The following is a 117,361-nucleotide window of genomic DNA, read 5'->3' on the forward strand; positions in this document are numbered from 1 at the left end:
CGATAGCAGGTGGTAGACGATGTCGGTTAACTATAAGTCCACGAGGTTTGCTGTTACCTGTTTCTCACGCTTTAATTCACTTGAATAGTGACACGCTTTAGAAAAAACAAAATTATCTTATATAAGAAAACTACGGAATGTATCTAATTATGGAGCTGCTGCAGCTCCCTGTCTTGATTTTGACTTTCTTTTGATTTTTTGGATTTGTCTTAGTCGCTACCTAGGCTTAAAAATTTTAGCATCACTGACTAGGCAAAGATAGACGAAATATATGTATGATTCAGTTTAATTCCTTGTTTGGCTCTACTGTATTATGAAAAGATGCAATTCACTTGTACGTCTCTTGTACAATTTTATATCAGCAAACGGGAACATAAAACATGCCCAAATATTGTAAATAAGCCCCCGTTTAGGATTTGTGGGGGTATAAATTACCCTAAATTGCTCGACAGTGCCGCTCTATAGACTGCAATGAAAATTACTGTAAAGTTTTTAAGCAATTTTTTACTTGAATCCATCGAAATTTGATGCAATCCCTATTTTTTTCGTTCATCGTGTGCGCGGTTCAGAGTATACGCAGGTCTTTTTTGTCTTTTAAATCATCAAAAAATGAGGAAAAGAACTTGGTTTACAGAATAATTCAGCATAGAAAATAATGGAATAACGGGGTTGTTGGATCTTTCCATGAATGTCTAAAAATTGTTTCTTTCAGTTTAAAAAAAAAAAAAAAATCTTGTTCTAGTTTTCACTACTTTAGGCTCCTACTATCACTGACGAGCCTAAGAGAGATGAATCAATTTCATAAACTCCATAATTCAGTTAAATTAATTAAGAAGTATATACTAAATTTGTATTGAAGATGCTATCATCCACTCGTGTAGGTCTTTGTTTTTTTTGTTGTTTTTTGTTTGTTTTTGTTTTGTCATTTTATTATTGCAATCCTTAAATCGAGATGTAATCTTTATATGGCAGTGACATGAGCAGGACATTAATTTAATCATATAATTACTTAGTTATAATCTATGGTAGGTTCGTATGATTTCCACAAATGTCATTGCAATACAGTTCAACGCTTAAATGTTTTTTTTTTTCTCCATATAAACCACATTATTGCAAAGATAACGATAAGGGAACTTTAGGAGCAAATTTAAAACAGCACCACATCGATATTGTTCTTGTTTCGAATTAAACCATAAAAAACAATTTTGAAGAAACTGTGTTCATGTACCGAAGAAGTTAGCCTGTAAGTCTCTCTGTAACCGACAATCGATCAAGAATTATCATATGTCATATTATGTACGAACTGTGATTTTATATATCTAAGCTCGCATTAATCCAAAATTAGCGCATCTGACATTTTTCTTTACTCGGTAGATCCCCACTATACTCGGATAGGAAACGATCCCGTCATCTGACGCCTTGATTCGCCTACAAGAAACTTCATCGGTCATGTCTATACCAATTAATCACGTAGCCATAATTCGAGATGGATTCTCCTGATTTTATGCCCGGAAGTGTATTCTGAGTGGTTTTGTGACATTCATATCAGTAACTGTTATCCCCAAGTGTCGTATAATATGACAATAATCACTCGCCATCACTATATCATTGGATATACAATTTATCAAATGTGTTTTCTCTGTTTATATCTTCCAGAATCATCATGTAAATTAACTGAATGGACGACGACTGTTGCCTAGTGGGAAGATATAACTTTGCTTAGACGGCGCAGTAGACTACAGCGCCTGTACAATAATCCACTAAGAGGCCAAGTAAGCATGGTGCAGCTGTTTTATTATGAGACTCGAGGCAAATGTTGCCGCAAGGTATTTAATTATGAGGGTTATCCCACCAAGGTCATGTTGTTTCCGTACGAGGGTTGGGCTCAACCAGCCCTCGTGTCTTACTGGCTTCTCAAAACCTATTGGTGGAGTAGAACGCGCTGCAAGATTGTTGAAGTCTCAGGAGTTAAAAAACGCACTACCAAGGGCAAAATGGCAGACAAAGGTAGCGGTGCCATGACAATTACGGGAAAATTCAAAGACACTGTATGTCCTGATTTTAGGATGACGTTGACGACGAATATAAGCAACGCCGACTTCCAGCTCGGGTACTGCGTCACTGGAACGCTTGAAAGAGGGGACAAGAAAAGGGCAGATCTTCAACTTACACATTTTGCTATGGTAAAGAGGAAAGGTTACTGAAATTATCTCTGTGCGTTTCCATCTTGCGAAAAATCTAACAAAGTTATTTTTCCATTCTCTTCCAAACTGGGCGCAGCATGAAAATGATATACAACTTGTCCCCTAATGAAGATGGACGCCCATTCTCTTGTTCCATTCCAGCGCAATAGCTATACGTCGTCATTCCGTGTTGTGCCAATGCAGTGTGTCCGCGAGCCATAAGTAGTAAATTAACACTTTCTGCATTGCCGGAAGAGTACTTGCAAGTACTTTCCGGAATTAAAAAAAACTCCTCCCGGGGGAGCGTTTTCTGTAGATTATTATGTTTATCTCTTTGTATTTTTAAGTTGTGAGTAATAGCACAACGAAACGATTTTAAATGTTACGTTATTTAGAAAAATATTCGTTAAATTAGAAGCCTTTTAAAGTATATTCTTTTTGTTGTTACGTCGTTGTGCCAAGTAGTGAATTTGTTTTTAATGTTTTATATATATAAATAGATATATATATATTGTTAGAAAAAACGCTTGATCATATTTATCAAAGGAAAATACAACAACTTTAACATATCTTCACATTATTGAAAGACGTCCAACTCATCACTTTTGTCATAATAAATACTGACATGTCGATCGTTAACCGTGTTTATATAAAATAAATTCATGAGAGAGAAACCGTTTATTTTGTCATGTGCTTAAAATGAACTGCATTTAATGTTCATATTTACCAAATTGTTAGGACATCTCCTGCAATAAAATTGTCGTTTACAGCGCGAAACACCGTTCGATGTTGTGATAGACGATATTAATTGCGTCATATGGAACCTGATGGTCATATGGACAATGTAACATCGCGCCTTGTTCAGCGATGGATCGAAGTTTGCATCAACCGCCAACGTGGGCATATATGTGTATGAGGAATGCGTCTCATCCGACATTATAGCTTCTCCAAAGCCTGTCTCTCCTGAGGCTTGTTGAGATAAAGTATGGACTTCTTACGTTCATACACCAAAACATGCCAACCACTGCAGTGACATGAAAGTACAGAAAAAACATTATGGATTAGAAAACGGATATTGAGAAGAATTCCAGCCGTTTATAATGACAGTGATATGTGAGATTTAGTGCGTTAAATGTATTTGCATGTATATTGACGAAAGCCAGGTAACCCCCCTTAGGTATTCCAATATCATGAAGTTAAAGCACCTACGGCTCGATTATGTAATAATGTCAGATTTACTAAATTGCCTGTTAGTACCTTGACCCGCTGTTACCACACTGGATCCCGATTTCTTAAAAAAATCCCGCATATTTGTGTCTTTATGGTAAAATAAAACTCCTTTAGAATTGAAAAAAAATCAATGCATGATTTCCTTGATTTTAGCAGTGCTATGAACATAATTGTTTTATCGACTACAACACAAGCTTTTATATGGAGGCACTGTAACATCATAAATACAGTAACTACGAATTTTGGTGTTTTGAGTGTGAGCATTTGTGTTTCTCTTTTAGGAACTTGATGTACGATGTTAAATTACAACACTCTTGCTCGTGTAAGTGTTTAAAGCTAAATGCATGTACTTTCTCAAGATGGAAGCCAACCTTGATAGTTCAAATATATTTGGCTATACCTGAAGACCCGTATCAGTTTCCCTGCAACCTACACTCATTTATTTAGCCTAACCATCATTCATGCAGTTTTCCCATTATCTATACAACACTTCCCAAATGATATCACATCCTATCAATCAGCAACCATGTTGCCTCGCAAATTAAAACCACGAATGTTGTTGTCCTACATTCAATACAGCACTATCGCGGGTATCCCATATCCAATTAACCACAAACTACGTTGTCCCGCAACCCATACACCACCAACTCAGTTGTCCTAACCCATAACCACTTTCATTTTTCCCAATAGCAAGCCAATAACTTAGATGTTATAACATTTTCTGTCATATTCGGTTTCAGTCACTGCCTTAGAACACGGTAGGATAAGTGAGACTCCTGTGTGCATTATTAATGGATATGTTTCCGTTTATATCGCTTACCAAATAAGGATACTGGCAGATAAGTATGGTAAGACTAAAGTTTTAGAGTGATCAAAGTAAAAGATATTGCATGTTATTATATGAATGAGGATTGTGATTTGTAAAGGACGAAATAGATGCGAAATGAAGGAATCGTAAATGAAATGTCATATTGAGAGAGATATATACATGTATATGTAAATTGTACACATAGAAAATTAAATGGCAGATATGTAATCAACTGTTTGTGCTATTCTGTATGTGTATCTGTATGTATGTAGTACATGTGCTTTCAAATTTAAGTACTGAAAAAAATTCGTGGTAAGAGATTAAAGATAAAGTTACAAATTTCAACCTGATTATTCTTTTTCCTGTTGTAACCTTTTTTCTCATACCTATCACCTTAATTACTATTCATATCAAGTCACCGGCCGACCCTTTGGTTCTTTCTGTGTTCTCGTACAATATAAGAAGTGTAAACTTGTTTCGCACTTGTAAAAAAATAAAACAACTCGCTGATTGCTATTCATATTTAATTATAATGAAAATGCTATCATGAAAGTATCTCTACAATAGTATTAGTTTTAAGCAAATACCATCGAAAACACATTCAAAGAGTGAATACCGCACCAGAGCTATAGCTAGGGAGTGCAATGATACACAAATGAAACTTGTTGAAAATTAAATGTGGATATGTCATTCGTATCCGAGCTTTTGTTGATGCAATCTCGATGTCAACCGCCCAAGCAGTTTAATTTACATTTAAATAGACTTCATTAACCTATAAATTCCTAGTGTGCCTGTAGTTACATTACCATGTCACATTTACATAAATAGTATTTCAATTCCTTTCTTAATGTGCAAACATATGAAAATGAAACATATGTTTATAACATGTATGCAAAATGCAGAAATCCGTTTGACATTCTAATCTTGATACACGTGAATCAATGCCCTTTTTAATTGCTATAATAACAAAGCATGCAAGTATTTCTCATACAAATTATAATAGTATTCATTAGTTTCTTTAAGCATACATTGAACTTTATTGACAAAGTTAAGATAAACAATATACATTGTTTCTTATAATTTTTTTGTTGAAGAACCCGTGAACTCATAAATCATTCGCAGGTGTCAAATGCACTCGACACGGCTCATACCGGAACGGTTAACAGTAAGTGACGTTCCGAAATGATATGCATATTAATTAAAGAGCTAACATGGATATGTAGAACATTTCAACGTCTACATTTGAACCGAGCATATGAAACATGTTCCAGTAAAATGTTTAAGTAGATAATAAGTTTTCACATTTTAATGTTTAGATGCCACCATACACTTGAAAATGCTTAAAGTCAAGTTAATATTGATTTTGGGACACTTGATGATTTAAGAATGTATTGCAGAAATGTGATAATTGCATCGGGGAAGGACTGTTTATTAATGTACATAAAAGACATGTTGTGGCACTGAATAACGATATCTTGTATAACAATACAAAGGTTATTCTGACTTCGAGTAAATTTCTTTTAGAATGATATCATTGTTTTCTTTAAGTTGATTTTTCGTCGATAGACAGTATATCTTTATTTTCCTTGGCGCAAACACAAATTAGAACACGTCTCAAAAACGGTAATCAGGTCAACAACAACCTTAACAGAAAATGTGAAATTCATTCTGTGTTGTGGTATTTTTCATGTCTTGTAATCTCTGTGAAAATGGCAGCGCTGAGCAATTTGCAAAAACAAATCTTGTGGCGACACTTTGCTATAGGATAACAGGAAATAATTCATTTATATCTCTTTTCGTTTCTGTCGGTTAATATATCTAAAGACAGTGATTCTCTTTGTGAATAATCATGAGTTCTGAGATAGCTCCTGGTATTGCCATTATGTAAATGAAATGACCGTACTAGCCGATAACTCGGCCGCAGGAGGCTATATCTAAAACCTAGAGACTGTAAAGCGCTTGAGTGCTGAACGAAGAGTAGGAAGTTCACTTAAAACCAATATGAACGAATACTTTATCTTTAACACAGCGAACATATTGCTTCGAAAGTAATAAATGCCTACTTCGAAGCACTGGATGTAGCAGGCTTTTGACGCAAAGCAGTAAAAGCTGTGTACAATTTCGAAAGATAATTGAGTCTCGGTATATCCTAAGAAACAATATAAAAGAAATATAAACGAGACTCGTATACAATTACCGAAGTTCTGAAATAGACAGCCGAAACAATAGTAACCTTTATTATTGTATATGATAGAACCATTTACCTTAAACAACATATGTATTTGCTGTAAAGAAATAAATGCCCGCTTTGGAAACAAATTGTGCCAAACAGCCGTTAATCTTAATTCCTGTATATGAATGTGAAATCAATAAGAGAAACGCGGCATGGGGAATTATTTCTAGATTATATTTAAGACCTAATAGTTATCAGTTATTAGAACCCCATCCCCAGTTATTTGTTATCTTAAAAGATATTTTGAATGAAACGTTACCATTATCATTTATTTATTAAGATGTTAAGATATCAAAACCTACCTTAATATGTACAGAACACGTCAATTATTATAACAAAACTAAGAGCATTTAAGTTCTGATGGAGGCGAAGCTAAGTGCTTTTGAAATGCAAAAATGTGTCACAAGCCATTCAGCCATGGCATTCGTCACGATGTCTTATCACCATAAAATTATAAATCCCGAGACATCATAACGTGTAATTGATTGCGAAAATTTCTTTGTCTCTGCTAGAGATTTCACAATATTAGTACATTAATCGTCCTTCTAGAAAGTCCTACTGCTGAGAACTCGTTCTGGACTAGTGAAGAAAGTAGTATCATCGGTCATCTTCAGATGATGAAAACTTGATCAAAATTAACTTGTTGTTTCATTTACTTTCGAATTTTATGTGAAAAAAACATCAGTTATTCACACCTTGATATAATCAACAGAAAAATGCTATTTCTTTCATAATGACATATGTATAAAGCTTGCCTCATATAAATGGTCACTTTCCTAGCCTTTCACGTCGTTAACAAAGTTTAAAGCACTTCTCCACAATCTTAAATAGAAAGGTTGGTTTTCTTTAAATTCAGTTTAAGTTCTCTTCGATTAACTGGGTTTTCTTCAGTGGGAGATGTTACTATTTTAAGATAAAGAGTATTCGTTTGCAAAATCTTGAATATCAAGTTATGTGTTCGTACTAATGAAAATCGATCCCTAGGAGTAATCTCTAGCCTCACTGAGACAAAACACTTCCGTTAGATAGGAGAACAAAGATAATACATTTCCGGAATTGCCAATGTCTATGGATACTAGCTTTCGGACTGATAATACGAGCACATAAATATGTCAATGGATGAATTTGAATATTTGTGAACCTGATGGTGCCATTCAATAAAGCCTCTTTACTAGAATTTTAATGTCACCATACATCTTTTGTGTTTCCTGTCGAAATTACAAGTTCCTGTTTTCCCTTAATGGAATACAGTCCAAATTGTCTTCGTGCACATGCAGGAAATTGTTCATCATTCAACATATGAATAAAATAATGGTTACTATTTGTATCATTTTAGAACTGTCATTGACTAAAGCAACGTAGATAATTCGTATGTCTACGAATACGATAATTTCCTGGCGTATTTAGGAACGACGGATTTGTCAAAATAATAAGTTTGACATGACAAAATGCTGCTAGTACAACGTAAATGTAAACATTTATAATTCTTGTAAAAAAACCGACAGTAAATCAGTATTGTGCAGTCATGGGTGATACATAGGGTGATTATACTTACATTAAGACTTTCTTTAAATCTTATGTTTAAATTCTCTTCTTTTCCTGTGATGGTATTTGTGTATAGAAGTGCATTGCAACACCATCGATATTAAAATATATATCTAAATACATAACAACCATTTGTGCCATAATGAATGGGAAATCTAAAGGTAAATATATGATTTAATCATTAGAGACTTTTAAGTTTCCTTTACATCACTAAATAACCTAGATTCTCTGTAATTCCATGTAACATTGAATCTGAAAAAGAAAAACAGGTTGATATAGAACTGCAAAAAGTGTGCATATACTATCTGGTTTCAATCTCAAAGATGAAGTGTGTATAAGTTCACTACTCCTTCAACAAGTCCAAATTGTAACGGGGTCCGTAACATATGTCACCCAAACACCTATATAGTTGTAGTTTTTGTGCATAGTGTTACATTAAGATTTGACGTTATGTGACAAAGAACGCACAATATATGCATTTCACCACATTAGTCGGCTGCCATTTTGTTCAATAAGAAACTGACGTCATCGTAAAGTTAAACCAACTGGTGCTCCACTCAACGATCAGTTTGTTTCATTCATAAAATTGACTCCATCATTGGGTTCCTTATGCAAGACAATACATTTACACTAATTTTCTTGCAAAATCAGACGTCTAAATAATTCTTGACCGACATTGGGCCACATGTGGCGGCCATCTGGACCAATCAGAAATCGGTTTACCAATTTTATTCTGGTGTCAAATTGCATCCAAATAACATTTTTGACGAAAATCATTAACCAATAAGATTTTAAGAAATGGTGGCCATTAAGTTTTATGCGGAGGTTCTATGCAGAGGGTAACGGAGGGGGAATTAGGATCTGTCTTTCAATACTACTCTTTCAAAGAATTATTGAGGAACTGATTTCTAAAATTGATATTTTTAGGAAGTTGTGTATTGAATATAAACATTTTGTTATCTTCAAGGTTGAACAGATATCATCATAACAAGCTACATAATGTTCATGAAACGCATTCTTACTACACATGGTTTAATTCCTGTATTGAATATGTCAGCTTCATCTCGAAGAAACCGACTTTTTACGGTCTTTTATTGATTTATGGTTCAGTGTTGGTGTCATTTTTGTTATTTTGATCACCAATGGCATACCGCTAGTATACCGATGGTACAATTGTAATGCCGTTAATATATCTGATTTATAAAACTGCCATCAATGTCACATAAGTAATGTCACATGTACGTAGAATATGACACTACGTCCCACTAACCTAGATTTTCCTGATCCGCCACTATGTGAAATACTCGTTTTGGGAAAGTCCCTCGGCTACTAAAACCCTGGTTTTATTCAATGGTATGGTAATACTTTAAGTAACATACAGGACTTACTAATGCATTTCTTTCCTTATATTGATCTGCTTTATGTTTGAAGTCGACAATCTATTCCCACATATGGCATTACTAAAAAAAACCGGATCTGCATGAACAGAAAACTAGTGAGATTTGTGATACAATACCATCGATACCACACAACAGATATCATGAATGGACTAAAGCTTTGATTGATCTCTTAGAACCTCTGTTTTATGGGATATAATCACTTCATTTATTGCCATGCGACCGAATCTGGTTATATGATCTTTCTGTTATGTCACCGTCATTTCAAAAATCGTCTCTAGGGATGTTCACTGGCTGTGAACGACTGATTCGCTTAACTTGACTCTTCTACAACATATCCGGTTGAAAAGAAACACAGTTGTCTTTCTGTATTATTGATAGTTTTCACATTATTGTTTATTTCAACATATTCACATTAAAATGAATATTCAGACAATTAAGAAAGGAAGTAAATGAGGGGATTCAGTGAATGAAAGAAGTATCCATCCTTAATGCAATGTTGGTATTAACAATGATACCTCCAGTCTTCCAATAGGCCCAGTTCCGTAACGCTTTCCGTGGTGTCATTGTAGAGTAACATAATATCTGACTTACTTGATGTCAAAACCGCAATAGGAAGATAACTTGATACCACTGCTACTTGTCAAAGCAAATTACAGCACACGTCCTTACTTCCCTTCTAGGATATAGTAATCATGGAGGACGCACATTTGCTTCAACAGACAAGTGAGTAATGAAAAGTGTGAAGAATTGATAGAAAATTAGCAAACGATGCTCTTGTAAGTGTTGCATCAAAAAGGATATAAAGTTTTGGAGTCGTAACGTATTGCTATGACCTTCAAATAAACATATGAATGTGATAATCGCCACTTAATTCGTGTTTTTTTTTAGATTGAATCAAACGCAAACGGATGCTCTTGCGTGTAAATTATGATGGAATGGAAGGAATTAGGTTTGAAATATTCAATAAAGATTAATGAGGTATCGCACAGGATTCAAATACCCTCGCCCCTCAAATTTGTATGGCAACCTTCACCTCTTGTAAGTTTTCGCATTTGTACTTATGCAGTGCAAATGTAGTTTCCGGTTACTTTTTATTAAATGCTGCATAAATGGTAGTGTGGTCTGTATATTACTGGAAGTTGGTGGCCAATTTGATAATGTGAAAGTCTTTGGTGTGAAAATGGTCTAATGAATTACCAAAATGATGGGTAGGTGACGATGACTTGATATGCTGCTGGTAAGTGTTTGTTATGGATGACAATAAATTTGTTGTTTCATCAATATCACAACTGACGTCTCCCATTACGATAATGGGACCGGGAGGCAAGCAATGCAACTGATTTTTAAATTTTGACTAGAACTTTGTGAACGGTAACATTCAGATTTTAGCATGTTTCTATTCATAAGAAAGTGGATCTAGTTTTTTATAATCATCGAAGTTCAAAACTTGAACTCGTTATATCGGACTTTAACAGCAATGCACAAAGTTGGGAGTCAAACTGGTATAAGAAGTGATGTTTGAGAATATGAGTGTAGAGTTTCGTACCAAGCACTTTAGAAAAGCAGCATGAAGAGCGGTGATATAAACTGTTTTATTGATTTCTTTTTATAGCTACAGCAACCTAGTTATTGACTGCACAAGGTCAGAAGTTGGACTCGTACACGAAGTGATGTTTGTGACCATGTGTGTAAACCTTTGTACCAGTCAATTTAGAAATACAACCTGCTGAACGGTGAAGTAAAAAATTTCTCTTGATTTCTGTTGTCAATTCATTCAACTGATCACCAAAGTCCCGCAACAAAAAAGAAAACACAGTACATGTATGTTCAGTTCGAGACATTGTCATACTTTGTACTGCTACCGTTAATCTGTGTCGGTAGAGTGTGACCATATTGCAAACAAAGATTTAAAGGGAAAAGAGACGAAGTTCGAAGTGGACAGTCACAGCTAAAGCTTCCCTCATCTCAGAATAATGGATAGATTTTAACGTCCCATCAACAGCTATGGTCATTTAATTCTACAAAAACTGATTAATATGATCATTACCCTAGTATCTTGATAACTGTCCATAAACAACATTATTCAATTTGGTAAATCATATATTACTATACTTCAAATTCATGACGTATTGTATGTTATGTCCAGATATTACCACTCTTTATTCCATTCTCACATCTCGCTCAACAAACACAAGTAAGAAAAAACCATAGTTGTAAAATCGAACATAAATTTTGATATAAAACAGTTGCCCAAGAGATTTCATTTTAGTGCAGTGTTGTGCTCATATTATGAACACTTCAGTAAAATCGTTCAGGCATTTTTTCGATAAAATTCTTATTCTATGAAAACACATTGAATCAATGGGATTTTTATATCTGGACATGTGACAATAACCATGTCTAGTTTTATTCCATTATCAGTTAAAATAAGTGTACGGCAGACGATACGAGATTCTATCTCGATAAAAACCTGTAGAACACTCTGGGATAACACTCGACATGAGATAGGTGGCTATCCAGCCAGACATTGTGCCGCACTTACTGTCTAAAGGGCATAATGATATCTTAACAACCGAATTCAGACTATGATATAATGTAAAAGCCTTTTCATGAATACATCGAGCTGCATCTGACTTTTTATTTTATTTTTTTTCCTTTTCTTTTTACCCTTCAATAAATGCTACCTTTTTTACTGTTTCACCTGGGTTACATCAAATTATTAATTATTACACACTAATAAAGTAACTAACTCTGCTAGCGGAAAAAAGAAAGGCAAATTCGGTTTTTGTTATACATGAGGTCGAAATTGAATTAAATTTGACAATGAGCTTCATCCGGGCACTGTGAAAATGCTCTTCGTTTACAATTCAGCCGACCGTGACCCCGCTTGACGCTGTATGCTTTCAGCAGATTTTTCAAGAAAGCGTGGATCCGGGGTACTCCTGTATCATATGTGTTGTTAATCATTACCAATCAAACATAGGAACTGAACAGATCGGTTACATAACATTTCTTTTCCAAGTGATTCTAGAGCGAAATACCGCGATTGTGTGAAATCGATAGGGGTAGGGCAATTGCTCTGATATTGCAGGGGCATTCGCAAAGTCATGTAACAAAGCAATATGGTGTATATGAGACAACAATATCTCGTTTAGTTGGGCGTCCCAGAGCCACATGGAGATTGGATGACTGCCCCAGGAGCGTTCGCCCGCACGTTACGTCTCCTGAACTTCAGTAACCAATTTCAGACGACGACAGAGACGGCACACCAAGTTGTCGGCACTCATGGTCAGCCAGTGTGCCCAAGAACGGTAAGGAATCGGTTGCGTGAGTTTCATTTAAGGTCATGGCGTCCCTATGTTGGTCCGCCACTTACGCGGAGGCGACGCTAACGTCAAATACAGTGGTTGCTTGCATATGCACATAATCGCTTTGTTCACTGACGAGTCTCGCTTCACGTTGTACAGATCAGATAGACGACAACATGTCTATCGACGTTTTGGTGACGTCGCAGTTCTTGATTGGCCACTATTCAGTCCAGATTTGTCCCCAATCGAGTATTTGTGGAACGAGCTGGACAAGAGGGTTAGGGAGCGCGTCAACATCCTATATAACGTCGCTCAACTTACGTAGGCCCATATTCAGGACTGGAATAATATCCTTCAAAGGACAGTAAACAACTTGATGGGATCAATGTTAAGTAAGAGCGACTGAAGCCAGGGATGGGCACACTGGATCAGAAAACGGCGTAGGTTACCCTTGTTTTAACACTTTTCACGTCTGTGATAGGACAACGAAAATCATAAAAATGTATCCAGTAATGACGAAGTAATAGAGAAACCCAAAACAATGAACTTATCATCAAGGAATCATGTGAAATATTAACTATCGAAAATCAACTTTCCCACACCATTACATATACATAAATACTTGCGAAAACAGTAACGAGGCATGACTTTTCGTAAAACGGAAAGTGGAAACATTACCATAAATCAGATTATAATATTGTATATATGACTTAAGTTCACATTTCTATCTTTTCCAAGGTCATACAAATGACAGATAATGTACACGTTACATCAACTCTCTCACTTAACATCATACCATTCACCATTCCCTACATATTTGCCCCATCTTCTTAGAATTAAAGCCATTGTTGACAGGCTTATATAAGCACAACACTATACTACTGCACACTGAAATTATTCTACAGGAAAATCTCCGGTAGTTCCAAGATACTATCACAAACCTCACATAGATATTATTGATTCCAAGAACCAGTTTGACAGCATCAACTTCAATGCAAATTGCCAGCGTATTTCGAATTCTTATGAACACCTTTGATGCGGTTGAAATTAAAAAGTCACTTCCCTGAATTGTTTCCTGCTGCAATTACTCAGAGCGGGGATCCTCTTCCCTAGTTACATAAAGTCGTTCGAGTGACAAGTTACATTAAGTCGCGATTTAACGAAGCTCATTTCAAAGAAAATGCTTAAACTCTGAATAAAGCGAAGCATACATAGATAACGTGAAATGTACCTGCAGTCCTATTGCATGACTGTAAAAGGGAAATTAGATATAGAATCTGATCTTTTCTTTCTTCTTAACTCTGCTCACTTTGAGTCACGCGAGGAAGGTTTTGGATTCTGTCACCTAACTGAGACATATCACAATCTAGGTAGTTACTACTTTATGCTTAACGTTTAGCACTGACTGGTTCAACTGTTGTCAGTACTATGTGACCAGGTTTGTTGCCTGTGTGCACTCACCTCGCATACACTGGGACACCGTCCTTGGTTGACACTGGCTGTTGGACTTTAAGCGATCTATGTCTAGGCCTGTCATATTTCGGGCTTATTCACAAGTATTTCTTAATTTTTGATATTCACATGTGTAACACTTACCGATTTAGCTTTTTCATCGTCGAATCATACACAATGTGCAATCTTACAAGTAGAGGCCTACAACTGTATACATATATAACACGCCTTCACACGAAAGTAGTGTGTAATAAAAATTAATTACATTGCTATATTTTTATAAAGCTTGTCTTTGATTTCTGTACAACTAAAGAAGGACAAAGTCAATAATCGCCGTAAAGTCTCTGAAGTTTCAAATTTAATAGAGAACCTTTGCCTTTACTTCATTATTTAATCTGGCGTATTCATGGGTTTTAACGCCAAAGTCATTGATTAATCGGCCCTGTTTTACAGTGATAATACCCCGTATACTGCTAACCTAACTAGGTCAGTACATAAAGTCAGCAAATTATGGTGTGGTGTACTTCGATATGTTTCTTACTATAACGTTTCTAAAATACATTTATATGTATACATGGTGTGTACATATGTATGTACTTGTATCTGTACATGTATGTTGATGTGTATTTGTTAAAATATGTAATGTTTGTGTGTGTGAGGGAGTGTGTGTGTGTGTGTGTGTGTGTGTGTGTGTGTGTGTGTGTGTGTGTGTGTGTGTGTGTGTGTGTGTGTGTGTGTGTGTGTGTGAGGGTGTGTGTGAGGGTGTGTGTGTGTGTGTGTGTGTTAATGTCGTTATCTGATAACAAAAGAAAGAAAAAATAACTTTAAGTACATGTTCTAATTTCGTAAAGTAAATGTATTAAGTGAATAAGTAAATAAATTGAAGGAAATTGGTACACATATCTCAGGAAAGTGTTAGGACATTTAATAGCTGGTAAAGAACTATTAGAAGCAAAAGATATGAGGATGATATTGTGTGTTTGAGTACACTACATGCACGTCATTGAATCTACAAGCTCTCAAACAGAAACACTTTGAAACAATTATTGGGTTTTCGTGTTAGTCCTCCGTCACCAATTTGAGAGAGTTTATTCGATAACGCACACAAATTATAGGGGTGCGTTCGATGGGACAACCACGCTTTGTCGTCTGACAAATTATCTTAAGTTTGCCAACGGTTTATTTGTGAGAATAGTATAAACACACTAACGGCTGATTCACTATTGACGTAAATGTGTGTCCTTAAGGAAACACTTTCAGTAAATCGCTTATATGTTTCCCGAAACACCGCTTTATTGGGGCTTTGTAATGAGACAAAGCTTGTTCGGTTAAGCACTGGCTAGAATTTGGATCAATGCATTCTCTTCTATCTTTTTCTAGTTACCTAATTCATAGCTAAAGTCATACATTCTTTCTATAAATCTTCGAGCATAGCTTGATTATATTTCTAAATTTTAATTACAAGACAAAAAATTAATGAAATGACAAACCTGTTCTGAAATGCTGTTCTGTAAACAGATTAGAAGGCATCACCATCAGATAACAACATTAGATTTAAAATCCTTAAAATTATCCAACCCTGCTAATCAAATCCAGAATTAAATTCCTGGTCATTGATTAAATGCCCAAACTACTAAAACGAATATTGTTACAAATTGAGACGAACAAAATGATTCGAAGATTTTTCTTTTTGCTAAATAAAAACAACAACAAAATACTAAGATGTCAACATAATCATAATCCAAACCTATGTTCAATAAAACTAGGGCAAAATATTAACAAATGAAGAATTTTAAAATAAAGTCCTGAAAAAGGAGGATAAGACAATGTGTTTCGGAAGAGTAAGCGTTTTCTACTTCAATAAAAATGTAAATTAAGTGAGTGATGTCACGTTCCCAAATGAGATCAAGAGACATAACAACGGAACCAAAGGCAAATTAATGAGCATCAAACACATTCAGCTTCATACGTAATACGTAATAGAATACTTTAGTACAACTAAGCACCTCTACTTTTCCAAAACTTCAGGAAATTACTTTAATGACAACACAAAATGATCCCTGCAAGTCGTAGATTTTGTGACTGAGTCATTTTATGTTTATTTTATAGTCAAATCATACTACAACGTCACAACCTGGAAAGGATAACAGACACCTTTACCGGACGCACAATACATTGTACAATATATATCCCTGCTGGTTATTGTTTAACGAAACGGTTCTGTACACAAAAACTAGTCGATATGTTGTCTCAGTTAACACTTCATCCGGAATAATTAAATAATTGTGATATGATCATTGTTAAAAGAATAAGGAATCATACAAAGAAGCAGCACAGAAGATGAAATGTATTGTGTCTCTAAATTTTCATCTTTTACACCTGGATATCGATCTAAAGCGACTGATGGACATCTTACTGTATTTGTTTAGGCTAGTATTAGTTGGTTATAATATATATGTTTAGTTGAAATTGAAGTCAGACAAGAATTTTCTTTAATATGATGACAATTAATGTACATCGGATCCATTTTAAAACGATTGTTAACACGTTCTCAGACGTTTGTTTCATGCAAGCACAAATTGACGTTCATGTCTAACATTGTCTGTATTTTCGACTTTCATATTTTGTCTTTTAATGTTTACCTTGATGGCTTGTCTTCAGTCTCACATTTGGCGTATCTCGCCTCTGTTATCATACACGAGGATTATGAGTGTAGTCTTCAGCCCGGAGTCTGTTACTTTCTTTTCAGCGTGTCTGTAGTCTTAGTTTTGGCGTATGTAGCTTTTGTTATATGTAGAACGTGTCTGTAGTCTTAACCCAGAGTATCTGTAACCATTATCTAACTGTAGTCCATTACTTTAGAACTAATTATGTAGTCCACCTCCTGAACGTCAGTAGTTCGTCAGAGTTGCTAAAGTCATATCTGCACCTCCCCATCTTGCAATGGTCATTGATTTTTATTTTGATTTTTCTCAATCGCCTCTATGCTGTCTACAATTTAGAACTTATCTTTATTTACAGGCCGTACAAGGACAATACAGCTGTATGTTGCTGTATAATAAATTGGCTATGCTATATATTACTTGTCAAAATTGTAAACGTGTCTGACTTGAAGCGTTCGCGTTTGGAAGCATTCGACATTGCTGACTATTTTATCTCAGCTCTAACAGATACTTTTCATAAACGGTACATGGAATCTATGTAAAATATCCGTTCCGAGGTCTCTGATGCTGGCAGTACCGGACACCTCAAGCTTCAGCCTGAAACAAACATTTTCGATTGAGAACGTCAATAAACAAGTAGCGTTATGGAGTATTGACTATTTGAAAGCTGAATAAAAAAGACAACTGCAATAATAGTCATTTGAATATGAGGGATAGTTCTGTCGCAGGTAGGATAGAAAACTTTTAATGGTGTGTTGTCAATGCAAGGCGGACGAAAACTACCTCAGAGATGTTAGTCTACTATTGTCCTTCTATTGGTTAAGGAGTTAGCATGTACTTTTTATCAGGAAGATAGTCAAAAATCAAACCATAGCTGACTATTACGTATCAAAATGAATACGTGAACATATTTGAAAAGTTTTTGCATTTATGTAGTATGTAAACGTATCGAATTGAACAACTGACTGATGGCAAATTGTGTAGACCATTTCGAAAAACTCAGGGTTCTATCATTGAATGTTCGTTTTATGCCTGATCACGATGTTTTGTGATACAAAATCAAATGCTGGTAGAGCGTTGATTGGAGCACGTGACTTGTGTAGGTAATTACAAATCAATTTGTCCACTTCCGGTCGATTGTGATTCAGTGGATACATCGACAAAAACATGTCTGTCAGCTTTTTTATCTGTATATAATCTTAGCCCTCAGTGTTTAAGGTCGCCTTCTTTTACTACCAATCAATGAGCTTCCTCTCATTTTAGGGTCCGGTAATCTCGTTATCAGACACGAGATTTTAGGAATGAACAGGACATAAATTGGCTTCAATGTCGTAAAATCCGTCATCATCTTTATCTACAAAATGTTCCGATTCGTCAAGTCCATAAACTCATTTGTGATAGATTGTATCGGTAAGTATTGATTTTCTTTCGTCTCAGCGCATGTGTTTGATTTCAAATTTAGCAACAAACATTAACTGACCAATCCATGCGAGAAATACTAAACGGATCTCATTACCAGATATATTACAGCATCTCTTACAGTTTTTTTAACATTAATGGCGAAGTAACTAGTGTTTTAACCAGTCTGTAAGTCAAATCGGCTCACAAAAGCACCCTCGATAAGACTACATGATGTAATTACTGAACACATGATTCTTTTCAAATAAGATACGCATACTTTTGACTCTGAGCCCCGTTTTTCGTAAACATTTAATAACGTAAGAGCCCCCTGTTCTGGAAACAGTTACTAATAATCGAGTCATCGCAGAAACATAACGTATTTTTGTAACACGATATGTTGTTAGAGCTGTCGCACGTTAGGATTATAATTTCAGAAGAGAGTATTAAAATAAACTGCATTATATCACGCAGAATAGCCGAAACAAAACAGAATGTCTGGCCGGGTTCATAGGCATTCCAGAATACCCCCAGGACGTTCTTCAGTGGATTGTTTGACTTGTTCTGTTTATTTCACGCTACTGGTTAGGAGGCATGGCGGCAAATTAGAATTTCATTTCGGAATTGGGAAACAAATTGAATTAAGGAGACTGCTTGAAAATCGACAAGTTTGTCATAGTAACGCAAATGACAGACATCACTTCTGAACGGTAATGGGACGGTGATGGTAGGGCTTCATTTCCATTTTCCATCACACGTTGGTAATTCACATGCTGAGGCAACAATGGGTAGGTGGTTGTCGTTAAAACACAGGAAAAAACGTTGACGCATTAAAATTTACGTTATGCTTTCAGCAATATATTTTGATTAACGAGTTGGGAAGACCTCCCGCGGTTAATAATTCATGGTAATTTCTCAGGAACAAATTATGACTAATTTAGGTTGTTGACGGATTTTCCCTATTGACCATTGAGATGTTTATCTGTGTAAGCTAAAATTAACAGTGGACGACGTAGGCTTCGTAGAAACATACATTTGGATAATAAGCACAATTAATTATTTAAATATGAAAATAATTAGAACAGGGAAATTGTTTTCAACACTAGGAATATTCTGTCCGAAGGGACACAAAATCTAATAGAGCAAATCCATCATACGTTTACTACTGCTTCATATTTGCTACATGTTTCTACTTAGATTATTACATTTCTTGTGAATTTTCACATTTCATATTTATTTAACACAATATAACGGGAACAGATATAAGTATATATTAGAGATGTCCGTAACTATGGTTAATAGAAGCCACAATACAGATCGCCTAGCGAAATCCTCTAAAGCTCGATCAGTTGAGCGTAAATGAAGTAAGCCAGAGGTCATTGGTTCGATCCCTCGCAGAGACACGATGAAATACGATGAAAGTTCCTAGTCTCTATTCTAATTACAAATTTCTACTGAAAGCTATTTTACGTGTATCTCTTGTTCAATGTTAGAAATGACATGTACTTTCAGTCTGTGATATTTCCATATTTTTATACTTTTGTACTTTATGTGATTTCCTTACATTCATGCAAACAAGTTTATAATGTGTTGTATAACCTGTACCAAGGCAAGCAAACCGTTACTTGGTATACTCTTAATTACCACAAGCTCATCATCGTGTAGTTACCCGACAATTCCGACGTTATGTGTTAATCATACCTGGCTATCTGTTGCCATTGTTATCCTATACTACCAGTAAGTGTATTTATTGCATTGTATAAATCAAGCAGTCTGATTTACGTCACCGGGAAGAAATATACATATTAAGGATCGTTTGTGATGTAGTGTACCTACCTTTGGTATAATCGTGGTTTAAACTGCATACGTCAGTAAGGACTAACACAAATCTACCACATTCGTGTGTCTATCATATCTCTGTTGAAGAATATATCGATCAGAAAGTAACCATTTTGTTTCGTCGCGAAGAAAATTGTGAAGATCAACGAAAATGAATTTGAAAGTCTTCTCTACTGAAGCAAAAGATGACAGAGTGAACCAGAACTGTTGACAAAGACACTTTGTAGGCATCCCTTAGAAAATGACAAAGAACGCTGAGATTAAACTGGTATTCTATATGGAAACATTTCTCAAGTGGCTGTTTAGCGATTAATCTCTTTTACTGGCAAGTGTTTTCAGCTACTGGTCCTGAATATCACTGAACTATTGGCCCAAGAACGTGATTACTGCGTTCTTAACCTTATCACGAGGGTATCAATTATTAAAGAAAAAGAGTCCATAGACATTTTGTAGAATTATATTGCCACGTATACACAATGTACTCATTCTATAAAAACTGGTTGAATTAAACATCTTTATATGCCTAACTTTCAGTACCGAGGGAATGAAAATGAGCTATTTATGTCTGTTTAGCTTACCTGAGAAAATGCGGTTACAAAGAAACTTATTTTTGCGACCCTCGATTTTATGGAAAAGCACTTAAAAGCTTGCAAAAATCCCAGAGTGGTCAGGGCGTCAATCATCGTTTGATCTTTATTTGTTCTTTAAATGCTGTATTTGTTAGGTGTATATGTTTTATAACCTTTATCGTTTGTTTGATGTCGTTTGGTTTTTGATCTTTCTGTGTTAATAGGTAATTAAAAATGTTTCCCTCTTCTCCTCTCTCGTTGCTTTTGGTTCAAATGAAGTTTGAAAACAGCGATAATTATTTTGAACTATCAAATCCAAGATCATCGCCTGTCATGCGTACAAGTTCTTACAATCGGCCCAAAAAACCTAAAGGTCACAAACAAGAAGAAAAGGGAATCTAGGTATGAAATTTGAGAAAGATCCATCCTGTTAAAGAAATAACAATTTCACATTTTTATTCTGAGAATCCTAGAATGTCGCATGCCATCTATTTCGCTCTTTTGATCAGTCACAAATTCGAAAGAGCACAACTAGAGAACCAAGGGAAACATATAAAATATAGAAGATCAATTAAGTACCCCAGAAGAAATACCAAAAACAAACTTTCATTTTTAAAATCCAATTTAACTGCCTGTCCAGTATTATTGTTTTTCTAATCGGTCCCAGAGTCAAAAGGGCATAAACTTACGATAATGAGAAATCCTCATTTGAAATTCAGAAACTTCAATTAATACCGATAAAAATTTCTATTGTCCAAATTCAAGATGACTTCCTGTCGGCCAATTTACCTATTTGATGGTCCTAAAATCAAAATGGACATAACTAGAGACCAATGGATTTGAACAGGCGACCATCCGATGTGGGTGTAGGCAAGGTAATACTGATGGAACTTTTTTGTAACAATTGTGATAGAACTGTGTCCTGCGCTTGCTCCTTACTTTCCATCCATTTTAAAATGACACACTACAGAATCTTCAAACATTGCAAAAGTTTGAATGTAGTGTATATTTTAGAATTATCACACTGAGTTATGTATGAATAGATATTCATTTGCATCGTGCGTCGTGCAAAATCATCACTTTTATCATTTTGTTTTCAATTCATTGGGTTCGTGGTATACACTCATAAAGAAAGATGTCACTCAAATGCCAGTCAATGAAAATTTAACAAATTAAACTTTTCATCCTTTTCTTCTGTCTGGTTTTCCACATGTTTCAAACTATTCAAAAGAACAATATGTTTCAGATGTATATGATTGAGATGTCATTCCCGGGGATGTTAATGTATGGGAAAGAATTCGATGGAAGCAAAAATAAAGAAACTTTTTTTAGCAAAATTATTCCAAAATCGATACCATACAATGAAAACTTCGGTAGAATACTCGGAGAGATTAAAATTTCCAATCTGTGGTTTACATTAAAAAAGCCGAGTTATCATCAATTCATCAGTCTCTATTTTCCCAATGTCTTTAAAGATTCGCTACAATTCCCGGAGCACAAGACTTCCATTTCTTTATAAGCCAGATCGGTTGCCATCTAAACGAGTGACAAATTGGTCCATGTTATCTCTTGTGCTAATACGGCGGCTGTACAACATACAATCTGACACGACTTGTTGCTGGAAGCTAAACAAGAAAATGAACGGAGTCACGTCCTGCAATGTGTTTCTGTCACGTCTCTACAATAGTGGTGCTACTCTTGAATTGCTTTTCGATTTTTAAAAGAAATGCTAAAGTTTGTTTTGTGTCCTACATCGAATGTGTATACAATTCTTAATCTAGGTCTAGTTTTCCAATCATGACTGCATGGCGCCTCACAGCTTAGATTTAGAAAAGAAATGTAGATCAAGAAAGCTGACAGCGAGCCATCAAGACTTGTGGTGACATTTGGTATCAACGTTCTTTTTATCTAGATCTCTAAGCCAGTATATTAATGTTTGAAGGTACCTGACGTAAATTGTAGATTTTCAATTATAAAATAGTAGCCATGGTGGCGCCTCTTTATCAATGTAATGTCAAAACTGTATATAAAATATTCACATTATAACAATATAAATCCACATGGCTATCCCAGTAAGGCCTAGATTTTGGAAGTCTTCGAGTAACTTGACATTTATTTCATCCAGGGACTGTATTACTAACTTTAGAATTGTACATTTCACGTGAAAGAGGTTGAATTTTCTATCTAAAAGCAGTAAGCCAAAGACCAGGCTGCCGTCGCGCGGAAGTACGTAACTTACCTTGGTAAAGAATCGAACCAAGAGATTTATTCGTTTTAAGATTGTAAAAAAAATAAGCAAATGAACGAATATCACCTTTAAATACACATATAGAATTAATTTCATTATACAAATGTTTCGACCTTCTAGGTTTTTTTTATTTTGAAACCTCGGAGGCGACGGTAACAAACCAACTTTTTATTCGATTAGAATAATTTTAAAAGTTAGTAAGTAAGTTAGTTTCTTTGAAAATATTAAAGGGAATAAGAGGCTTTCTGTGGAGAACTCTGATTCGTTTAAATGACACACCGATAAAAAGTATTTTAACCAGAAATAAATCCTGTCTATCAGTCTTTTACAACAAGGATTTGTTATGGCTTACCAGGCTTGAACAGACATGACCCTGAGACAGACAAGCCATTTTCCGTTTTGATGATTCCAAGGTCGTGTGTCGTCTGCTGATTCAGCTCTAAGTGAACTGACACAAAAGACTGGAGGGTTATGTTGTCAGAATTATGTTTTCGTTGGTTTTGTGTCTTTGAAAATGTAGAAATTGTCCGGTAAACAGTTATGAGTATGTTACACAAAATGGCGCTTATTATCATTGTCATGAAGTACTGTAAATAACTTATATTTTGTGTGCTTTATTTCCGTGATTATACGCGAGAAGAGTAAGTCTCGCATTCAAAACCTCGCGATATTTTGTACAAAAATAACTCTGGATGACATCCATGTGAATTTGGTTGAAGAGTCCAAGTCATTATACCTCAGCATCCGCGAATTCAATGTCATTTCTAGGTTTCTAGATCTAGTTCGCAAAATCATGTGTTCGCGAAAATGTGTGACGAGGTAAATTCGCGACATTTAAATGATTTGCATTAAAATATTTTCAATATATAAATCAACATTGAAAAAATGAAATACTGCTGAGGCTATTATCAATCACTTTCTATCCTGTTCGATTTTGTAAGGCATCAAAATTCTTCACAGTATGGTCATAACGGAAGGGTCTCAGCGATCAACTCGTAATGCGAAGGTTGTCTCAAGTGTTGAATTTGCAATTAATGTGTTAATTTATGTGTAGTGTTATCGATTTTAAATTTTCTTTTTCGTGTTTAATTCACAAGTTTAACTTATCAAGAAAATTGTATTGCTCCAAAAATACACCAGCAAGCAGTAAGATTTTTGTGGTTTCGAAATGACAGCAACTAGCAAATAAAAGTCGATAATTAACACCGACGAGGAAATCGTCTCATTTCGATTTCGCAAAAAGGGTTGTGTTATTGTCAAGGTTATATAATGGCGGTACTGATTTAGCTAATGCACTTCTATATTGGGCGAAACAATTGGAGAATAGAAAGGCAAATGAAGATCACTTTCTGTAATGTAACACTGATCGTTATACACTAACTGTAGGTTTACCTGCTTCGTTATGAGCAAACCGTGATTAATCTTGACTTCCAGTATGACGCAGTTTTCGCCAAATCAGTCCGACTTGGTTTTATGTTGCTTGTAGTCCTATCAACGGTTTCGTTCCTTTCAAGACGGCTCCGTATGTATTCAATGTGATTACTTTTTATAATACGTAAGGCGTAAGTTTGTAGGAAACGAATATGACTGTGTAGGACTCGTTGCCACACATTCAACTTTCATGACATTTTCATGTGATCGCCATTAAGCCTAGTCGTCCAGTTTTCCTATGATTTTGGCTGTGATGATGTCAGAAACATAACATATGATCTTTTGAGCTGACAATTACTACTCGCATGCATAATGATAATGAAGGTAATTCGAATCATTTTCCTAATGAATTGTTTTCTAATTAATTTATCTACTTTGTAAGTACATAGCATAGTTAATAAATTTGTTGATTAGAATACAGTATCCTAACAACGCAACTGGTTGGGATTTTTTTCGAAATTTGACGTACTCGCAACACCTTAAATCATACATTGCATAAAGGCGCCACCTTTGCATTACTTTGATACGGTAACATGACACCTAACTCGGTTGTCTCTTTATTGGCGAATTATTTAATTTCGTTTGCTTAGAGTTCTGATATCCTCGCAACAGTGGTATACTTTAGAAATAATATTTCCATACTAACACTGGCAAGTTTACATTGTCATCAAACTAAAAAAAATATAGCAGGACTGCCCACCCAGTAACATTATGCTGACAACAGGGTGATCAGGCCATGTACATGTAATTTAATGCTGAACGACAAGTAGGGGTCTGAAGGTATCTATTTTATAGCTTAACGGCAAATTAAGAGCGACAAGTACATGTTATATATCCCCGTGTATGGAAAAATTATATCCCTTTGGCTTGCGCAGGAGAAAGGTAAGGAATATCCCTGCTGTATCTCACTGTACGTCGTAACAGGTCCATAACCGTGAGTCATCCCTTGCGACTCGGGATTTTTCTCCTTTTTTCACCTACCAAGAAGACATTTAAGAAACATAAATGTGTCTTCCTATCGTAACGCATGAATTAGTGGTCGTTTTGTTTCTTTCCCGTCTGCTCTTTCTTTATATGCTTTTGAAGCTCTTATACGATCTCAGCAATAGCGGGTTGCATCCATGCAAATAAATGTCGTATATGGAACTTATTGGGAACTTGAAACTTTCAATAAATGATTTTTAGTAAATAAATCAACAACTTTTACTTTCTTAGAGACTTTGCTTGTAGTTTTCCGTATGCTTCCGTTTTTACTGCCTTACATCAACCAAAGCTATAACTCGTTTTCACTTGTTTCCCGGTGAGTGACACCAAAGGTAGAATCCAGTCTTTAAATACATCAGCTAGGTTTTGGTCTCTTTTTTCCACAATGTATTTTTTGTGAAGTTACAAAGGCCCTCCAGACAGGGAAATGTATCATAGTTACCGGGAAAGTTAACTCTAAGAACACTGACGCTTTATTGTGAGTACAACATAAAAATCTCGTAAGTACCATCTGTCTGCATAAAAACTACACTTAGCTAGAAATGCAGGCATCCATTATGGATTTCCACTGTAACGTTTTCGTAAGTAAGTTTTCCGTGCACTATTAGATTTACACAAGTACATTGAATCAGGGTCAAAAGTCCCACTGACCTAGGAAAAAGTGCACGCAACACCTGACTATGTAGGATGTTGGTGTTCATTATATAACTATGGGCAACAAATCTAATTAATCAAATCCTAAGCCTCCGTCACGTCTACTTCCGAATATATTCATTATTCCGAACTATAACCAAAACACCGCGATCTTGATCTCTGTCTGATCTGATCAGTTCCAATCCTTTTCATTGATAAACCGGAAATGACTAAATTTGAAATTTTATTATGCGATTTTAACGAAATGGCCGTCGTATCGATTATATGTCAGAATAGATTTCCCAAGGCACTGCTGTCACCAATGGTGGTCGTGACACGCTCAGACGAGGGTTTCGAGAGATTTTGTTGCTTTGCATGAGCTTTGGCATAAAAAGTCCAATTATTTTGATTAATTGTTTTTTTTTTTAGATTCAGACCTTCACCGTTACGCTGTTATTGTTCACCAGTGGGAATGATAAATCCTATATGTACGTCAGAGTACGTCCTTGAATGGCAGACCAAACACCAGACGTATAGTTTATGTTGCAACATAGGAGCAACGAAGGGTCAGCAAATAAAAGACGAGGGGTTTGAATACGTAGACAAAGGGTTAAAGATTCTGTTGGTAGAGAACACATAATGCAATGGAATAGAGAATAAATAAAATGAATATTTGACTCAATGAGCTAATACTAGGTAAAATACATTTATATACGACTTATTATTTCCCTCTCAACAAGTGCTTAAGAGTTACCATTAGTAGCAACTGATTTTGTTCCAATATAATCAAATACATATAGTATTGCACGCACGTATATTCACCAATACAACGAGACGTGACCACGCAACCCTGATAGACAATTTCTGACGAAGACACAAAGCATGGTTTCTTGCTAGTTCATTAAATTACATTTTTATTCAATGATAGAAGCAACAATAGCATTCGCCATCAATCCCGACACCGCACAGCATGCTGGGAGAGGCCGCTTCCGGTACTGTCATTCCCTTGTCATTGCTACAATGGCGCGCCTCTGAGAGTTCAACAGTGTCACGTTCCCGACGGCTAACTTGTGTGCATGTAAACGGAATAGCTTGTATGTATAGTAGTATGACATCGAGTGTATATATCCTTATTAGCTTAATTAAATTTATGTCTAAAAATCTTTTCTTTGTTTTACCAGTTGCTGATATTGACAATGAGATTATCATTAGTTGCTTTTAAATCCAGGTTCCCTTGAGAATGTTTATTCGTGATATTACTTTATAAACAGAATAAAAGAATCATATTTTAATGTGTTGTAGAAGGGGCGCAAAATAATGGCATCTTTCCAAAATAATTCAAAATTACATGTAGTATAGCAAAGTAATGACTTAACTGTATCATATAGCTGTGAAGCACGAAGATATATTCCAACGTCCATTCCCATCGGAACACATTAATTGAGACACCAGGAAATATATAACAAGAGTATCGAAGGGTGGAATAAGTAACTCCTATTCTATGCTAAATATACAGTCATGACTTGTTAAATCCAAAATGACAAACTTGAAGCCGAATTGCTATAAATCGCTCACCTATTCTACAGTTTAAACAGAAGACTTTGCCGCCGGTTCATATCGTGAATTTCTGACGCTTAAACATGTTACTATACCAATAGAATGACCCAAGACCCATTACCTGCTAAAAGACAGATTTAAAACACAATTTATCACTGAAAGAAAAAATGGCAGCCTTCATCCAACTGTATTATAGAATCAATATCATTACATTGGGCCTTCTGGTTACTGAGAAGCCGTTTGAAAACACATTTGTCCTCTGCGATCTTGAAATTAAGTCAAAGTAATTGATTTGAACAAACATTGAAGTTGTTAACCCCTGCTTTTAGAAGCAAAAATATCAGCACTCTGTGTAATTTGGTTACTGAGAAGTCATTTGAGGATTTTAAAATGTTCGACCCCTGTAACCTTGACAGAGGTCCAAGCCATTTAATTTGACAACTGGGTAGCCCTTTATTATTGCATGTTACAAAACCAAGACAATGCCAATATTTTAACGGAATTGTAAACCAAACTCATATTCAATGAAACAGGACTAAAATATGAACTAAACAAAGATGCCAAGAAGGTTCCTGAAAAAAGTAAAAGGTCAAAAAGGTGAAACAGACAATGTGTTACGGAAGAGTAAGCGTCTTCTGGTTCTTCAACAACACCTGCCATGTACATCTTGCCCAATCCAAGTTAGTTATGTCATGCGCTCAAATGAGAATACGGTATACAACAACAGAACGAACAGACAAACTAACGAGCATCGAATACATACAGCTTCATATCGCACAGAGAAATAGAATATGAGATAAGTCTTACGACCGTAAAACTTCTCCATAATTTTCATCAATCTGCATCTCTCAAAACCCAGTGTTTCGATTTTGTCAGTTAACAACATTATTTTCAACGGAATCCATCAGTAATTTGTAATCCACACTCCGAAATTCCAAAATTCAAAAGTTCTCTTAGGCTTAACATTAAGGATAATGCTCAAATCTCCGGTTACTATGTGCCCATTTCGACCATAGTTATCAGTTAAGGTTAGATCAAGCTGACGGAGGGATTGTTCTTATGTCATCTACATTCACTTGCTACAGAGCAAGTTTCAGTAGACTGAAATTGGGAAAAGATCATTTGTTTTTATAAACTTCTACCCTACCATCCAATCACGCTACATGGTTATTATCAGCAAACTTGGTCTTTTAGTAATTGAGAGTACCTCTCTGACTTTGAAAGTGTGTCAAGATCATTCATTTAAATAACCATGGTAGCCATAACCCAAGCACGGTATATGCCCTCTGAACCCATTCGAAAATTAAAACAAATAACATATTTGACGCCAGTGATCTTAAAAGTTGATCAATGTCATCATTTTAAACAAATTTGAGAGTCCTTAATCCCAGCGAGCCACATGCCAATTATTTACATCCTGTGGCTTTTGGTTATTGATAAGGTGTAACCTTGAAGGTGACTCAATGTTATTTATTTCAACAAAGTAAGTAGCCCTTCATCCCAGTATGTGGCAGAATGTCAGTAACCTGGTCTATACGATAATGAGAAATGCGTACGAACGGATAATGTCATTGCATAATACATCACACAACACATTTTCAAATAAAGTAAACAACCTCATTCGTGAATTTGAAAGCCTCATGAATGTCTCCTATTGATTATTCCCAACGTATATTTGACACTTACGTATACATCTAATCAGCGTTGGCAATATTCGCTTCGTGTTCTTGGGACATGGTTCGATTCATTTTATGTCATTGCCACATATGATTCGTGTTTCAATGGAATGTAAAACAAGCGGTATACACATCACACAGAAAGCAACAGCTAAGGTCAAGTTAAGACGATGTCCACTTATGATAAGCAATTCCTGGACGATTCTAAATTTTCTCTAGAATAGTTTCAGCTTTTATCTTTACAGTTTTTACTTATGAGCGTTAAGATCCTTTTGAGCACTTGCCACCAACACACATTCATATCATAAAGGTACATGTAATCCACAAAAATCTCCAATTACACCAGAAAGCGTATTAGAAACAGAATATTGCTATCTTTCAATTGGTATTTACATTTTTAAAGGTGAAATTGTTACTAGTATTTTTTTTTTTTTTTTTTTTTGAAAATGTCACTTTCTAATTGTTGATATTGCATGTAGTTGTATTGTTAATACAATTCTGTAACTGCTACATTTACTGTTCGAATCACCATAACTTCCCGTTACCATGTTCTTTTGCGTACAGTAGTTTGACTAATTAACAAAGATCGTGACGTTTTATTGCTCCTAATTCGCTCGCCGCCATTGTCTATGCCCTAAATTAACTACATTATCTGCGGTAACTTGTAAGATGTTTTCACTCCAAAACGTGCTTCCATTATGTAACGTCGTGCATCAAGTTGGAGCGAAGTCTTTTGTGTTTGGTTGAAGTCCTATGATCATTTAAATGCAGCCTCCCCGTGTATCCGAAAATTGTACACAAGTGACACAAGTTATAAAATACAAATCTATATAAGATATAATAGAGCCAAACAAAAAAAAAACAAGTGTTGAGTGCACATGTTCGTGTACGCCGTCTTGTGACGTCTTGCAGAACTGAATGTAAAGTGCTGCCGCACATAAGTTTACAGGCGAAATATTCGTTACAATACCACAAAGCTGATCGTTAAGCAATGAGCAGTAATTACCATTTCAATGGATTAGAGTATGCCCTGGCCACAAACGGCAGAACTCAAAGTCTTTCTCACGTGTGAGAACTGCAATCTAAGGTCAAAATGTGAGGCAGTATAAAGAAGATGTGTGGGAAAAAAATTCAGAAAAAAAGAGAAAAGATTGGTTCCCAAATTTAGTCGACTCTTACAGAATTAGTCAGCATATATAAATGTTACATATATGATTAAAAAAGCACATTTCAGATATTCATCAGGGGTGTCACCTGGCTGCATTTTTTTATTATCTCTCTCTTGACGTTGATTTCCATTTAGCCATGCCCTTTTTGTAGGGAGTAATACTTTACTAAACTTTTTAAAATTTATTTTCAATTATCTCCATTGATTAATTTTATTCGAGTTATGTTGTATGAACAGGGTCATTTAATGACTACTTTTCGGTGTATGCTAGTGAGTGCTTTTCTAGTGTGTGTTATTTGGAAGCTGCGATATAATCGTGTTAGTCCCATTGCGATAGTGCGGATTTGAAACTATACTATCCGTAGAAGGACACTTCATCCGGTCGTAAACAGTTCATTACAATACTACAATCCTAAGTGTTATGCAGGAAGTAGTAACTACCATATTTAGAAAAGCGAGAAAACATTACAGATGGAAATGATCCGCCAATCGGTTATTTTTAAGCTCGATATACAATCGGTGGGAAAATTGGGGAATGGAGTATAGGGGTTCGTGTCATACTCTTGTCAAATTATCAATGTCAGATTTTCTTTTTAATATTTCAGGTTCGTTGATATATTCATATTTGGGTACATTTGAAGTGTGTCGTCGCTATATCAGACGAAAGCACAAGCCCAATTAAATAATACAGTCAAGTTAATTAGAATGTTTAAGCACTTTTGAACAAAGTAATCTCACTACTGGATAACTTCAGTACATAATCACGGTTGTGTGAAACTGGGTTAGAATTCAAACCTCGTCGAAGGATAAATCTCATCACCATATCTAAGGCTGGTTAGATTCTGTCGTGCCACCTAAATGTGAAAAACAGTTGAACACAAGATGGTCAGACCAGAAAGTTAGCACAAGGCTGATGTCAAAATTAGTGATCATATAAAAAGATCAAGCTCTCCAATTATTTTAAGAATTATGGTATCATCACTGAAGAATCGCCTCTTCATAGCAAAGCAGAAAGTGAAAACAGTTCCTATACCATCAATGATGTCCCAGACTTTTTCAGTCTTTCCCAAAGGGAATAGAGTTTCAAGTATATATAGTCATAAGCATGCCGAAATTTTAATTGCCTTCATAACCACTTAAAATATAGGTGCCTGGATGTTAAATTTCAATGGGGATATAAACTTTACACTATTAATTAAAGTTAGGTTTCCAAATGTGTCGAGATGTTCACGTTTAAGTCGAATTAGAACCATGCGCTTCATTCCTCTGCCATGAAATTGATTTTTTCAAATACATCCAGCGGTGTCATGACATTCAAATTCCATTGTCGGCGGATTAAGTCCTTGCATAAGCTCACGACCAACAGTAAGGCAACGGACTATTGATAGGAGAACTCTGCTCTTTCTTGACAGTTTTATACGTTTAGTCCACCTTCAAATCCATTACAAATCGCGGTATTTGCATTTTCAAATGAATGTATTGAGTATCATAGAGCAATCATTTCTACATGTTTAGCGGGTTCTTTTGTGCATAACTACACGACTTTACTTAATAAAAGACTGCGCATGCAGTGAATACTGGATTTCATATTTTCGATATGTTTTCATTCATTTTCTTTTATGGCAATTTAAATCACCTGAACGAAAAGGAGAAAGGGGGGGGGGCTTCTTGTTTTTACTTCTGTTCTTATTATCTTCTCTCCTTTTGGCTGCCAACGGTGTCCGACACTTTCCTCGAGAACGATGTTTGTTGCAGAATGACATTTGTTCTACTTGTTGGAAATGAATGAAACTTGGTTGAAAGCGTCTGTATATGACATTCCATCACTTCAACAAAACATTTGGTCTTCTGAAAAAAGATTGATAAAACTTTAGAAATTTTTTGTTCAATTTTCGATTTTTTGGGGTTTTATAAGTGTTACCTGAGGAACACAATGATTGAACCCGTCTTCTCATTTAACGAAAGAAGTCGACGAAAACCTTCTGATTGGTCGAGGTCGACGGAAACCTTCTGATTGGTCGAGGTCGACGGAAACCTTCTGACTGGTCAAGGTCGACGGAAACCATCTGATTGGTCGAGGTCGACGGAAACCTTCTGATTGGTCGAGGTCGACGGAAATCTTCTAATTGGTCGAGGTCGACGGAAACCTTCTGATTGGTCGAGGTCGACGGAAACCTTCTGATTGGTCGAGGTCGACGGAAACCTTCTGATTGGTCGAGGTCGACGGAAACTTTCTGATTGGTCGAGGTCGACGGAAACCTTCTGATTGGTCGAAGTCGACGGGAACCTTCTGATTGGTCGAGGTCGACGGAAACCTTCTGATTGGTCGAGGTCGACGGAAACCTTCTGACTGGTCGTCGAAATTGAGATTTATTGGGGTTGTATGACATGATAAACAATGACGACGTCTGTTTCTAAATTAGGCATAATGGCTGCACAAGAGAGGCGACTAATGTAGAGAAAGAGGGTTCGTCGATTTAACATATTATTGCTCTTTTGCTATTGCTCGGATCTCTCACTTGTGGGGTTGCTAGGTAACTATAAGCCAAATCATGACGCAAAGTGTAACTACTACCATCTATTGTTGTTAAAAATCACTAGGCAACTATTTTAAAATACCGTGTAGGAGCGAAACTACTCTACAGTTAGGGAAAAAGAAAGGCTACCTACTGCCTCCATGGCATGGTGGTAAGAGGCGACTTAACTTTGGATCATCGTATTTGTTCTCTCTAACGATATATACCTCCCCTGTTGTCTCTATTGAGGCTGACTTCATTTTCACAACGGTTTCAAGAATCTCCGCCGGAGTGTGGAATCTATTTGTTCCTTAACTGGACATGTCAGTTTTCAAAATGTTTGTGTTGTGGTTCATCTACAAATGGGATGCAGGCGAATGGTTTTCTACTTTTGATATCAGTTTATAATTCGATACGGCACACCAAAAACTGTATTTCATAGACACCTGTAACAGTAAGGTGGCACTATAAAAGTGTCAGTTCCATGGAAACCGTCTTCATTGATTGTTCCGAGTAACAACGTAATCATATCTTCGTACAATGGTTGATGCAAATACGATTTTTTAAGCCCTACATGCACATAATGGTGGCAACAGGTAACTAGACTGTTACTAGGATGGTACCATATGTTAATATGGAATATAGGAAAGCCCGCAAGTGGCATTATCTAAGGTCAGCTTGTAAGGAAAAGAAAACGCTGCAAATTGTCATAATGTTTATTTCTTGTATAATCGAAAACATTTTGCTAACAACCATTTTTTGTTATTTTGCTATGATGTTTTTCATGATGTTACTAACACTCTACCCGACAAGAACTTTTAATACTCAGTTTTATCAACCATAATGAATTTAATCGGAATTTTAATCAGAGTTCTTCAAATTTGTTTACCCAATAATATACCAAAATTATTCCATGACTGAGATATTATGCTTACTGTGTCGATTATCTGCCAAAGACATTATATTTTAAGTATTCCTGATGTACAGAAACTGCCTTGTCGGTAGAGAGTAAGAATTTTACCTGCTTCAAATTACGTGATAGTAGGAGGCAATTAATCTGTATGCTTTCGTTTCTAAAGATCTTCCTTTTTAATGTCTCCCTTAACACAGTCTCACTTTGTTTTACATTCAACTGGGATCTGTCCCCTAACCGAGACCTATCAGTCCTTAAGACTGGAAAGGTAGTTACTAATTTCTACTTAATATTCAGCGTTCTGGTATCGTAAAGACTGGTTGTCAGTAAAATGTGATCGAGCGGGATATCCCCTTGAGGTCGTCGGCAAAAAAATTCAGTGAGGTAGCACTATAAAGTCGGCTACATTTTCGCAATGTCAGAATGCTTACACGAATATATCGAAACATCCTAAAACAAACGGTTGCAGCACATGCACTCAACACTCACATACATTGGAACGTTGTCCTTAAAAGACCATGGCGGTTGCTAGGCCGTTAAGCAATATAAACTGAATATTTAATTCATCATGTCTTGCTGTGACTGGTACATGTGATTGTTCTCTAACGTTGATCGATAAGAGATAAAACGTATTGAGGATTGGTGATTATATTTCTAATGGAGGGCCATATCTATCATGTTTTAAAAAGATTTTCCGAGTTAAGGTAGACAACACCATGTGACAGTGCTATAAAGACTTTGGTGACGAAAGTAATTGGTTTTACTTAAATTTGATCCCATAATTAAGAATAGTGACATGTCATACTTTTTTTTTGTTTTTGTTTTGTTGGTTTTTTGTTGTTGTTTTGTTTTGGGTTTTTTTCCCTATTTTTTTTTAATTATTTTGTTTGTTCTTCTTTGCCGTTGCTAATGATGTCGTATGTCCCAGTATGTAAGGTGTACAATATCATTTTTGTGTCAAAATCATTGCCTTTGTTTTTCCAATTTGTTATTCAAGAATATACCGACGATTAAACAATAAATTTTGCTATTCAAAACATGTCTTAGATTACAATTATTTTCGGATATGGGTTACATGTGATGTCTCTTACAACATTAATGTAGGTTCCTTTAGGTAGTCTGTCTATATCATATTATACAGTTGAGTGGGTTAAAGCAACATCCGATCGATCGTACACGAGGGAGATCGAATAGGAGATTTTATGTTCTGCCCAGACGTCTCTGCCTCCGTTTCGAGTTTCATTTATAGCCTTTTAACAACTTCAGCTCTCAATGAGTTAATTAAAAGACATCGTGTAATTCGAGCTTATTACGATATCATTAAGGATAGTGCTTTTAATTAATTACTACAGACCCATTAATTAAAAAAAATTCTAAACTTTAATTAAAAAATATTAGCAATTCGATCATCAACATGATGAGTGGCAATTCTGTGTTATCTTGTTATAGCCTGGAAGAAGTTATACGGATACAGCTTTATCATTAGAACGTAAGAAATGCCAGATTTGGTTGTTCGTGCCAGTACATTTTCTCAACTATGCTAGAAACGATAATTTCTAATGTAAAATCGCCTCATAGGTTTCAACGGTTTAGGCACTAGAAACCCTATAATCCTTTGCGATTTCTCGTAGTATTCACTGCTGGTAGACTTCAGTCCTCGAACTTTGTCCTGAAACATCATTTAAATAAAGGCATAGTTCAGAAGAGGCAAGTGAAGTTACTGTTCTTATGAAAGGATACAGTATCAAAAAGTTATAAAAATATTGACTGTTCGAACCACTTCATGTCTAAATTTGTCATATAATTCAACCAATTCCTGTCGCTTGATGGACACAAAAATTAAGAAATTGCAGACATTTTAGTCAAATATAATTCCAAAACGGAAGACAATAAACAAGATTTATGCAGATCTCCATCAGATATACATTGATAATATGATCGGCTGTTCCATTAGAATTCCTCTAAAACCTTTATATCACCAGCGTCTTACTACTGATTATCACTGGAGCAGTGGTGATCTTAGAAATCGCAATAGGATAAGATTGTTTATTTTTTAATATTTCACCGGCAAATTATAAAGTGATTTATTTATAAATAACTTTTTTATTGCATACTTGTGTCTTTATAATCATCTCTAATCGGGGATTCAGAAATAATCTTATTCGCTAGATTGTCTCATACAATCCCCATTCAGACAGCAGACCTAATTAGGCAGCGAAAGTCCTTTCCGTCACGTCCGTAATGGCGGTCTAGATAGGATAAATGACCGTGCCCGGTTCATTACATAAACAAATGACCGTATAACGTGCGAGTGTAGAGCAAAATTACCTAGGGTGCGACGTACAATCAATCAGCTTGTGTTGGCTTTGTCCATAACGTCGCGTATTAATTACAAAAATACCGTTCGTCTTGTCGATGACGTCATCTTTTATTAGCCAAAAGACGAAAAAACTATTTACGAATAGTCGGTTGGTTCAAACCGGACTGAAGGTTGAATTTCTTTACACTATATATTGCTTAAAAAAACGATGTAAGACCCAATGAACCAATCACAAGAATAGTTTTATCAATATGTGTGATGAACCCTAACCATCCTTTATTTGTTTACATATCGAAGTGTATGTATTTGCAGGAAGATGAGATATATTGGGACATCCCCTGGAGGTCAGGGGTCTTTTTCGTCGATGTTTTTCCGTTTAGGGGACATAGAAGAGCCAAAGAATATGGTTTGCTGTGTTCTACTGCAAGACCGTATTAGGAAGCGGCTAAAAATGGAAGTGACCACCGCAAAAACTGAGGTTTTCTTCTACCAGGAGAACAAATAAATCTGCTGCTTCCATTGCATCACTTGGAATCTTGATTGTTTACTTTGTGTGTTAATTTATCACTAACAATAGTATAATTATTTCTTTGTGCGCTTTGTTTTCCACTCTTGGTATCCATTAAAACATTCACTCAATTCACGTACACCGTTAGTGTCGATCTTAAATGACCCTACACTAGTAAACCAAACTAAATCCACACCTCATTTGACTATTATGAGAAAGTTAAACTCCATCAGAAAATAATGAAAGAAAATATCGACGACAGCTTGCAATTGTGACGTTCTCTACACCTTTCAATATCACAATTTCCGCTTAAATATCTTCCTGGTTGTCTGTTTCCTTCTTTACCCTTTTTTACCACCACTTGTTTATTCTATTGACATTTTCTTCCTGTCTTGTATTATCTTCTTCCTTGTTCTTACTGTTTCCTTTACCTCTTGTTCCTTCCTCTCTTATTCATTTCGTTTTCTTATCTCATTCTTCTATTTTCTTTTTCCTCTCCTTGACCATGACCGGCATTAGTGCAAATGAATTATAAAAATAAATGTGCGAAGATTTCCTCAGGTCATTATGAATCCAATTAGACTACATTTTGGGATTTGTGTTAGGCTGATAAATCTATTGCTTCTCAAATATATGGTGGTCGTCCATAATTGACCATAGCTGTTCAGACGTTAAAAACAATAAAACCAACCTTTTGGAGTTTTCTGCGTTCAAAGTGGTAGGGTTCTAACTAGTTTTTAGTCCGCAGTTGGATAGTCTCGTCCTGTTTGCCTTCTTGAGCTAATTCTGCATGGACTTGATTCTTAGCACCCACAAGAGTTTGCAATTGGGCTTGAAATAACTCTGCTTCATCTTCGGAACCAAATCTAACTTTCAAGGCGTAAACAATTGGAGTTCATTCGACTGGTGGCGTCTAACTCACTTAGAATTGCACATGTATTTTCAAATGAACTACCTGCAAAATATAGCAAAAGGATTAACCGTTTAGGTCGGATAGGAATTCAAACTGTGAAATAACTTCTTCAAATTGATCGGAACCTTTAATTGCTGTGCTATTGGGCTTTTACCTAGTGTAGTAGTATTATCAAGTCGGCGCTAATTTTCTCGCTTTCATACAGGAACTCAGCTTGCAGATATAAGGAGGTCGTTCTCTAATGGCAATAGCTGTCGATAAGACATTAATAAATATGAAACTCAAAACAAATGCCGTTCGTACAATTTCCAGATTTTGAAGCTCCACCAGTAAAACACAGATCAAAGTTACCTGACCTGATTCTGAGATAGTCCTGACCTAGCTATAATTTTCAGGTCAATCAAACATTTGGTATAGCTGCCTTCTTGAAGAACTCAGTTTTAAACTTCTCAAGTTCCTTTTGTGCCATTCGGCTGAGCATGGTCGTCATGTTTAAAAAACAAATTGTCGTTTTTTTAAACTCGTCAAAACCTTGACATTACAGATACAGCAGTCATTTTGTAACATGATTGTGCATTCATATTTTCCTGAATAAATTCACATTTTGAACTTCTCTGAACTCACTGGTGGAAACAGCTCAAAACTTATCCTGAAGGATTTTGAGAGTTTTCCTAAATCAAAGATGACCGCTATCTAGAAAACACATTTTGTACTTCACTCTAGTTTCCCCAGTTACCCCGATGCAGTCAGTATGTAGACATATTGAGAAAATGAAAGTAAGAAAATATTGTTTTGTTACCTTTATTTCTAAAATTCAAAATTGTTAGAATCATTGATATGATATATAGTCAAATGACCGTAAAGGCCGATGGGCTCGTCGTTAAAAACTGGTAAGCACGATGTTAGAGGCCAAGATCCAGCAGAAATTAATTGTAAAATGAATCATTTGTTATTTGAATCATTTTTGCTGCTTTTTTTTTCTTTAAATGCGCGATTCAAATTCCAAGTCATGCAAGGAATCACTGCTTTAGGTCATTTTCCTGCATTGTTATCAAGACAATATGATTTAACAAAGTTTGATTGTATCTTAATTCACTCCTTTATGTGTTCTTGTACTGGTTTGAACATGTTAATATTTTGAAATCATGTCAGTTTGCTATTAAATCAAAACTGATTTTCTTTCAGGAAATGTATCGCTTCCTTTAACATCAACTGCCACTCAATAATGGTGACATCACCCTATATAAAAATTCAAAGGAAGCGATTTTGTGCGTTTGTTGTTGTTGTTGTAAGTCAATTTAGCGTTAGATAACGCCATATCATGGCATTTTCCTCTAGTGTAATGTAACTAAAAGGCAATGTCATCGTGTTATTGACTGAAATAATTTCTCTATTAAGGCAAAAGAAACATTAATGGGATTATTTGATACATTTGCTGATACATACGGACTAGGAGAAAAAGAGACAATTCCTGTCCTAAAGAAGAAATTTCACCTACAACATCCATTCACAAATTCCTAAACCAAATATAGAATATAATACTATACTAGAGACTCATATTATAGAAGATACAATGTTTTGAACAATTAATACTTTTAAATAATACCGGTTCCGAAATCCTGTTTTAATAAACTAATTGCAGGCATCTCTTTAAATGTAAAATATATCAGACATATATCATTGTGTATCAAATAGAGGATAGCCTGAAAACACCCACCAAAATGTGTTCTGCGATGCCCACGAGAAGTTCTATACAACACGAACCCATTGACCTCGGTTGCTCTTGAAATCTTCTCTATCGATCGCTAGCTAAACTGGCTCTCATCGAAAACACGAGCTTTGTATGTTGTTGATGGAATTCTATATCGCCTTCGATTGTGCTAATATGATCAAGTTAGAGGTTTAATGTTGATGTAGCCATTTCATTAGAGATCATCACTACAAGAATTACTGATTGGCAGTCCTTATCTCCGTTTATTATCTTCAAGGTCAAAGACATATAGAAGAATGTTGTCAAGGGGACTTGTCTACTTGCATGGCATTTCAATATCTCTAGACCACGCCACTTCTTATCACTCTTTGGTTTTCATAATGAAAAAAGTTAAGACGATTACAAGCTGCTTACATCTGAGTTTAACGCAAATGAAAATTTCGTATGTCTATTGACTTGTACCGTCATTACAATGTTAGTGAATAGTGACTACGGTTTGTACAAATATGCAGAAGTGAGGTGGTGTGAGGATAGCTTTATGATAAGATTGTAAAGCTCAATGTTGAAAATTATTTTGCAGCATTCAAAATGTATAAAATATGAAAATTTACCTTGTATTACAAAAAATATATGTTACAGTGAGTTTGTCATTCTAGCTGTAGAATAAACTACCTTACAAGGACCAAATATTTGGTGGAAGTTTTAAAGATAGAAGGAAAGGAATGGAATTAATATCTATGTATCATTGACATGTAATGAAAGCACCAACGTACTGTGCCATATCCTCCTCCTCCTGAATCTCTAGGCACTTATATAAATATTGATATAAACAATAAACGAATCTCTTTTCAAAAAATAAACTTAAAATATCTTAACTTGTCTGTTTAATATTAAGTATTTATAGGGGCACACAGAGCAGCGTCTTCATAAGACCTTGGCTGTTGCGAGAACATAAACCCCAAATCGGAGACAGGTTATACTGTGTTCTGTTATCTCGATCTCAGAAATACGAAGGAGTCGGTGTTCAGGTATGGTCAAAGTCACAGTGAGATCATAAAGCGTATTTATATGTTGTTTTGTTTTCGTGGGAATTACTTCCTCTCAACAGTTAGAGTCTAATGTTACTGCAATGAGAGCAGCACATCTAGTTTGGGCTTTACAAAACTATGTCGTCTTGATAGAAGACTCAGAAAAAAAACTCACGATTCGACGGAGACTCAGTTTTAGTCGTCTCTTATGTTCATCTAGCGAAATCCAGCAGACCGAATCATATGGATCTCCGATGATCCTTTAGTAAACACGTAGCAGGAATCATTCTCGACCAACAGGTGGCGCCTTACAAAAATATTTGTATTTGTATTTAAAGAAGAATAAAAATCAACGATGCCAAATATAGTGAAATGTAAAATAGTCTGAATGAGTGGCTTGTATTTTCTTAAGTTGTTTCGAATATTACACAATTCAGTTTTCTTTAAAGGGCAATATGTGACCAAATCAGGTGTCCAATAAAAAAGCCACAACATATGTATTGACATTGTAACGACGAATGTCCAGTTCACTCCTGTAAGGAAAGCCTGGATCCTGTTCCCTGGACGAGATATAGCAGAGTCTTTAAAATTGATAGTTACTTCTCTCTGCTAAACGTTCAGCATTTTGGTAGTGTAACGACTGCTTAAACGCTGTCAGTACAACGTGACATAGCTGGGTATCCTGCAGGGTTTGATTTATATTTATGAAAGTGTTGTCAACAGCATGTGTTGTATGTTTTTGGAGGCCTCGATATGTTCGTGTAAGCCTCCTTATGATAGTCCGGAACTGAAACCAGAATTTAAACGACCCTATATTGATTGTGCGTTAAAGTAATGGGGAATTATGTCTAATCCAAATAAAGCCGTATCAGTTGGAGAGGGTTCGGGTCTCGGGCTTTGCAATCTGACTTATTTTTTAATTATTCTGTTTTCAGTAATGTTACCCATTATAAATATTTAGGAGTATTTTAACGAATCTGCTAATTGATCTGCCCATATTAACTACATTGATGAAAAAGCGTTCAGGCTTGATAGAAAAAAACTTTAGAGGTGATTTATACTAGGTTTATCTGGGCAGTGTAAGAATATGCTAACATTGTCTGGGCTAACTGTACAGAATACAATCCAGCTTAAACTGCACGTGATAAATACAGTACAAGATGTTTGGTATACAGAAATACGGTGTAAGAAGACATTTTCCATCAGAACATTACATTTTTTAGTATATGATAATTTGTCTTTCTCATATTCATGACCTGTTGCAACCTTATATTAATACAACAGATTATTACAATCGTCGACACTGTTGATAATTTTATTTACCTTCATCCAGAACGCAGTACAGTACAGAAATCAGTACAGAACACAGTACAGAATACAGTACAATACAGAATACAAGTACAGAATACAGTACAGTACAGAATACAGTACAGTACAGAATACAATAGAGAATACAGTACAGAATATACTACAGAATACAATACAGTACAGAATACAGTACAGTACAGAACACAGTACAGTACAGAATACAGTACAGTACAGAATACAATAGAGAATACAGTACAGTACAGAATATAGTACAGAATACAATACAGTACAGAATACAGTACAGTACAGAATACAGCACAGTACAGAATACAAGTACAGAATACAGTACAGTACAGAATACAAGTACAGAATACAGTACAGTACAGAATACAGTACAGTACAGAATACAATAGAGAATACAGTACAGTACAGAATACAGTACAGTACAGAATACAATAGAGAATATAGTACAGAATACAATACAGTACATACAGTACAGTACAGAATATACTACAGTACAGAATACAATACAGTACAGAATACAATACAGTACAGAATACAGTACAGTACAGAATACAAGTACAATATACAGTACAGTACAGAATACAGTACAGTACAGAATACAAGTACAGTACAGAATACAGTACAGAACAGAATACAGTACAGTACAGAATACAAGTACAGAATACAGTACAGTACAGAATACAGTACAGAATATACTACAGAATACAATACAGTACAGAATACAATACAGTACAGAATACAGTACAGTACAGAATACAAGTACAATATACAGTACAGTACAGAATACAGTACAGTACAGAATACAAGTACAGTACAGAATACAGTACAGAACAGAATACAGTACAGTACAGAATACAGCACAGTACAGAATACAGTACAGTACAGAATACAGTACAGTACAGAATACAATAGAGAATACAGTACAGTACAGAATATAGTACAGAATACAATACAGTACAGAATACAGCACAGTACAGAATACAGTACAGTACAGAACACAGTACAATACAGAATACAGTACAGTACAGAATACAGTACAGACCACAATACAGAATACAGTACAGTACAGAACACAGTACAGTACAGAATACAGTACAGTACAGAATACAGTACAGACCACAATACAGAATACAGTACAGTACAGAACACAGTACAGTACAGAATACAGTACAGTACAGAATACAGTACAGACCACAATACAGAATACAGTACAGTACAGAAATAGTACAGTACAGAATACAGTACAGAATACTGTACAGAATGTGGCCTTCAAATAAGTAATACCGATATCGCATATAGTCCAGATATAGGTCACAGATACGAGACACTTCGATTAGGCAACCATATCTTTAAAGAAATTTAACTGATTGTAACTTTATTTTCCAATAATCACGTTGTTATGATAGGTTTATGTAAATGTAAGTGTATTAATAGATAAAGTCAGTTTAGTAGAGTCAGTTATTATCAGAGTTATAGCCAAATTTCTGACTACTTAATTTATCATAAACTTGGAGACATATTCTAAGATTGTACAAAAAACATTCAAGTGAATAGTATCATTTACTTTAAAAACTATATGTAGTTACAGTAAAGCCAAAAAATGAATTAAACTGCCTCATACAGCTGTTTTATCTTTCTAGGACTCGTTTGTGATGACAAGTGTCATAGTTATGGAGCCCAGGAGGCGACTAAGGAAAAACCAAAGAGACTGAAAGAAAAGTCTAGATCAGACGCGGAGGTGCAATAGTCCAATGATTTTCCCAAGCCTGAAAATTTCAGAACAACGTCAAGCAAAATTATATATTCTGAACTGTGTCACGAGTTGAGTAAATTAAAACGTGGCATGCAGGTAACGGCAAACTTAGGTGACGTAAAGTCCACCAGCAGTGTCTAACTTAGTGTAACTTAAACATACTCCCACTTGTAGAATTCTACATAATCCTATTTTATATTCAGTATTGATTAAAGTGCTGTGTAATCATCAGAATGTACTGGTTATGTTATCAGGAGCACAATCCATATTGTACCTTTATTTATGCAATAGAAACATTGTGAAATTAAAAGTAATATTAAGCTAAACCAAACCCATTCATCTGAAGACACCATTTTTACATAGCCTTCACTGTTTCCAGGACTATAAACTAAAAAATGATATGATACTTTACTCCATAAGAAAAACATATGGTCGTGAATAATTGGATAAATTTAATTTGTAGCATTACTTAAAGGACGTGAGTGATAATTTAGGAACGCTGATAGAATATTATTTGTTCTGAGTATCGTTTTTTTTCAATAACATGTAGACAAGTCCCAGTATGTATTGATCACGATACAGGCGGCTTGGTTTCCTGTAGAAGGACGACGACACCGCTGTATTCACTCTCTGATTGGTCAACGATTTTTATGACGATGATGCCTTTTTTCTGCATAACAAGAAGCTTCGATGTGGTAATCTTATGACATCAAGGATTGGCTGTGAAACTGCATACAACTAGTTTGTAAGATTAGCGACAATTTTTTTCCTGGTTTTGATGGGTATATCATGACGAGAGTCACGTTTTGCTTATGGTGACAATGTCAATAATTGCACATAAGACATATTTTAACTAATATAGTATGCATTCCATTCAATTTTAATTCACCATACAACTGTTTCGTACCTATCGAAGTCGTCGGTGATACTAGTCATTTTCAGGAGGCGCCAGGTACGTGTGTATATTCTTCTGATCCGTGCCACTATTAGGCTGAATTAAAGGTAGCAAGTACGGCAAACCTCGGGAACTAAACAATCAGACCACAATGGCTGGAACTAAAAAATCACGCTACAATGGCTGGAACTAAAAAATCACGCTACAATGGCTGGAACTAAAAAATCACACTACAATGGCTGGAACTAAAAAATCACGCTACAATGGCTGGAACTAAAAAATCACGCTACAATGGCTGGAACTAAAAAATCACGCTACAATGGCTGGAACTAAAAAATCACACTACAATGGCTGGAACTAAAAAATCACGCTACAATGGCTGGAACTTAAAAATCACGCTACAATGGCTGGAACTAAAAAACCAGACCACAATGGCTGGAACTAAAAAATCACACTACAATGGCTGGAACTAAAAAATCACACTACAATGGCTGGAACTAAAAAATCACACTACAATGGCTGGAACTAAAAAATCACGCTACAATGGCTGGAACTAAAAAATCACGCTACAATGGCTGGAACTAAAAAATCACACTACAATGGCTGGAACTAAAAAATCAGACCACAATGGCTGGAACTAAAAAATCACGCTACAATGGCTGGAACTAAAAAATCACACTACAATGGCTGGAACTAAAAAATCACACTACAATGGCTGGAACTAAAAAATCACACTACAATGGCTGGAACTAAAAAATCAGACCACAATGGCTGGAACTAAAAAATCACACTACAATGGCTGGAACTAAAAAATCACACTACAATGGCTGGAACTAAAAAATCACACTACAATGGCTGGAACTAAAAAATCACACTACAATGGCTGGACATTTTATCTTATTTTTTACATTCAATGCTCAATTGGTTAATACTTTTCATAATCTTTCAATTTTCTTGATCAGAGAGCTTCTTTTGAAGTTTTATTTAATCTCGTGTACTGGTATTAAATCGTAGTCCATGTCATCTATTTAATAACATTAAATATTGGAACAGGAACATAACTGCGTTATTTTTTCTTTTAATCTGGAAAGTGTTTCAATAACTGTGCAATAACATAGTTAAAGTGTACCTTGGGTGTTTTGCGTGATAAGATACTTCATATTATACAATAAAGGACCAAAAAAGTGCGAACGTTAGTTAGTTCCATTTCCCACACATTTTTATTTATCTGAATTGCACAGGCCATCGCCTCGATATGGCTAACACTCATCTGTTACGTTGTCGAAACGGCTTTATAGAAATATACCATGAAGCTTCCGTAGTGTGTTTGATATGCGAACTTTTTAGCTACTTCAGTGATTTATTCCGTGGCAGGATTTTTTTGGAAGGGGCTTTTGAGAAGACAAAAGATGTACTGTATGATGGTGTTTGAACACAACGACAACGATTAAAAGTTCAGTCAAATTAACGAAAGCGCACCAGCAACCCATTTCTTTCTACAAATGCAGAGATCTGTGTATACTATTGACACAATATACCAGTACAAGAATCTATATACTCATAACGAGCAGTGACGTGTGTGTTTTAACCTGCATTTGGAAAAACAATGTAAATAGGAATGTAGTATTTGTGACAGATGTTATCTTATATAGTTGCATTAATCAGAAGGTAGGGGACGAGAACATGTTGTTATTTTATGCTATACTCTATCCAACGATTTTAGGACGTAAACACGTGTTAAATGTTCTAACCAAATTTAGGAATTTTACACAGGAAGAACTGTCCGTTTAGCTTTCACAAAGATAAGTAATGCACCAACGAACCATCTAACTAGATTTCAGCATTCTATTCATTTATATATTTCATGGTCCTTGTACATTTCCTCGTTATCATGAGTGAGGACATTGTTGTAAAGAGGAAAATCGGAAGAAGCATAGCACACACCACTCAATAACTAAGTTACCCCTTACCCACCTGCTGACATGGTATAAAGAAATATTGAGGCTCTTGCCGTGACACAAATGTGTTAAGTGTTATTTACATATACACATATTTAACACCTTAGTAGATTAAGGGAGTGAACAGAAATTATTTAATTAAACCAAGATGCTGAATCATAACGTATGTATATTGTATGTAATGGAACCTCATGATGAACATATTTAGAAAATACTGATACATTTCTGTATTTTTGGACCGAAGTGGTACAACGGTATATAACTTTGGAATATAGAAATTATGGCACAAAATACGTACAGCTAAAAATTTCTTGTCGGTGCTCAGAAACCGTTTACACTACTACCAGGCTTCGTTACCATTGAGTCGTCTGTTTGGTTTCAATTAAGCTCTCTGGTCAAAAATGCATCATGTACTTGTGGTAATCTGTGTGAAAACGTATTTCACTACTTTTAGTGTCATCTTTATTTATACCAATTCAGGAATATGATAATCTAAAATTTCAACTCTTATGATTTTGGGTCATCAGAAATAATACTATGTTATCCTTTCTAATTTCACTCAGGTACACTTAAACATTGTTTTTAGTTTATTATGACCTTACCTTGATATGACCTAGCGGAGCTGTGTATACATGTCTGTGTATATACACTATGATTTAATAACGTCATATGCATGGTGACGTCACAGAGATATATCGAGTGAGAAGTCTAATCAAATGTTGCTTTTACGAATGACTACAATGATTTTTCAAAACGTTTAAAACTCGTCTCGAATTCTTTATTTTACTTCAACAGAGGCCGGATAAAATAAAGTCTCTGGAAGGTTTAGTCTCACTTTTTATCCAAAGTTCCCTCTTCCCAAGGATACTTCTGACCCAAGTTGGTCCAAATCCGCTCATTCCTTTACGATAATTGCGACTTGGCGAGTTGGCGGGCTGAGGCCAGCTAAATTTGGTAGTTACTATTCTCTGTTTCAAGCTGTTGGAAATGTAACGACTGGTTTGCAAGTTGTCAGTATGTGACCGGGTGTCCTTCAGGACGTGTCAGGTTTGGATCGTGGAGGAAAACCACCTGACTGCAGCAAGTACCTGGCGACTGCCACACGTCAGCCTCGAACCCGCGACTTTTAGGTGAAGGGCTAGTGATAAAGATGGTCAGATTTCTTAACCAGTCGGCAAACCTAGCCCCTGCAAGGAAGCTTACACGGGCATATTGCAGCCTCCCATAAACCCATGCACTCGTCTCGCATGCTGAGGAGACCATCCTTAATTGGCCAAAGGGCGTTAAAGACAATATTATCAAACCAAACTAAACGTTTCCAGCATTTGTCGGTAACACTCACAGCTTCCAACATCGAGGTCAATTCGACAAGCTGAACTTAGACCACTTGAATGTTTCGTTTCAAATTGTCCCAAAACGACACTCAGCTTCTGCTTTATCAAGTCAACAATTAGCAAAAAAAACAGCACTCATAGAAATTATGTAGCAGGGCCAAGATTACAAATTTACACTTGAGGACATGGAAATGTGTGACCGTCGAACCATTCATCAGTGCCATCTGACAGGCCAACCCTTTTAAGGACTTGGAAGGAGGAACGTTTCCGATTTAATTGCGATGTTTGGTAAAATGGTTTTCATTCACAGGTCAAGTTGTCAATATTGCATTTCTGTTACTGAAGTCGAAGTATCATACAGGCGGATAACAAGACAGTTACACATAGAAACATTACAGAGAAATAAAAGCACACTAACTGTTTGCCTCAATTTACACCACTCTCGTTTACGGCGTGATCCTAATGGACGTGTCCGTGTTTATGGAGGAGAATGCTGTTTATGGGTATTATGTTTCTGTCCCTGTATGAGAGACAGTGTACAGTACTCGCCATAATGTCTTACTTGTATATCTGAACCGTCGGTCTCAGACATCTTTATAGAGTACGATGCGATATGTAACATTCGTTTAATTGCTGTGCTAGATAGAAGTTTGTATACAATGATTGTGTATTCACCTCGATAAAAGCTTTTCAGCATCGTCGTTTACTTTTGTACTGGTTACATACCGACAACTTTAAAAGGTTAGCAGAATTTCTTTTCTGATTAACGAGATTTTAAGTGTCGTATTTATAGATTTCATGTATCTTTTTATATACTTCCTTTCGGGTACACTGTGTTTTACATCACATTTCAGATGCAGGCCCATATTTTTGGTTTCATGAAAATTTCTTATGCTACATACACGCCACGGTGGTTTCAGTTCCTTTCCAGTGATACTGATACAGATATTAAACTTTGAATGCCGGTAAATGACACGAGAAATTCCGAAACGTAAATACCTGATCAAAAACCCAACAACAAATGTGATCACAGCTACAATTGACCTTACGACGATAGGCCTTAAAAACCCAAAAGAAACAAAAAAACAAAAACAAAAAACAAAAAAAAAAAAAAAAAAAAAAACAAAAAAAAAAAAAAAAAAAAAAAAAAAAAAAAAAAAAAAAAAAAAAACAAAAAAAAAAAAAAAAAAAAAAAAAAAAAAAAAACAAAAAAAAACAAAAAACAAAAAACAAAAAGCAAAAAACAAAAAACAAAAAATGCCTTCATTTTGTTTAAAGATTGGGTCACTAGTAACATTCGCTTCTGATACTATCGATTCGGGCTGTATTGCTTGAAAAGAAACATGCAATTACTGACCGCCGAATAAATGCCTTAAATGGAACGTTACCGTTGGTGAACAGGAGAAATGACCAATTGATTCAGTGATTAAATGCATAAGGCTCATCTATTTCTTTGGACAATAAAAGCTTGTACAGATATATAATTCTGTCGCTGGACAGGTGTTTCTGTCTTCTAATAAACGAGTATATTGCAACAATAACAAATCAATTCTGATCTTTCGTGTCATACACGGATTTTATCAACTTTTTTTGTAGGAAGGTAACCATACAATTTGTTCCTAAATATACACACACACACAAATATATATATATATATATTTAAATACATACCTGAAAATGATTTATTGTAATATACTTGTTGCCCAGTATTACAGTAGTATAACTCATTGTCGTTAAAATATGACTAGGTTGAGTGTACTGCTGTGGGTCTTAAGTATTATACATGTATTTCAGTATGATAGTACTACAAAGTCGATTCCATGTCCGCACTACCATTAGGAGGCCTACACGATCATCACGCGCCCTTCCAAATACAGCCTCGTACAAGCTCCGAGATTGCGGGTGGCCAGACACCTTTTAATTCTAATTAAGAGTTAGATCCAGTAGAACAAAACAATGAACTAAACTGCACCATACAGTTGTTTAGTCCTTCTTGGACTCGTCAGTGATGCTAAAGACCTAAAGTTTGAAGCTTAGGAGGAAAATATATAGCGATCGAAAGAAAAGTCAAAACGACAGATGGGAAGCTGCGCTAACCTCATAATAATACAGCTTTCGTAATGTTCATATATCTGATGATTTTAGAACAATGTATGGTACAAGTGTATATTCTAAACCGTGTCATTATTCTAATGAATTGATACGTGGCAAACGTCGGGGGACTTCAAGTTTGTTACCTGCGATGTCGAAGACTGTACAAAAGATATATATTTAGTGTTTGATATCGTGATTAAAAACGACCCTAAATCTGGGTTCAAATCATTATCCTGAACCACACATAAAACGGACCATATAAGCATGGTTGTTTAGAAACAAATCTTTATGTAAGCATATGACGTTTTACAGGAAAAAATACGTTCCATTGAGTTCAAAATTTCATCGTCAGCATTCACGTTGTTTCTTTGAATTTCGAAAAAATAGCCCATGGCACACTAATCGCAATTCCGAGAAAGTTTCCTTATTTGATTGACAAAAACATTGTAATGTGCTTTCGGAAGAATTATCACAACTCCGATGACAAAATGTCTGTGTAATCAGCTATTGTATGACAGGATATTTGGTTACTGAAATACAGCTTTACGCTATTAAACATGAAGCTTCTTAAATACCTTCTTGTACTCGCAACAAGACACAGGCAACAGCTGAAGGGGAGTAACTCTTACTCTTGATTTAATACGTAGAAACACATGTGCGTCGATTAAAAACACGCAGTTCAGTAGGGCAACAATAGAATTACAGTATAATATTACTCTAAAATAGCATAATACCGGAATTCATTGGCGTGTTGACAGCTTGAATGCATAACAAGGAGTACAGATACACATATTTCTTATATTTCTTCAAAGTCTTCAAACAAGGTGACATTGAAGGGACCAAATAAATCTGCCTCCGTTGCAACATTTGGGATCTTAATATATTACATTATTTCCTATCTTGCTCTCTCTTTCTCGTTGTAACGTTGGAAACTTGCCTCAGCTGACAACGGAACCGGGGTCACTTTTTAACGATGAAGATGGAGAGAGTCCGAAGCCTTCCTTACAGACAGGAAGATACTTTTCGATTGGCGGATATTTAAGTTCTTTCAAAATGCAACCGATTAATTGTACTGCGTCGCTATACTACAGTTACCCTGAATAAGTGGGATTGCAAACGGCCGTTTAAATCCCATTTGCAATAAGGAAACTATTAGTAAATATATCAGCTGCATAACATACAGTAACTATCAATTCAACAATATCAACATTCAATGCGGTACAATTTGTTGATAGGACGTTGATCAATATAAAACTAATTAAATACCAAAAACTGCTGCAGATTGCCTTTTGACTTTTGTGAGCAATCAAATGCAGCGCATATATACTCGAATGAACCTTCGAATATTCAGAAATTGATTCCCCGACTAAGATGAAGTTTTGAATGTTGTGATGTCTGCGGGCAAAACATCTAATAACTTGATCGTTGTTTGCAGACATGCTTCAGTATTTCAATCATTCAGACTGCCAGTTAATGATAAAGATACGCACCTCCCTTGTTTACAATGGGTTTCTAAACTCCACAACAATCCATATAAACAACGGTTAATTGCTGGCTCATCTAGTTGCTCTATTAAAGCTTCTTACTACCATTTTAAGTACTATTAAATCAGACTTATCTTATAATGATATTGTTTACTCAAAAGGTGTAATATCTTTCATTACCAAACAGAGCTTTTAACCAATTTTCAACATACTCTTATAACTTAATATTTCTTCTACATAAACATTTAATTTTCGACTCTCTAACACAACCATACCCCATTCTAAACTAAAATAATGTTTTCGTCTTCCTGTTACCAGCGTTTTCCCTTCTCAGAAAGGTGAACGTTGTCAGAGATATATGGCTGAAGCGTATTTCATGAAAAATATCTTGGTCGAAGAAGAAATATACGGAAGATGAAGTAATGAAAATGATTGAGTCTATGGTTGACAACATTTTCATCGAGTTTGGTCAAACCTTGACATACGTGTGCCTTACTAAATGTGACCCAATGTTGACTGAATTGTTTTTGTTTGAATAGGAAGTCAAGGACACAATAGACTCTTCTAAACAACCGCCTATATCGATCTTTTCTTTCAATAAAACCAACATGGACAACTTTCCATCAAACTGTTAGATAAACGTGATGATTTCAATGCCCCAATCGTGAATTTCCATCAAGGCAAGTTTGCTAGTTGGTTGCTGTACTGTTTACCTTGTTCTTATTTGAGAACGTGACATTACTTACTTGGATTGGCCAAGTTTACATGGCGGGTGTCGTCGATGATTCAGAAGATGCTTACTCGTCTGGAACACCTGGTCTTATTCTCTTTGCACTTTTATCAGGAGTCTATGTGTAAATCTGTATTTTGTTTGTGTATTGGTCTACTTAACGTGAATTTGACTTTGGATTATAAATATGTCCACATACTGATATTCGAGAAAAAACAATTATAATCACCAACAAATGATAGGCACTTTAATGCGTTTTAATTTTTTTATCCAAGTTTAGGACAGCTGGACCTTTCCTATCATCTAGACTTCTACACATGTACCATGTGCATTACTGACATAATGTCATATTGATGTTTTCTTGATCTGTTTAATTGACAGTGAAACCACAACAGTCCCTTGACGCAAGTGTAAAGATGTCTATGGTCACAACCAGGAAACAGACTGCTATGTTTTCGCTGTGCAATTGTTAAGGTCTTATTTCACTTAACTTAAAGTGGGATGTCCTACCAATTGTCTGTATACAATTACTCAAAATACATTTACCTTTACATTATAAACAATACATTTACTCGGGATGGTGGATAGATAACAGGCTTTTACATGAGTTCAAGTCACAAAAAATGTTGAAAATCTCTAATAAACAGATAACTTCAACCGTTGAAGTTGATAATTCCGTATGGATGGACCATAATGACTGTGATGCTGCCGCAGTAATTAGAAACTTCCTTGCATGGGATGCGAATTGATGCGACGACATAAAAGGCGAGCAGAAGGAAATTAGATGAAAACCTAGACACGGAACTAGACCAGGTGTGGCAGAAGTGCAAACGTCTTCTGCTTTATCTACACTCGCTTTGTAAAATTTTGTCAATCGAAGTTAATGATGTCCTAGTCTCAAATGACACATTGTGTTTCATTATCATTTTACTTCATTACTATACTTCAAAATTTGTATGGTAAATATAACATGAGTCGATAATTCACCACTGCTCCAATTATTTAAAATGCTACATTTCCTGGCGTCTGTATTGTGACATTACAAGCCTCTTTCTGTTCCATTAATCGGCTAGTCCAATCATTAGATTTGCTTAACGGTATGAGATAACATTTATGCTCAATATAATTGGATACCTGATTATTGATGACTGCAAAAAGTGCTTACTTGTAGACAACACGTTTACAACATGTACCTTTTTAAAGTCATTTCTACGCAAACAGCAAAACAATAACAATATTTCTGTGTTCCACATCTCAATATTTGAAATTAGAAACGATTGGCGTTATCCAAACAACACGTTGGCTGTTGTCCTATTCAGTGATGGGAGATACTGGTTCCAAAACCGTATCCTCTCAGAGTTCAAATTATATGCTGGAGCTATGTTGAAGTTCAGATACTGATACAGCTTGCCCATTGAGTCATATCTAGGCCAGTAGGGGACATCCGGGCCGTTAGGTGAGCTAACAAAGAAAAACGAGATAGAAACAGTAGATAAAACACTTTTGAAACAAAGGATAAGGACAAAGACAAAGGAACATGTGCTGCTTCTCATGTTTTACGTAATTAAGCTTGATCAACCTCTTGTGGTAAAAAGTATATTGTTCTTACTGGTAAGGTGTTAACAGTTCTAAAATTTGAAATATTTATATACCTTTTTTGTTTATTGCTACATCAATGTTCTTACTCTATATTTCTGCTTTGTATTTCTTGTAATATCTTTACCAGAAATTTACTTAAATGTTTAAAGAAAAAGACTGGGGAGTTATATAATATGTAGAACTGTTGCAAGTCTTATTACCAAAGCAACATTTGCATATAAATCACAAATTACGTGATATATACCCATTTTTGGCAAAATTTGTCCAGTATCTAATCATCTTCTCTGACAACATTTCATCGGAAAAAGAGATGGGATTCCATACAGACCATATCATTGACGGCCCGAAAAGATATGGAAGTTCTGCAGCATGCCAAGCCCCTTTAACCCAGTTTGGTTGGAGATAACCTTGATATGAATATTGTCTAGTGAACAAATACTGATAAGTGTTTCGACCCATTGTTAGTCCTGGAGCAGAGTGGCAGTCTAGAGATCTTAATGCCGGAGCAATCATAGAAAAATCGGAGTACATGTCGACGATATTTCTGCTCTGCTCAATTTCATCTGTGCTGCTATATTTCTTACATATAGCCTCGGAAACGTCGGTATTGTTATTAAAGAAATCCTTTGCAATCATCCGCGCATAGGAATTACACAACACGGTCGTAGGTATTGAACGCGAATAATTGAAATTGTAATGTTTTTCAAGGTAAGTCATGAAATCATTATTAATTAGTGACCCTTCTGAATCAGTAGTACCGATAATGACATCAAGAGAGCGGAAGAAACTTGATTCATTCGACGAGGTATTGGCTATTATGGCGCTGGGATGGTGTATGATCAATTCTCCATCAACTACAGGGGCGTTGGGTAAGGTTAGGACATGGTTAGCATACTTGAATGTGTCGTAGCTGTTTTGAGTTTGTATGATTTCTTGTGAACTTTTTCCTCTGATGCATTCAAGTAACATTTCAGTATCAAAATTCACATCTTTTTCATTCAGACAATTGAGATCGATGCCGTATCCTCTAGCATGTACCCTCGGCTCCATGTTTAATACCAAAGGTGAAGTGCTTGTTCCACTCTCGGCAATTAACCGGTGGAATAGACCTTGGTTTTGTGGTAAAAGAGCATGTAACCCCACACTAAACGCGCCGGCAGATCCACCAAAGATTGTGATAGAATTGGGATTTCCACCAAAATCTTCAATGTTGGCCTTAACCCATTGCATTGCGAGCCTTTGATCCCACAATCCATAGTTACCCCGCGAAGCGTCATCCATTGTACTGAAGAATCCAAGAAAACCTAATCTGTAGTTAACAGTAACCACTATAACATCCCCTTTAGTTACAAGGTTGAATGCGTCATAATAAAATGACTGGCCTTTTGAATAACCCCCACCGTGTATCCAGATCATTACACTTTTGGTATTATTCGGAGAGGCGTTGATTGGTGTGTATATATTCAAATGCAGACAATCCTCCGACATTTCCGTATTCGGTAAAGAAGGTGAAATAGACTCAGCCTTCTGATAGCAGGACGGTCCGAAGGAAGTGCCATCTAAAACATTGGTCCATTTGCCGAATGGAACAGGTTTCCGTAATCTCCGTCTACCAACGGGAGGTTTTGCAAAAGGAATTTTCCGGTACTGATAAACCACCTCACCTCGATTCTGCACAGCAATCCCACGGACTGGTCCAGATGCTGATTTTATTATGTTATATCTCTGACAGCTGATTACACAGAAGCAAGATGCCAGCAGCAACGTCTGAACTAACGGACACCACTCCATTTCACCAACTGAAATCTTAAAGTTTTTCTGACTTGCATTAAGATCCATTACACGCATCATTTAGCAAATTTACAATATTGAGAGTTTCTGAGTAAACGTCTACTTGATAATCATACAAATATACATGAAGATAAAAACATACTTAAGCTGAGTAGTACGTGTTATGAATCACTTGACGTAAAAAATCGAAACAAATAAATATTAGTAGGATTGGGTCCCACGTGATCAATCTGCATATTCAAATATACAGGTGCAGTAGGCACGTTTACAGATTGTCAAGTCGCGCGTGCTGTGCGCTTTTCATGAAGTCACATCACATATAGAATGCATTATGTATATAATGTATAATACTTTGAGAGCTCACTGTGTAGTCTGAATATGACTTTTTCATATTTATATTACATACTGACTGCTCACGGGAACATCTAACGGTCTTTTAGACTTGAGTTCATCAACAATGGTAAATGGAAGTAATACAAACACATGATATCGTCTTAAATATTTCTCTGATAGGTTAGTCTTTACTATATCGATATAAATACAGCATTTTTCTCTTCGATGTTTTAGTGAAAGTTGCGTAAGTTGTGGCTTTAATAACAGACTTCTAAAAATCTAAATAATTTCATCTAAGCTCAAGGTTCAAGTGAGCTTTTCGTATGGTGTAATATCCGTCGTTCATAAACTCTTCTATGTATATAGATTTTGATGAAATTTTATGCAAATAAATCAATAATTATCATGTTTTAAATGAAAATCAAAATAGCCATAACTGCCATTTTTAGAATCTACTTAGAACAAATGATTCTAATGATATTCAAATGTTATAATTGAAACGTTATAGGAATTACCACTATAGGTTTTATATAAATGTTGTTGATTTCATGTTTCATTAGAAGTAAAATACGGCCACCAGGCCAGTTAAATGAGTCATGAATTATCACTCCAATTTCTATTTGTGGACAAGAAAACTTTATCAGAAAATCATTTGGAACTGACTTTAGACAGATAAAATTTGGGGTCATTATAATTTTAATTCATCTAAGTGTATTTTTTATCTCTCTGTTGAACTTCCTTGTTGATTCATATATTTTAATGGAAGGGTGATCACATGTTACTTTCTTCCATCATTTGAGAAATCAATGTGTTTTAGCCGAAAATAAATACTGTCATGATCACCAATTTCTAGAGGTTATATTAAATAGATCTATATAAACCGATGCGAATGACTTAAATGTCATAGTTAGTGCCTCTAGATAATGCAATATATCGACAAGATGCAATTTACGCTAAGTAATCGAAAGTTCAATAGATGGATTAAAACACCCTGTTGGAATCACGGATATAGATTAACGTCATAAACAGTTAATAATGCAAATATATGTACAGGCTCAACATCAACATAGAAATGGAACTAGTCAGTGTTTATCGAATTACTTACCGAAAACTTGATTCTATCAAACAAGATAAAACTCCCACCTTGATATAGATAGCATTAAGTAAAACGATGTATTGTCACAACAATTTCTCGATTTGCAGCACGCACCTGTTTTGTTATTTTTCTTTGAATCCCCTTTATGTGATGTTTAAAACATATCCTGAGGATTATGATGATTAATTCATCTAAGAGGAACGGGACATGTTACTATATGCAAAAACATATTTGTAAAGAAACAGTACTCTTTTAAATAGCTATCTTAAATTATTCTCGATACGCACATTGATATTTTCTCGCGAGTTCTTATACATGTGCTAGGTCAATTGAGATGTTTCCATGGAAAATCTTGTTTCAAATCTAACTTTTAAAATTAGTGAGTGGATCATGTTGATGTCAATACTCTAATACTAACTGCTCTTACCGCTTTGTTTATCCTTTTTTTCTACCAGTCAAGTATTACCCTGATAGCCCCCAAACCACCTATACAAAATGTCATGATGATAATAAACATACGATGACTGCTGTCATAAGTACAGAATAGTTTAGTGTTGGTTTAAGTTTTAGATCTATTCACTTTCAAGAACCAACAAGACAACATCATGCCAGATGTCACACAGAGACCTTTCCATGCTGCTTTGTTGTTGACGATGATGTGCCGTTGTTTAATCTTACGTAAAAGCAGCTGATTTTCAGGATCACCTACCTTGACTTAAATATGACGTTGAATGGTTCCTGGCATATTCACATATAGTGTAACTAGCTAGATAAGCAATGGTCGACTTAGAATGCGTGATCTCTAGATATATCTTATCACTCAAAATGTTATGAAATTATATCAAAACACTTGCGATAAACGTTTTCATGGCTCGTCATGGCGTTATAAGTAATCGTTCTATCCTCGTCAAAGTAGTGTTATATCGTTCTAATATGAAATTGTCATATATTCCAGTATTTACCATTGTATGGCATTGCTACATGTAACCTTACCAACATCAGTCGTGAACTACCTGCTCATAAATTACTAACACCAAAGATATATTGCAAGTAATGTCAACAAACTGAGGTTATATTCCCTCATTTGATGAACGAACAGCTTTCAGTTGGCATTCATAGGCTGTCTGCTGCCTGGTTAAAATCCAAATTCAACATGATGCTCTATCCCGCTTTACTGGATTTGCCGTTCTCCCTTTGATATTTACATGTCTGTGAAAAGGTGGTCGGGTTGCGCAGTGATAGCACAATCGCCTCTCACCTAGGCGTCCGGGTTTGATTTCCGGCACGGACGTGAAAATAAATGTGGTCACCTTCCCGACCACGAGGGTTTTCCCCGGGTACTCCGGTTTCCTCCCACATCAATGACTCCTCGCGCGCTTCCAATCAGGCCAATGAGTGTAATTAATGTATATACTGAAGCGTATTTCGTGAAAAATCGTCTTAATCACAGAAGAAATATACGGAAGAAGATATTGTTAAAATGATCGAACTTTTGGTTGACAAAATTTTCGTCGAGTTTGGCTTTATAAGATCCAAAAGACCAACAAATTTAAAAGGTTTCCACAAAAACATCAGAATTTAATGTTGTCTCGCTCTGATAGTTGTATTAACTTGTCTGAAATTCCCTTTTAAAAGTTCCATAGATGACAAGTGTTTGTTTCTGTATCATTGATTATTTTAAATTAAATATTTATGAAGTAACGTGATATTGGCCCTTGATATCGTAACAAATGGATATTTTAAAATGAAATAATTTTGTACTGTATGATCATGAATGTATGATAGTAGGAATGAAACATTTTATTTCATATTGTTTCTTTAGCATGATTTTTATCGTTTATCTCGAGACTGAGATATAAGCAAGATTGATGTCCTGACACATTCCTTTTCACCAATGTTTAGATTTCAGTAAATATTGAAAGATAAGATAAGTTTATTTCTGGTTCAAGACGTGACGAGTCCTCTATACCAGACTCAATAATGCATGTAAAGTTTCAAGATTCTATAATAAATAAATAAATTATGCATGTCTCTCATCAAACAATGTTTCTTATACAGTTAATTCAATAGTTAAGTTATTTCAGCTCTGTAGTTGAAGAAAAGTTCTTGGTTCTTCCAGTAACAATCTAACTCATTTTCAAACCTATTGACATTTTTCGCAGTAACAAAATGGTCCAGTAATTTGTTCCAGATCGATGCTGATCTTATTGAAACAAGATTTTGCGTAATCTAGTTGAAGCTCGTTTTGGAAAAATTGTTTTCGAGTTGACTCGCCGACTGTGTCGTTGAGTAGCCTCAGCCCATAGTTGGACAGAGTTGCAGCATTCCGGGTCATACATTCCATTGGTGATTTTATACAGTTCAATCCTTTCTCCCCTGACTCTCCTGAAGGCTAAAGTTGGTAGCTTTTCCAATCTCTGGCTGTTGATAAGATTTTTCATGCCAGGTAGGCATTTAGTTGCTCTTCTTTGAACTTGCTCAATTTTATCAATTTTATTATTTTTTCTTCATATGACTGTAGACATGTTCCTATCTTACAGATTCTAGGATTTTGCATATTACCGATGTAAGGCTTACTTGATTGTAGTTTACAGCTGCGCACTTGTCATTCTTCTTGAATACGGTAGAAACTCTAGATAATTTGAAGTCTTCTGGTTTGCTTCCCGTTGATAAATATTGGTTGAATAATTTTGTTAGTGGGTACGCTATGTCATGGGCAATGCTTTTGAGAAATCTTGGGTGTATATTATCCAGACCTGGAGACTTTTCAGGTTTTAATGCCTTCAATAGTTTCAGTACCATTCCTTCATTTACCGTTGGAAGTGGCATTTCTTCGATGACCCCCTTCAGGGGTAGACATGGCATTTCTTCCTCCTCTTCTTCCTTCACAAAAATATCACTGAAGAATTAGAAATGTATGTCCGCCTTTTCTTTATCATCTGTCTGTTTTGTTGGGTTAGAGTAGAGATGTCTGACGTTGTTGTAGATTTTGATTTTAGGCTTTAGGGTCCGTACTTGCCTTTGTAGTTATATTTTGTTTATATTGTTTTCTGATTTTACAAGTTAGTTTCTTCACCTTGTCCCTGATCCTGTTATACTCCTGTCATGTTTCTGTATCTTTACTTTTCACTGCATTCTTCGATAAAAAAAAACGTTTCTTTCGTTCAGCCTCCTTTGTTGTTTCATCCACCGGACAGCTGTGTTTGTTATTACGTCCCGCTGTAATGAAGCTTGAAGGTACATATTTTATTTCCTGTTCCTTTAATATATGTTTAAAATTTGACCAGATTTCATTGGTGGAGATTGCATTTTGTGTAATTTCATCCCAATCTATTTGGCTTAGTTCTGTATTAATTGCTGCATAGTTTGCCTTATTGTAGCAGGATTTCTTCTTCCGTTAGAGATTAATCTTCATATTGCATGTAACATTGAACACCAAAACGCACTGGTCACTCTTGCCCAGTGGACTTTGGTATTCGATTTTGGATATTGTGCTTTCATTGTTAGTTATTATAAGGTCTAAGATGTTTGGGTTGTCTCCTCCTCGCCATCTGATGGGTTCCGATACATGTTGAAACAGAAGTTTGTCTTGAATCTGTTCTATAAATTTGTATTCCCTAGATTCTGTATCATCTCCTTTAGTGTTCCAAGAATCCCACTTTATCCCTGGGTAATTAAAGTTCCCCATTATCAAGAGCCTTTGTAGCCCTTGTCTACAGCTTCCACCAACAAGTCTTGTAGTCTATTGTTAATTTCTGTTGACCAGGAATCTGATCTATATAAGGCCTATTAAAATTTTTGAGCTATAATTATTTTTTATAGATACAAATAGATTATCCTGGAATGATGTAGGAATGCTTACTTCCTTGGTCTCCGGGCATTTATTTATCATTAACAGCATACCTCTGCCCTCTGCATTTTCGAAAGTCTTGCTAAATATTTTATAATTTCCGTTACCTTTAATATTGTATTCTGATGCTTTAGTGCGCTGTACCCTGTTCTTTGCTTTAACTTGAGTGATGCCAATGACATCTGGGTTTGTATCATTTACTCTAATACTTAGTTAAGAGATTTTCTTTTTTAATTGGTCTACATTTGTGTACATACATTTTAAATAATTTATTAATTTAAATCTATTGCCCGTTTCTCTATTGTTATTTTCGTTTCTTAATAACTAGTCTATTCCCCTGTTGTTCGCAGCTTGGTAACTTTCCTGGCCAATGGCGGGCCGCGAACTTTATAAGTAAATTCCTCCGATGAATTTTTTCTTCTTGGAAAGAAATTCATATCAATTATATGTTTTTCTCTCATCTCAGATATGATTTACGTATGTTTAACTTTGTTAAATTTTACTATTTAATAAAGATGCTATCTACTTTTTAAACGTAATCGTATTTGTAGCATATCAGGTAAATAAGTAAGTTTGAATATTCCCGCCTCTCTGAATATAACTGTGTAGTCGACTTAGTTGTAATGGTCAAGGTCGAATACCAAGAAACCGGAAGTTAGCAAGTTATGCCACGTTGAGCAAAGGAAAACGTGGATTATTTATTTGTGGAATTGGCTACGTGGTAAGTTCAGTTATCCTTTATTGATATGCTTGGTATATATATGTATCTATTGGTAATTGTTTTCAGTACGAGGAATGAAGGATTTCGTCGCAACATATGAAGGTTCGTTACTAAAACCGGCTTATCTCTGTTTCGGCTGTATTCCATCATGGCCGACAAATGTCAAAACAGTGAATAGGTGATGATTTTTAGCTGTTAGAGGCACAAGTATATATCATTTGGGAAATATTTTCAATGAAGAAATGTATCTTTTGTTTACTTATATAAGGAATTGTTATCTCAGCATTGCTAAAGGCGTCGAAAAATAAGAGGGGATGGAATGTCTTAACTAAACACCGTCATGATTCTGTTATGATAGACAGTTTTAAATCTGCTCTGTGTATTATATATTCGAACAGATTAGGAGGGTACAATTTTCACTATTTAACTACTAGTCATAAGTCATACATTTATGTTCAAGATAATGTGCTCTTTTACCATACACAGCCCATATTCATTTAATAATGTATATGCCATTTGCATCTCCAACAAATGTTTACTGAGGATGGGATCTCCATGTGTCTGAAAAGCGTTCTCTTAATAGCACATCAGAAAAAAACTGAAAATACATACAAATAAACTATCTGGCTGTTATTGTTCAGAGCATGTTTAAATTTGACATTTTTAGGTGTGGGATGCAAAATAAAGTCTCTAACAATATTTTACATTTGCTTGCATTGTCTCTGTCTTTTTTAATGTTTGAAAACAGTACTAGTACAGGACATGATTTTGTTTAATCATTTTTTATTGTAATGGTTCTTTGTTATTGTAACTTGTAATAATGATTACCTTGTATAAACTGGAATAAATAAACATAAGAAATACATGGTCGATGAGGTCCAAGAGTAAATTTAATAAAGATTTAAAATTGTTTATGATTTGTATGATTGGGTACTCAACAAAATGATGTTAAATCTCTACATTTGATCTGAAACTTTCTATTTTTCAGGTATAATACAGAACCCAAGAATTCTTGATCTAGAAGAAAAACAATTTTCAAGATGAGAGTGAAAGAGATTGAGCGGACGGCCAATGTAGCATGGTCGCCTGCTGCACAGTACCCAATCTATATAGTTGCTGGAACAGCGGCACAACAACTTGATGCCACATTCAGGTATAAATATAAAACTACAGCAATCCACACGGTCCCACCATCTAACATACAGATTGATGAAAAGAACAAAGAGTTGAAGAAAAGAGCAAAGAGTTTCAGATCGGGACACACCAATTGAGAAGTTGTTATTCTGTTATTAACTTTTTAGTTTGCTGGTATGATTTGTTAGCTCTCTTACTAATATTTTGTCATTTATTTAGAGAATTTTTCTGTTTTACTTCATAACACATACTGGAGAGAAATATAAATACACTTGTGTATGTACTGCTTTCTAGAACTGTGTGCACATTATTAGCTTTAAAGTTTTGAATATTTTTTATTTTTACTACAGCACATCAGCAGCTTTGGAGGTGTATAGCCTGAATTTGGTAGATTCAACTCTCAATATGCCACTGGTCTCTACTATCCCATCAGACTGCAGGTAATTTGTTATAATTTCATTTCAATGATTTTGAAGTTGAAGAATCTGGAAAAGATCATTTGGATATTGCATATGTGTTGAGAAACAATCCTGGAAGCTGAGAGTAGAGGTTTTTTTGTTTCAGTTAATTTAGTCAATTTTAAGTTTAAGTTTGGGCTATCATACATGTATTTAAAATTAAAACAAAATCAAGAACTCATTTTATATCATTGTAACCGGACTCATAACAAGCTTGGAAGTATTGCTGTGGACTTGCCAAAACAAATCATCCAACAATTGCTGGTAGCCATTGCTAATTGATATTTTATGACTTAGATATAGTGAGAAGACAGTAATTTGTTTAGAGTAAATAACTAATGCATGTATAATATAGTGTAAAGGTCCATTTTGCTTTTGAAGCACAGTACATATCTATTTTTAAATCTTCCCAGACAGTTACAAGTACATTTGTCACATTTAAATGCCCCCAAAAACAGAGTCTTATGTCAGTGTTTTAACAAGAACTGTTCAAATTAAGTGGCAAGCTTGTTTTTATAGAAAAAAGTTTAGTTACATAGTAAAGATGAAATACTAGCATCATAGCAGTGTCCCTTTCACTTTTCATTCATTGTTGTGTGGATTGTTATAGATTTCACAAGCTTGTGTGGGGCTCCCATGGGATGTCTGCAGAAGCTGATGGTGCAGGGTTTATTGTTGGCGGAACAGACAATGGAGGCGTGTACTGTTACAGTGCCAGCAAGATGATTAGAGGGGACAAGGATTGCCTTCAATTTAAACAGGACAAACACACTGGTGCTGTTAAGGCTCTTGACTTCAACCCTTTTCAGGTACGCTACATTAGAAATATAAACATTTTATAGATTATGACAATCTTTTATTTTTCTTCTTTTCTAAAAGAAACAAAAGGAAAATGTTTCAAAATACATTTATGTATATTGATTCATAAATTGATTCTCAAAATTACAAAATGTTTTTAATTTGATTTATAAGATTTTCTAGATTGGATATATCTCACTCCTAAATATGGAGGATTTGTTGTCAAGCACAATGGGCTTTTCAATATCATAACATATGTAGATATGGAAGGGACGAATTAGTATTATTATGTGATGGTTTAAACATGCTTGGTAATTTCATTGAAAAATCTTCACTTTTGATGCTGTTAAATTTCTCACTCAACGAGTGGTAATGTTTTTTGATGTCATATTCAGGTTTGTAAATAACCAGTTTCCAATTTCTGAATGAAATAAAAATGACCATTTTTCTACTTAAAACAATATGTAGTCCTTCACCAATTTTACCAGTTATGACATTTCTACATGGAAGCCAAGAAGCTGCTTATGAATTTTAGTTATTTTGATGATATTTACAGACAAACTTGTTAGCAACTGGTGCCTCTGATTCTGAGATTCACATTTGGGACCTGAACAAACCTGATAGCCCAATGACACCTGGGGCTAAATCACAGGTAGGGATTCGTTTCATCAAAATATTATAGCCAAGTAACACTAAAATTACCAGAGGTAATTTAGATGTATGAAGTCTTGCTAATTTCAAGCTAAGTGCATGACTGATCTATTTACCAAGCTTATAATAACTTTTGTATGCATGTTAATATTTGTTGCCTTGAGCATACTATCATGCAGTGGGTCACAGCAGGCCAATTCTGTTTCCCAGTAACTGTGTAGTGGTGCATATGTGGTTTAAAAGGAAAAGAGGAAGTACTGCTATTGATTTAATAGCTTCTTAATACATGCAGTCTGTCATACTTTTTCACTGTGTATACTAGTATATTAATTTAGAAAATAGCATGGAAAAAATTCCAAAGTAATTTTGAATTTTTTTCATTACCAACCTTTTATTGGATGCCAATCTAATGTAAACAATTAAATGTTTCAGATTTGGTAAATGCGAAAGTTCAGGCTCTTTAAGTAGAAGTCTGAAATAGAATACTTGATGTTTCAGATTCTTTATGATAAAAAAATCTTCTCCGGTGAGATAATTTCTAATACCAAAATAAAAATGGAAAAGAAAAACAGACCTCAAATGGTTCTGATACAAAAAATATCATTTTTCATTAAAAAAAAACTCCTATACACTATTCATTATGTTTTCTGTGTACTCTTCTTTTACCACAGACATAATAAACACACCATTAATCTGAAGTAATAAAAAATCTTTATTTTACACTGTTAGGTTATATCAGGTGAAGCTTAAATACTAAATCTGGTATTGGACTGTGTGCTAAATGATAACATGCCTGTATGTGTGTTGTATTTCCTCTTTGGTAGGCCAGTGAGTTAGATATGACGGTGAGTAGCTTCAGCCTCCTGTGCATGTTTGTGGAGGGTTTTGCTCAGTGTTAACAATGCTGCTAGATCTAGATCTATGTTTACTCAAAAGGCAGGACCATTAAGGGATTTTTCCCACATATTAATTGTGTGTATTGATTTTCATGTTGTTTGAAAATATTTTAACAGGCATATTAGTTATATGCCATTGAGGTGTATATTAAAATCTATAATGTGTACTGCTTTAGTTTGTAAATTAATGATGGAATTGTAATAAGTTTGACATGTATTCAGAAAAACTCTCGAGTAAATGGTGTCATGTTTTTGAAAATATCTCCATAAAATATGCACACAAAAGTATTTGCAATATAAATTGTTTATATAATATCTTTTAATGTTATTACTCCTGCAAATATGTCATGGATTATGCTGCTTAACTTCGAAGCCATGTGTATTTAGTGTTATAGGATAGGTGTGTCAACCTACAACTCACTTTTACCGTGAGAGACTTTCTTGGCTGACCATATATTGTAGAAAGTTCTGAACATTACACCAAGAATCAATCAATACCACATTAACAATATCAAGCATTGAAGTATAGCTGATTTGAATACAGGAAAACATGGTAAAAATGTATTTTCATGTATGAAACAAGGTTTTCAGTAGTAACATAACAGTTTCTTATAAAGTAAATGCCATCCACTACCAAAGACATTTTACCAGTTACAGTTCATGGAACAGTACAATCATTTTGAAGAGCTGGTTATGTTGTATGACGAAAAAAGTTGGTACTTTGTTTTACTGTTTATGCTGGCTTTCCTCATCTTCAAATTTTATTAAAGCCAAATTGAATGCTGGAAATATCTACATTACCATATACGACTTTAGTATTAAATGGTATTTTTAGCAGCTGTACAATAGTGCTAGCTCAAAATATTACACAGATTTACACCTATTGAACATGAAATTTGTTGACAGGTTGTGGAAATGGTAATGGTCTACATGTTACTTGTATATTTAATTTACCAACTTGGATATTGATGTATACTTCACACTTGATAGTAGAAGTTGAGACTGCAATAATTATTGTATTCGTTTCCATAAGTCTTTCAATTTATGTTTCTCAGTGTGTGAGACATATGTGATGTACTTTTCTTCTAAAAAAACTGATAGTCAAATCATTTTGCATGTGATTATGTTTTGGGGTTGCCTAGTGTCAATTTTTTTTTTACATATAATGAAAAAAAAAAAAAAATCATGTCCAACAATGTGAGGAGTTATGACCTTTTGTTTCCTTCTATAAAATCCACACCAAAATTGACTTTTATTTTTAATGTTAGTTTTTGGTGTTGTCACTTATGGAATACTGAATTGGAATTACAGGTTCATTATAAAATGTTAAGGTCCTGATGAAGCCCACATAAGTTTGGGCGAAACCAGTCGACACATTAATAAACATTATTAAACTTACCTGGAATTTGTTGCAATTGATAACTGTCTTTGATTGCCCCTATTCCTCAATCGCCCTGCATAGCGGGCCAGGTATCCAAAGGACGGATATCAGGAACATTGTATATCTACACTAGAAATCATGGCATTGGCTCTACCCCTTGAGAGATTGATAAGCTGCCATTTTCAAAGTGAGGGGTGTTAGGACTTACTAGTCAAGAGTTAGCCTGTTTCTCTCATCCTGTTCTGCATTGATGTCATCACTGTGCCAACTTTACTTCTTAATTTTACAATTACAACTAGACAGTGATCAAGTGTGAGAATACCCTTGATATGTAGATTTCAAGATTTAAAGGCTTTGTTATCATTAGATTTAACCGATGAATGGGGGTGACTCTATTTTTGTGTCTGTCCCTTCGTCCTTCTGCACCTTTGTCCAGGCTCTATGTCCTACACTACTTACCACTGGAACTTCACATTTAATTAGGGTATGGTGTCATACTGACCTATATTTTGACCTTTGAGCTATATGAAAAAGTTTGATATGATTTCACATTCAGTGGGGTACTGTAATTTTACTGAATTGACTTGTTAGTTTAGAGATGACTTGTACACTTTTGATTTTACTTCCATATAAACAAACAACATTTAATATCATCATCTGCAAGTAAGATTGACAACATGAACATAGATAGGGAGAGAACATGGTGTATGAGGGCCGGGAACAAGATACATAGTTTGAAACTGGTAGTAGTTGTTATTTCAGTTACAACAAAGAACACATTGAATGATTCATAACATCTAATACTCAGTGAATTAACATGGAAAGTGTGGTGATGTGGCTGTGTTTGTAAAATGTATCCAGCAAATTCAACAATGTACACAATTATTTGTTTATATTCAGTCAAGTGTGATGTAATCAAATGTAAGTCATGTCCACTTTTGAAAAGAAAGTGACATACAAATAGTTTAAAATTTTGTTACAAACTTTCAGTCTATTGACAGTTAATCAGTACTGTTTTATTTTTATTTTTAGAATTTGATTGACACTTTTAAAGTGTAAAAAGTAAAAAATATCCCCTAAATATAAAAGGAATATATATGCAATATTTGTTCTGTTTAATTTAACATTGAAACATTAAACTGTTATAACCAGTGGTGTTTCCATATCATTTAAGTATAGAAAAAAGTAGATACAAGTTTTATGTGCAAATTATCAATAGATTAAAACTTCTGTCAAAAAAAAAGGATGAAACTCTCTGTAAGACATATATATTTTCCATTACAAGTCGAGTGTATTTATCAATTCAACAAAAATGTATTATAAATTTTTACATCTGTTACAGCCCCCGGAGGAGGTAGCATGTGTAGCATGGAATCAGCAAGTCCAGCACATCTTGGCCTCCACCTTCACTGCCCGCTGTGTTGTCTGGGATCTCCGTAAAAATGAGCCCATCATAAAGATCAGTGAAAGCATGTCACGGGTAAGATGGTGTATCACTTCGGAAATTTTCGTAATGTTTAGCCATTTTCATGTTCTAGATCCCTAAAAGCAAAGGAAATATTTTAAGATGACTTGGAAAGATGTACATGTAATGTAACTTTTTAGATGTGAGTTTAAGATGCTAATTATTTTAATGTGTTATAGATCAGTGTAACTTTCTATTTGGGGGATAAACTGACTTCTGATAGCTATTGTGTTTTGCATGTATTCCTGAAACTCTCAATTTTCTTTTCTGTTTCATAGATGAAGAGTAAGTCTGTAGCTTGGCATCCGGAGGTTGCAACTCAATTGTGTCTGGCTTCTGAAGATGATCATACACCAGTTATACAGCTCTGGGACCTCCGCTATGCTACATCTCCAGTGAAAGTCTTGGAGAACCACAAACGGTTGGTATCTGACAGGGTGTTATCTTTTAGGCAAACAATGGTATGTATACAGTCAGATTTATGCATTGAGGACAAGTATCTCAAATTATAAAATGGTCTGATTGTAACTTTTATATTGACACAACTGTGATATCATTTAAATGTTTGATTCCATAAATCTCAAAATAGGCCTCATAACTGGGGACAAAAATAATGTATTTCTTATGTAGCTCTAGAGATTAATGTTACTATGTGTTACTATCAGAAACAACCACCCTGGTCAGAAAATGAACTTGTCAGAAATGTGCGATGATTAAGTAGATGTATTATTTATTGTGTGAAGTTGTGCCTCATCCTCAGAAGAGAAGTGTCAGGTTTTTGTTGTTAGATGTGTTGGGACTACAATTAGATTTAATACATCCTTTACAACCTCACAACATAATCAAAGAGAAATGATAGATTTGAAGTGGACCTATTTTTACATTATATGGTTTTGAATATTTCAGGGGTGTGTTAGATATTGCATGGTGTGCCCAGGACTCTGACTTACTACTCAGCTGTGGAAAGGACAATAGAATTCTATGTTGGAACCCTAATAGCAGCAAACAAGATGGAGAGGTTTGTGTGATTGTATATGTCTTGTTTTGTTTATAATATCCTGAATGAACAAATTAGTTTTTGATATATGGTAATGCATATTTATTTCAATACTGAAAAGAATATGTCTTTGTTTTCAATTAATGCAGGTGAAGAAAACACATGTTAAAAAGCTAACAATTTCATCATACATTAAGAATTATTGAATTATTGATTCCAGATATTTATACCTCTCACTGTCTTCTCCATGTAGTAAAGATTTACTCAGTGTTTTTTGAGGTTTTATTTTTTATTATTTTAGGTTGTATATGAGGTACCAACAAGTACTCAGTGGAGTTTTGACGTCCAGTGGTGTCCTAGAAATCCTGGCATTATCTCCAGTTCATCATTTGATGGTCATGTAACAATGTACTCCTTAATGGGTGGAGGTCATCCAGTACATCAATGTAACAAGGTCAGTAGTATTTACCCTCAAATCAAATTATGTTTCCTTCAGTTGCAATGCAAGAACAACGATAAAGTTCTAATGGTATTGTATAGCATCTGTTTTGAAAACAGCTTAATCCTCTCCTCTGATCTATAGGTTGCAGATTCTTTCAATACCAATGACCCATTTGCACAAGGGGCTGCCAGTCAAGCCTCTCAACAAGGCGATGTGATGCCATTGCAAAAACCACCAAAGTGGCTACGGAGACCTTGTGGGGCATCCTTTGCTGTAAGTATCTGTGGAATAATATTGCTGAAATGACAAATCAGAACAAACTTTTCTGGTCAAAAAAATCTTGTGACAAGTAATACCAGACCTTTTTTGGTCTTATTTAAAACGTTTGACAAGTTACTCTGGCTCGTTTTTTGTTTCAATCACAGAAGCCTAACGAATTAAGAGTAAATTTAAACAGAAATGAAAATATATATTTATATCAGAAACTCTTGCTTGGCTTATCAGAAGAAACATTTTTTACCCATTTATATTCCCTGAGGTAAATTGCATTCCAGAATCAAATGTCAAAACATTTATTTAATGTATTGATAACTTTTAATTATGAAACCTTATAGAATATATCACTTATTTCTTGGAGATTTTATTGATGACAGTTTGGAGGCAAATTGGTATCATTTGAGGGAGGTAAATCCCTGCCATCATCACAACAGCCATCGCCACCAAGAGAAGTATTCATTAGTCAGGTTGTCACAGAAACTGACCTGATAACATCCTCATCTCAGCTAGAGCAGGCACTGATGAATGGCCAGTATGTTGAGTTTTGTGCCATGAAAGCAGCCAACTGTCAAGATGCAATGCAAGAGAGTATTTGGAACTTTTTAAGGGTTGGTATTAAATTTCTTATTTCTATCAATGTACAGGATGTATATTTTTAAAACAAAACAAAAACAAACAAAAAAGAATCTTAAAATAACTTGATATTTGATATTGAACAACTCTAGCTTATTTAACAGTAGTTTTGCAAAGTCTTTGTTTCCTCCCAAGATCATGTATTAGACACATTTTTTTTTTCAAATTTCAGGTGAACTTTGAAAAGGAACCACGAGAACACTATATACAGTTGCTGGGATATGACAAAACAGATCTGGCCAAAAAGGTACAGGTATTCATTATAAGTCTGGCACAGATGCATAGTTTTTACAAGTCTTTTTTCTTCCAGTTTTGACATTTTGAACCTCATGTTTACAATACCTTTGAAAATTGTCATTTCATATTTTTGTGCAGGTTGCAAAACACGCATCAGGAGATGATTCAGTCGTTGGTCAAGGCGTTGATGCCACAGAGTTGGCACAGAAAATGTCTCTACTGGACACATCTGTAAGTAACTTTTGATGATCATATCGCCTTAGATCTTGTCTAGCTAAAAGATACTTACATAACTGTATTCTGTATTTACTGTGACAAAAAAATAGATTCTTAAATCTCTTAACTAAGTGATAGCTGAACATAAAGTGTATCAGTCTATACGTTCAGCAGTTTTATCTTAATACAAACTTACATGGTATTCAAATTCCCATGATGGCTCAGTCAGTTAGAGCGTTGGCCTATGTAGCTTCAAGTGAAGATTTGAGGTGTGAGTTGTAACATTCCATACCCATGATAGTTTGTGTTAATAGGAAAGCTGAGAAATTGACCAGTCTGTGCAGATCTGGTTGAGTCCTTGTGCTAAAAACTTTATTCTAATTACTTTGGATGGCATGTGGCAGGCCTCCTGTATGTTGTTCAGTGAGGTAGCAAACAGGTACTACACGGAGACCCTGTCTATAATGATCCTAGCTGTTCATGGAGTGATAAAACCCAACAAACATACAAATGAAATTTCCATTGAATTGTATTCAAGAGTATCATCACCTGATAAATGTGAAATGATTTGGTTGTGGAGGTGTAACCTATCATGTTTATGTATAACATTAGAAATGCTTCCATGTTATTGGTTAATGTTTCAGGACCTACAAAGAGGCATGTCAGGTTCTGGACAGGCTTCACCTAGTGTTGGTTCTAAGGTAAGGTCACTCTAAAATGACTGTTATTATATAACCTATGTATGGTTTTTGTGTATTAACTTTTGCATTGATGACGAGGATACTACAAAATGTGGACATTTTTGAAGGTGATGCTTTGTGATTCTCCTTAAAGTATTTTGAAGTAATATCAATGTTCGGTTTTATTTTAATTGCCTTTACTTTGTTAATGAGTTCATACTTGCTTTCTGTACTGTAGACAGTTTGATTTCAAATTAATTCAATCCTTAGTGTCTTAAAACAACCTAGCATTCTAAGAGCCAGAGGGTGATTTTGTTGACTTTCCATTTCTCATCTAACATTAGATGAAAATTTCAAAAACATTAAAAATCTTGTAATGTAGTAGCCACATTTGCAGTATCTTTGTGTATAAGATTGATATGATTGCTAGCCAACTATGAATACTGGTTTTGTTAACAAGTAGTGGGATGTACAATTTCTTAATCCGACTACTCACAGTACATATATATATATATTTTGGTAATTTATCAAGAATTTTAAAACAATTTTTATGCTGATTATCATATTGATAGTTGGTCACATTCACTTTCTACTCATTTGAAAAATACAATACTGAACTGAAATACAGGCAGTTACGGAAAAGTAGAAATGAAAAATTTGTTGATGTAATATTGAAAATTAATGATAAATGCATTTCGTGTATTTGAAATTTGAAATTGTACAATCATGCAGTGTATTTATTTCTTGATTGACGTGATTTGTTTATTGATACACAGCACAACAACATTGAACAGCATGTATCATACGTTAGCTGTAGTGGAACTTACATATAGATAAATTTGGCAGCTCAGATTTGTGTTGAAATAAGATTTAAGATTTTATGAGAAATTTTATGAATTGTTCATTTTTAAAAACTGTTCATGGAAAAAAAAAATTATATGTATGTTCCAAGGTTGAGGTAGACCTAATTTGAATACTTTACACAAGTATGTAAAACCCATTTATGTTTGCCTTTGGTGAAGTGTTTAACAACTGTATGCTTTGCACTGATAGCCATACTGGACAACATGAAATGTTCCTTAATTATAACAGTTCTCTTTGTGATGATGATGGAGGTAAATCATTTGATAACAAAATCATTCACATATCACCCATATTGAACATTTGTTTTATCTTTATTGTTCCATAAGCAATCACTAAAGCAATTGTTTAAATATAAGGAACATTTCTTATTGATACAGTATCTTAATATGAACAATTAGTATATACCTTTATATATTGCATGATTGGTACTGCAAACATAACACACAATTCAAGCGAAAAACCAAGGTTTAGTTTTGCTGAAAATGATTGCTTACATTTGGCTTTTGTTAGAACTAGTTAAATTTTTAACCTGTTTCTGTGATCTAGACACCAATTAGTCGAGATGAGTTCAACTCGTCAGCCTCATCAGCATTTGATGACATAGCTGCACAGAATAAGAAGGTGGGTCAGAACACGTTCAATTTCTGGTAGTAATTCGTTGGAGCTCCTTAATTGAGCATTAAGTCTAGCAATGTAGTTACATACCGTGGTATGTATTGACATTGTCCCCATATGATATTTTATGGTTTGTTTTGTTGTCACAGAAAATTTACTCCAGCCTACACAATCCATCTTCTATCTTATCTGTCGATACTTAAAAATTAAATCTGAAATCATAATAGAAATGCTTGGTGTAATGTGACATGTAAAAATAGAAAAGAAAAAGACATTGTTGATTCTTTCAGTAATTGTATTTGAAATAGTAGTCACTTCTAAATGCATGACTAAGAAATACTTTGTATTAGGTGAAAGTTTATCAATTAAACTGCATGAAGCCATTATATGAACACATATTTTAATCCTGCATATTGCATGTATGAACTGTACATGCATAAGAGCACAAACAATAGTTAGATTGCTTTTAGATAATGCTTAGGGAAATATTGTCATGCATTGACAGAAGATTAGAATTCACTGTTAAATAGCTTTGGAGTTGTGATGTGATCTTATCTAGGATCAAAAGACAAAAAAAGCTATTTTATTGATTGGATACATCTTCAGCTTTTGAAATGATTGAATATTTGATTTCCATCCATTTTCAACTTGACATTAGATAATACTTCCGATATCATTCATTTGAAGTAAATATACATAAACAGGAAACTTGTATGCAAATAGAAACAAGGCATTTGATCTGTTGTTTCTTTGTACTGGTCTATAGAGCTGTTTTGTCGTTTAGACTAAGACTTTTAAATTGACTTTCACACTGTTAACATTGTTGAACAACTTTTGGCTTTTTCACAATATCATTAGACACCTGGCAGTGTGGATGAGTTATCTGCCTTTGATGACATAGCAGCACAGCAGAAAGCAAAGGACCGACCGCAGTCACCTCTTAATATACCTACAGATGCAGGTAAATTTAAGTGTGATTATAATATACCTACAGATGCAGGTAAATTTAAGTGTGATTATAATATACCTACAGATGCAGGTAAATTTAAGTGTGATTACAATATACCTACAGATGCAGGTAAATTTAAGTGTGATTATAATATACCTACAGATGCAGGTAAATTTAAGTGTGATTATAATATACCTACAGATGCAGGTAAATTTAAGTGTGATTATAATATACCTACAAATGCAGGTAAATTTAAGTGTGATTATAATATACCTACAGATGCAGGTAAATTTAAGTGTGATTATAATATACCTACAGATGCAGGTAAATTTAAGTGTGATTATAATATACCTACAGATGCAGGTAAATTTAAGTGTGATTATAATATACCTACAGATGCAGGTAAATTTAAGTGTGATTATAATATACCTACAGATGCAGGTAAATTTAAGTGTGATTATAATATACCTACAGATGCAGGTAAATTTAAGTGTGATTATAATATACCTACAGATGCAGGTAAATTTAAGTGTGATTACAATATACCTACAGATGCAGGTAAATTTAAGTGTGATTACAATATACCTACAGATGCAGGTAAATTTAAGTGTGATTACAATATACCTACAGATGCAGGTAAATTTAAGTGTGATTATAATATACCTACAGATGCAGGTAAATTTAAGTGTGATTATAATATACCTACAGATGCAGGTAAATTTAAGTGTGATTATAATATACCTACAGATGCAGGTAAATTTAAGTGTGATTATAATATACCTACAGATGCAGGTAAATTTAAGTGTGATTATAACAAACCTACAGATGCAGGTAAGTTTAAGTGTGATTAAGGATATTTATAGTATTTCACAAATAAAATTTTTTGGTCCACAATTATTTGATTTGGTCTTTCAAATGGTCTTTTGTCCATGGTCCAATCCATTCGCAATGTATCGTTCTTATCTGTTTTCAGTTCTTGTTATTACTATTTTTTCCTGGATTCTTCTTAAAGCATTACAGACATGTTTAATTTGCATTTGAACATCTGTCACCACTTTTCTTAAGAAATACAATGTGTACTAGAGGAACACATAATAAATATGAAACACTTTTAATTAACAGGAAATTCATACAACCTGCAGGTCTTTCCTCAGTGATAACTTCATCATATGAATTGTCGGGAAGATTTCTTTTACAGTTTGAATTTTTATATGCAGTCAAACTTCATTGTTTTGAAAATTAAGGGACTAGCAAAAAAACTTTGATACATCGAGACTTGTTTCATTTCTGGTGGGTTATAACAATGTTTTCATGTTCAATGTTATAGTTGATGACAAAACATTTTTACCTGAACAAAGACAATAAATACCAAAACACAAAATTAAATGAAAGTAGACATTATTTTCTTCTAATCAAACATCTTCATTCATGAAAAAAAAACTTTAAATAGACATCAACAAGAAATCAACATTATGTGATTACATTAAGATTCATGCCATCATGTTACACAGTATACTGGTTATGTATTTTATGGATTGATTTTAAATAAAATGACACACAGCATTATAGTGGTCTTCACGTGCTACAGTAATTGTTTTAAGACTGATACATAAACAAAGAAAGAAACTTAATATTATAATGTATTCTGTCCAGAAATGACAGGACCAGACTCGCACATCTTAGCTCATAAAAATTACAAAGGTGTTTGCCGATGTTCTGACTACAATTTGTCTGAATCAGCATGAGAACACATGATTGACAGATAAATAACAGTGTTTCTCATTCTTTCTTGCTTAAAACTGAAAAGTGACACTTTGGGAATAAGTGAAATCATCATACAAGTGTTCAGGATTTCTCCTGATTTTTTCATAATTCCGTAAATTAGACCTTACTCTACGCTAACGCTGCAACGGCAGTGGTGAAAATCACACAACATCCCATTATCTTTGATTAAACATCATGACTTGTAAGTAAGCAATTAAACTTTAGTCTGTGTCCAGTCATTAATAAACTTTGTAACACAGGACCAATGACTGCATGCTGTTGTTATCCCATTGTCAGTTAGCACTCTTTGTTGAAAGGTGTGAAATTATGTTGTGGGACAAAATACTTGTACAGAGTACAGGTAAAAATGATCTGTCCAAATCATGAGGTGTCAATGACTGTGTTATATCATAGCTAAAGTTCTGTGAAAAACATTGATACATTGGAAAGTTTGATTTATAAAACTTTTGATTCCTAAAGGGGTTAGTCAGTAGTAATATATAGGAATGAATGTGTGACCAGACAAAAAAATTGATACCTTGTGAAATTCAAATCATTAATGTTCAGTTTATAGAAGTTTGACTGTATATATGCCGTGCTGAGATGTTGGAAAGTTGTCATTAATACTGAAATAATTTGAAGGCATATCCTGCCTTTTTCTACCATATAGATACATTCAATTGTTTGTGAAAATGTTCACATGTGTACAAAATTGATCCTACTGCTATGAATTAATTGGTTTTTTTGTTTTTGTTTGTTTTGCAATCAATTTATTTGTCAACAATTTTGGTTCCAGATGCTGATGGTTTGCTGAGTCAAGCATTACTTATGGGGAACTTTGAGGCAGCCGTGGATATTTGTCTGAGTGAGGACAAGATGGCTGAAGCAATCCTCCTAGCTATTGCAGGTGGTCCAGACCTTCTCAGTCGTACACAGAAAACATACTTCACAAAAAACAAAAGCAGTTTAGGCCGGGTATGTTTTATTTACGAACAGTTTAGCTTGTCAGTAAGTGGAAAATCTTGTTATATTTTCTGATGTAGTTCAGTGTCAGGGAAAATAAGAATATGTAAAGCATTCTTCACTTTCATTCTATGAATTATAATACAATTTACAGCATTTATGATTTTATGTTTACAGTTGATATCCACAGTGGTTACACACAACTGGTCACATATTGTGCAGACTTGTAACCTTGACAACTGGAAAGAGGCATTAGCTCTCATACTCACTTATGCATCACAAGACGAGTTTGTTTCTTTATGTGGTGAGTTTTTGAAATTTTCATATAGAAAATTTACACAAGTCTACTCAGAGTTATGTCCCTTCCTTCAATTGTGATATGGTTTGTGAAGTGGTGAATCACTGTGCTTGCTATACATTGTGTTCCAAATGAATCTTGCATATTTGAAAGGGTTAATTATTCAAGGAAAATAAAAAGAAAAAAAGAAATAAGAAAATGGACCACTCTCATATCAAAATATGTTTTAGAATAATTTCCTTGTACATTCTGTTGATTGTCTCCATGTATTGTCAACATATTGTATATTCAGAAAACTTCATTTCTTAACAATTACTTTATTGTTTTGTATCCTGTTGACAGACACACTTGCAACTCGCTTGGAATCGGAGAGAGCTGGCAACTTATCGATGTATGCTAGTCTTTGTTATATTTGCTCTGGAAATGTGGACAAACTAGTAGAGAACTGGCAACGCAACACACATGCTAACAATACTCCAATGGGCCTCCAGGTGAGTTTCTGTTCCAATATCAAAGGTCAAAAAATTATTCAAGTTCTTGGCATTAACATTTTTGATATTCAGAAAATATTTGAAATCAAAACCATTAGTTAATACTCTTTGTACATACTTGAATTTTCTACAGGACTTGGTAGAGAAAGTAATGGTTCTTAGAAAGGCTGTGGCTTTATCACGTGGTCAAGAGGAAGAAGTGACCAGCGGTCTCCTAGCCAATAAACTGAATGGTTATGCCAGTCTACTTGCTGCACAAGGAAGCATGGACACTGCCATGAGATACCTTGGTAACTCAGCTGAGGTTAGTTATAGGCTCTGAGGAAACTCTCCACAGATTGGTCATTTAAACCCCCAAGTACATGATTACAAGTGACCTCCAGGCATTCTCTGCAAACCTGGACAATAGAGACTTGTCATCCCTTTGTCTACTAATATGACCCTACATTATGTGTTTCTTGCCTCTGTTCCAGGTCAGTCAACATTCAGATAATCAGCAGATACATAATGATATTATCACATTTTTACTGAAAAAATCCTGTATTGAAAAATTAACAGCTTGATAACATTTGGTCGTTTATTATCCTGTCTTTCAGTAGTTAATTGCCATGTTGACAAGACTACAGACAGTTTCTTATCTGATTTTAGGTAAATTTGGCCATACTGAAGGATCGTTTGTTCCATGCGTTGGGACAGAGTAGCTATGGTGTCCAAGCCCCTCCTTTCCCATTCAAAAAGATCAATTTGATACCACAAGGAGTTACTCCTGTACAGAACCCCACCCAAAGGACAGCCTCAAATGCACCATCACAGGCATCTGGGATGTACCAGACCCAGGCTGGTGCAACTTTCAACACCAATACAACAGGCAGCAAAAGCTATACAGCCCCTAATCAGTACCCAACATCTCCTTATGGTACAATGAATGGTCAAGCTTCCACGAATACCGCTCAGGGTCAAGGGCAGACCTATAGTGGACAATTCTACAACCCTAACTCAATGACATCAACAACTGGATCAAATGCAGCATCTGGGGCCAGTGCACCATCTAAAGGTATGAGTCGATATCTGGACTGGTTATTGAGTGTCAATTCCTGTATTTGTCAAAAGTTGAGGTCCAAAGTCTGTAAAGTAGGAATACAGAATATTTTTTCAGGTATTGAATGCGTTTAAGAAACATATCACAAGTGTTGGTTTATCCATTTCAATATTCAATGTATTGCTGATGTTCATCTGATGATACAGGAGTTTAGATTCATGGTATGCATTGTTATAATTCCAGGGCTCTCATGCCCCATTTTGGGACTGGGGCCTGGGGCCCTTAGAATTGGGGAAAATAGCGGCGTTTTCCTTAGAATTGGGAAAACCTGGGGTCTAAATTGGGAAAAAAAGATACTATTTTGCAATGGGGCCGAATATCGGCTCCAAATCTGGCAGATCGAGAGCCCTGAATTCTTGCACTCTTGTTTATTTTCCAGGACTGCTGTCACACAAATACCCATCATATCCTCAGCCAGTACCTAGCTATGACTCCTCTCAACAATATGGAGGCTATGGCCAACAGTTATATCAGCCAGGTTACCCTAACCAGTCCATGCCATCAAATGTTCCTTACTATGGGTAAGTATGTTGGATAGTTCAAATCTGTGTTCAACAGCTGCTGAATCTTTGTATATGTAGGTGTGACTCAACATTCAGATTTGTTCTACAACTTCTTTTAAACTGCTCATCAAACATGGTTATAATTCTGTGGGACTGTGTACTGAGAAAATCACAGCTAAGTGATTAACTCTACAAATCTAGTATTCAGAGTTTTTCTTTCTAGACATGACTGAAAAGAGTTCAAACTGAGCTGTTAGAGCTGAATGTTTCCGCAGGAGATTTTAGTGTATTTACAATGTAGGGAATTGATAAAAGGGGATTTTTTTTTTATATATATTTGAGTTCCAGTATTAAAGTCAACAAAACAGACATTGGGTTAAATGTTTTCAGTTTTGGTTTTTTCTTTCAATGGTATGTCTCTAGGGGTTTGGAAGCACCGTTTCAATATTGGTCTTCTTTTTGATAATTAAAGTAACTAATATGTGGATTCTGTAATAGAATTGACATAGTATTTACCTACTCAAGTTTCAACCAGACATGAAACATACAACTTATTACATTATTCTTGGTCAAAATGAATTTTTGTGGATATAATAAATTTTCTTGCTTATTTTAAACCTAATCTTCAAAGTCCAACCCCAAACAAGCTGTTTGTTGGACTGAAGTGTGAAACCCTATGAGAATTCAAGTTACTAGAAGTATGTTGCATGAAACACATAAAAGCAGGAAAAACGTTAGAATTCATTTTGATTTCTTAATAATAATGTTATGTGCTTGACATTTTACAGAGACTCGGGGGTGAACCCAGCTGGCTCACAAATGACTTCATCGCAGCCTTCCAACATCTACAACCCATCTAGCAACACCATGACAAGTAGGTGTATTATGATGTTCTGACCTGTAACTGCTCCAATCCTTCTTGGTCGTGTAAAGCACACATCTTGTAATGTTTGGTTTTAAAACTGTAGCACATGTTAGGAGGCACAAGTAGCAGAATGGTACTTGAATGCAATTTCATTTTGCTAGGTTTGGCTTCCTTAAGCCTTCTGTTAAGAAACTACACATATTATCCTTTAGTGTAATTCTATTAAAAATACCACCTTCCTGTGGAAGGTATCTAAGTCTAAAATGTGCCACCAAGAAAAAAGTAGTCCACCTGATATCTGTATGTGGAAGACTTCGCTTTAATGAAATTATATTCAATTTGGTTATCATTCATAGTGAATATTTTCAGAAATAATCTCTGAAGGTACACTCTATTTCTCATATAAACTTATTGCCATATGTCATTATGGGTTCATTGAACACAATGATGAGTTTATGGTTGTTGTATAAACAGGTACTCCTCAACATGCTGGAGCCAGTAGTACTCTACCCAGTCAGTCCTCCTTCATGGACCACAAACCTGCAACTGCCTGGAATGACCCACCATTGGTGAAGGACAGGAAACCAAAGGTACACTTTCCCCAGATGTGCTTTCATTGAGATAACTTTTGGATTTTTTACCATTTATGATATGTTTTATGTCTACTTGTTTATAGCATCTAACATTAACTCATTGCTTTTCAGCAAGCAGAAAGCCACAGTCAGGCACCACTTACCTCCCCATTATATGGTGTCACACCCGAGTCCAACAACCAGCAGGCCATGCCCACAGACCAAGGACCCCCAGGGGCACCCATGAATTACTCCAACTTATACAACCCACAGGAGCATCAAAGAGAGGTTCAGGTAAGGCCAGAACATACACAAAGAATGTTGAGCATGATGAGGTTGTAAAACAAAAATGTTCAGTTTTGATGAAATGACAACTTTTATAAACATGAAACCAAATCATAATTAAAGTGATGTAAGATGTCAGTGTACCAGAATCTACCTGATTAAAGTATGGGATCCTGACAACAAATTATGTTATTACTATTTTCTGTTTATTTTAACAATATTCATAGTGATTATTTTTGTTATCACTGATATTACTGTGGATTAAAATTGTCAATGCTTTGTTTAGGCTCCTCCTTCAAGTGCTAGTGTTCCAGAGCCAGTGCAGCCAGTTGCTAAACAACCAATTCCCTCAGAACACCAGGTGTTGCAGGACATATTTGGTTCTCTAGTCAAAAACTGTTCTTCTGTTGCTTCTAATGCTGTAAGTGTAAAACTAGAAGAAAGAACAAACTTATAAATGCTTCATCTCCTTGCAATATATATGTTCTTAATTTCAGCAACATTTCAGAACAAAAAATATTTTAAAATTTTACATTTATAGCATTTGCAAAAGTGCAATACCCGTTATGTTTCAAAAGGTATCAAATTGCAATATTTCTTTAATGATATAGCACCTCAAATTCTGAACTGTATAGACCTTACATTGGAGGTGTTAGTGTCAGTTCTAGTGTATGTCCATTTGTTCATAGCCCCCTCTCTATCTAATCATCTACTTTTGTGTGCGGAGAGCAGAGCATAAAAAAGCATAAATTTCACTTGTGACTTACTGTTTATAAGTCGATAAGCAATATTCAACAAGTCCCAAAAGTCAAAGTCTACACAAAAAAAATGATATAGTTGAGCACACCATGGAACATATAAGTGTTGTTTTTGGATGTTGCTATTTCTGTTGTATATTTTTGTTTTGTCCTTTATTTTATAGCCAATGAAGAGGAAGCTAGAAGATGTTAACAAAAAACTAGAAATACTTTATGACAGATTACGTAATGAGATGGTAAGCTTGCCATAATTTCTTGTTAATGACTATCTGCCTGGTCCAATTGTAGCCCATTAGTTATTTCAATGAATAGAACAGTGGTGGAAATAATTTAAATATCATAATTCAGATGACTTGAATAAACTAAGAACTCATAAATCCCCATGAAAATTAATAAGTTTACAGGAGCTTTTGTTTTACTTAAAGGAAAAATAAGAAGAGAACTAATTCATGGAATTCTTTAATGGCGGAAATGCATATTTGTGATGTGATACTGTTTTGATTTTAGTGACTTCTTTTGGTGGTAGGTTTTTGGCAAACTTGTATTGATCTCATGAAGCAGATATTATACTGGAATACCCAAAATAGATTTAAATTGTCTCTATGAAAACATGATGTAACGCTATATTTGTGTGACAGATCAAAGAAATAACAGAGGTATTTTTGTTGCAGTTATCACAGAATGTATTACTTGGACTGCACCAGATCGTCCAGGCAATACAACAGTATGACTACAATGCTGGCATTCAAGTATATACCCAGATGGTCAGTCAGGGAAACTTCTCTGAAATCAGTAGCTTTATGCCGGGACTCAAAATGTTGCTTCAGTCAGCCATGCAGATGCAGGTGTACGTGCACACTCAATGATAAAGATTGTGCATAGACATTGAAAAAATTGACACTTATGAATATAGAATGATATTGGCAATTATAATAAGCCGGACTCAAGGATATGTGTGATGTTTAGAAATGATTTTTGTTCATGAGGAAAAATAGACAGTTATTGAATTTTATAACATTCTATAGAATATATTGGTATTTGCTAAAAGAATGTGCTTCTTATCCATTTCAGAGAGAACAGTTTCCTTAAAGTTACCAAAATAGCTGAGTAATAGTATTAATGGCAACAATACTTAATCATTTAACTTTACTTTCTCTCATATGAAACATGTTTTCATCAAAATATTGTTTTGTGAAATTTTTGAAATTAAGTTTTATAAAATCAACATTTGCTACAAGGTATCAAAATAATTTTCAGTAATATATAAAGTATATCAGTTATTAAAAAGATAGGGAAAAAATTAATAAATGATTTTAGCACAAGTGTTATCAAACAGATTGAAAACTGGCACACTCCATCTGACAGTCTGACTATACACATACCTACAACTGTCTTCATTTTAAATGCAAGTACCTCTGAGTGTGGTGTGTTGTATTCTGAAATTAAGACCCACATTGCACACATCAGATATTTATGCCCCTCAGCACTTCTGGCAATGTCCAGGACATTTTTTTTCTGATTTGTTACCTACAATAGGTACATAACGTATTCAATATATACTACACAAGCTCATTGTATTGTTCAGACATCTGATCCTGTGCCCCGATGTGAATACCACAAACTAATGATTCACAATTAAAGCAGGTCTGAGTTTGCTAATGGCATACAGAGTGAAATAGCTGTTTGTTACATTGTGTGGTACTGTTCTGTGGCAGGATCTATAATTGTGTATTGGTGGTTAAAAATTAGATCCTTAATGTTGTGACTGAATAATAAAGTAAACAGTAAATGATTTAGGTTGTAATTCTGATTTCAAATGAAAATTGTTATCAATCAACTCATAAGTATCAGATAAGGATATGCACTCTGCTGCTATATCAGGAGAGTCCTTCAAAACCACTAATATATTAATCATTTTGCTTATTTTTTGACACTATTTTTTATTCCAATATTACTTCATGAAACTTTGGCTATTTCAAATCACACATACTTCACATATATAACATTTTGGAATGGGTCATCCACTTTTATTGCTGGTAATTATTCTACAGTATTATACTTGTTTTCCGCTGTAAATCCTAATTTATTAAGATCATATTTGTTTACATTTTGTTTCTATGATGTTAATGACATATAGGATATTAAATGAGAATCTTTTTATCAATGATTTGTATCAAGCATGCTGGGGAATTTTCATTTTAACCAAAAGAAAAGAAATTTCTTGCTGAAATTTTTGAAGGTTTTTCATACAACTTCATCATTTCATATTTACTACAAAGTGCTTTAACTATGAATTTATAATGATCTTTCTTAGACTAGAATTACATTATATGTAAAAATAAATAAGGTTGATACACAATGTTCTATGTGTGATGGCCAGGAGATGTGATACACATATGTGTTCACTGTATACACATTACAGTCTATGAAACATTTTCTAGCTTTACATACATGATGAATGCAGTGTATTTAGTATTGGAATAAAAAAGGCATACTAAACTATATTTTGTACCAGTAAAATACTACCAAGCAAGACAATGTGACAGAATAGGTTTTAAATAATACTTATGGAGGCAATTTTACATACAGGTTAAAGGATAAGTATATTTTTAAAGCATTAACTGGTGAATATAAGACTATATTTGTTGAAGTGATTATTCATTTTTTCTTCTGAGAAAATGGAGCTTTTGGTTCCAAATGAAATTAATGACATAATAAAATTTTTAAGATAAATTTTGTTAAGTATTGGGAAATTCTTTGACATATTTCATTAAAAAATAGGTATATATGAAATAGGTCTAAGGAATTATGATAATTTTCCAGTTGTATGTTACATGTTCTTTAAAGAATAGTGCAACTGAATATGATCTCCAAACCCCATGCTAGCTATCTGAAAATATAGATTTTCAACAATTGCAAGTAAGTAATGATCTTTAATGACAATACATGATATTATTTAAATATACTGCATGCATAATACTTGATTGAAATGAAGAAGTGAAATTGAAGCAAAGATTGATTCTGTTGATGATTGATTAAAAAACAGTATAATTGTCAGTATTTTGTATACAGTTGTACATAGTAAGTTATATCATTATGACTGCCAGTATGTAATCGCTCTGCTTCATTAGATAGGATAGTTAGTAAGAAATAGTTGTTGCATTAAGAATGTTCCTTGTGAGAATATGTGTTTGTTAATATTGTCCATTGGGGCCATTGCTTTTATGAGGTTGAAGTTTTTTGTTCAGCGGTAATTCATGGGTTAAGTCATTAACTATATTCTTTTAAATGGCAAAATGTTATAGTTGTGATTATTTTCTTATTGATTGAATTATTGGAAATTTTTATTAATATTTTCTTCTTTCAAAATTTATTTAATTGGAGTGGTTTTTTCTATACACTTGCACCAGATTTGGATCTTGATCATCCCGGCCATTATGATCCAACCACATAAAAGCTAGCTTCCCCAGATGAATATGCTGTGTGAGAAAGTACCTTATTGTGTTACATTTATGTAGTACCTAGCGGTACAGAAATTACATGTGATATGTATGCCTGTCAAACTGAATGAGGAAATATAATTATGATATCATCAGACTTTCATTGTTTTGACTCATAATTTCAGTGTTCATAGACAGGAGTTTTCCACTGAAAATAGACTGAGTGCTTATCTTAAGTAGATCAATGCTGGTCCAATTTTTGTATCGCCTGCCTGCCTAAGACAGCATATAAGTATTACAGTGTCGGCAGTGCCATCGTCCACACAATTATTTCAAGGTAATTTGAGTCCACTTTGGTCGATCAAGCTCAAAATTCATACCCTGCATCCTTACCAAAAGTGCTTGCTTGGGATTGCTTTTCAGATCCGAACGTCAAAGGGCAAGGTCATTGGAAATATAAATAGAAAATTTGTTTGATCAACCTCAAATTTCATACAGTGCTTTTTATCAAAAGTGCTTGCTTGGTATTACTTTTCAGGTTCAAAGTTCAAGGCCAATGTTACTTTAAATAGGAAAGGTATTGATGACACTTAAAAAGACTCAACAAACTTCAGGACAGTCTGTAAATTAGGACCCAGTTTAACCAGTAGTCAACATATGAGTCTGTGCAGAGTAAAAAAAAAACTGAATATAGTGACCGAATTCACCTGTAAATTTGTATCCCTGGTTTATGAATACTCTCCTGAATAATAGTAAACTTGCCAACAGTATGGTGCAAAGTTTGCATTTGGTTTTAATGTATTTGTACTACAATACTTCTTATCTGAATATATTGCATGTTATGCATTTGATTTTGTTTTTAGCTTTGCTGACTGAAGGGATACCATGACATCTGTCATCTATCAACATTTACTATATATTGCAACTATTCATGAATGATGTTAATCAAATTTGGTTTGAAGCATCCTTATGTAAAGTTTAACCAATGTTGGGTCCCACCCCAGGACCGATTATTTCTTTGAAGCATCATGTTTCCATCCCATAACTTAATAGCATTACTAAACATCGTGGGATTAACAACTGACCTCTGTCCCTAACCCTAGGGAATTTGAAGCTGTATCTGTGGGTTGTGAGGCTCATCAGGGGAAGTTTTTGCATTATTTACTTAGATTTCCAGATGAGGGGTACAGGCCCTCTGGGCCTTTTGTTTATAAAAACCCTCTTGAGGAAATAGAAATCAAATCCTCAAAATACTTTTTTAACATCATATATAGTGTTTGGTCAATATTTGGAGATATCTATGGGAATATTGATTTTACCCTTTAAAGTAAACTTATGCTATTTCCTAACTCTTTACTGTATGTCACAGAAACTGCAAGATAACACATGCACTGCAAATGACATTTACTTCCTTGCTTTTACATCTATTTTAACATGTATAGCAAATGCTCATCTTCACATTACAAATATTGATACATATACACTGTACATGGAAATTATTGCAAATTAACATTTTCATATCTTTAACTCTTTAAAATATCATAATTAAAATAAAAACGTTATGTTGTATTTATAAGGAAAATCTATCCTCAGGATTCAGTTCCCTTCGACACTATGCTTTGATCTGCAAGTTTACTCGTCGCATCTTAAACAACTCGATAAGTTATATAAATGAAATAAATACAATAAATATCTATGGCTATTGGTCCATTAAACTAATCTCAAGAAAGCTTGCTGGGCAGGAATTATTGATACTTTCAATAAGTTTTACAATAAAATTGTCCAGTTCCACTTGAATAAATTACATGCACGCTATCAAAAGTTTGTACAACCAGTTTTAAAAGAGATATGATATTACGAGCTAAATTTTGTTTCATTAATAGAAACACTGATTAACGAACTTCTTTATCTGAAAATTTTATTTTTTATATTGATTGGATGAGAACAATTCAACAAGTATAAAGTCTTATACACAGCACTTCAGAGAACTGGCAATTCTTCTGTCCAGAACGAAATTCTCTCTGCAAAGACATGTTCTTTTGTTGAAATCACGTCGTCCAAGTTGAGGTATGTCCTTCTGGTGCTGTCATAATATGGCCAGACCATGGAACCATTTGAGAATGGGTTTCTGGAAAAAAGTAAAGAGTTTGTTTTTAATGGGACTTTTGCGCCCCATTGAATACAACATGACGAGCAAGTATGTCACAGTTTGAGGGCCTAACAACAGTCTTGTCACTTTGGCCAACGCTTAAGACCAAAAGGTAATTGTCAAGAGAAATACAAGGCAGAGAAATCTTTCAACCTGAGAGAAAAAAATAAAGATCACAACTTCAGTAGCCTCTCGTCGACTGCTGATCACTCTATTTAAGTCGGCTTATATAACAAGTTAAAATATTCATACGTAAGTTATTTGTAGATCGATATTGAATGAAGGTAGTGATTCAAATCGGTAGTCATTTCGGTTTCGAAGCACAAAGGTATTGCAAGAAAAGTTTGGCACATCTTAATGATACTTACGATGTCTCGATCGATGGAACGTGTAAGGACCTTCGAATATATTGCTTAATAAATCAGGTACCAGTATCTTGTTAAAAAAGTCTAGATTCACTTGACGTGGAAAAGCGTGATGTATCTAGAAGCCTGTATGTTTCTGATCTAGTAGATTAAGATGAAGCAGATAACCGATTCCAAAATATCTTGGAGAATTCTGTTCATTTCGTAAACCAATCATGGGAGAGACCGGAGCGCGAGGCCTTGAATGAAGCTTTCAATACTGTCTCAAGTTCGTTTTTTTATAGATATTAACTCTTGCCTTGCATTATATCATGATTAAGGGTACATGCATGTTTTCATTCATCCATAATAAGCATGGTGTTTGGACTTACGTATGCGGTCTTGTAAATACAAAACAACGAGTATATCGATTGTCAACCAAGTACCAAATCATCATTGTAGCAAAACGACGAAAAAGAATGTATTCAACGCATGATCCGTATGTCAATTTTGGTTTATTTTTTACGTACAGGTTTATTCGGTTTGATTTCATGCAAAGAGGAAAGAGGGACAAGATGGACGTTTAATGAAACAAAAAGTCTCGTCGCTACTGCGTAACTCTGAATTTTTTTTTTTTTGTCTAAACGCGCGCTTGACACATGTGGGTACCTCGCATACGTAGGGAAGCCATCCTTGGACAACCATAGCTGTTGATGGCATGTTCAAACACAATATAAAAGCTGAAACCGAACATCTCATTCCTTTAATCCATACGTGGAAATATTGCAATACTTTCGAATATAAACTAATACTGTCAAGAAAAAACAATGAGGACTTAAAATCAAATTAAATTGATTGTTTTGTGCTAAAGAATATCTTACCCAGTTTTAGCGAAATTGGCCCAGTATTGTTGCACATGTGTAGACAAATTCAGATCTGCATCAGAGACGTTAATTCGTTGCGCCAATTGCTGAATTCCGAAGAGGTATATGTTATCAGATGCATGGGGAGTTCCCTCGAACCACTGTGGATATGGTCCATTCCCTTTCATGGCAGGATTTCGTCGGTTGAATATGTACTGGAAAGTGCTGGTTATGTTATTCCCGTCAGAGTGAATATCAAGAGCTTCTACAGACGGGACCACGAAAAAAGCGTCCCCAAATAAATCGGCCATTTTATTTCCTTCTGCTTCGGGATCATTATCTCTGTATTCGTCACAGATTTTCTTTTCAGTTGTTCTGTTTTTAACTATATTTTTAAAAAGTGCACTTACAGCAGCGGGGGCCAAAACGTCACACACAACATTGTTTGGTACTCCTTTTTCTGGATCGAAATGAAAAACTTGTGAGAAATTTTGGAGATATTTTTGGATGAGAATTGAACCCTCTCGGTTGACATTCCCTGCAATATAATCAAGAGATCGGAAGAACTTATAAGATTCTGAAGATCTATTCTTCATTAGGACAGATGGGACATCCGGCAACAATTCTCCGTCAACTACAGGGGAGATAACTGGACCAAAAGAAAATGGAATTACGGACGCCGGGGTTGAGGCATTGATCTGGGCGTTCAAAATCTGTTCCGCTGTTTTGGTTTTGAGACATTTCAAAAAGGTTGACGAATTGACGGAAGTGAAGCGACATCCAACAGTTTCTCCAAAGGCAGCAGTGAAAAATAGAGGTTGATGAGCAATACTTACAAACGAAGGCGCGGCCCCACTTTGAGCTATAGCCCTGTGGAAGAGTCCTTTGTTTTGGGGAATTATGGATTGTAAACCAACACTAAATCCACCTGCGGATTCACCAAATATCGTTACAGAATTGGGATTGCCCCCAAACGCTTGTATATTATTCTGTAACCACTTCAGTGCTAATTGCTGGTCCAAAAGGCCATTGTTACCAGGTAGGACTTTATCGTAGGTGCTGAGGAAGCCCAAAACACCCAAGCGATAATTAATGGTGACAACCACCACTTCGCCACGCACAGCGAGATACGACCCATCAAACATGGCGGCGTCTCCTTTGATGTACCCACCACCGTGTATCCAAACCATGACTGTCCTGCTACCATGTATGTTGGTTGGGACATATACATTCAGGGTCAAACAATTTTCAGAGATGCTCTGACGTTTACTCCCTGTAACGCCCTGAATACACGCTGGACCGTAAGCTGTTGCGTCACGGATGCCCACCCAAGGGCCATAATCCACTGGTTTGGCGAACCGGAGGTCGTCAATTGGTGGTTTTGCGTATGGAATGTTCCTGAACTGATAAACTGTGGTGTTATTGACCTGAGTGACGAGACTCCGCAGTTGTCCAGAGGGAGTTGTGATGATTTTTGTGTTTTGTCCAGTTATTTTAGCTACCAGGACATATGCAACGAATAACTGTGCTAAAACTTGCAACATACTGAGAAATTCTAGAAAAAAAAAGAGAAAAATGTTTATGATATTATCAACTTTAATTATTTTCCATCAATTATGAATCAAGTCATATTTACTGTATAAATCACTCTTATTGTTCAGGATGGGACCTCGCGAGGGTTCTTACTGTAGTAAGAAACCGGAGAAGAACAAGGTGGTCGGACAGCTGAACCCTATATCTTTTTACGTCAGATAGAACCAAGTGTGTCTAGATGAAAGTGCACCATTGCTGCAGCTCCCGACCACCCAATGTTATAATATGGTGTTTTAGAATTCATCTCTCTCATTCAGCAATTTGAATGTTATAATGTGATATATAATTTCCTGTATGAACGATTCATAACAAACCAGGTTTGACTGCCATTTATAGAAATTTCATGACAAAAGTGTCTCAAAACGCCCCTGTCCTGTCAAGATAGGGGTTTCAACAAAAGAGGGTATTTTTAAATTGGCAAGCACGAGACTAGAAATGTTCACAAAGAGCGGACCCATACAATGAAATAACATAATTTTTCATCTATGTATGATGCCACTGAAGTGTTTGTCTAAAACCGATGTTTAGAATGTCTTAAGTTTTAAGGTGGTTGACGTCGAAATCACAAATAGGTAAGTAATTTACTTTTCTCTCAAACTTTTCGATTATCAAATATTGGAGGTTGTAGAGAGATTTGACACTTTAAATGTGTGTGAAAATTGATGACGCAAGTGATATTTGTAAACCCGATTAACTGCACTGTAGTACATGGTACCTGGAATATGTATGACGTGGCGACGTTATCTTGGTGTGGCAAAGTAGGACTATGACAAGATGTTACATACAGCGATAACATGATCCTAAAGTGAACGTTGACGTATACAGAATAAACGCACGTGCAAGCTGCAAAATACGTGTAACAGAATGTATTTGTAAAGTTTGAGAGAAGCGCATATCACAATTATCAGGTGAAATATGCATATGTATATCCTTAACATGTCCTGAATGAAAGCGAACAAAATTTCTATTAGATGAAAATTATGTCATTCTTATACTTACCTTGTGTATAACCGACTGTCCACTGATATATCGTACGTTCTATGATGTCCTGCACTCAGTGTGACTTGGTGTCTGATTGTAGACCTTAACGATAACATACATTTGTCGCTGAACATGTACCATGTACCCACATGAGATTTTAAATCTAGATTGAGGGATTCATTTATATTGTTGTTTCGGACAAATGTCTTTGTGTATCATCTTTTTTTTTATTAAAACTACCACCTGACTATTATCATATGTATTATCAATCACATGTCATCAGCTAAATAACTATTATTTATACTCAAATGCAGCTCTGTATTACGACCACCTGTCATTATCTACAACCTTTATTAGTGATATCTTCTCATATAACTTGAGTAAATTTTATTGATAATCGTTTTGCTACTGGCGTATCTATTAATGTCATATATTCGGAGATAGATATGTAAGTCAAAGTGCTTTTGAAGCGGTTTCGTAAATGAACATGACAATAACTCTAAAAAAATCCCCAGTGAAATATAGCTTTGAGAAGATTGGCAGTGTTTGGCGTTTAACAACTATAGTTCCTGATGTTGGCACGCTGTCTTGATAATTTTCGGAATTTCTAGCATCCAGAATGATACTCTGTCCCGAAAAACCTGTGTAGAAGAGGCTGGTTCGAAGCTTATATTATAAAAGTGTCTGTCCCTCTCGTTAAATGTATGCCATGTGGGTAGAGTGCCGTCATTTGGATTTCTGAAACAAAATTGACGAGTTGAATAACATTTTTCAACTTTAAGCAATGTTGTATTAACTATTCTTTCAATAATGCGTACAAAAAAAATTATGACGTGTTATTTGGATTAAGATCATGTGCAGTCGTAATCTAGCTGTTGATTTACATTGAAATCGTATAACTAAAATAAGAGGATAACGTAAGAAATCTTAGTCCAAAATCAAAAATCTATGAAACAAGGGCTACATATGTTACTCTGACGATCTGCCAACAGACAAGTGGTATACCAACGGGGACTAACTGTGACCCTATGTCGCCTGACTTGTTTTTATTTCCAAACAAGTTACAAAGACCTTGCGAAGTCTTTCATTTTCCCTTTCAGTTGAGTTAAAAAACAAGGAAACGACAGACTCTTTTACTTGCATAGTAAGCGGGATATTTTTTTTATTTCTGGATAGCAACACCCTGCATCCCCAATCTATGGTGTTTATGTGTTGCAGTTGATTCGATATTCAATGGCCTGTTCCCAATATCACAATTTTCGTGCAAGATGTCGTCAACTGACAGACAAATTCACATCAGAGGGGTCCGTTGTTGCAGACTTACATTTTGAGAACACGACATTAATTACTTGGATCGACCAATATTTACACGTTGGATGTCGTCGTTGAAGCAGAAGACGTTTACTCTTTTGGAACACTTGGTCTTATTCTCTTGTACTTTTTAGGAGTCTTAGTGTAAAAATGGTTTTGTTCATTTTGCCCTTGTTTTATTGCAATTGAGTTCGGATTATGACTATGTTTATTGTTTTCGTTTTTGGTGATATCATGGAAAAGGAAATTCAGTTCATTATAAATCTCCTCCGACTCTTTATCTTGAACATTCAAATATCACAGAAAATGTGAAAGAATTTAATATCTTAATTCACTATATAATCTGTGCTTATACTGTTATGTTTACTTTACTTTTTTAATAAATGTTGTATTTGTTGTTAAATTAACATGTTGCTAGATTCCGTAATAAAACTGTACACATTGATTAGAGGCAAGTACATTGCGACATTTAGGTTGTATTTCCTAATATGTTTTCGTATATACATAAGCTACATTTCTTTAATTCTCAGAGTTTTCTTACCCATATTTTGCAAAGTTTGTCCAATGTGTTATGATATTCTTGGATAAAATCAATTTTTTTTTCACTCGATCCCCAGGTCCCCTGAAATAAGAACGATTTTTCGGCAGAGTGCGGAGTACCAGTGAACCATTCTGGTAGATTCGAGTCTTCTTTCGACGTATAATGATGTGAAAATAGGTACTGGTAGCTATGTGCTATTACATTGCCCTTCGAATGCACAGCAAGCCATTGAACCACGGGAACATTGAAAAATAGATCACCGTATAAATCAAGCATTTTATTTGCCCAGGATTCATCGTCAGAACCGCGATATTTCTCACAGATCGCTTGCTCCAGAACTCGCTTATGTAGACAAGTTGGGAACAGATCTTTCACCAAACCAGGGATTAAATAACCACCCACAATATCTGGTGGCAAGCCATCCATGGGGTTGAAATTAAAAGTTTTCGATAACGGGCCAGAGAAAATATCGTAGAACATCGATCCCTCTTTGTCTGTTCCACCGGCGAGAAAATCTATAGAACGGAAAAGTTGAAATGGTTTAGATGTTATATCACTCAGCATTTCTTCAGGGTAGCTTGTAAAGAGATCCCCATCCAAAACTGCACCAAACATCAGTTCGTACCGTGCTCTGTCACCTCTGTGCCACGGCATAGCTTCTTGTGCTGTCAAAATAGCCTCTGTTGAGGTTTCATTGATACAACTTACCAACACTTTCGTGTAAGGCACGTTAGTATCATTCTTACAACCCAGTAATTCCCCAAGTTTTTCTACGTAGAACAAGGGATCATACACAAAGGCGATATATGAATTCGCCAATCCACCTTGTGCAATCACTCTTTGAAACAAGTTCGTGTTACGAGGAATGAGAGAATGGAGAGAAACGCTAGCCCCTCCTGAAGATGTGCCAAATAATGTGATCGAGTCAGAATTACCGCCGAATGATGCGATGTTGTCTTTGATCCATCTTAAGGCAAGGTGTTGATCCCAGAGCCCAAGATTTCCTGGGAGATCTTCGTTACCCGTACTCAGGAATCCTAGCACTCCAAGCCGGTAGTTTATTGTCACCACAATTACTTCTCCATATAGGGCAATAGATGATCCGTTGTACAGTGAACCATAACTGCTATAAAATCCTCCTCCGTGAATCCATACCATTACACTTTTTCTTATCTTAAATGATATGTCTCCAGGAACATAAATGTTCAATGCTAAACAGTCTTCAGAGATATCTGTATTTGGTATCTTCTGTATGCATGCTGGTCCAAAACTGGTGGCATCTAAAATGCCATTCCAAGGATCAATGGTTTCTGTTTTTCGAAATCGGAATTTTCCTGTTGGAGGTTTAGCGTATGGAATTCCCCTGAACTCTACTATCTGCTTATTACCAATGTTTTTTGTTAATCCCTCGATAAGACCAAGGTTTGTTTTGACGATAGGTACTGACTTGCTTTTCAAGTTGATCGCCGTAATCAAAGTCAACATCATCAAAACCTGTTTCGTGTACATCTGTAGATGTTGGAAATCAGAAATATCGTTCGTAAATGTATGATAAATTAAGTTAATATACGTTAATGAAAAATGACAAATTGTCTTGATTACATTTTTGCCAGCGAAATATAGAGATACATCACAGATCAATGAAAAGCTTTTCTCTTATTGGTCTTGAATCATAAAAAAAATAATTGAAAATATGAAGTTCTCTTTCAAACTGATTAAAATGTAACGTTGAGGACATTAACGTTCTTCATGATATTACATTCCATGCGATTCAAGAGTTTTGAACTAGAAAAGTCTTGCAGAAGGGTAGCCTTACAAAATCTCATCAAACTGGGCTGTTCATGTGAAAACCATGTTACTAATAAATATACATTTATATACTTGTATTTTTCCCATATGATACACTAACATTACAAAGAGAAAAATAAAATTAGTACAAAGGGAGAATGGAAGTGATTTTTCTCCTTTATTTCATTTGTATTCTTCAACTTCAAAGTAAAACAATTTTACCCAAATGTTTTGTCTAAATTATGAAACCCCTTATGATTTCCTTCAGCAATCCCCAAAAGAGGTAATGTGTAGAAAAGTGTTTTCAGAGTTGTCGCACAGGTGTTACACAATCTATGAATTAGATAGGATATCACGTGTTTCACGTGTGTAAGGTAGCATATACCCTTAAGATATGATAACATTGTGGATCGTTTTATATATGATGTATTAATACTTTATGGTAGCAAATCAATTAGAACATGCCAAAGTCATGCATAAGTCACATATTACACAAATATTGTCAGCTAGGTTACAAAGATATCGAATAAAATACCAGATTACCTTTCCAAAGTTTGTCGTAGCACTATCACTTATCGTAGCATTCCTTACCGTACTGTAACTGGGAGACCACAGCTGGTAGATCCTAGATATATTACTATCTTGTGTTGATATGGCACGCCGTTATGATACCTGACTTCAGCATTTCAGATATCAATAGCATGCTAGCTTTGATGATATGTTGTAATGATTACAGATAGCTTTAATAATGCGCTAAAACTCATAGCAGAATGTTCAGTTAAACTCAAACATTCACCAGAAAAAAAAACATGTTACACAATAGCAAATTTTATTAAACTCGTTGAAATAATTCACCTTTGAAGAAATATAAAGAGCTGTATTTTGGCGAGTGTGAAGAAAGACAAAAATGACGAGTCTATACACAAGCAAGGTATTTATTTATATTTAGAAAAATATTTTAATAATGAATGTGAAACATTTGCCGCAATATACATACCCCTAAAAATTAGGGGTTAACTTTAATTATGTAGTAGTCAGCACAGACTTATTTATGTAAGAAACTGCAGGCTTACTTTAAGATTAGGCTTATTTCCGAGTGCTTTGGTATCCCATTTAATCGTCTGCAGACTCATCCTGATGTGCTGTGTCTGGAAATACCGCATGCGCGTTTGTCAAAACCGTCGTTCTATTCGTAGTCATTTCCTACTGATACGTCCAACAGGTTGGCATGTGGATATTTAACTTAGCAGCAAAACGGAAGAGTTCTACAGATTAAAGTTTATTTTCCCACGATGGCGCTAGCTCCTAATTCTAAAAGTGATGGGATATACTTATTCCAAAACCTCATTCTGTCCTCGGCCACGTGACTTCCTGTTGACGGGGTTACGCTGATATTCAGAAATTCAGCTGTGATTGGGTTGTAGGTAGGCCAAATAGGAAGCCCCTGGCCATTGGGATTGCTGTATAATTAAAAAAAGACGTTGCATCAAATTAATGACATTTCATTCAATATTGTTGATATCAATGGAAATGTCCATATATATATCTCATTTCTTAGATTTGCTTGAATGGTGTTTTGAAATAAAGAATGATTATACTCAAATAATCACTAATTTTCATGTGACGGTGTCAACATGAAATTACACCGTATAAACCGTATGCAATTCGAAACTGGCAGTAAATATATAAAGCGTATTAGGAACACTGGAATTCAGCACAGACAAAATCGAAAACATATTCTGTAATATTGAAGACGTTCCTGGTCATATGGCAGGAACAATATCATTTAATACATGTAATGACACCATGTTAAGACTATTCATTGATCATTAAGCTTACCCATGTTTGGCAAAGTTGGTCCAATAGGAAACAACCATGTCTGCTAAAGCTCTGTTATTTGCTGTATTGTTCAATGCAGTTCCCGGTCCAATTTGGCCGAATAAGAAAGGTAATTCGGCTCCATGCCATGCTCCTGTGAAATATACTGGTAATACATATGACCCTGCGATGGCTCCATGTCCTGAAAAAATATACTGGAATGTGTTTTTGCCTGGGGAGATGCTAGTTGCTGAGTGAGAGTTAAGCGCACTTACTGTTGCTGAAAGAAACGTGTAGTCAGTGAACAAATTCAACACATTTTTACTCTGCTCTAGAGTATCCGTACTGCTGTACATGTCAAAAATAGCACGTGACACATGTTCATTGTTATTATAGAATAGTTCAGCAAGTTTTGGTGCAATTTCGTCACGTAGCACGACAGTAGGTATCTCAAGTGTGGTGTTGAATCGATACTTTTCTTGAAGACGATTAGCGACAATGGTTGCTGCTATCCCCCCATCGTTGCTTGATGTACCGAATATGATGTCTAGTGATTTAAAGAATTTGTATTCTTCTGATGAGAAATTTGAAAGTAGTGCGCCTGGCATTTCTTTTATCAGAACGCCATCAATAACTGGCATAAATTCAAGATTATAGTCACCTCCATAAAAAGAAGAGTTCAAACTATTTTGTGCCTCTATTATTTCATAGAAGGTTTTCCCTCTCAGACACCGTACAAGTGTATCCGTGTCTGTCCCCTGCGTACAGTTGATTACACGACCGTATTCTGATGTGATGGGTTTTGGATCTTGTCGTACTGCTATTTTGGAGTCCAGTCCTCCACTCTCGGAAATTACTCGTGTAAATAAGCCTCTGTTTATAGGCATCATGGCATGGAGGCCAACACTAAAAGCCCCCGCTGATTGCCCAAATATTGTAATACTGTTGGGGTCACCACCAAAAGATGCAATGTTTTGTTTCACCCATTGAAATGCTAGTCTCTGGTCCCAAAGACCAAAGTTTCCAGGCATTCCATCGTCGCTAGTGCTGAGAAAGCCTAGTGCTCCAAGACGGTAATTCAGCGTAACAATTATTACATCCCCTCTAGTTACGAGACGTGTTGAATCAAAATATGAAGCTTGTCCCAATAAGAAGGCACCCCCATGAACCCATATCATGACGCTCTTTCTGTCTTGTGGTAGTACTGTGCTCGGTGTATAGACGTTAAGCTGTAAACAGTCTTCAGAAAAGTTGGGATTTGGCAGTTTAGGAATTAGATTTTTAATACGGTCTTTATCTTGAAGACATGAAGGTCCAAAAACTGTTGCATCGAAAATATCTGTCCATATTTGGTGTGGTACCGGTTTCTGCAGCCTTAGATCTCCTACTGGTGGTTTCGCATAAGGGATATTTCTGTACTGATACACTGTTTCACCTTCATACGGAACACCTATTCCTCTAATGGGCCCCGACGGGGTGTGCACAATTCTATAATCAGTGCAGAGAATATCATCGACAAAACCAGAAACAAACAGAAGTGTGAACATACAAAGTTTCATTGTCGTTATTTCTGAAATAAACAAGAAACAATTTATAATTAAACAATAATATCAGGACAGTTAGTATAAGGCTCGATTTCACATCGCCTAATATGATATAAATCTTAACAGCTAAGCAATGCAGTCGTATTGATAACTTAATGGTCTCTAATTCAAATCCAAATTATATATCTCGTAAAAACATTCCATGTGCTCAATTTGTTTTTGAAAAGGTATTCGATTTCAAATGAATAGATTAACAATTTGAATCCTCTTGAAAACACGTTGTAAGCGACAATTTCGCATACGATTATACAAAGATTCCGGGATTTGCATGTAGATGTTGTTACAAAGTAGACATTTCATGTGATTTCGATAAGCGTGCCTGCAATGATATATAGCACTTTTGAATATATGTCAACATGTGAAAATTGTACAAAAGATACACCAGACATACCTGAACTGCACGTGATGAAGTCTTAAAAGATTCTAAGTTAGTAAAGGTCCAACATATACTTTCCAGTCTAGAAACATTGTTCTGTCGTCAAACTATGAAGCCTCTTAGTACCGCCCCTACATATCACTGTTGTTTAGTGGAGTGTGTTGTTAAGGGTCTTGAATAACCATTCTTTTGTTATATTCAGACCGTGTTTATGTATGATTCGACAACTCATGTGCTCGTTAAAATGCAGCTCAAAAATTAAAGACCTCTGTGACAAAACTTATCTGTCGATTTCAATCACAGAGTGACTTGGCATCTTTGATATATCAACATTCCTTTCCTACTATTCAACCCTACAATTCGTTTATGTTGGCCATTGGAATATGTTATGCTCCAAACGATATACCTACATTTAAAGATTAAATTATATGATAAAGAATATTAGAAAGTTAGTCTGACATCCTGGGGCTGTTTTGGTGGGTTCCGTTAGACGGACGAAGTTACTAGTGGCATCATATGATGATTTATATGAACAAGTAACACTGCTCCAAAAATCTCCAAGCTCCTGTGTATCAAATATACTTTATAGTTATTGTATACGCAACAACAAGAATTTTTTAAGTCCTATCTAAATGGACAATGAAAGAAATAAAAGAAATGATTTGGTCAATATACTGTATTAATTTAATTTCTACAATGTTCACAACGGGTCTTGAAAGCGAACGAAGAAATCGCAAAATATATTGTCATACAAAGTCAAATACACATTTTTATTGCCACTTCAATATTGCAAATTAAAAATGCCTTGATTAAGAAACAATTGATCACTATTGAATTCTGCAGATATTTGCATATGAGAAACCCAATGGCAAACATGTCTATCAAAATACGTTTCGTTTTGATAAAAAAAAAATCAGAACAAATCTGATTGTCACACTTAAATCTGGACTCATGTTTATACTACCTCGAAAAATCGAAGTATTGAACTTTTTTTCTAATCATCAATTAGAGGATTATTGATAATTACTGATATAGCGAAACGACCTATTACACGGCATTCATTCCGCATTCCTCTATATTAATATGGAAAGGAAAGATAATGATAAGGTTGAAGTAGTCATGGTTACACAAGACGAAGCCCATGGATTATGGCTACCCAACAACTATGCCTCAATATTCTCGGCGGAAGCACGAGTTATCTACCTCGCACTTGAATATATTCAAACAAACAAAGTAAAGAGAGCTGATATCTATTCAGACTCTCTTTCTGTAGTAGAAAATCTTAGCAATAGAAATATCGAAAATATTTTCATATGTAATACATTAATACTAAATCATGGACTTGCCTCAAACTTTCGTATTGTTTTTGCTGGGTTCCTTGGCACATGGGAATACCAGGAAATGAAAAAGCAGCTCGTGCCGCAAAGGCAGCTTTATCGCTGCCATCTTCATTTTACTGATTTCAAACCATCTATCAAACAATTTAACAGATCTGTGGCAGGATGAATGGAATCAATATGCCGATAATAAATTGCATTACTTAAAACCTTTCATAGGTAAACGGTCTCCATGCTATAGTAACAATCACTGAGACGAAGTTGTCCTTGCTACCTTTCTAGATTTCGATATTTCTTTCGATCAGTGTTGGTTTTCCTCAGTCGCCTCCTATGGTTAACTTGAAATTAGGTTCCTTAGCAACACCGACGAGCCTGGAAAGACGAAACAGCTGTATGATGCAGCAAATATCTGGTTCTAGTTTAATTCTAAATTTGAATGGAAAACTTGTATTATGTGCAACTTACAAGGAATACTTTACGGACAATCTAAGTTGGCGATAATGTTTTCACTTACGTGACATTTTCCGGAGACATGAACGTAGTTAAAGTTATTGGACTGCATACAACGAAGAAAAATGAACAATGCTTGCTATTTAGGAATACGTCATATTAACTGATACTGATACAAAACTGCTTCACAACTAATTTCTTGGTGCTATGGATACATAGGTAGCAGGAAACAATAAATTTGCATTTTCCCTGAAATTATTGGTCATTGTTTGAGATATACAGGTATAGCAGTTTGGTTATGAAAAAACAAATCATTACATGTATATAGATTTATAAACTGCATAACAATTACATCAATAATGGAGAGATAAAATTTGTGTAAATCAAAAATTTCCTCTGATTTCTGACATATGATTGTCATGGTTACCTTCTGACAAAATGTGAAAAATGCAAAGATACTGCTAATTCCAACCTAACACTACATTTAATAGAAGAAATTTAATTATATACACTTCAAATCTTAAAATCAACAACACTGTCATGGTAAAAATAAAAAAAGTAGTTACATTTCAGCAAATTCCAACTCGGAAATCCTTCATAACATGGCCACATGTAAACACTATGAAAATTTTACTTCCTGTAAAGCTGGTTTTTGGTGCGTAGACACAGATTCGAGACTGCCCAAATAGAAATGTCAAACACAAAGCTAAAATATAATTCTGAAAAAGATGAAACCCCACATTGTCCACCTCAACATGACAAGACCAATTAAGCAAGGATTTATTTTTTAAATTTTAATTAAATCCTTTATAATGGGGTAATCTAATGAACAAAAAGTCCCCCAAGGCCACACTGTGTACTGCTACCATAAGCTAATGAGGAAAAAGGTAACAATACACACTACACGACAATTCAAAATGGCCCAGTTCGATGCGAAGCGAGAAGCGACCGTAGAACTCAGTATAAGTTCATAAATTCATCACCCAATGAAATCGACAAAAGCAAGATTCAATGCTTAAATAAAATAATATGTATAAGCAATATGCCTACATTTGAATGAAATAGCTAACTTGTACCATCCGTCTTCAAATTGTCTGAGATAATTAACAAAAGAAGACTTCATTAAGCAGCCATATGGTAACCAAGTGTACACAAAGTTTCAAGGACATTGATCGCCGTAGGGGATTGTTAATTCATTTCTCGATGAGTGCGTTAGCTGATTGGCGGAGGTGGTTTGGGATGTTTGCTCGTTTCCGAAATCTTTTGTCAAATTCATCCCGTAAGTGTTCGATAGAAGACGAATTGGGGCTATATAGAGGCCATTCAAAAGATGAGTTTCAAAAAAGTCTCTAGAAACTCTGACAACATGTGTCCTAGCGTTATCATACTGAAAGGTCAAATGGTGCCTTATGGTAAAATGCACAATATGAGGCCTCATGATCTCATAACGATAACGTGCAGCCGTTAATTTTTCCATTAATGATTACTATACGAGTCTTTGTTCCATGAAAAATTCCTCCACAAACCATAACCGATCCGCCTTCAAATCTGATTACATGTGACGTCAGCAATCACATACGACGTGCTTGACGTTGAGGTGTCAGTGGCAAACCAACACACTAGCGACGTGGATGTAAATTTGCCTCTAACAGTCAATTTCTCACAGTTTTGCATGGATTCGGCGATTTCCATTACAAATACTACTTTGGGCCGTTTATGTCCATTCAAGCAAGTGGGAAAGCCTAATGAACATATCTTGAGGTCGCGACGTTACACGTGGACGTCCTGATCTCGGTCGGACATCAATCCTTCCCACGGCGCTGAGACGTTAAGCTAGCCGACTTATAGTTGATTTCTAAACGCCGAATTCAGTAGAGACTTGCTGCTGAGTGCTTCCTCTCATGCGCATTGTAAGAGACCATCTTTATCATGTTGGGATAGCCATGGCATATTTGTAAACACAATTATTGTTTGCAGATGTACCGGCGATCACGCGTCTTGGTGATAGTCAGACACTAGTTTGAATGGAAAAGAATGGATGCAATTGTGCAATCACGGTATAATGGTAATTCAGGCGCACCGGATGTGGACACATTTTTTTTTGTCACGGATGACGGAGTTTTACCTATATTGGGGTATTTAGTAAGGTGCCCTACTATTTTATACTAATTATACGGCTATGAATATTCAATCCAAAATATTCTACAATTGGTATAATCATTTCAATGCAACGAAATATGTAAACTATGATCTTTTAATACATGATATCAAGTCTTCAAAATGGAAAAATTTGATCAAATCAATTAATCAACTGGACGCATCGTGTTTATGTTTAATAGCATTAGGGTTTTCTTACATTCCTTTTAAGCTTGGTAGACGTTGCGGTTATCACTGGGGACTAAGTTAAATAAACAATCTACCAAAAGCCAGACTGAGGGTTTCAACCTTTTACAATGTTTATCTCGGAATTTTCTTGACCCTTACTACGAACCTGACATCTGTTACTCGGCCTTTGACACAGAGAGAACAAGACTGAAGTGATCAAAACAGGAAAGAATTCACTATCTATTGGTGGATTACCAGCAATGCATTTTGATTTGTACATTGTATGTAGAGCGCATCGACATCTATTGTGCAACGTCTACTAAAACGAAAACATATTTTGAGAAATTTGACATATATCAATATTATCACTTTTCCGATAGCTCATCTTTGGAATTTGTCGATATCACAATAAAAAAACAAAGTAGTTATCGACTTTTTCCAAAGGTAACGGTAAACGTTTACTCTATCTTCATCTAAAATAGTATTGCACAATCAAACAAAAAGGCTTAATTCATCGGTGTATCTACTGTATAAGTTTTTCGATGATGTAAATATTGCATATTTATAACAGTTATTGTGGAATGAGACACTCCGTTTGGTAACATAAGTCGCACACTTGATTTATTGAGTTTGGCGTGCAAGATATTTCAAAATATTGCTAGTGATGTTCCAACTCTAAACCATCTTGTGTGTGTATGCTTTTGTCTTTCTTTTATAATACGTATTATTATTATGTACGGTTTATATACACCATATGATTTATCACATAACCAAGAAAGTTTTAATGCGTTATAGTAGAAAATGAAACACAAGTGAATATATAACACAAATATGAAAATAAATATCACTTATTTATTATCCAAGCTTTAAACAAAACAGACTTTGTACAATATCAGTCTCAAGATTTATGATACAGATCAATGATTAAGAATATAAACCAACAAGTTCGATTAAATATTGCAAAGTCGTAGACACCGTCAACGTTCATCAATGGCATCAATAACTCAATGAGTGTAGCGTTACATGCTCTTAATCCAGAAAACCAAGGTCTCTTCCAGCGAGTTATAGCGGAAAGCGGACCTCTTGCGATGAATTTAGAGCCAAAGAAAGTTTCAAGAGGATGTGACATTTTCCTTAATTGCATTTATAAGAATGGTGTCATTGTTAATTCAGTTGCACTAGTGCAATGTTTGAGGGGAAAGTCGTCGTTCGCGGAAATTCTACAAGAGATATTAAATTTTGAATTTTAAATTCCCGATGGCCCTGTAGTCGATGGGGACCTTATAACTTCTTTTTCAGAGTACACAATGGCCAATATTTCCTCACCAGGCTCTCAGTTTTTTCGATCTTTAGACGTTATGTTTGGCAATACAGATTCAGAAGGTTCGCTTCAACTAGATATCAGTATGGATACCTTAGAACAAAATCATAATTTCAATACTTCATTTGGTATACCAACTAGAATTCTCTGTAATGTTCTTTCGACATTATATGCGAAGGAATTTTTCAATGGAATAAAGTCTGTTGCTGACGCCATTTGCCAAGCATATAGAAAAAACAAAAATGACATACAACAGAGCAGAAGTATAACCAGTATGTACACAGATGGATTAATGGTAGCACCTACAGTCAAAACGCTTAACTGTCATTCAACCCCTGATTGACAATGGGGATGAAAATTTTTTAGATTATGTTTGTCAAAGTACCAAATAATTGGAATCAGCGCCCCCTGTGGTTCATTGGAGTGGATCATGCTGCTGAAATACCGTATTTGTTCAAGTAAGCTGGGGTTCAACCGCAGGATCAATTATTGTCATCGATCATGATCACATATTGGACCAATTTCGCTAAGACTGGGTATGTTGTATGCAATTTTTTTTTAAATTAAAACGTTTTGAAATAAAAATGAATAAAGCTATATGCTGTTAATCCCCGTTGAAATTTTAACAAACAATAAAAAAACGATATCTTAATACAAACTTGATACAAGTGAATTGATCGCGTCAAAAACTGTCGGTTCCATTGTTAGAAAAATATTAGTCTTAATGTAAATCGACCTTTCAGTGAATTAATTCTTTTCAGAACCCGGAAATCCGTTTTGTATAACGCACTATTTATATCCGCTTTTTGAGTTTACATTTCACCTTGGCTTTTAGTTTTGGAGACTCTTTGCTGATTACAAGACGAAGCCTATGGATAATGGTGGGAAATTTTGTAAACGGAGTAAATTTAATAATTTCAAAAAGTTTTGTTTTTTTTAGTAATGGTATAAAAACACGATGATCGCTCAGCAGAGGTATAAACACGGATATCGGTATTACATATTAATGCCACTTAAAGGCGATAATGATCATCAGCGATTATGCAGAACGTAAATATTCATAATTGAAATAATATAGAACAGCGTTCTTTTTGCTTTCTATAAATGAAATATTTCAATGTCAGATTCTGAAAAGAACTTTTAGCGAAACGTTAGGAAAAGCCGGCCTGATGTTATGCCATGTTTTAAAGAGGAAATTAGTTGTAATTGTGTAAAAGCGAAAGATGTAAATGACTGATATTGTTATATTACAATATTATCAGACTATCGGAACAGTACTACGATGTCATTTCATAACATTGCCAACAAAATCGTAATCGATCATAGTTTTAAAAATAGTATGTTAAGGTATGCTGTTTACTCTAATGTATTTATGTTAACGTCTTCAAAGAAATTGAAAAAAAAATATTATCCCGTAAAAAACTGAAAACGAAAAAATTGGTTTTGAAAACGACTTTCCCATGAAAAAAGACCAAAACATGTAAGATTTGGGGACAGCCATGCATGATATTATGCATTTCAATTGTATTAATGTGATACGTATTTATATTTATTTTGCTATAAAAGTGAATTATTTGAACAAAATGTTTTATTCAAATTGTCAAAATTTGTATCAGTAGTTCATGAGTACATATCTAGAGGTGTGATCCTGGTAGTAAAAGTAATATAAAGTAAAAATGAAAATAATTTAATCGAATTGTATCCAATAAAAGCTGAAGGAATGAACTACCTGAACGACAAGAAATAATAAATCATAGTTACATTTCATTACATATACAGTAGATAGATGGACGATTGTACTGTAAATAATCAATACAAAATGAAATTCAAGACAATATTACATGAACAGCCAGAAGTTACTCCTTAGTATTTTTAATAAACATTTAATGACCTACAAATATTTAATCAACACAACAATCATGAATGCAGAAAGATGTCCGTATATTTTATCATATGAGTATGTTAAAAAAAAAATTAAAAAAAAAAAAAACAAAAAAAAAAAACAAAAAAAACTCACACACAATGGGAAACGTCTTCCATACCAGCCTTGATCTAAATTAATTACTTAAGTTTTGCATCTTACAGATCACCGGACGGTCCAGGTCTTCCGCATTGGCCGAGATACGACGCAATCGCTGGATTCTATCAATGCCTTGACAGCACTATATTACCATATCATCACGTGACGCTGGATAGGGTTCAGTTCTGGAACCAGTACCTTCCGTCACTGATGAAAAATATTTACAGAGTCGTATAATCACATTTTACCTATCATTGTAACAATGCTCCGATGTCAACGTTTTCATAATAACAGTTTCTCCTATCATTACTTCATGATACATCAATCATATTTGTTTTTCACGTCATCAATTTTTCGACAAGATTGCATGATGATTCGAAATCGAATAACAGGCAAAATATATATAGAATATTTCTATCAAAAGGTAAGATATCTAAAGATAATCAAATGTATGACACATTTAAAAACATTTGAAAGGAAGATTTAACACATAATCAGGTGTTAAACAAGGCTAATGCGAAGTTGCTCATGAGAAAAACTGACGTCTCCTATACCTCATACACATTTACACACGCATGTACAGTACAAGTACATTACTTTCAGCTTATATAAAGATTCATCATCATAGAAATTCATTGGCAGAACAAAAGTCCATGCTAATTTGTCACTCGGCTATTGCTACCAAAACAAGTGTTTAGTACACTTACAGTAATTTATTCATTTAAAACACTTGTGAAACTACTCAAAATGCCAATTTAATTACACGTAATATTCAGCACTTATGCTCAACTAGAATCTCTAATGTTATTCAGAGTCTGTAAGTTTTTGGTTTGGTTGATACATCCTGGCTCTTTATATTAAGTCATATACAAATTAAACGACGCAACATTGAAACCATGCGCATTCTTAAGAATTTGTTTATTTGTTGTCCACTGCAATCAGAACAACCTTGAAGAAGAATGCTTATTTCCAATGGGATTAGTACTGGGTTGTCGTATCTATAAGGAGAATAAACAGTGTAGTTATTTATTGTTAAATATAAGACATTTTGTAAAGTATCAATTTAATGTAATTAAGCTGAGCTATCAGAATTCGAAATTACTACTGATTTTTTTAAGTTGAAGAATATATCAATCATGTTTTAATGCGGTAAATTCGACTGTAGAATATTTTATAGAGTCTCGTCCTGACAATATCGTCACGATTCCTCCATAGTTTATCGTGTCCTGAAGAATTAATAACGCCAGTCCTGATATTATGTACATGCTCACAAATAGACATATAATGTGAATTAATTCGTTTTGACTATTCTGTATCTGATTTTAAATTTCTGTTGAAAGTTGCTATTCGCGCGAGATTTATCGCAGAAGGTAAACTTTTCAGATATATCCTGTTACTAAATTATGATCGGTTTCAGCTTTAAGATTTCAGAATGTGTTATATATTTTCTGTGGTCCAAAGCAAGTTCCGCTCAGTTGCTTTTGTCACTAAATACATGATCCTTGTTATTATTAATTTCATGGTGAGTGACCCTTACAGGATTGAAGATATGTAAACTTATCTTTCATTTGAAAGTTATGTCCATTGGTGATACATTGAAAAATGATACAGGACTGTTTCGCTGGCATATCGCAATAATTCTTTGTTCTGTCTGACGGTGTCGGACGTTTGGCTCTGTTTATGATAATGTCGGACGTGAGGTTTCTGTGCCAACGATATGAAAACACTTACCGATAACTGTATAAATGAAGAGAGACAGAGGATTGGGGACTTAATACTTTAATTGTTATTTTATATTATATATATATATATATTTATATTTGATGCAGTTCAAGCTAACGTATAGAGTAAATGTTACCATGAAATTAACACATTTCAAGATATATGTCGCGTAATCGCTTATGCATGACGATGCAATGGTTTTCCTGTTAGCAATTCATATTAGTTTCATAGTTTCTATTTTCTTGAAAATCACCGCTGTGCACACTATGAGCTCTAATTACATTTATTTCGTAATCAACACCAACGTTCAAACTGAAATATGTTTTCTTTATAATTAAGTTGATCTCCCAATAGGTTACTACATTTGTGTTGCACAGTTACGCTCTAAGAAAAGGCTCCATATTACTTATATATGTATGGCATTACTTATACATTGTAGATATACTTACATTCATGTAGCCTTCTTATCAATGCATATTACAGTATTAAATAAATTGCGTATATATCATACTATCATTACCAATAGCCTGTATGAAATAAATAAAGAATTGTATGTTTATGAAAATATGGCCGAAACGTTTCGTGAAGATGTCATTTGCAAATAATTAGTAGTGAACGGTATCACACACGGTGTGTTCTATGCTCGTTGTTATGCCTGTTGGACAATCATGTGCTAGCTATAAGATCAGCGAATGACAACGAATGACATTGTCTATTGTAATTGTGATCAGGCATCAATACTAACTTTATCAAAAACACGCCAAATTCATATATATATATATATATATATATTGTTAAGACCTAAAGACTTTCAGTTTTCTTTACTTTGGTAGATAAAAATTCCCATTCGTTTGTTGGCCGGTGTGGTATCACTCAGGATTAAGATAAGTATACAACACATGAAAAGCAAGGCTGGTGGTTCCAACATTAGATAATGTTTATCACGGGCTTTATCCATTACTTTACCCTTCCTACCAACCCAATACCTCTCATTTGTTCTCTGGCATTGGATAAGACTGGACTGACCACCACAGGTAGGACCTCTATGAGCTTATAATAATCATTTTGACCTGCAATATGCATTACATGTCAAATCTTAAGTATTTTACACGGTGGTACTTTTACATCAGAGTTGTAACTATATCTGGTAAGTCACATGTTATGAAATGTTTCATTTTAAGAGAAATTCCACCCATAGTAAGTGTGAAAAAGACACACACATTTAGAGTTGTATACATTAGAGCTAAACAATTCATTAAACTGCATAATGCAACTGTTTCATCCGTGTAGACTGGTCAATGATGCTAAGAGCCTATATTTTGAAGCTTAGAAGGCGAATGAGGAAAATCGATAAAGAAAGTCAAAATCTAAATGGGGAGTTCACTAACCACAATAAATATCGTAACTTGCATACATCCGATAATTTGGGAATAACGTCAGGTCCATGTGTTTATTATAAAGTAAAATGTGCCATGCAGATTACGGCAAACCTCAGGGACAAAAAGTTTGTTTCTTTATATACGTTAAGAATAGCTATTTTTAGCGATATTTATTATCAAAAGAATGATTCGAAATATGAACAAATAGTTAAACATATGAATTATCTCCTTGTGTAGAAAATCATTTTCAATTTTTTATATGAATTTTGCCTCAGGTAGATTAGCATGCCACCGTCCTATTACAATAATACTTAACGGCCATTAAAATAATGGTACTAAAATTACAACTTTCGCATTGTATTGTAACGTCACGATAACCATGTCTGCAGTATCTTCTTTCAGTTGTTCGTCTTATTGGATTTACTCTTTAAACAGAGGATTTGGTCATTACAAGCGGAAACTTAATAACTATTTTAAAAATGTTTTGGTAATGCAATATGAATAATAAAAGTTTTTCCTGAATACAGATATCTAAAGCGATCCATTGAATTTGCCAGTAGGTTACGTCTAAACCTTTTTATCTAAGGTATATCATATATATGTTTTTATTAATAACAGGCGTAATATTAATAACTGGAATTCATTTTTATTTCAGATTGTTAATAAAAATGATTAATAAACCGGTCACGTTGTTACTAGTGCTGGTTTGTGCGGGTTTTACAACTGGTGTGACTTACAAGACGGTAAGAACACCATCTGGACCTGTCAGGGGCATCGCCGTACAGAACAGAGACCAATTCGTATATCAGTACCGAAATATTCCTTACGCTAAACCCCCTGTCGGGGATCTAAGACTGAAAAAGCCAGTTCCAATTGGTAGTTGGACAACTGTCCGTGATGCCAGTTCGTTTGGACCGTCATGCATGCAAGACCCACAATATGTTCCCCAAATACTTGAGAACAAGGATATGTCTGAAGACTGTCTTCAGTTGAATGTTTATACCCCAAACACTGCTTCCCCACAAAACATGAAGAGCGTGATGATCTGGATACACGGAGGTGGATATGTTCTTGGACAAGCGACCATTTATGACGCATCGTCTCTTACAAATGTAGGAGATGTTATTGTCGTTACTGTGAATTACAGACTAGGTCTTCTAGGGTTTCTGAGTACAATGGACGATGCCTCACTAGGAAATTATGGTTTATGGGACCAGCGACTTGCAATTCAATGGGTAAAGCAAAACATTGCTGCATTTGGTGGGAACCCAGACTCCATTACACTCTTCGGAGAATCAGCTGGCTCAATGAGTGTAGCGTTACAAGCTCTTAACCCACAAAACCAAGGTCTGTTCCAACGAGTTATAGGGGAAAGCGGACCTGCTAATTCTCCTCTGGCAATGAGTTTAGAGCCAAAGAAAGTTTCAAGAGGATATGGCATTTTCCTGAATTGCATTAATGAGATTGATGTCAATGTTAATTCATTTGCACTTGTGCAATGTTTGAGGGGGAAATCGTCCGCAGAAATCCTTCAGGCGCAATCAAATTTTGATGACGACAAATATAGAGGTTATAAAATTTCCCTTCGAGATGCCCCTGTAGTCGATGGGGACTTTATCACTGCTTTTCCAGAGGACACAATGGCCAATATTTCCTCACCAGGCTCTCAGTTTTTTCGATCTTTAGACGTTATGTTTGGCAATACAGATTCAGAAGGTTCGCTTCTCCTAGATATCAGTATGGATACCTTAGAACAAAATTATAATTTCAATACTTCAGTTGGTATACCAACTAGGATTCTCTGTGATGTTCTTTCGCCATTATTTGCGAAGGAACTTTTCAATGGAATGAAGCCTGTTGCTGACGCCATTTGTCAAATGTATATAAATGATAACGACAGACAGCAGAGCAGAAGCATTATTAATATGTACACAGATGGAGTGATGGTAGCACCTACAGTCAAAACGCTTAACTGTCATTCAACCCCTGGATTGACAATGGGCAGGAATACGTTTCAATTTATGTTTACCAAAGTACAATATTTTGAGGTATCTCGACCTTCGTGGTTCATAGGGTCAAGTCATGGCTCTGAACTAATGTATTTGTTTTCCTATGGTGATGCTCACCCACAGGATCCATTGCTCTCTTTGACCATGATGACTTACTGGGCCAATTTTGCGAAAAATGGGTATGTAATATGTTTATTCCATCTAGATTTCCTTCATTCTCTTTTAATTTTCCAAAGTCGACTCCTAGGCTTAGCATTAAAGCATGATCGATCAATATGTTTAATTTGTAGACATGAATGTGCTAAATTTACAAAAAAAATAAGTACATTAAACTTTAGAAAATACATTGAGGTGTATCCAATATCAGGCTATATCTGAATCATTTACTCAATGTTGCATTTCACAGATCCCCGAATGGTCCTGGTCTTCCTCATTGGCCGAGATATGATGCAGTTGCTGGGCTGTATCAGCACTTGGACAGCAATATATCACCACAATATCATGTAACGCTGGATAGGATTCAGTTTTGGAACCAGTACCTTCCGTCATTGATGAAGAATACTCAGAGTGTCGTAGGATAAACACATCAGTCATCGCATTGATGTTTTGATATCCGTGTTTTCTGAATAAAAGTTTTCTTTATTACCACTTACATTCTAAGTGTTATAATTACTGAATTTAGAATATTGGTTGTTTGTTAATTCTTGAAATGAATTTCCTTTTTTCGAAATGAAATATCTCTTGATTACCTTCCCTTTATATAATCGCCATTTTGATTTCCTCCTTTTGGGATTATGATACTTTGTTGTTCATATTGAATCATTTGAAAAATAAGAACAATAATGAAATCATAGTGGCCTATTTTCACCATTAAACCCACACATCGTGGTCATGTTTTCCACAGGAAAACAAAACAGCTGTCTAATTCTATCTTAGAAAGGTGTTTTTCCACTTTCATATCTACATATTAATACTGTCGATAACATTTCTTGAAGCAAAAAGCTCGCATAACAAGAGAACGTTTACATTTCAGTTTAAAATGGGGTATTGTGGCGTACAGGGTGGAAAAACAAATATTCTTACAGAAGAAATGTTTTTTTAGAAGAAAGTGTTGAAAATTAATCAATAGCTCTCTGGAGTTCATCTAAACCCTCATACTATTAAGTCAACTTCTTGAATCAACAGTATCACCATAAGATTGTATCCAAGATTTACCAGTACCAAGAACGGTGGCTTGTGGTTTTGACAAAGGCTTGATTGAAAAGCAAGACACACCAGCAATAAAACGATGTTTATATGGATTCTTTTGAAGATTATACAAAAACATACGATGGATAACACTTTTTCATAATTTAGAGTGAGGTAGAGTAGAGCCAAACAATGAATTAAACTGCATCATACATCTGTTTCGTCCTTTTAGGACTCGTTAGTGATACCAAGGGCCTAAATTTTGAAGCCTAGCTTCGGAATCCAATTCAAACGGGGAGGTCTATATCCGTATCTTTAGCAGGCAATATAAATGATCGTAATGCCGAACCATGATTAGTCAGTATTTCGTTTTACGTCTATAGGACGCCTTATCTGCAGGCACATAAGAAAACCTTTCATGCAAATCTGGAAGTGCGGATTTAACAAGAGGATCGAGAAAACTGACCTGGATTTTGTTTTCATTTCAGATTTCAAGCTTCACATTCTTTCATGAAAAAAGAACTAAATTGATTTAACCCACTCAGAAAGTGTATCCAACGTAGCATATATTTCGTTTCACTTATTCTCTGGCATAGCTTTCAACAGAATCCATAGATATGTTTAAATTCAAATACTAATTAACGGAGGGGGTTTCACAATATTATAATAATAATAATAGACTTTATTTAAAGAGGACAATACATGTTTAGCCAAAGGCTAATCTACCACATGGTTCTCAAGTTAGTAACATATTACATTCGTTAGTAAATGTATCACATGATATCACAATCAGATGCTAAAATACATACAAAATTATAATAGTGAAAGACATTATAACATATCACAGTCAGTATTAATCAAGATTATCAAAGATAGCACAAACACATATTTGTGCTAATTTGATTTGTCAATTAAATGGCTTTAAGTCGTATATACATATATGCTAACATAGCAAAAAGTAAAATTACCAGGATATACGCTAATATAGCATAGATCAAAAAAGGAAAATTTGCATTAAAAAGAACAGTTAAGAATTCCAAAAATAATGAACTAGTTGGTCTCTAAATGAATTAAAATATTGAATGTCTTTTAACAGACTGGGTAGACTATTCCAGTCCTGAGCACCAGATATAAAAATGTTTTGAGTAAAATTTAGTTCTGTGGTTAGGAACAATAACATTTTTTGCCACGGAGAACTTGGTACATCTTCTATGTTCATCATTAACAAGTTTGATATTGTGGCTAAAGTAATTTGGCACCAATCCATGAATACATTTGTAAAACAAACATATTTTCTTGAATTTAAAATATTTTTGAATTGGAAGCCATTTTAAAACAAAAAACATATCAGAGGAAGGTATATCATATGGCACATCAAGTATAACTCTTGCTGCCTGTTTCTGGGCTTTATATAATTTACCCATATGATTTGCATCACATCCAGACCATACAGTACAGCAATAAATAAAATGGGGAAAAATACATTAGTTTAAAACTTCATTCTACCTTGAATGGGAAGATAGGAACGTATACGCCTTAACAAACCTAAGCATTTTCTAATTTTAAACACTGCTTTGTCAACATGACTTTTCCATGACAAACAATAATCCAGATGTATACCTAAAAATTTTTCATTGTCCACTTGTTCTAATTCAGTGTAGCCAGTCACCAAGTTTCAGGCTAAGTTTATAATCTGTAGTCCTGGAGAGTTTCTGTTTTGAAGCAACAATCATACATTTTGTTTTTGGGCATTCATTACACCAACTTGTTAAATTTTCGAAAATCTGTCTGCAAAACATTTTGTATATCTTCTAAGGATTTACTGGCATAATGGAAACTGGAATCGTCAGCATGCATTTCGGTATTTGTATCAACGGATAAAGATAAATCATTGATAAATGTCAAAAATAGTAAATGGCCTAAAATTGAACCTTGTGGTACACCATGTGTAATGTTATTTGTTTCCAACAGAGTACCAGACAAACAGATTTTTTGTGTTCTATTTGAATGATATGATTCAAACCATGATAATGAACTTTCATCACATTCATGTAATTTAAGCTTTCTAACAAAACAGAATGAATAAACCAAAGGCCTTCTTAAAATCTACAAAAATTACACCTGTGAAAAGCAATCATTAATATTTTTGGCCCAAGAGTAAACAATATTTAACATGGCTGTTTCACACGAATGTTTTTCTCTAAAACCAGACTTTGATGAGACAATGAGCTTGTGTTCATTTAAAAACTTGTAAAAATAAGTAAGTACATGCCATTCCAGTATCTTAGATAAATTGGATAAAACAGAAATTGGCCTATAATTATTAAAATCAGTTATTATTTCTACAAAGGAATAACTTTGGCCATTTTCCACTGGTCAGGAAATTTACATGTTCTTATACTAAGATTTATAATATATGTCCGTGAATGTGCAACCTGATTATGAACAAGCTTCCGCAGCTTAGCATTAACACCGTCAGCACCTACAGCCTTCTTTTTATCAGGAAATTACTCACAAATTCAACTGAAACAGCTGGGATAGAAAATTTGTTACCTGTTGTCAAGTTTGCTGACACATATTTATTTAAGTTTGTCAAAAGAAGACTGTAGATCATGAAGTTATGCAGATAACTTACCAGCAATTTCAGTAAAAAATATATTTTAAAAAATTGCAATTTACTTTTATCATATATACTCTCTCCGTCAATATTCAACATAGTAGGGGATGAAGAACATTGTTTTGGAGCGACTTAACGGAAGAGTTTCCACAAATTTCGGGAATTATCTAAATAACATTTTTGTAATGGGATTTGGCCTATCTGATCATATCCTGAACGTTATTACGCTGAACTCTATATTGAGTCATTGAGTTCTTTAATTGGTCTCTGTAACGTATATTGTCAAGGATATCATCGTCCGTCCACTCGGATTGCGTTGGTTTTATGGCACTGTGTTCCTTTATTGGAGCATGTTCATCGAGAACACATGAGAACAATTGATGCCATGTAGATAGTGATTCATTGACATCATCAGATATTTCTATGGCAGACCATAGCTTAGAATCAAAGTTTTTAAATGATCTATACACTTGTCTGTAAGATCACACAGATTTTCTTTTTCATTCAGAATGTTCGCATTGAAATCACCTATATTTATCAGTTCCATATTTTCACTGAGACATTTTCCAATAAAATTTTCATAATTGTTTAACCAAAGTCTTCAATCACAATTTGGCGGTCTGTAGATATTTATTATGATGATTGGTCTTGAATTTTCAAAATTTAATTGTACACAGAGAACTTCAAGGTCAAACAATTCTAGGTCATTTCGTCTAGTGTGGGGTATATCAGATTTAATATATGTCGCTACACCGCCGTGCCTATCGTCATTTGGACGATTAGCACATTCAACAGTGTAACCTGCAATGCTTGTTTCCTGACTGAAAATAGCAGAAGAAAGCCAGGTTTGTTGAATACACAGAATGTCAATTGGTTGTTTTATTAAGTGTATTGATGGTTCACTAATCTTATTGTACAAACTTCGTATATTCCAAGAACAGAGCCGTAACCCAGCTGGTAATCTCAAATGTTCAGTTTTCACATTTTAAATATTTCCATTGTAGGAATGAGTGAGTTTGTTCCCTGTCATATAATCTGTAACTGTGCTTTGCATATAAACAAAGTCAGGTAGTACTGTCGGGCCCCCAACAAGGGTAAACTCCCCATTAAAAATTCTGTCATGGCTGACTGGCCATTCACTAAGAGCTGGTATAATCCCTACTGTAACGCAGATAAGAACAAAGGTAAGTTTACCAGTACATTGTTCACTATCAAAATGTTTTCAGGGAAAGATGACCGCTAGAAAAAACAAAATCCCGGTCCTGATAATGAGTTTCTGAACGCGTTCCTGGTTACTGCTTTACCGATAAATGACGTCTCCTGAACTTATGAAAATCAGCACATTTTTCCATGTATAAGAAATTTGTGGAGATATGATAAAGTATAAAATCATTTTATCATCTGCACCATTTAAAAACATCTTTAAAAGCTATCCTATAATCGCAGCAAATAAGCATAACATGATTTGGTTGAAAACTGGAGGAAGAAACCTCTGGAAAATGTTAAAATGCTGTAAAGAACGAAGTGCAATAATTAATGTGAACACAATCTCATGTTGTAGTTTTTAACCTGCCAATGTTCCAACAATATTGGTTAGGGAAAAAGATAAGATCAAAAATAGTAAACAAATTGCACTAAGTCTTACCAAAATCGTAAAAATCACAACGCCCTCATGTCATGGATATAACGACTACCAATTGCCAACTAGGTGGAAATAAAATGCTAAACACGGACAACAGCTGCTTCAGAACTTGTTGAAACAGTCGTGTTGGAAATATAAATTTATGCTGCGGTGATCGAATGACTGATTGGTTGAAAACACATGAGATTTCCAAAAAAGGGATAGTTAGCCTCCCAAATACATAAATATTCGTATCAAACTGCATACCAGGAAAACATGATTTCACATTATGATGGGAAGCCTACCAAGTTAAAGTCAAACATTTAAAATTGAAAAAGGAAACATAATATATACAACAATATGTCTCGTCAAAAGCTTTTACAGGCCTATGATAATGAAATGGTAACTCGAAATAAATCAAATAACATTTCGAAAAAACAAAGGAAAATTTCGTTAAAATTAAATAAAATGTTATAAAAACGAAATAAAATTTCTTCACAATAAATCAAGATGAACTAACATATTGAAGGGAAAAAACAGATCAAGTGTTGAAAAGCAAAACATTTCGTGGAAACTTAATCAAATTTCAGTTAAACAGGCTCCGTATTTCTTCTATTTATGTTGATTATGTCAGCTGGAAATGTTGCTAAAACGCCTTCATTTAATGTGTAACACAACCACACTGTTAACTGGAACACAAGGTAATTCAACATTGAAACAGTATAGGACTGCATTGTGTTGACTATTCCACACGCCGACAGAAGGACTACCTAACACAATGAAGAGTCTTGATAACATTTATCGTAATCGTTGTAGTATAATTTCATATCATCTTGAATGATAAGATATATCTGGAGATCAAGCATGCTAAGTCGATCATTGCTTATCTAGCTAGTTATATTATATGTGAATATGTCAGGAACCATTCAACGTCATACTTGTGACAAGGTAGGTGATCTTTAATTTCAACAGCTTTTACGTAAAATCGAACAACTAAGAATCATGGACAATAACATATGAACTTGAAATAGTCTCTGAACAATGTGTGACACCAGGTATGATTCACGAAA

General features: G+C 35.0%; 6 protein-coding genes across 6 annotated transcripts; 3 read left to right on the top strand and 3 right to left on the bottom strand.

Moving 5' to 3' along the window:
- Positions 1-1,778: 1,778 nt before the first annotated feature.
- On the top strand, positions 1,779-2,204 carry LOC132544552 (uncharacterized). The gene has a single exon (XM_060208164.1). It carries the CDS (start codon positions 1,779-1,781, stop codon positions 2,202-2,204), a length of 426 nt encoding a protein of 141 aa, XP_060064147.1.
- A 50,893-nt stretch (positions 2,205-53,097) lies between these two features.
- Positions 53,098-55,252, bottom strand: LOC132544572 (pyrethroid hydrolase Ces2e-like). The gene is made up of 2 exons (XM_060208190.1): positions 53,658-55,252; positions 53,098-53,275 (listed from the first exon to the last, which is right to left on the bottom strand). Exons 1-2 carry the CDS (start codon positions 55,250-55,252, stop codon positions 53,098-53,100), a joined length of 1,773 nt encoding a protein of 590 aa, XP_060064173.1.
- Positions 55,253-61,154: 5,902 nt separating this feature from the next.
- On the top strand, positions 61,155-85,092 carry LOC132544541 (protein transport protein Sec31A-like). Its single transcript, XM_060208153.1, has 27 exons — positions 61,155-61,204; positions 62,193-62,357; positions 62,689-62,778; positions 63,407-63,605; positions 64,151-64,246; positions 67,865-68,002; positions 68,266-68,408; positions 68,894-69,005; positions 69,286-69,438; positions 69,568-69,699; positions 70,080-70,310; positions 70,508-70,582; positions 70,711-70,803; positions 71,433-71,489; positions 73,806-73,908; positions 76,457-76,635; positions 76,801-76,927; positions 77,264-77,412; positions 77,546-77,716; positions 78,061-78,466; positions 78,891-79,032; positions 79,803-79,888; positions 80,354-80,469; positions 80,584-80,745; positions 81,023-81,157; positions 81,659-81,730; positions 82,166-85,092. The coding sequence occupies exons 2-27, from the start codon at positions 62,245-62,247 to the stop codon at positions 82,358-82,360; spliced, it is 3,675 nt and encodes a 1,224-aa protein (XP_060064136.1). The 5' UTR covers positions 61,155-61,204; positions 62,193-62,244; the 3' UTR covers positions 82,361-85,092.
- A 1,822-nt stretch (positions 85,093-86,914) lies between these two features.
- LOC132544573 (cholinesterase-like) lies at positions 86,915-94,201 on the bottom strand. The gene is made up of 3 exons (XM_060208191.1): positions 92,836-94,201; positions 88,309-89,845; positions 86,915-87,062 (listed from the first exon to the last, which is right to left on the bottom strand). Exons 1-3 carry the CDS (start codon positions 94,199-94,201, stop codon positions 86,915-86,917), a joined length of 3,051 nt encoding a protein of 1,016 aa, XP_060064174.1.
- Positions 94,202-95,783: 1,582 nt separating this feature from the next.
- On the bottom strand, positions 95,784-97,881 carry LOC132544575 (acetylcholinesterase-like). Its single transcript, XM_060208193.1, has 2 exons — positions 96,344-97,881; positions 95,784-95,964 (listed from the first exon to the last, which is right to left on the bottom strand). The coding sequence occupies exons 1-2, from the start codon at positions 97,879-97,881 to the stop codon at positions 95,784-95,786; spliced, it is 1,719 nt and encodes a 572-aa protein (XP_060064176.1).
- A 10,530-nt stretch (positions 97,882-108,411) lies between these two features.
- LOC132544576 (acetylcholinesterase-like) lies at positions 108,412-111,446 on the top strand. Its single transcript, XM_060208194.1, has 3 exons — positions 108,412-108,511; positions 109,556-111,044; positions 111,272-111,446. Exons 1-3 carry the CDS (start codon positions 108,412-108,414, stop codon positions 111,444-111,446), a joined length of 1,764 nt encoding a protein of 587 aa, XP_060064177.1.
- The last annotated feature ends 5,915 nt before the right edge of the window (positions 111,447-117,361 follow it).

This window comes from Ylistrum balloti, unplaced genomic scaffold, assembly GCF_031769215.1.
Source record: "Ylistrum balloti isolate Yb309-2 unplaced genomic scaffold, AGI_CSIRO_Ybal_v1 Utg369802, whole genome shotgun sequence".
Lineage (NCBI taxonomy): Eukaryota > Metazoa > Mollusca > Bivalvia > Pectinida > Pectinidae > Ylistrum > Ylistrum balloti.

Bases quoted from the DNA above. Each gene is read 5' to 3' on its own strand.
- LOC132544573 (XM_060208191.1), bottom strand. From the start codon at position 94,201: ATGTTGACTTTGATTACGGCGATCAACTTGAAAAGCAAGTCAGTACCT. The intron at 89,846-92,835 runs GTACTCCGCACT...TTTTTTTTCTAG, and splicing joins TCTACCAGAATGGTTCACTG to AATTTCTCAGTATGTTGCAA. The intron at 87,063-88,308 runs GTAAGATATTCT...ACTTTTTTCCAG, and splicing joins GCCAATTTCGCTAAAACTGG to AAACCCATTCTCAAATGGTT.
- LOC132544576 (XM_060208194.1), top strand. From the start codon at position 108,412: ATGTTTATCACGGGCTTTATCCATTACTTTACCCTTCCTACCAACCCA. The intron at 108,512-109,555 runs GTAGGACCTCTA...CGTTGTTACTAG, and splicing joins GACTGGACTGACCACCACAG to TGCTGGTTTGTGCGGGTTTT. The intron at 111,045-111,271 runs GTATGTAATATG...TGCATTTCACAG, and splicing joins GCCAATTTTGCGAAAAATGG to ATCCCCGAATGGTCCTGGTC.
- LOC132544552 (XM_060208164.1), top strand. From the start codon at position 1,779: ATGGTGCAGCTGTTTTATTATGAGACTCGAGGCAAATGTTGCCGCAAG.
- LOC132544572 (XM_060208190.1), bottom strand. From the start codon at position 55,252: ATGGATCTTAATGCAAGTCAGAAAAACTTTAAGATTTCAGTTGGTGAA. The intron at 53,276-53,657 runs GTATATATCACG...TTTCTTTGTTAG, and splicing joins ACAAATTTTGCCAAAAATGG to CTCACCTAACGGCCCGGATG.
- LOC132544541 (XM_060208153.1), top strand. From the start codon at position 62,245: ATGAGAGTGAAAGAGATTGAGCGGACGGCCAATGTAGCATGGTCGCCT. The intron at 64,247-67,864 runs GTAGGGATTCGT...CATCTGTTACAG, and splicing joins CACCTGGGGCTAAATCACAG to CCCCCGGAGGAGGTAGCATG. The intron at 76,636-76,800 runs GTATGTTTTATT...TTATGTTTACAG, and splicing joins ACAAAAGCAGTTTAGGCCGG to TTGATATCCACAGTGGTTAC.
- LOC132544575 (XM_060208193.1), bottom strand. From the start codon at position 97,881: ATGAAACTTTGTATGTTCACACTTCTGTTTGTTTCTGGTTTTGTCGAT. The intron at 95,965-96,343 runs GTAAGCTTAATG...TTAATTATACAG, and splicing joins ACCAACTTTGCCAAACATGG to CAATCCCAATGGCCAGGGGC.